At 45.5% G+C, this 104,100-nt stretch overlaps 3 protein-coding genes and 1 pseudogene across 4 annotated transcripts; 3 read left to right on the top strand and 1 right to left on the bottom strand.

Annotated features, from left to right (window-relative positions):
* The first annotated feature begins 9,868 nt into the window (after window positions 1-9,868).
* On the top strand, window positions 9,869-10,501 carry LOC125118778 (eukaryotic translation initiation factor 1-like; annotated as a pseudogene).
* Window positions 10,502-18,892: 8,391 nt separating this feature from the next.
* Window positions 18,893-21,260, top strand: HSD17B10 (hydroxysteroid 17-beta dehydrogenase 10). Its single transcript, XM_047765570.1, has 6 exons — window positions 18,893-18,975; window positions 19,335-19,499; window positions 20,111-20,275; window positions 20,404-20,532; window positions 20,611-20,719; window positions 20,917-21,260. The coding sequence occupies exons 1-6, from the start codon at window positions 18,949-18,951 to the stop codon at window positions 21,105-21,107; spliced, it is 786 nt and encodes a 261-aa protein (XP_047621526.1). The 5' UTR covers window positions 18,893-18,948; the 3' UTR covers window positions 21,108-21,260.
* Window positions 21,261-21,412: 152 nt separating this feature from the next.
* On the bottom strand, window positions 21,413-36,185 carry RIBC1 (RIB43A domain with coiled-coils 1). The gene is made up of 7 exons (XM_047765568.1): window positions 35,951-36,185; window positions 31,014-31,130; window positions 29,543-29,624; window positions 28,997-29,341; window positions 22,560-22,678; window positions 21,770-22,164; window positions 21,413-21,660 (listed from the first exon to the last, which is right to left on the bottom strand). The coding sequence occupies exons 2-7, from the start codon at window positions 31,128-31,130 to the stop codon at window positions 21,579-21,581; spliced, it is 1,140 nt and encodes a 379-aa protein (XP_047621524.1). The 5' UTR covers window positions 35,951-36,185; the 3' UTR covers window positions 21,413-21,578.
* Window positions 36,186-36,258: 73 nt separating this feature from the next.
* Window positions 36,259-85,170, top strand: SMC1A (structural maintenance of chromosomes 1A). Of its 2 annotated transcripts, XM_047765566.1 has the most exons (25): window positions 36,261-36,483; window positions 41,823-42,011; window positions 42,136-42,248; window positions 43,626-43,829; window positions 43,923-44,161; window positions 44,939-45,197; window positions 45,284-45,424; window positions 46,724-46,806; window positions 46,961-47,168; window positions 48,703-48,888; window positions 48,970-49,149; window positions 49,248-49,394; window positions 49,492-49,629; window positions 50,533-50,649; window positions 50,756-50,862; window positions 54,263-54,404; window positions 58,107-58,252; window positions 58,344-58,497; window positions 59,546-59,656; window positions 69,264-69,420; window positions 70,135-70,289; window positions 70,408-70,559; window positions 71,626-71,695; window positions 71,982-72,092; window positions 72,525-78,605. In XM_047765566.1, exons 1-25 carry the CDS (start codon window positions 36,375-36,377, stop codon window positions 72,606-72,608), a joined length of 3,702 nt encoding a protein of 1,233 aa, XP_047621522.1. In that variant the 5' UTR covers window positions 36,261-36,374; the 3' UTR covers window positions 72,609-78,605. The 2 variants fall into 2 exon arrangements, with proteins under 2 accessions (XP_047621523.1, XP_047621522.1); XM_047765567.1 differs by lacking the exons at window positions 71,626-71,695; window positions 71,982-72,092; window positions 72,525-78,605 and adding an exon at window positions 84,537-85,170 and having other exon boundaries at window positions 36,259-36,483.
* Window positions 85,171-104,100: the final 18,930 nt, after the last annotated feature.

The following is a 104,100-nucleotide window of genomic DNA, read 5'->3' as shown; positions in this document are numbered from 1 at the left end:
CACCTCTTTAATTTTAGCGGATTTCTGTCCAAAGAATCTAGGGCTAAGATCTCAATACCTTATTTACATTGTATTATCAAGTAGGCTTTGAGGGCTAAGATCTTATTAAGGTTAACAAGCCAGCCTTTGAGTACCACCCCCTCAACCAATTCACTGCCTGACAAATTGCTTTGCTTACTCAATGGTCCTCACCTAGGCTCTACATTCAAAAATCCGCTGGGGAGCTTTTCAACAGCCTGCTGCTCAGGACACCCGGCAGGCCCAGGCCGGTTACTTTAGAATCTCTGGGTGTGGGTCCTGGGCAGCAGTGGTTCCTGAAGTGCCTCAGGTGATCCTAATTTTATCGGTCAAGGTCGAGAGTCATTTAAAGCCACACAACTCCTAACACTGGCTCTGCCCTTTTTTTCTCCTGCCCTTTTATTTTCTCCTCCCCCGTGTCTACCCTTCCTTCCTAATCTTATCTCCACGCTCCTCTCCTCTCCCTCCCACTGGCATGTTCTCCAGTCATTCACGCTTATCATTGTCTTTTCTTTCTTTCTTTCTTTCTTTTTTTTTTTTTTTTGGTCTTTTTAGGGCCGCATCCAGGGCATATGGAGGTTCCCAGGCTAGGGGTCTAATCAGCTACAGCTGCCAGCCTACGCCAGAGCCACAGCAACTCGGGATGCGAGCCGAGTCTATGACCTACAGCTCATGGACCTACAACTCCAAATTTAGCATCTTGATGATCTGACCTACCTGGCAACTGAGTAATGGAAACCACACAGCTGGGAAAGCCTGCAGTGAGCCTGGGCCTCTGCTCCTTTGAGGTCATGTCGCTTCCCTTCACTGGATCTTCATTTCCTCTTGAGTTGAATGGGGAATCATAACACTTGTTCTGTCTTCTAAAGAAGCTTATGTGAGGAACACACAAATAATGGACCCTAATGTCCTCTGGGTACTGGAGAGCACTGCGAAAATATAGGGAATCATGAGAGCTGCATGACCAGCATAGGGGACATACAGTTTTACTACCATTCATGCAAAACAAGATTATATCATGTTAGGAGTTCCCGTCGTGGCTCAGCGGAAACGAATCTGACTAGTATCCATGAGGACTCAGGTTCAATCCCTGGCCTCGCTCAGTGGGTTAAGGATCTGGCGTTGCCGTGAGCTGTGGTGTAGGTCGCAGACATGGCTCAGATCTGGCATTGCTGTGGCTGTGGTGTAGGACGGCAGCTACAGCTCCGATTAGACCCCTAGCCTGAGAACCTCCATATGCCATGGGTGTGGCCCTAAAAAGACAAAGAAAAAAAAAAGACTATATCATGTTTGCAAAATAACATGAAATAGTTATGGGAGTTCCCTTCATGGCTCAGTGGTTAACAAACCCGACTAGGTTCCATGAGGATGCAGGTTCGATCCCTGGCCTCACTCAGTGGGTTAAGGATCCGGCGTTCCCGTGAGCTGTGAAGTAGGTTGCAGACACGGCTCGGATCCCGAGTCTCTGTGGCTGTGGTGTAGGTTGGCAGCTGTAGCTCCGATTCGACTCCTAGCCTGGGAACTTCCATATGATGCAAGTGTGGACCTAAAAAGAAAAAAAAAATGAAATAGTTATGGATACATTCATATAAAGTTGAAGAGTGAAACCTACATGGGTGTGAAAACTCTAAATTTAGGACAGTGGTCACTGGAGGAGGAAGACAATGTTGAGGGGGGGTTCAACTATATTGTTAATGCTCTCTCTCTCTCTCTCTTTTTTTTTTTTTTTGTCTTTTTATGGCTGTATCCACAGCTTATGGAAGTTCCCAGGCTAGGGGCTGAATCGGAGCTGCAGCTGAGGCCTATGCCACAGCCTTGGCAACACCAGATCTGAGCTGCATCTGTAAAAACTACAGCACAGCTCACGGCAACACCAGATTCTCAACCCACTGGGCAAGGCCTGGGATGGACCCACATCCTCATGGATATTAGTCGGGTTCTTAACCCACTGAGCCATGACAGCAACTCCTAATGCTCTCTTTTAAAAAAACCAAATCTGAAGTAACTATGATAAAATGTGAAGGTCTGGTTAAACTGGGGGTGTTTTATATTATTCTCTACTTTTCTTGAAAGGAAGACAATAACTATGTAACAGGAGGATATAAATATTTTTAAAGCAAAATAAATAAAAGGGATTTTTATCATCTTGCCCTAACTTAGTTCTATTGTCCACCCTGGAATAGTGTCAGGAAATGATAAATCTTAGAACTGAGAGCTTCTTCAAAACCTTTTTGTAAAACAGAGGTGTATGAATCAATAACAATGTTTTGTTTTAAACTCATCTGTTTCCTCTACCTGATTTTGGAGGTGTCGCTGAGGACATTTTTGCACATACTATGCCAAATGATGAATTCTCAATAAGTGTTCCCTTGAAGGAAACAGAAGGAATGGGGGAGAGAGGCCCAGGAAGAGCCTGAAGTGAGAGAGGGGAGAGGTTGCAGGAGGAGGAAGAAGAAGGGTTCCTTCACCCGGATGAAGTCGCACTCAAGTGTCAGTGGGTACCCAGATTATCATCTTCCCCCTAGTTCAGTTGTCTCTGCAGTTTCTCCATGGCAGGCTTGAACACACCCACTATGTGGCCACTAAGGGCTCTTTAATAAGGCAGCAAAATCATTGTGCATGGTGTCAACTTCTTCAATAATTTCAGAACTGATCTTCTACTCTGGCAACTAGTAGCTCAGTGCCTGGCACAAAAGCCACATCTCACTTGCTAGCACTTTTGATCTGGGGTAGGTGCACTGTGTGGCACTGTGTGGCAGCATCTTACATTCCTGACCAGGAATTGAACGTGTTTCGTGGTACTAAGTGCTGAATCCTGGCCACTAGACCACCAGGGACTACTGCCTAGAAACAGGGCCCTGACTCTTGTCTTTCTTGAAGAAAGAATTCAGCAAAGAGACAGAAATCTTGTGAAATGGATAGAATTTATTAGAAGAAAAGTACATGTGGAAAGGTGCAGAAGTGAACTCAGAGGGAGTCATGCACTTTTGGGGTAGTTTAAATCATTTATATGGGGGCAATTTTCCAGGTTCCCTCTGGCCAATCATCTTGTTTTGTCTGGCTTTGCACCCATATTTGGTCTGACTCAGGGCCCTCCCAGACGTGCATGCACATCTTTTAGCCAAGATAGATTCCAGTGTGAGGGCTCCTGGGAGGTTGGCAGGACATATTATGGGCTAGCCCCTCCTCCCTTCTCTAACACCCAAGGAACCTTTCAGCCCATGTATAGTTTGGGAGGTCTCCTTGACCCTAGGAATGAGAAACATGTGGCCTCCTTATCTTTCACCCAAGCAGGACTCAGCTCCCCCTTGCCACTGCCATTACCTTTATCTTGAAATATCTGTCCATCGGGAACAGATTCCAGCTGCTCAGCCTGGGGCCCATCCATCTCCTTCCTCACTTTAATTCCATTTTGACAAAGGTGCCCTTCTGGGCAGAGACAGCCCCTCTGGCTCACAATGTGTCTAGCTTGGGGTTATTAGAAAAAGGTCTTTCTCATCATTCCCATTGTAGCACAGCGGAAATGAAACCAACTAGGAACCATGAGGTTGCAGGTTTGATCCCTGGCCTTGCTCAGTGGGTTAAGGATCTCCGGCAGCTGCAGCTCAGATTCAACCCCTAGCCTGGGAACTTCCATATGCTGTGGGTGTGACCCTAAAAAGCCAGAAAGAAAGAAAGAAAGAAAGAAAGAAAGAAAGAAAGAAAGAAAGAAAGAAAGAAAGAAAGAAAGAAAGAAAGAAGAAAGAAGAAAGAAAGAAAAGAGAAAGGAAGAAAAGAGAAAGGAAGGAAGGAAGGAAGGAAGGAAGGAAGGAAGGAAGGAAGGAGGCCTTCCTCTCTCCTGGCTGCTGCAGCCCCACACCAGGATACACTACATGGCTGGGTGAGCTTCCTAAGAACTATTGACTTTAAGATTCCCCCATCCATCCTCCCCATCTCAGCACAAGGTGTCCTCCTGCACAGTGAAAACTTGCATGACTTTATGGGGCGGTACTGCTGGCGCATAATAAGTACTTGTGACTTGGCCCCTGACTCTACCCAAGACCTCAAACTTCAATTGCCCCATTCTTCCCTGCCCTCATGACACTGCTTTCACTGTGTGTTACCTGCACTCTGGCCCTGGCAGAGATAAGCCTGGTCCTGCCTCAGGGCTTTTCACTTGTTCTTCCCTCCTCCCCCCTACACTGCTTTCCTTCCCAGACCTTTGCATATCTGGGTTCTCAGTTCACCAGTATGGTCAACCCCTTCTCCAAGTCTCCCAGGTCTTCAATACCACCACTATCCCTGAGAGCCTTATTTGCATGTTTATTGTTGATTCCACCTCCCTTGAAAACTGCAAAAACTCTCAACAGGAAACACTCCATCCAAACAGCACCCTACCCTACTTGACCAAACGTTAGCCTGACTTCATTTTTTTATTTTTTATTTATTTTTTTTTGTCTTTTCTAGGGCCGCTTCCCACCCACGGCATATGGAGGTTCCCAGGCCAGGGGTTTACTGCAGCCGCAGGCCTACGCCAGATCCCAGCCGCGTCTGCGACCTACACCATAGCTCACGGCAACGCCAGATCCTTAACCCACTGAGCAAGGCCAGGGATGGAACCCGCAACCTCATGGTTCCTAGTCGTATTCCTTAACCACTGAGCCACAACGGGAACTCCTAGCCTAACTTCTAACAGCCCAAGGCTGAGTGCCTGCTATGACTCAGCCCCCTTTTGAGTTCTTGTCTGAAAAAGCTCAGGGCTGTCAAAAGAAGCTACCATTTGTTCTAGCCAATATTTGATGATAGGCTCCTGACCTACCTTTCTTTTACTAAAAGGGGCTTACAATTGTGAATTCCTCCATCTCTTTGAGATGTACATGTATCTCCTAGATTCACAACATCTTTCTTAAGGACCTAAGAGCCATTCCTTTGAAATGGAGGATAGGGCCTTAGACTCCCAGTAACTGTGAGAGGACAGAATAATCCTAACTTAGATAATTGCCAGCTAGCAGATACAGCTGGCAAAACTGTAATCTGATAGGGTTGGGGGTCCCCAGAGGAAAAGAACCAGATACAGATTGTTTTTGTTTTTTGTCTTTTTAGGGCTGCTACTCGGCATATGGAGGTTTCCAGGCTAGAGGTTGAATTGGAGCTGTAGCCGCTGGCCTACACCACAGCCACAGCAATGCCAGATCTGAGCCGTATCTTCGACCTATACCACAGCTCATGGCAACGCCAGATCCTTAACCTACCGAGCAAGGCCAGGGATCGAACTTGCGTCCTCATGGATACTAGTCAGATTCGTTTCCTCTGAGCCACGACAGGAACTCCCAGCTTTTTGACAAAGAGAAGCCATTTTATCACACTGGTCAAATGGTCATCAGTAAAAAAGCCTATACCTAACAAATGAGGAGGGTGTAGAGAAAAGGGAACCCTCCTACACTGTTGGTGGGAATGTAAACTGGTGCAGCCACTGTGGAAAACAGTATGGAGTTTCCTTAAAAAACTAAAAATAAGAGTTTCCATTGTGGCTCAGTGGTAACAAACCTGACTAGTATCCATGAGGATTCGGGTTCTATCCCTGGCCCTGCTCAGCCGGTTAAGGATCCAGTGTGGCCACAAGCTGTGGCATAGGTCATGGATGCAGCTCAGATCTGGTGTTATCATGGCTGTGGCATAGGCCTGCAGTTGCAGCTCTGATAAGACCCCTAGCTTGGGAACTTCCATGTGCCACAGGTGCAGCCCTAAAAAGCAAAAAAAAAAAAAAAAAAGACATACAAAAAAATCCTAAAAATAGAGTTTCCCTATTGTCCTGCAATCCTACTCCTGGGCATATATCTGGAGAAAACTCTAATTCAAAAAGATACATACACCCCAATGTTCATTGAAGCACTATTTACAATAGCCAAGATGTAGAAGCAACCTAAATGTCCATCGACAGAGGAGTACATAAAGAAGATGTGGTACATATATACAATAGGATACTACTTAGCCATAAAAAAAGAATGAAATAATACCACCTGCAGCAACATGGATGGACCTAGAGATTATCATATTAAGTGAAATAAGTCAGAGAAAGACAAATATCATATATCACTTATATGTGAAATCTAAAATATGACACAAATGAACTTTTTTTTTCTTTTTAGGTCCACACTTGTGGTATAGGGAAGGTCTCAGTCTAGGGGTTGAATCAGAGCTGCAGCTGCCAGTCTACACCACAGCCACAGCAATGCAGGATCCAAGCTGCATCTACAACCTCCACCACAGCTTGTGGCAATGCCAAATCCTTAACCCACTGAGCAAGGCCAGGGATCGAACCCACATTCTCATGGACACTATGTCGGGTTCTTAACCCGCTGAGTCATGACAGGAACTCCACAAATGAACTTATTTATGAAACAGAAAGAGACTCCCAGACATAGAAAAGAAACTTATGGTTGCCAAAGGAGAAAGGGGGTGGGGGAGGGATAAATTAGGAATTTGGAATTAGCAGATACAAACTACTATATATAAAATAAACATGATCCTACTGTATAGCACAGGGAACCATATTCAATATCTGTAATAAGTCATAATAGAAGAGTGTGAAAAAGAATATACAAATCAATTTGCTGTACACAAGAAACTAACACAACATTGTAAATCAACTATAATTTTTTTTTAAAAAAAGTGTTCCCATGTGGCTCAGTGGTAACGAATCCAACTAGTTATCCATTAGGACACGGGTTCAATCCCTGGCCTTGCTCAGTGGGTTAAAGATCCGGCGTTGCTGTGAGCTGTGGTGTAGGTCACAGTCGTGGCTCAGATCTGGTGTTGCTGTGGCTGTGGCTATGGCATAGTCCGGCAGCTACAGCTCGGACTTGACACCCATCCTGGGAATTTCCATATGCCACCAGTGAAGCCCTAAAAAGACACACAAAAAAAAGAGAAGACATTTTAGGCTTAAGCCATTTGGGATCCAAGCCTGGCTACAATGCGTGCCCTTGAACAGGTCTCAGTAATGACGATCTTTAGGGAACAAAAGAACAAATGGCTGTTATCAGGTGAAAGAAGTAATAATAGCAAAGAAAATAAATCAGTTGTAAAGACCCCTGGTTCTGTGTTAAGGACAAAGATTAGCCTGAAGCACTTTCCTGAGCTGTTCTGCAGAATTTAGACCCCTCTCAAGCATTCAACCACCAGATCATCTGGATTTTAAGGGATGACGATACTGACATTATCTAACTCTCATGACTTCAACTAAAGCTTGGATTCTTTTGACCTTTGCCCCAATCCTATGCTGAATTCTCCTCTGCTCAAGCCCCTCTCTCTCTCTAAGTTTGTATTCAGCGCTGGTGGACAGAGGCTGAGTTTCAGCAACACTCAGTGTTCTCTTTACTTGCTGCAAATAATAAATCCTTCTTTCTCTCACTTTTTTTTTCTTTTTTGTCTTTTTGCCTTTTCTAGGGCCGCTCCCGCGGCATATGGAGGTTCCCAGGCTACGGGTCGAATTGGAGCTGTAGCCGCCGGCCTACGCCAGAGCCACAGCAATGTGGGATCCGAGCCTCGTCTGCAACCTACACCACAGCTTGTGGCAATGCCAAATCCTTAACCCACTGAGCAAGGCCAGGGATCGAACCCGCAACCTCATGGTTCCTAGTCGGATTTGTTAACCATTGTGCCACAATGGGAACTCCTTTCTCACTTTTTGACTTGGATGTGTCTTTTGGCTCAACACTCACTAAGCGGTGAACCCAGTTTTGGGGTAACAATTGCTTTTACACTGACCAACCCTCTTACTTGCTTTTTGTAATTTTTCACTTCCCTCACTTTACTTGAGCCTCTGTTTGGTCTTCCTCCCTCTTTTCTTTCTTTCTTTTTTTTTTTTTGTCTTTTTGCTATTTCTTGGGCCGCTCCCGCGGCATATGGAGGTTCCCAGGCTAGGGGTCTAATCGGAGCTGTAGCCGCTGGCCTACGCCAGAGCCACAGCAATGCGGGATCCGAGCCGCGTCTGCAACCTACACCACAGCTCACGGCAACGCCGGATCGTTAACCCACTGAGGAAGGGTAGGGACCGAACCCTCAACCTCATGGTTCCTAGTCGGATTCGTTAACCACTGCGCCACAACGGGAACTCCCCTCTTTCTTTTTTTACATTTACTGATGAGCCATAATGGAAACCTCTTCCTTCTCCCTTTAAAACACCCAGTCACCTCTGGACAAATTGGAATGGAGCTTAGCTCTTTCCCCTTCTGGCAGTAGTTACTGAACAATATCTGTTTTCACTGCTTTAACTAATATTTTGTTTTGTTGATCTTTTTTTTCTCTTCTTTTTAAGGCCACATCTTGGCATATGGAAGTTCCCAAGCTAGGAGTCGAATCAGAGCTGCAGCTGCTGGCCTATGCCACAGCCACATCAACTTGGGATCCAAGCCACATCTGTGACCTACACCACAGCTTGGGGCAACACTAGATCCCAACCCACTGATCGAGGCCAGGGATTGAATCCACAACTTTATGGATACTAGTTGGATTCTTAACCTGCTGAGGCACAACGGGAACTGTGCTTTGTTGATCTTTAGCAATTTCAACCTTCACTGACATCTGTTTTGTTCACTGATAAACCCTAAGTGACTCCAAGAGCAACTGGCACAACAAATATTTGCAGAAAGAGCAAATAAACATTGGATAAAATGTAAATAGTAAAATTACCCTAATGGGCAGTACTCCACAGGTACACAAGCCTTGTGTTTGCCCGGCTTCAAGGCCAAAGAAGGAGCCCAGAGTCAGTGACAGATACATCAATGGCTTAATGGATAGGGAGGATCTTACATGTCTGGAGCAAGGTCCTGGAGTGAAACCCCACTGAGTGCAGCCTATGTTAGTGAGGGCACTGAACAGGTCTTCACTCCCAAGAGGGAAGGGGAGATTGCCAGTTATAGGGGGAACTGACATCAGATTGGCCCATCAGTTAACAGGCACGCCCCTCACCGCCTCTTTCGTAAGAATGATCACTAGCTGGGGCAAGTATGTAGAAAGGTCAGTCTTATGACTAGGGTGTAGGTGCAGCTGGCACTGGTCAAGCTGGGGATGCTTAGAGAGCAAGAGAACAGCCACCTTGAGTGGCCTAATCATACAGACCCCAAGACTGGAAGAGAGGAGATCAAATTTTAGTCTCACCATTTGTCTTGGTTAACTTTTTACCTGAGTCAAGTTGATTCATCACCCTGGTCCAATCTCTATCTGTGTAACCTGGCGCAAGACACAGAACCTCTCTGTCTCCATCTCCCCGGCTCGCAAGAAATTCCTTCCTCAGAGGGTCGTTTGGAAGATTGAAATGCTGTGAGAGAAACACGATAGTGTGAGAATAGATACTCGGGAAACATGTTTCAAACTCGACCTCTCACTGGGTCTCTCTTATCTGGTCCCTTACCCAGAGCCTACAGCTTGCATTTTTTTGTTTTTTGTTTTTTTGCCTTTTCTAGGGCCGCTCCCATGGCATATGGAGGTTCCCAGGCTAAGGGTCTAATCGGAGCTGTAGCCGCTGGCCTACACCAGAGCCACAGCAACGTGGGATCCAAACCGTGTCTGCAACCTAAACCATAGCTCACGGCAACGCCAGATCCTTTAACCCACTGAGCAAGGGCAGGGACCGAACCCGCAACCTCATGGTTCCTAGTCGGATTCCTTAACCACTGCGCCACGACGGGAACTCCTAGCTTGCGTTTTTGAGTACAGACTCTGGGCCCCAGTCACTGAGCCGCTGCCAAGGACTCAGCAGCCTCCTCCTTGAGCCCCCTCGCTTCCTGACACCCCGTCCCCACTGCCCGCCTTCTCCTGCCGCTGCCTTCAGCAGGCTGTTTCCACCAAGGAAAAGGAATCATATTGTATGTCTGCTATCCAGAAATTCCACTCTTTTGGCCCCTTTGCTGATGCAAGTAAGGGTGATGATCTGCTTTCTGCTGGCAGAAAGCTGGCAGAGATCTGCTCTCTGCTGGCAGAGAAACAGCAGGAAGACCCTTGCTACTGTCCAAGGGATCGCTGATGATTACGATAAAAAGAAACTAGTGAAGGCATTTTTTTTTGTCTTTTTTGTCTTTTTGTTGTTGTTGTTGCTATTTCTTGGGCCGCTCCCGCGGCATATGGAGGTTCCCAGGCTAGGGGTTGAATCGGAGCTGTAGCCACCGGCCTACGCCAGAGCCACAGCAACGCAGGATCCGAGCCGTGTCTGCAACCTACACCACAGCTCACGGTAACGCCGGATCGTTAACCCACTGAGCAAGGGCAGGGACCGAACCCACAACCTCATGGTTCCTAGTCGGATTCGTTAACCACTGCGCCACGACGGGAACTCCTAGTGAAGGCATTTAAGAAGAAATTTGCCTGCAATGGCACTGTAATTGAGCACCCAGAATATGGAGAAGTAATTCAGCTACACGGTGACCAGTGCAAGAACATATGTCAGTGCCTTGTAGAGACTGAACTGGTTAAGGACAACCAGCTGAAGGTTAATGGGTTTTAAGTGCTTTTGGCTTGCTGAAGCTTAAGTGAGGATTTCCTTGCAATGAGTAGAATCTCCCTTCTGTCCCTTGTCACAAGTTTAAAAACCTCAAAGTTTGTATAATGTAACCATTTGGGGTCTGCTTTTAACTTGGACTAGTGTAACTTCTAGATGCAATAAACTGAAAAGTGCCATGCCAAAAAAAAAAAAAAAAAGAGTACAGACTCTGGGAGTTCCCTTGTGGCTCAGCAGGTTAAGGATCTGGCACTGTCACTGGAGCAGCTCAGGTCACTGCTGTGGCTTGGGTTCCACCCCTGGCCCGGGAACTGCCACACGCCAAGGGTGTGGCCAAATAGAGGGGGAAAAAAAAAGATTATAGACTCAGGAGCTAGAATGCCTAGAGTTTAATGTTCCATTTGACTCCTTACTAGTTACGTGACATTGGAAAGTGGCTTAACTTCTTAGCACTCAACTTTATCTGCACACTGCAGATGATTGTAATTCCTATCTCATAGAGTTGTTGTGAGAACTAACAGTAAATACACTCAAAACAGAACTGTTATATACGTGCTAAACAGCATGACTGGAGCCTAGGGATCCTCATTCATAAGAAGCGTCAGGCTTTAAGGTATGTGGAGCCTCTGTGACTTCACACCTGCAGCTGGAGCAGCCAAAGTCTCCCTTCCCATTCTTTACAGGGACCTGGGGGGTCAGAGGTCAGAGTCATTAACCCAGTCTCCCACTGGGCTGTTTCTCATCTCCTGCACTACCTGATTGGTGGTCTGAAGTCTGGGGTCTTCCTCAATCTCAGTGGCCAACCAGGAAGCAGTGGTTCTCACAGGCCACAGAGGTGACTCCACAGCAGTTCTTGCAACCCCGCCTTGCCCCCAGGGACCCCCCCATTTTTTTTTTTTTATTTTCCCACTGTACAGCAAGGGGATCAAGTTATCCTTACATGTATACATTACAATTACATTTTTTCCCCATCCTTTGTTCTGTTGCAACATGAGTAGCTAGACAAAGTTCTCAATGCTACTCAGCAGGATCTCCTTGTAAATCTAAGTTGTGTCTGATAAGCCCAAGCTCCCGATCCCTCCCACTCCCACCCCCTCCCATCAGGCAGCCACAAGTCTTTTCTCCAAGTCCATGATTTTCTTTTCTGAGGAGATGTTCATTTGTGCTGGATATTAGATTCCAGTTATAAGTGATATCATATGGTATTTGTCTTTGTCTTTCTGACTCATTTCACTCAGTATGAGATTCTCTAGTTCCATCCATGTTGCTGCAAATGGCATTATGTCATTCTTTTTTATGGCTGAGTAGTATTCCATTGTGTATATATACCACTTCTTCCGAATCCAATCATCTGTCGATGGACATTTGGGTTGTTTCCATGTCCTGGCTATTGTGAATAGTGCTGCAATGAACATGCGGGTGCATGTGTCTCTTTTAAGTAGAGTTTTGTCCGGATAGATGCACAAGAGTGGGATTGTGGGGTCATATGGAAGTTCTATGTATAGATTTCTAAGGTATCTCCAAACTGTTCTCCATAGTGGCTGTACCAGTTGACATTCCCACCAACAGTGTAGGAGGGTTTCCTTTTCTCCACAGCCCCTCCAGCACTTGTTATTTGTGGACTTATTAATGATGGCCATTCTGACTGGTGTGAGGTGGTATCTCATGGTAGTTTTGATTTGCATTTCTCTTATAATCAGCGATGTTGAGCATTTTTTCATGTGTTTGCTGGCCATCTGTATATCTTCCTTGGAGAAATGTCTATTCAGGTCTTTTGTCCATTTTTCCATTGATTGATTGGCTTTTTTTGCTGTTGGGTTGTATAAGTTGTTTATATATTCTAGAGATTAAGCCCTTGTCGGTTGCATCATTTGAAACTATTTTCTCCCATTCTGAAAGTTGTCTTTTTGTTTTCTTGTTGGTTCCCTTTGCTGTGCAAAAGCTTTTCAGTTTGATTAGGTCCCATGGGTTTATTTTTGCTCTAATTTCTATTTGCCTATGTTTTCTTCTAGGAGTTTGATGGTGTCCTGTCGTATATTTAAGTCTTTTAGCCATTTTGAGTTTATTTTTGTGCATGGTGTGCCTTTTTTTTTTGTCTTTTTCTAGGGCTGCATCTGCGGCATATGGAGGTTCCCAGGCTAGGGGTCTAATCGGAGCTGAAGCTCACGGCAACACCGGATCCTTAACCCATTGAGCAAGGCGGGGGATGGAACCCACAACCTCATGGTTCCTAATTGGATTCATTAACCACTGAGCCATGACAGGAACTCCTATTTTATTTTATTTTTTAGGGCTGCACCTGTGGCATATGGAGGTTCCCAGGCTAGGGGTTAAATCGGAGCTACAGCTGCCGGCCTGCACCATAGCCACAGCAACGGGGGCTCCAAGAGTCTGCGACCTATACCACAGCCCACGGCAATGCCAGATCCCCAACCCACTGAACGAGACCAGGGATCGAAAGCCACATCCTCATGGTTACTAGCCGGGTTCATTACCACTGAGCCACGATGGAAATTCCTGGGATCCCCTTTTAGGCTCAGGGTCCCCCAGAGTATGGGGGTGAGCCCCTGGAACTGACTGGATGACTGGGTGCGGTGCAAAACGGTTACTGTCTAAATTTACCATTTCTTCTGGGGCAGGATCTGGGGGCGATGTAGACCTGATTGGTCTACGGCATGGGGATGTGAAGAGGGGATCCAGAGGGGTTTCCTCCAGGTTTAACACACTCACTCCCTTCCATCCTCTGGTTTTCTGCCTCCTCAGGGGACCACATACCGCAATTCCAGAGAAAAGAGCAACCACAAATTCCCGTTTACCTCCCAGGTCTCTGTGCCTGCCTAAACCATCCCAGCCGGCTGCACTACTCCTCCTGTCTCTCTGACCTGTCGCTGTCTCACGCTGCCTTGTCCACATTCCCTAAGAGCCACCCACTATGGATTGTGCCTCATACAACCCTTTACCACACCGCCAGCTTCATGGAAGACTCTGACTCCCACAACCGGGAGCACGTGGTGAGCTGCACACGCACGCGCAGACAGCACCTCCACGGAGGCCAGCTGGATCCTGCCGGATGGGCCTGGGGGGACAGAGGGCGCATGCGCAGATGCTGAGCACGGGTCCCGAGGGAAGGTACGGCGAGTGAGTGGTGCCATGAGCCTGAGCTTGTCTGTCTTTGCGCCCCCCTGCCGCCCTACTTCCACTTCCTGGTTCTCATCTTCCCACGCTCAAAACTGTAGGACAGACCCGTATTGGGATCTTAGTGTGAATCCTTCGGTTCAGCTAGCAACCCGTCAAATAAAGAAAAAGAATTAGTAACAAGCGTATTGAATCTGTTGACTTGCTTAAAGTGGATGCAGCCTGATTCCAAAGCAGGCGCCTTTTCTTCCCCACCTGGGACTGGCAGAAATAAAAGGGGATCTTGCCTCCTGTTGAGCCCCTTCTTTGAGGGCCTGAGACACCTTTGGGCTCCCTGTGATGACGGATGAGGGTGCCCCCACTGTGTCCCACATCCCCGCCACTGGGACAGTCTCACATGTCACCCAAGTGGCCTAGGGTGGAGGCACAAGCACTAAGCACGACAGTTACTACTGACATTTTATGCCTGATAGGATAACACAAATAAAGCGAGTATTCGTATTGCCCCTTCACTGCTGAGGAATCTAAGAAAGATGAAGACGACTACCCAGCCCCCCTTCAGTGGGTGCATAGTCAAGGCTTATTACAGACACTGCCTCTAAAGCCTCACACCCGGAATGGCGCCCATGGCCCGCGGGCCTGCCACTTCTGGGTATTGCTGGGTCACCCTGGTGGGGGGGTTCACTGGCCCTGCCCCCTCCTCCCCCACGACTCATCTCCCTCACAGCCCTTTATTCTGTTCCAAGTCTTTCCTAATTCGGGCGGGCGTGGAGGTGATTTGGGAGTTGTTGGAGAACCTAGTCTAAGCCCTGGGCTGGAGACCTGGGAGGCCTCGAAAGAACCAGTGGATGAGGAGTGGTGAGGAACCCAGAGGGAGGAGAATGGTGCTGCCCCCATTGCCAGGAGCCTCCTCCTCCCAGCTCCCGCCTCCTGCGGGGTGGCGGCTGTCACTAGGTGCAAGCGGGCTACTGGTTCTTCTGCTTCTTGCCTACCGGCTAGCTTTCTTGCCTTCCCACCGGTTGTCCACATCCCTTCCCCTTCCTTCCCCACTTCCTCCCTTGCTTCCGTCCTCTTTGCGGCCCTTGACCTCCATATCGACACAATACTGTCATTTCCTTCCCACTCCTCACCTCCTTCCATACAAACAAACAAACAAATTAAAAAACCCAAACAACAACAAAAAACCCACACACGAGCAAATCCAAAAAAAAACCCACCACAAAACAACACCGCCCCTCCCCCCCGCCCCCAACCAACCCAACTGGTCCTATAATGGCTTCACTAAGCCCAGCTTTCTAGCTCTTCTGCTGGGGTGTATGTGCAAACCATGAGGTAATTCTGGAGTTCCCATCATGGCTCAGTGGTAACAAACTAGACTAGTATCCATGAAGCAGAGGGTTCCATCCCTGGTTTTGCTGAGTGGGTTTAGGACCCAGCCTTGGTTAAGGATCCAGTGTTGGTTAAGGATCCAGCTTGCAGAGTTCCCTTGTGGCTCAGCGGTAACGAACCCGACTAGGATCCATGAGGACGCAGTTTCCATCCTTGGCATTGCTCAGTGGACTGGGAATGCGGCATTGGTTGTGAGTTGTGTTGTAGGTCACAGACTCAGCTCAAATCTGGAATTGCTGTGGCTTAGGCCAGCAGCTGTAGCTCCAATTTGACTCCCTAGCCTAGGAACCTCCTTATGCCCTGGTGGGGCCCTTAAAAAAAAAAAAGGATCAGGCTTGCCTGTGAGCTTTGGTGTAGGTTGCAGACTCTCGGATCCCATGTGGCTGTGACCTAGGCCGGGAGCTACAGCTCCCATTCGACCCCATTCAACCTTTAGCCTGGGAACTTCCATATGCTCTCAGTGTGTGCCCCTCCCCAAAATAAAAGGCAAAAAAAAAGTATAGAGGAGTTACATCAACACAATCTGGCAATTGATTAGATGAAGTCCCAGGGTTCAGCTTGGGTGTCCAAGAAGATGGTATTGTTACCAACCGAGAAAGAGCAGATGTTGGAGGCAATGATTGAGTTTAATTTAGAACATGTGTTGGAGGTGCTTGAGGGACATCTGGTGTAGAGAACCAGCAAATGATTGGCTATCTCATTCTGAAATTCAATGGAGAAGGTGAGCCTGGAGATTGGGAAATCCTCAGCACAGGGGCAGTATTGAACCCAGGATATGCGTGAGCTCCCCAGAAAAGGGACTGAAGGCGGAGGCCAAGAAGAAACAGGAAAGTAGGAGGAACCAGGAAAGTGAGGTGTCAAGGAAACCAAGGGGTGGTTTCTAGGAGGAAGAAGTGATCAACCAGTTATGTAATATAGGGTATATGTCTTCCTTTCTAAAATTGAAAAAATTCTGAATTCCAAAACACACCTGGTTCCAAGTGTGGAAAAAAAGATGATGGAGTTCCCTGGTGGCCCAGCAGTTAAGGATCAAGCATTGTCACTGATGTGGTGTGGGTTCAGTCGCTGTGGGCACAGCCAAAACAAACAAACAAACAAACAAATCTGTAAGTGCTATGCAGAGAAGTCGAACACAATATGTTAGTTCAAAAATGGCCCCTGGGAGTTCCCATCGTGGCTCATTGGTTAACGAATCCAACTAGGAACCATGAGGTTGAGGGTTTGATCCCTGGCCTTGCTCAGTGGGTTCAGGATCCGGCATTGCCGTGAGCTGTGGTATAGGTTGCAGACGCAGCTTGGATCCCGCGTTGCTGTGGCTCTGGCGTAGGCTGGCAGCTACAGCTCTGATTCGACCCCTAACCTGGGAACCTCCATATGCCGCAGGAGCGGCCCAAGAAATGGCAAAAAGACCAAAAAAAAAAAAAATGGCCCCTGAACACGGAGGGCAAGGAGACACTGAAGAGGCAAATCACTCCAGATTGGTAGGTGGCAGATATAATTGCAAAGTAACTTAAAAGGTTTATATTCGGTGGCTGAAAGACAAGTATATCTCCATTCCCATCTTCCAGAATCTTAAAAACTTATATAGAGGTCTTAACGGTGTTCAGTCAAATATTTAGTCCAGATAGTTTCAACAACACTTTACTCTCTTGGAGTTCCCTGGTGGCTCAGCCGTTTAAGGACCTGGCATTGTCACTGCTGTGGCTCAGGTCATTGTTGTGGCTCAGGTTCAGTCCCTGGCTCGGGAAATTCCATATGCCACGGGCAAGGCCAACCCCCTCCAACTCCCCCCCAAACCCCCAACATCTTACACACTCAAGGCTGTATCCTTGAAATATCTCTGCCTATGAAAATGGTAGGTGGAACATGTATTCCAACGGGAGGGAGTAAGGCACTTCCCAATGCCTGGGTCCAGCTCTGGGGTCAACCAGAGGTCAGGTCCTTTTGATGACCTTCTCCAACACAATGGGATAGTAACTAGGTGGCTTACAATTTGAGTGGTCAAGGAGGGGAGGTAACATTTAAACTCAGTTCTGAAACAACAATAGCAACAAACAACAATAGCAACAAACACAGTTATGCAAAGGTCAGAGGGAGAGCTTTTCGAGCAGAGGGAATAGCTAATTCAAAGACACTAAGAGGCCACTGTGGCTTGGACATCTTAGCTCAGCAAAGAGTGGTATAGACTGCTGGGGGGACTTCATGCCATCAGGAAGATTGTGAATCTGGTACTAAATCATTTCTTTGGTGAATACGGTGCATTAACAATGAGTGTGGTGGTGGTTGGAGTTCCCATCGTGGCTCAGTGGAAACGAATCTGACTAGCATCCATGAGGATGCAAGTTCAATACCTGGCCTTGATCAGTGGGTTAAGGATCTGGTGTTGTCATGAGCGGTGGTATAGGTCACAGATGTGGCTTGGATCCCGAGTTGCTGTGGCTGTGGTGTAGGCCAGCAGCTACAGCTCCGATTCGACCCCTAGCCTGGGAACCTCCATATGCCGTGGGTGTGGCCCTAAAAAGACAAAAAAAAAAAAAAAAAAGAGTGTGGTGGTTGTCAACAGTTAGGGAGTTCCCAGAGTTCCCGTCATGGCTCAGTAGTTAACGAATCCTACTAGGAACCATGAGGTTGCAGGTTCGATCCCTGGGCCTTGCTTAGTGGGTTAAGGATCCGGTGTTGCTGTGAGCTGTGGTGTAGGTGGCAGACACGGCCCGGATCCCTCGTTGCTGTGCTCTGGCGTAGGCCAGCAGCTACAGCTCTGATTAGACTCCTAGCCTGGGAACCTCCATGTGCTGTGGGAGTGGCCCTAGAATAGGCAAAAAGACAAAAAACAAACAAACAAACAAAAACCCCGGGAGGCCCGGAGGGAGGTCTTTCTAGATGGAAAAGCACATAGGGAGATAGTTCAGATAGAGGAAACATACAGCGGAATGAGGCTGAAAATGTTGACTAAGGTTTATGGTCTGAAGGCCTTGGTTTGGGGAAAAATATAGAAAGAAGTCAGACTAGGTAGATTAGGTAAGCTCAAGATTCTAATTGGGATACTAGTTGAAAAATGTCCCAGGATGACCAAATGGATCTTAAATGACAGTCTCTGGTTGAGGTTCAATCTGAAATATATGATTTGAGCTTTGGGGTTTAAAATAGGTTAGACACAGAAGAGGTAGCAAAAGCTGAATTGAAACAAGATGCATCTGCAACTCACACTACAGCTCAACAGCAACACTGGATCCCCGACCCACTGAGCAAGGCCAGGGATCAAACCCGCAACCTCATGGTTCCTTGTCGGATTCGTTTCTGCTGCACCACAGCAAGAACTCTTCCTAGGATGTCTTTTAATGGCTCTCCACATTCTTGTCTCTGAGATCTTGTTGGGCATCTCTGTTCCTCTCAACCTCTTCCTCAACCTATTTCTCTACATATGGCTCTCAGAATCTCTATCTTGAGATATTCATGTCTGGGTTCTAGAATCTGGTTCTCTGTCCCTTCCTTCATCTGTGTCTGTACTGTAATTATCTCTTTATCCAACTGAACTGTGCCCTTCTGGAAGGCATGAACCTTTTATTTTTCCCCTGGGTATGCCCAGTGACCAGCACAGAGCCTGGCATATAAGAGTCTTGCAGATTTGTTTATGCTTGAATGGAGGCTTTTTTCTGAGCAAAGGACACATTCTCATCCTCCAGTCCCCCTCCTCCTAGAGGAGCTGGCTGCCTGGCCAAAAAGTCCAAGTTAAATAACTCTCGGGGAGGGGGCGGGGGTGAAGGTGGGAACCTGGCCTCGGCCTGGCCCTTTCGACCAGGGACGCTAGCCGCTGGCAAACGCCTGAAGTCCCGCGCAAGGACCACCCGCCTCGCTGGCTCCGCCCCGCCCCGCCGCTCTGCTTCGGCCAATCAGCGAGCGCCTGGCAGTCCTGCCTGTGGAGAGGCAAGATGGCTGCTGCGTGTCGCAGCGTGAAGGTAACTGGGTTTTCTCCCCTGCTGCTTGCCCCGCTGCCCCGGCTGGGATGGCGCGGGCGTAGAACTAGGAGGAAGAGATCGGTACTGGGAGAAAAGGTCAGGCTTATCTAGGCCTTCTGTCGCTGCGGTTGGGCTCGGGAGGTGAAGGTCAACTCTCCAGGGCACGTGCAAGTGGGGGTGACTGGGTGGGTTGTCTGGGGATGAGACCCCAGAGGTCCCATCGGTAAGGTGAGGAGGACACCTGGGTCACACCGCAGGGGTGACCCGGGAGCCTCCCTCCAAGAAGCCTGAAGAATGGGCAGATGCAAGGGAGGGGGTGGTCTGTACAGTGTAGCTCTTGACGGTGCCCCCCTTCACAGGGTCTGGTGGCTATAATAACCGGTGGAGCCTCGGGCCTAGGCCTCGCCACGGCGGAGCGACTGGTGGGGCAGGGGGCTTCTGCTGTACTTCTGGACCTGCCCCACTCAGATGGGGAGGCCCAGGCGAAGAAGTTAGGGAAGAGCTGCGCCTTTGCTCCAGCCGACGTAAGTGGGGTTACCTCACCTCTCCCATGGGCTCTCTTTTCATAAGGGTCCTGTCTATGTGGGCAGTGGGCCCATCTACTTCTTCCTTTTGGCCTGAGCCGTCCACAAACACCTGTGATAAAGGGATTTCTGAAGCTGGGATTCATAACGAGGGGTTGAGGATTAGACATATCAGAATCTGCTTCAGGAGGTATGTATAGTTTGAAAATGCATATTGTGTCCTGTAATTTTATAAAGTCGAAGATGAGCTTTTCATGAGAGAAAGAAGTAAAGCTGCATGAAATCATCTTAGCAGGGGTGCAAAAAAGCTAGTTTATCTTCATATCAGTAATTCTCAAAACTTCTCTGATCCACAGCAGCTGAGAATCTCCAGGGGCATGTGAATTTATCAAAAAAGGGCATAGATTTCAAAGATGTTTTGAAACACTGCTCTACAGTGCCTAGCATTTTCACTTTTGTCCCATTCTCAAGCTTTATTTCTTTTGGCTTCTGCCTTGCTTATACATTTCTGTTGTCACTTAAAGCCTGGACCTTCCCCCGCCCCCCGAGGTTTAGTGGTGTGTGTTGTGTGTGGTGGGAGATGAACATCTTCTCCACTTCTCCCTTTGAAGGTGACCTCAGAGAAGGACGTGCAAGCAGCCCTGACTCTAGCAAAAGAAAAGTTTGGCCGCGTGGATGTGGCAGTCAACTGTGCAGGCATTGGAGTGGCCAGCAAGACATACAACTTAAAGAAGAGCCAGGCCCATACCTTGGAGGACTTTCAGCGAGTTCTCAATGTAAGGCCTTAGAGGTTCTCCAGGGGTATTAGTAAGAAGTATCTGGCTGTGGGTGTCCCCACAGCTTTTAGGGGAAAAAGGGCTGTCTCTGCCCCAGGTCCTACACCTTGTCTCTACTGGTCCTCCAGGTGAATCTCACAGGCACCTTCAATGTGATCCGCCTAGTGGCTGGCGAGATGGGCCAGAATGAACCAGACCAGGGAGGCCAACGTGGGGTCATCATCAACACTGCCAGCATAGCTGCCTTTGAGGGCCAGGTGTGTGAGCAGGGGCAAGGCTTGTGCCTCGGTGACTTGTTGGGGCCCTGCCCCCTATGACCTCCGCTCCTTCTCCAGGTTGGACAAGCTGCATACTCTGCCTCCAAGGGGGGCATAGTGAGCATGACACTGCCCATTGCTCGGGATCTGGCCCCCATGGGCATCCGGGTGATGACCATTGCTCCAGGTAGACATATCCCCTCCCTGCCACACTTGGGATTGGGTGGGATCCCTGGGCAATGAGAGGGGAAGGTATCTACCACCTAAACAGCAGTAGCCTTCCCTTCCATCTCTGGGCATAGGGAAGCACCACAAGTAGGATTAAAGTAAGGAGGGACCAGGTAAATATGAAGGGTGGTCTCTGACTCCGGCTGTCTTGTCTAGGCCTATTTGGCACCCCGCTGTTGAACACCCTCCCAGATAAAGTGCGCAACTTCCTGGCCAACCAGGTGCCCTTCCCCAGCCGACTGGGAGACCCTGCTGAGTATGCTCATCTGGCGCAGGTCATCATCGAGAACCCATTCCTCAATGGAGAGGTCATCCGGCTGGATGGGGCCATCCGGATGCAGCCTTGAAGGGGGAGGGCAGGGCAGAGAAAACACATGCTCTTCTGTCCCTCCTCCTCCTGGAGTACTGTACTCCAGTGTGTGAGGGAGGAAGTCCAATAGCCATTTTGTAACCTCTGCCCACCAGTCACCCTCTGTGCCTAATAAAGTCTATTTCTCGCAGGGGAGTGAGCAGCACTGTGTGCTGGGGAGCTGGTGTGGGAAGGAAAGGTGAATGGGTGAAGACTCTGGCAGGCTTGGATGCTCAGAGCCCAGAGGTGGGGTGGGAAAGTCAGCACCTCACTCCTTTTGTGTTCTGTTTATAACACGTGGCCTTGATTTTCGTGACTAACTTTAATATGTAGGGTCAAAGGTAGAGACACTGGCTCAGCTCTCTCCCACCGCTAATGGATCGGCCAAGGGGATCTGCAGCATTTCACTCTCTGACTCTTAGCCTCTGCGAGCTTGATGGGGGAGGAGGGAGAGATGACCATCCTGAGCTCAGCGGCTGCTGGTGTTGAATTGCAGGTGATATTGGGCTGTAGGTTGATTGGTGTAGATTATTGAATTCAGGTAATTATGCCTATGAAAGAAATTCAGAGGTCTCAGCTGATGGGCTTTCCCTCTCTCCCTGGCCATCCGTCCCCACCCTCCCTTGGCATTCATCCCTGCTGCCACCCCCTAGAACTCACTGGGCTTTTTGCTCCTTAGCCAGCTGCTGGTTGAAGGAGCCAAGCCCCCTCCGAAATTCGGCACACAGCTCCCTCTCCTGCTCTTCTAGCTCCTGTGCTGCCCTGGCCAGGCGCTCGGCCTGGCTTTCCCATTCGGAATCCATTGCTTGTTCAGCCTGGCGCTGTGCCTCCTTTTCATGGCGTTGCACCTCCTGTACTTTCCTGATGGCGGCTCGCTGCTCTGGAGTCATGCCCTTCCAGCAATAGGGCAGGACCCTGTGGGGAGCCACAGGATTTTGGGCGACCTGGGGGTTCTCAGTCAGTAGGTCACTCGTGATCTGGTTTTGGATCTCCGTGAGGTTTGCCTCCTGTTGGCACTGATGTTCACGGCGCTGCCGCTCGGCCACCTCAGCTACCTGGTGGGGCCCCCAAAAGTGAGTATTTGGATGCCCAGCCTCAGGAAATTCTCTGTCACAGGGGAGGGGGAGACATGGCCCTCCATCTTAGGGTGAGAAGGAACAGATACTGCGTGGCTTTAGAGTGACTTAAGGTGGGAGAAGTCGAATGGGCAGGGATGTCCCTGCCACCTGGAAGCCCTTAGACCGAGAGGCTGGGGAAGGGAGGGCAGTGTTCTGTTCGCAGGTCATCCTGAGTCTGGAGGTGGGCAAGGGTCAAGTCCTCAGGTAGATGAGAGGACTGGTGTTGATTTGAGAAAGGTTATAAGGGGAAAGATGTGGTTAAGATTTCCCCAGGACTTTGTTCAGGGGACTGGGGAGAGCCCGGTACCCTGGATGCCTCAGGCCGTACGTACCTGGAATTTGTTGGCATTGGCCATGGCAGACATCATGGCCATGCGGCAGGATTCCTCTAGCTTGGCCATTTGGGCGGCCCGCATGTCCATGGCTAGGCGCAGCTGGTTATTGAGCATATCTACACAGAGAAATATGGCCAGGGCACTGTACTGGCTTGCTTCATTCCTGGTTCATTCATTCAGCTATTTGTTCAGCAAACTTTGTGGATGTGTGCGTATGTATGTTTGGTTGGGGCAGGGGGTCGGGGGGGGGGGGTAATGTCCTCATTGCAGGGACGTAGAAGGAGCTATTCTTTGGGGCTAGGGATAACCAAAGTGCGGCAACAAGAATTTCTCAGGTGCCTCACTGAAAGATGCCTCTAGTGGACCTGGGTCTCAGTGTCAGCTCTGCTGCTACTGAGCTCTGTAACCTTGGAGAAATATTTCATATCTGAGCCTCAGTCTAAGGGCCAGGTGTTCAATAAATTAGATCCCGTCCTTAGAGAGTTCCCTGTCCAGTGGAGGAGATGGATCAAATATAGATCATCATACCACAGTGTGGTAAGGGCAGTGTCAGAGCTGTGTACAGGGTATTAAGAGCTTTGGGTGAGAGGAAGGCCTCCAGGAGAAGGTGCTCCTTGAAATATGTGTTGCATATGGTCAGAAAGAGCAAAGGGCTTTTCAGGTTTCAGGCACAAAGGTATTGACACTTTACTTCAATCTAGCCATACTGGGAGTTCCCAGTGGTTAACAAACCCGACTAGGATCCATGAGGCTGCAGGTTCGATTCCTGGCCTCGCTCAGTGGGTTAAGGATCAGGCATTGCTGTGAGCTGTGGTGTAGGCCAAAAACTCGGCTTGGATCCGGCGTGGCTGTGGCTGTGGCTGTGGCTGTGCCATAGGCCAGCAGCTGTCGCTTTGATTCGACCTCTAGCCTGGAAACTTCCATGTGCCGCGGGTGCGGCCCTAAAAAAGCAAAACAAAAAAACCTAGCCATACCTTGCTTTTTCTACACATGCCACAAATTCTTGCCTCAGGGATTTGAAGTAAATGTTACTCTTGGCTCTGGCTCTCTGGCTTCCCTCAGGTCTTTGCTCAAATGTTAACCGCCTCAGTGAGGCACGCCCTGTCTTTCCTACCTAAAATTGCAACCTGTCTGCCCCCAACATTTATCCTCCTTCCCTGATTTATTTTTCCCCCTAGCATTTGTCACCAACCAATATACCCTTTACTTATTTGGTCTATTGCTTGTCTCCCTCTTCACTAGACGGTAACCTTTGAGAAGGCAGGGATTTTTGTCTGTTTTATCCACTCCCAGGCCCCAGCACCTATATCAGAGCTTGGCACGTAGTGGGTGCTCAATAAATATTTATCAAATGAATGAAGGAAGTCAAGAAATAGTATGATCTGTATGTGAAATTACAAATAGTCTGCTCTTGCTGGAGCATAAAATGCAAGTGACTAGGGAGCTCCACAGGGGCCCAACTAAGGGTTAGAAACTTGACCCTGAAGGTAGGGAACATGGAAGGGTTTTAATCAAGGGGATGACACGGTTAGATTTGCATTGTAGAATGCTCTTTCAAGTGGCCAATATAGAGGACAGTCAGGTTGGTGGGAGACAGTGGACGTAGGGAAGCCGTCTTGGAGGCTATCGCAGTTGGCCAGTTGGGAGGGCTCAAACCAGGCCAGTGATAGAAAGGATGGAGGGGAAATATGTGGAGGTTATGTCAGTAGTACTTGATGGACTGGATAAGGAAGTAAGGGAGAGGAAAGACTCAGGGATGTTTCCCAGGGCCCTGGCTTAGATGACTATGTGCATGGTGTGGTCACCACTGGAACTAGGGAATACAGAATGCAGAGCAGGTTAGGGAACACTGATGAATTCTGTTTAGGAAGCTGAGTTGGAGGTGGTCAGCAGGCACCTGGATATCTGATTGTGCAGATAGAGAGTCCTCACCACAGAGGTGGTGACATGTTAGCTGAAACCGGAATGAGGGCCAAAGGTGCCTTACGTAAGTATGCAGGATGAGGAGAGCAGTGTGCCAGGGACAAAGTTTTAAGAAGGAGGAGCAGAAGGAAGAGGAGCCCACAAAGGGCAGACAGAGGAGGAATGATTGGGGAGCTACAAGCAGAATGTTCTGTCACAGAAGCCAAGCCCAAAGAGAGAAGTTCAAGAAGATGTGTTGAGAGTCAAGTGTAGCAGGAAAGGCCCGGTCAAGGAGAAAAGACTGGGAGTTCCTGCCGTGGCTTAGTGGTTAACGAATCCGACTAGGAACCATGAGGTTGGGGGTTCCATCCCTGGCCTTGATCAGTGGGTTAAGGATCTGGTGTTGTCATGAGCGGTGGTATAGGTCACAGATGTGGCTTGGATCCCGAGTTGCTGTGGCTGTGGTGTAGGCCAGCAGCTACAGCTCCGATTCGACCCCTAGCCTGGGAACCTCCATATGCCGTGGGTGTGGCCCTAAAAAGACAAAAAAAAAAAAAAGAGTGTGGTGGTTGCTAACAGTTAGGGAGTTCCCAGAGTTCCCGTCATGGCTCAGTAGTTAACGAATCCGACTAGGAACCATGAGGTTGGGGGTTCCATCCCTGGCCTTGCTCAGTGGGTTAAGGATCCGGCGTTGCAGTGAGCTGTGGTGCAGGTTGCAGACGTGGCTCGGATCCTGTATTGCTGTGGCTCTGGCGTAGGCCGGTGGCTACAGCTCCAATTCGACCCCTAGCCTGGGAACCTCCATATGCCACAGGAGCGGCCCAAGAAATGGCAAAAAGACACACATTAAAAAAAAAAAGGAGAAAAGACTGAACAGAGTCTCTTGTACCTGATAACACAAAGGCATTGGTGATTTTAGTAAAATGTAGTGTCAGGGAAGTTGTGTGGCGAGATATGTGATCTCAGCAGTTGAAGTATGACTGGAAAGTAAGGAAGGTAAGACAGCAAGTTGAAGCAGATTTTTTCAAAAAGTATGGCTGTTAAGGAAAACAGCCCGCTTACAGCATCTAGAAGAATCACTGAGTTAGGGGAGGCATTTTTTTTTTTTAAAGATGGGTTAGCTGTAAGTATGCTTATAGCCCGCATAGAAGGGGGTCACTGGAAGGGAAGGTGTTGAGAACCTAGAGGAGTGGGTATCTGAGAGAGCACAGCCTGGGTAGGAAGCAGGGAGAATGGGTTCCAGAGCATAGGCTGAAGGCTTGGCTCTGGGGAGGCACAAGAACACAGACTTCAGAGATTGGAGGGCAGAAGAAGAGAGGATAGGGGTGCTTTGTTTCATTTCACTCTTTTTTTTTTTTTTTTGGTCTTTTTAGGGCTGCACCCATGACATATGAAGTTCCCAGGCTAGGGTCAAATCAGAGCTGCAGCTGCCGGCCCATGCCACAGCCACAGCAACACTGATCCGAGCCGTGTTTGCTGTCTACACTACAGCTAATGGCAACGCCAGATCCTTAACCCACTGAGCAAGGCCAGGGATCAAACCTGCATCCTCATGGATTTCTAGACAGGTTCATTTCTGCTGAGCCACAATGGGAACTCCTTGTTTCACTCTTCACAGCACCTCAAAGAGGAAAGGTCAGCCCCATTTTTTAGATGGGGACACAGAGGTCTAGAGGTGAAGTAAAATACCCAAGGTTACACAGCCAGCAAGTAATAGGTTGGGATGGGAATCCAGGTCTGTTGAAGAATCAGGCCACACTCCTTCCACAACACTACTCATTCTACCTTATCATACACCTGCCTGCTGCCACTGGGCAGCAGGCCCCCCTGTGTCACAATGACTGCTGACAAAATTCACCAAATACTCCTAATTTCCAAATCCAATTGACAGGTTTCTGTTCCTGTCTGAACTTCTCTTCAGTTGACATTATTGATGACTCCCTCTCTGGAACTTCCTTCTCCCTCGGCCTCTGAATCCCCACTTTCTCATGGTGACTGAGGGCAAGTATTGTGTAGCAGACGAGTGTGGGCTCTGGGGCGTTTCCATTGTGGCGCAGTGGAAACAAATCCAACTAGTATCCATGAGGATGTGGGTTTGATCCCTGGTCTCACTCAGTGGGTTGGGGATCTGGCGTTGCTGTGAGCTGTGGTGTAGGCCGGCAGCTGCAGCTCCAATTAGACCCCTAGTCTGGGAACTTCCATATGCCATGGGTATGGCCCTAAAAAAACCAAACAAAAAAAAGAGTGTGGGCTCTGGAGCCAGCCTGGCTGAGTTCGCTTCTGGCCTCCATCACCCTCTTTGGGCAGGTTATTTAACATCTCTGTTCTTCAGTTTCTTCTGCTGAAAATGGGGATAATACCAGTACATGACTCATAGCGTTGGTGAAAGGATGAAATGAGTTAATACATGGTAGAAAGCTTGGCACAGTGTCTGGTATGCAATAAGTGCTCAATGAAAGTTAGCTCTTCTTCATGCTACCTGCTCTGCTTTTTCTCATTTCCACTCTCCGCCTTGCCAAAATTGTACCCAGCTTTCGAAATTGGTTTCTGACAGCTGGCCTGTGCCAACCCCCTACCCTGCCTCCCTTCCCTTGTGAGAATTGACCATTCCTACACTGATGGTACAGGACCCGTCATGGTACTTAACATAGTTTTAAAGCATATGTGCTGATGAGTGACTTGTGTGTATATCTCTTCCTCTTTTTTTTTTTTTTTTTTTAATTTGTCTTTTTAGGGCCGCACTCATGGCATATGGAGGTTCCCAGGCTAGGGGTCGAATTGGAGCTGTAGCCGCCTGCCTATGCCACAGCCACAGCAATGCCAGATCCGAGCCATGTCTGTAACCTACACCACAGCTCATGGCAATGCAGATCCCCAACTCACTGAGCAAGGCCAGGGATCGAACCCATGTCCTCATGGTTACTAGTCGAGCTCATTACCACTGAGCCACAATGGGAACTCCCTCTTTTTCTCTTACTATGGATTGATTTTCTGGAAGGCCTGGTTCTGTGGGTTCCCGATGGGTAGGGTGCCTGTCTTGTTTAGTCTTCAGTTGTTCATTCAACATTGATTTATTGAGCTCCTGACACTGGTAGAAACTACTAGGCAATTGGGATAGAGGGGTGGAAACGAGAGATGTGGTTCATCTTCAGTGAGCTGACATTTTCAGAAGACAGACATTCCACAAATATTTTCAGATTTAGTTACCTCTATGATAAGTGATAGAACAGGCTGCTATTAACAGGTGGTTTGAAAGGTGAGCAATGTGAGTAGATGAGAGAGTCCTTGCCTTTGAAGGGCTTACTCTAATGGAAGAGGAGGACATGGCCACAGATGTCATATTAATAGTAGTTACTGGTTATTGAGCACTGATGCTTGTGCTTTACATATAGTATCTCATTTCATTCTTTTTTTTTTTTTTTTTTTTTTTTGCTTTTTAGGGCCACTCTTGCCGCATATGGAGGTTCCCAGGCTAGGGGTCTAATTGGAGCTACAGCTGCTGGCCTACACCACAACAACGTGGGATCCACGCCGCATCTGCGACTTACACCACAGTTCATGGCCATGCCAGATCCTTAACCCACTGAGCGAAGTCAGGGATTGAACCCGAAACTTCATGGTTCCTATTCGGATTCATTTCCGCTGCACCATGACAGGAACTCCCTCTCATTTCATTCTTTTTTTTTTTTTTGTCTTTCTAGGGCCACACCCACGGCATATGGAGGTTCCCAGGCTAGAGGTCTAATCGGAGCTACAGCTGCCAGCCTATGCCAGAGCCGCAGCAACGCCAGATCCAAGCTGTATCTGTGACTTACACCACAGCTCATGGCAACGCTAGATCCTTAACCTACTGAGCAAGGCCAGGGATGGAACCCGCAACCTCATGGTTCCTAGTCGGATTCGTTAACCACTGAGCCACGACGGGAACTCCTCATTTCATTCTTTTTTTTTTTTGCCATTTCTTGGGCCGCTCCCTCGGCATATGGAGTTTCCCAGGCTAGGGTCTAATTGGAGCTGTAGCTGCCAGCCTACACCAGAGCCACAGCAACGCAGGATCTGAGCCGCATCTGCGACCTACACCATAGCTCACGGCAACGCCAGATCGTTAACCCACTGAGCAAGGCCAGGGATGGAACCCGCAACCTCATGGTTCCGAGTCGGATTCGTTAACCACTGAGCCACGACGGGAACTCCCATTTCATTCTTACATAAGCTCTGTGTGGTATGGGAACTGAAGCACAGAGGGGAAAATTTATTTGCCCAGACCAGCGAAAGTTGCAGAACCATTAGGTCTGTGGTCTCTCTGCTGCCTCCAGGTAATGGAGTGCCAGGCTGATTGGGGCTCAATGGCTATACTGTCAATTGATGAAGGAAGTCAGGGGGGTTGGGACCTGCTCACTTTACCCTTTCAGCATCAGCCCTATGGGTAACTGGACCTCCCAACACAATACTGGTTTTCTGGGTGCTATACCCAGCTCAGGACAGCTCCTTGCTAGGCCTTAGGTCGCAACCTGGATGGCCCTGCTGCTTACCTGCACAGTTATAGTCAATTCTGGCTTGTTGTTGTTCTTGAAGCTGCCTCTCCAGGCTGTATCTGAACTGCTCTTGCTGCATTCTCAGGTGTGTGGATCTATTCAGGTCCTCCCCGGAGAAGTACTGCAGGCTGGCTGGGCCACAGTATGGATCATTGTTACTGAGATGAGGTGGAAACTCCTTCCAGAGTCGGTTTGGATCCCAAAGGTCAAGCTCACTCCTGTTCTTGAGCTGCTGCTTCTGCTCCCGAAATTCTTGGACTTTCTTGGCCAGCCGACGTGTCCGTTCTGCCTGTTCTTTCTCTAGCATCTGAGCCACCACATCATACTGCACCTGGTTAGTACCTGGGTGGTGGGCAAGGACATGGAGAAGGCCCCATGGGAGGGACAGAGCCCACTCAGCATAGCCACTGCTCCCAAAGGCCCATCTGGTTTGTCCCAAGACACCTCAGGCCTCAGGCCCCACTCTGAGGCAGAACTGCCCTCCTTTAACCCACTTAGGCCCTTGTTTTCCCCCTTGGTTGGCCTCTGCCCTTGGGCTTTTACCATAAGCTGCTTTCTTGCTCTGCTCTGTTGCCTCCTGAATCTTTCGCTCTTCCACCTGGCTGTTCAGGGCTTCAACGTCCACCTGATCCCAAAGAAATGAACTAAATCAGGGTAAGGGCCCAGCAGCGGGCCTTGCATGCTCTAACACAAACTGCTCAGAATTTACCTGCTGCAGAATCCTCCTGTAGGATAACCAACACCTACTGGATGATGTTCACCATCACAGCATGGTTTGTAAGTCCCTCAATGGTGTAGCCTCTGCTTCTGTCTCCACCTTGTCCTGGTTCCCTTTTCCCCTGTCCCACCTTCAAGAGCTCTGCATCCAGTTCCCTGCACATCTTAGGCTATTTTGAACCAATAGCCTTTGCTCCAGCTGCTGCTTGCATTTAGAACACTCTTTCCTCTCCTCTTTACCCATGAAGGGTACCCCTGAACTCCTATTCATCCCTCAAGACCAGCTCTGGCTTCACTGGCCTGACGCCTCCAGCAGGTGCTACTCCCATAGAATCAAGGACCCACTGTCCACATTATATTGAAGTTTCCCTACACCAGAAGTTATCTCCTACACCAGACCGTGTGCCTGCTAAAGTCAGAGAATGGGCCTTAGTCACCTGTGTATCCCTACTGCCCAGCCCAGTGTTTGGCACAGAGTAGGCTCTGAGGAAACACTTGCCAACTTCTCTCAGTCACACCACTCACCTATCTACCCAGCACTCTTTTTTCTTAAACTATCAATAGTTTCTCAGAGTTCCCATTGTGGCTCAGTGGAAATGAACCTAATTAGTATCCATGAGGATTCAGGTTCAATCCCTGGCCTTGCTTAGTGGGTTAAGGATCCCGTGTTGCCATGAACTGTGGTGTAGGTCACAGATGTAGCTCAGATCTGGTGTTGCAGTGGCTGTGGCATAGGCCGCCAGCTGCAGGTCTGATTGGACCCCTAGCCTGGGAAATTCCATATCCCGCAGGTGTGGCCCTAAAAAACCAAAAACCAAAAAACAAAAACACTATTTTGATTAGAATTCATTTAAAATGTTTCAAAGTAGTGCAAAAGGGAATACGGTTTAGTGATGAGCAAGTGCCCCTCCCATCTCTGTCCTCAGGCCAGTTAACAGTTTCTTATACAGCCTTCCAGAGTTTAGGCAAATGCAACACAAACAGTCCTTAGATTTCTTTTGGCTCCATTTGTCTGTCTTTCAGGAACGAGGCCATTTGGCCCGGAGCTAACTGGAGGAGAGTCCACTGACACTGGCTCCTGTTCTCCCAGTTTCTTCCCCTGCACCCCTAGGCCCTTCCCACTCTGGGTGTGGGTGCGTTTTCCCCCTCTTCCTTCCTTTCCAGCCTTAGGGTCTGCTTGAATCAGGGAGAGGCTGTGATGGGCTGTGACAGGCTGTGACGGGCACTGCTATGTTCTTCTCCAGGTGTAAGAGTGAGCAGGACCCTGCTCCAGAGAAAGTTCCCACTACCCACTCACCCCCATGACTCTGGTCCGCACATTGAGGAATCGGCTCTGTCGCTCCTTTTCTCGATTTCTTCTAGCCTCTATGGCTGCTGCCTCCTTGGGATCTGGTGGCAGGTCTGTCTTAAACATCTGGAGCAAGGGTAAGGTGAATGGCCAAATCAGTGCTATCCATCATCCTTAACTACACCCCACCTTTCTCCCCACAGTATCTCACCAGTTACTGATTCCCACTGATTTTATTTCCTGATATATTTCATATCTGGGCCTTTGTACACTGCCTTCCTTTGTTTGGAATGCCATTCCTCAGCTTCTTCTATAGCTAGTTCTAGTCTCTCTCTTTTTCTTAACCATTTTGTAACTAAAATAGTTGATACATACAGAAGACTATATATAAGCCATATGCAAATTAGGAAGTATGATAAAAGAGCATGAACCAACTCCTCAATTTAAGAATTAGAACATGGGAGTTCCCGTCGTGGCTCAGTTGTTAACAAATCCGACTAGGAACCATGAAGTTTCGGGTTCAATCCCTGGCCTTGCTCAGTGGGTTAAGGATCCAGCATTGCCATGAGCTGTGGTATAGGTCACAGACGTGGCTCGGATCCCACGTTGCTGTGGCTGTGGTGTAGGCCGGCGGCTACAGCTCCGATTGGACCCCTAGCCTGGGATCCTCCATATGCCGCTGGTGCGGCCCTAAAAAGACCAAAAAAAAAAAAAAAAGGAAAGAAAACACACAAAAAAGAAATAGAACATGGGAATTCCCATCGTGGCTCAGTGGTTAGTGAATCCAACTAGGAACTATGAAGTTTCGGGTTCGATCCCTGGCCTTGCTCAGTGAGTTAAGGATCTGGTGTTGCTGTGAGCTGTGGTGTAGGTCGCAGATGTGGCTCAGATCCCGAGTTGCTATGGCTGTGGTGTAGGCTGGCGGCTACAGCTCTGATTGGACCCCTAGCCTGGGAACCTCCATATGCCGTGGGAGCAGCCCTAAAAAAGGCAAAAAGAAAAAAAGAAATCTGAGTCCTTGTGAGAATTACTTTCTAGTGGGGACGGACAGACTCTAGAGAGTACATTAGTCTGTAAGAAAGTAAGTGTTTTGGGAAAAAATACAGAGCAGGATAAGGGGAACTGGAAAGTGCCAAGGAAATTGGTGGAGTGTTGCAATTTTAAATATGGAAGTCAGGGAAGGCATAACTGAGAAGGCAATTTGTGAGCAAATACTTGAAGAAGGTGAGGGAGTCTCCTATGCAGATATCTAAGAGGAGAGCACTCCAGGCAGAGGGAACAAGTGCAAAGGCCATAAGGTGGACATGAGAGAAACACATTCAAGGGGATAGCAGGGAGGCAAGTATGTGAGTGAATTGTGTAGGACATGACATTAGAGAGATGGAGGGGGGCGGTGCAGAGCATGTAGAACTTTGTAGACCATTGTAAAGGTTGCGGCTTCTACTCTGGAATAGAAGCAGTGGCAATATGATTTTTCTGGCTGTGCCTAAGACTTGTGGAAGTTCCCAGTCCAGGGGTCAAACCCATGCCACAGCAGCGTCCTGAGCCACTGCAGTGACAATGGGTCCTTAACCCACTGTGCCACACCCTTGTGTGTCTTTGAGTTTTAGAGGATCACTCTGGCTCCTGTATTAATAGACTGGAGGGGGAGTTCCCGTCATGGCTCAGTGGTTAACAAACCTGACTAGTATCCATGAAGTTGCGGGTTCGATCCCTGGCCTCGCTCAGTGGGTTAAGGATCCAGTGTTGCCGTGAGCTGTGGTGTAGGTCACAGATGCGGCTTGGATCTCACATTGCTGTGGCTGTGGCATAGGTCGGCAGCTGTAGCTGCAATTAGACCCCTAGCCTGGGAACCTCCATATGCTGTGGGTGTGGCCCTAAAAAAAAGCCAAAAAAAAAAAAAAGAAAGAAAAGAAAGAAAGAAAAGAATAGACCGGAGAGGAGGGGAGGCAAGGCTAGAGGCAGGGAGACCAGATAGGAGGCTATTGCAGTCATCTAGGCTGCATCACCTGCAGCATATGGCGGTTCCCACGCTAGGGGTCTAATCAGAGCTACAGCTGCTGACCTATGCCACAGCCATAGCAACACAGGATCAGAGCTGTGCCTGCGAACTACACCACAGCTCATGGCAACACCAGATCCTTAACCCACTGAGCGAGGTCAGGGATTGAACCTGTGTCCTCATAGATGCTAGTCAGATTCGTTAACCACTGAGCCTCGACGGGATCTCCTGGATATATTTTGCTTTTTTTTTTTTTTTATTAGGGCCACACCCACGGCACATGGAGGTTCCCAGGCCAGGGGTCAAATCGGAGCTGCAGCTGCCAGCCTATGCTGCAGCCACAGCAATGCAGGATCTGAGCCACTTCTTTGACCTATGCCACAGCTTGTGGCAACGCTGGATCCTTAACTCACTGAGTGAGGCCAGGGATCAAACCTGCATCCTCATGGATACTAGTTGGGTTCACTATCACTGAGCAACAACGGGAACTCTCCCTATGCAGTTTTTAAAGGTAACTTTCCATTTACAGTTATTATAAAATATTAGCTATATATTCCCCCTGTTGTACAATACATCCTTGAACCTATCTTACACCCAATAGTTTGCCCTTCTCCCCACCTCACTGGTAATCACTGGTTTGTTCTATATATCTGTCTGCTTCTTTTGTGTTATATTCAGTAGTTTATTGAATTTATTAGATTCCACATATAGCTGCTGAGATTCTGAGGCTGTCTGTAACCTCAGCATAATTTAGTCCATCCTGATTGATACAAGGAATTTAAAGCTATGAGGCTGTTAGAGATCTCTAAGGGTATGAGTGTAAATGGATAAGAATGCCTCAGGGGACACAGGGAGAGGAGGAGCCAGCACTGGGAGGCTAAGGAGTGGCCAGTGAGGTGGGAGAAAAAAACCTGGAGTGTGGTGTCTCAGAAGCCAAGTGAAGAAAATGCTTTTGGGAGGAGAGAGTGAGTAACTGATGATGGTTAAGTAAGGTGTAAGGACTGAGAACTTACTGATTTGAAGGGGAAGGTTGCTGATGACCTTGATAGGAACATTTTTGGTGAAGCCTGACTGAAGTGGGTTTGAGAGAGACTAGAACTCTTCAGCACAAACAACCCAGTTTATGTTTTAATTGCAAGGGGAGGGACTTATAGATTAAAAGAGACATATATATATATATAGGTGGGAATGCTTCTCTAGCATATACCTATAAGCAGAAGTGCTGTATCATAGGGAATAAGCCTATTTAAACTTTACAAGTGGGAGTTCCAGTTGTGGCTCAGCAGGTTAAGAGCCCGACATAGTGTTCATGAGGATGCAGGTTCGATCCCTGGCCTCACTCAGTGGGTTAAGGATCCGGCATTGCCACGAAGGAATCCCCTGAGGTCATAAAGATATTATCTTATATAGTCTTCTAAAATTTCTAAAGTTTGTTTTTCTCATTTAAGTTTTTAATCTATTTGGAATTGCATTTTGTATATGGTATGAGAGGTGGGGATCCAATTTGATTTTTCTCCAAGCTCCAGTTCATCTTAAATGGAATTGACAGGAAGTGATATGAGATTGCTGTGCTTTGGTCATTTTATCCCTTCAGCCTAATCATGATTTTCTCCCAACTGTACTTCATTTATGTCTCCTTTACTAGATTCCATCAACCAAGCTTTCTCACTCAACCAAGATTTCTCACTTTCCTGGACTTGTCCTTAAGACTTTGACTCTTCTCAGCCTTCAGGCATTATTTTATTTTATTTTATTTTATTCTATTTTTGGTCTTTTGTCTTTTCAGGGTCGCACCTGCGGCATATGGAGGATCATGGGCTAGGGGTCTAATCGGAGCTACAGCTGCCGACCTACACCACAGCCACAGCAACCCCAGATTTGAGCCGTGTCTGTGATCTACACCGCAGCTCATGGCAATGCCAGATCCTCAACCCACTGAGCGAGGCCAGGGATCGAACCTGCAACCTCATGGTTCCTAGTCGGATTCATTTCTGCTGCCCCACACGGGGGCTGCCCCACATGGGGACTCCCCCCAGGCATCATTTAAAAAATAGTTACAGGAATGGCTATGGCAGCCACCAGACCCTTTCCATGTCTAAGTCTAAGCACCAACCCCAGCCTACTCATCTGTTACCACGATATAAGGTCACACTGAAGGGGAAGATCCCACAGACAGCTTCTTGGACTCATAAGGCCATGGCTTAGTTATTAGCACGTATAAGGTGGTGGGGGGGTGAGGGATGGAGAAGAGGGGTAGAAAAGATGGGAAACAGAAAGGGGAAGAGGACAGAGGGGGAAAAGAAGAAGGGCAACAGGCAGTTGATGGGGTGGAGGTGGAGAACAGAAGAGGAAGGGAGGGAGCAAGGGATGGGGCAGAGAGGGATGGAGGGGAGGAGATGGGATGGGGGTGAGGCATGGAGAGAGAGAGAGGTGAAGTGGGGAGAAGGGAAGAAGGATAGAGGTGTAGAGCACTGGCTTAGGGACCCTGACTCCCAGGGGTTCACACAAAATACCTTTCTCAGCTAGGAGTCCCAATTTTGAAGCTCTCAGTTTGGGGCTAGGCTCAAGCAGCCAGCAAGTGACTCGGGCCCAAGACTATTCTTGGGTACAGCGGCAGTCGCTGAACCCTGCTTGGGGAAACGGGAGGGAAGCAGGGGACGGAGCAGTACCTCTGGCCATTTATAGTTTTCCCCAGCCCATAACCCAGTCGCTCCAGAGTACCCTCATATCCATACATTCACCCTCCATCCCCCTTCACACTCTATCCCACCCCACTCCACTTCCAACTCTACTTCATTCTCAGCAAGATCTGAGCTCCTCTAACCCGCTGGCCTCTCCTTCCCCCCGTACAGCCCTCCGTTCTCTGGGGCCCTTCCAAATTCCCGACTGGGTTCTTGTCTAAGCCTTCCCGCCTGCCAGACAAAAGCCACAGCCCAGCTCCCACCTTCTTGCCCTGGAGGGCATAACCCTGCTGTGATTTCTGACTCGTCTCTGCTAGCGCTGGCTCCGTTTGCCAGCTTCTCGGGATCCCAAAAGCTGCAGACTCCTCCCAGACACCTCCTCCTCTGCAACTGTGTAGGCAGCGGCGGCGGTTTCTGTTGCCACGTAACAAGAAAGGGGGGGTGGGGCCCAGACGCCTGTCATAATCTCGCGCCCCGGCAAAGGATCAACGAAACCTCTACGTCAGCTTGATGGCCCCACCCCTGTTTCCCGCCCGCGCCGGAAGCCGAAGATCCTGTTAGGCCTGGCTTTATTCTCGCGAGGTTTGCCGTCCGCCCGGCCTGCACTGCGGTGTTTCCCGCGCGGGCTATCCCAGTTCGCGGGCGTACGGCGCGGCCTTTCCTACCGCTGCCGGCGCCGCCACGGTCATGGGTTTCCTGAAGCTGATTGAGATCGAGAACTTTAAGTCGTACAAGGGTCGACAGATTATCGGACCATTTCAGAGGTTCACCGCCATCATTGGACCCAATGGCTCTGGTGAGATAAGCCCGGCTGCGGCCCTGCGCACGTCCCAGCCTGGACCCCCTATCCGGCAGCATAGTAGTACAACCCAGCCTGTGCAACCAGAAATGTTGCGAACCCTAACGGGTTCCTTGCCCTCCTGAGGGGTTTCGACCCGGACCCGCTTTCCCTCCTTGGGTGCTCTGACTCGAACCTCACCCCCAGGTGTCAGTTGCCCGCTCTTTGCGCGGCCCCCGCCCGGGCCGGAGTGGTACGGGCCGAACTGTACGTTACCCCGCCCACTGCCCCCTCCAGCCAAAAGTGGCGCGTCCCGAGCCGGCTGCCAGTGGCTGGCCACGCAGTTCCTCGCCAGACCTGCTGCATCCGGCCTCCGCGTATTGTTTGAACCCTCCGGAAGATTGGGACTGTGGTAGCCCTCCCGTGGCCTCCGGCCCAAACGGTATACTTCTGCTTCAGCCCAGCGCCCCCTCCCGCCTCTCATTGGTACACTTCAATCCCCCCCCCCTTTTTTTAATAATAATTTAAAAAACCCTCCAGAGGCGGCACTTTTGAATTTCGGACTCAGCGCTCGCGTCTACGGAGTGCTTTGGGGTCTCTAGCCCCCACCCTCATCTGAGAGGTGGGGATGTCTCGAATTCACCCCTTTCCTACCCCTGAAACCGTCAAAAGTCAGAACTCAATTGCTCGTCAAATTTAGTGAATGCTTATTACTGTTTTATAAAGAGTTATTCTATCAACGTTCTGTGGAAACAGTGGAGACTAGAATAAACCATGCTCTCAGGGAACTTACATTTCAGAGAGGACAGATGATAATAAAGGAGAAAATAAGTTATTTTTCAGCTGTGATAAGTGCTATCCAGGAAATTAGATTGATGTAATTCAGTGACGATGTGATAGAATCAGTTGGATAGCTCTTTAGAAAAAGTGGTCATTAATTAACAATGCTGTATTGCATATTTAAGAGTTGCTAAGAGAGATCTTTTTTTAAAAAAATCACATGAAAAAATTAACTGAGGTGGTGTTCCCGGTGCGGCTCAGCGGTTAACGAATCCGACTAGGAGCCATGAGGTTGCCGGTTCGATCCCTGGCCTTACTCAGTGGGTTAAGGATCCGGCGTTGCCGTGAGCTGTGGTGTAGGTCGCAGACTCGGCTAGGATCCCGCGTTGTTGTGGTTCTGGCGTAGGCCGATGGCTACGGCTCAGATTAGACCCCTAGCCTGGGAACCTCCATATGCCGCCGGAGCGGCTCAAGAAAAGGCCAAAAACAAGACCAAAAAAAAAAAAAATTAACTGAGGTAATCGATGTTAATTAAATTTATTGTGGCAACCATTTTGCAATATATACAAATACAGAATCATGTTGTACATCTGAAACTAATACAATGTTGCATGTTAGTTATATCAAATTAAAACTGGGTGGAAAAGTAAAAAAGAAAAGAGAAGGGAAGGAAAGCCAAAAGGAGGGGTAGCCAGATAAGGCCTCTATTTCATATCTAAATTCTCCATCTCTAAATGATACACCATGGATTCCTCCCATCTACTCCCCAGTAGGCTGTCTGTTTGAAGTTCTGCTGTGTTTCTCCACCCTGGAGGTGTTCTAGCTAAATCACTTCCTAGCCCGAGGGGCTTCCCTAACTGCAGTAGCTCTAACTGATGACCTTCCTGGAGTCTGACCTGGATTTAGCCGTTGAACAGGGTTTCTCAACAGTAGCACTATTGACATTTCCAGCAAGATACTTCTTTGCTGTGGGGTCTGTCCTGTATATTGTAGGATGTTTAGTGGCATCCTTGTCTTCTATTCATTAGATGATAGTAGCACACCCCCCACCCCCTACTCCCAGGTGTTACAATGAAAAATGTCTCCAGACTTTGTCATGTCCCCTGGAGGCAGGGGCAAAATCTCTCCCCCTACCCTACCTCATTTGAGAACTACTGGCCTAGATGACTAATGCTTGGGGTTCCACTGCAGTTTCTTAGGAGTTTGGTGTGGTGGCCCCTGTGGAAAGAGCAGGGATGCATCTCTTGGCATCTAGTCCCCTCAGCATGGAAAAATTTGTATACCCAGCTATTCTGAAAAGGCCCTGGTCTGACTGCAGGGGGTGGGAGTGGGTCACCTCTGCCCCATTCTTCAATACGGGACTCCACAAGGCATTGGTTGATTCCCCTTAGTGAATTCCTCTCTGGCACACAGTAGACATTTGGTACATGTTAACATTTATTTTCTTCTATCTTTTATTCATGGTATATGTTTTTTATCTTCAGTCACTGGTCTATGGAGAAGACATTTAAGAAGACATTCCTTAAAACATAGTATCATTGTTCTAGTCATAATGCATGTTTACAGTATTGCATGATTGGGAGTGGGGGGCTTTGGTTGTGAGATGTTCTTGCCATCCTTGGATAGCATGGGAGAAACCCAAAGGTTGGAAATGGGTGCCTGGTCTGCATGATGTGCTAATCCTGCTGTGATAAGGGAGACTTTGCTAGAGTCCAGACCTGGTTAGAAGAGGATTGCCATTTATTGAGCACCCACTGTGTGTCAGTACTTTATTTATTGAGACATTTTACATTTAAATTCTCACAATGACCCTAGGAGGGAGATGCCATTATTTTCATTTTATAGATGAGAAGACTGAGACATAGTTGTGTGCTTCCACATTAATTGATTCTTAGAGTTAGGATCAGAATCTGTACCTGTCATACTTCAAAGCCTGTGCTCCTGCCACCTACTCCCACAGAGAACTATGTGCCAGGCATTGTTTTAGATGTATTACCCATGAGTCATGATTTTTCAGATTTTTCCAAGTGAGGGACAGGAAGTTCAGCTAAGAAGTAGTGAAACTAAGATCTGAACTTGATCCGTTTGACTAGAACCCAAGCTCTTAATCACTGTCTGCTACGGCCGCTGAGAAAGGACTTTGGGCTGCCATTTTTATAGTTGAGTAGAAAGGTTTTGAAAGTCAGGTCCTCAGTTCAAAGTAAGATAACTTTTGTGGGGGGAATCTTGAGATAGAATTTATAGAGATTAAACTGTTCCCTTCCCAGTCTAAATTTTTTTTTTAATGGTTTTTTTTTTTTTTTTTTTTAATCTGAAATGGAGAAGTAGAAGTTCCCTTGTGGTGCAGCAGGTTAAGGATCTGGCCTTGGAGTGGCTTGGGTCTGATCCCTGGCCCAGGAATTTCCACATGTGTGGCCAAAAGCGCGCGGCGCGTGGGGGGGTAGTGGCTCAGTGAAAATGAATCCGACTAGTAACCACGAGGTTGTGGGTGCAATCCCCGGCCTCGCTCAGTGGGTTAGGGATCCAGCGTTGCCGTGAGCTGTTGTGTAGGTCACAGACATGGCTCAGATCCTGCATTGCAGTGGATGTGGCGTACGCCTGCAACAATAGCTCTGATGATTAAACCCCTAGCCTGGGAACTTCCATATGCCTCAGCTGTGGCCCTAAAAAAGAAAGGAGAGGGAGTTCCTGTCGTGGCGCAGTGGTTAAGAATCCGACTAGGAACCATGAGGTTGCGGGTTCGGTCCCTGCCCTTGCTCAGTGGGTTAAAGGATCCAGCGTTGCCGTGAGCTGTGGTGTAGGTTGCAGACTCGGCTCGGATCCCGTGTTGCTGTGGCTCTGGTGTAGGCCAGCGGCTATAGCTCCGATTGGACCCCTAGCCTGGGAACCTCCATATGCTGTGGAAGCGGCCCAAAGAAATAGCAAAAAGACCACAAAAATAAATAAATAAAAATAAAAGGAGAAAGCAAAAACTCTGACTCCAACTGCTGAAAAGATAACCACTCTTTTTTTTTTTTTTGCTTTTTTAGGGCCTCACCTGCAGCATATGAAGGTTCCCAGGCTAGGGGTCCAATCAAAGCTGCAACTGCTGGCCTACACCACAGCCACAGCAACGCAGGATCCGAGCTTCATCTGTGACAACCACAGTTCACAACAACGCCAGATCCTTAACCCACTGAGCAAGGCCAGGGATCAAACCTGCAACCTCATGGTTCCTAGTCGGATTCATTTCCGCTGCGCCACAACCGGAACTCCAAGATAACCACTCTTAATGTTAAAAATCTTGTTTATCTATATGAATAGCAAATATATGCACATTATACAAAATTTTTAAAATCTCAAAGGCTATGTAGTAAAAAGATGATTCTCCCTTCCCTGATTTGGTACCTATTTTCTTCCCGGAAATGACCACTATTATACTGTTTGTATTTTGTGTATTTTCTTCTTTCCCTCTCCTCAGCTTTTTATTATGAAACTTTTCAAATCTACATCTGTGTTTTACTTAATTATTTGAAAGTAAATTGCAGACGTAATGATGTTTCACCCCTAAAGGATTTAGCATTATTCTCCTAAGATCACCATTCTTCCATATTACCAGTATACCATTAGCACACCTAAGAAAATTAATTTCTTCATGTCATCAGTTTTCCAGTTTAGATTTAAACTTCCCAAATTGCTCCCCAAAATGTCTTTTTGGGGTTTTTTTTTTGTGAACCAGAACTATTCAAAAAAATAAAAAATTTCATGCTGTCTTTGCTTATGTCTCTGTAAATCTATTGTATTCTGGAATGGATCTCTGAAAAGACATGGACTTTTTGAAAAGACCAGACCAGTTGTCTTGTAGAACATCCCACCGTCTGTGTTTGTCTTAAGATTTCCTCATGGTGTCATTTATCATGTTCCTCTGATTTCTTATAAACTGGAAGGTAGGTCTAAAGGTTCGTTTAGAGTCAGGTTAAATATTTTTGGCAAGGTACTTCGTAGGTAATGCTGCATGCTTCATGTTGTATCACAAATAGGAATATTATGGTAAAATACACGTAACAAAGTTTACCATCTTAACTGTTTTTAAGTTTATAGTTCAGTTGTATCAAATGTATTCGTTTTGTGTAACTGATCTTCTGAACTTCTTCATCTTGCAAAACTGAGACTCCATACTCATCAAACAAAAACTCATTTTCCCCCTTCCCTCAGCCCTTGTGTTTTACTTTTTAAAACTTGGTTGAGCTCAAACTGTTGAGTTTTGTATCTAGCTTTTTTTTTCCCCCACTGTGGACATTTCCCCATGTCATCAAAGGTTGTAGAATGATCTGTTCTGTGAATATACCATTTCCTTAAATGTGGTTCTAGCTTTTGGCTGCTGTAAGTGGTAACTGCAAAGGAGCTGTTTTTCTAAGCTTTTGACCCAGGGCTTTGGTGGGGCTCAATCTTTATGGGGACAGAGCAGTATTTTTTCCTCCTGTTAGTCTGAGAAGTGATTAGGGAACATTTCTGTTCTTCTCAATGTCTCTTTTATTCCTTTTCCACTCACTTTCTTCCTGACTTACCCTCCTCTGCTTTGTCCCCTCCTCCCTTAGGTAAGTCAAATCTCATGGATGCCATCAGCTTCGTGTTGGGTGAGAAAACCAGCAACCTACGGGTAAAGACCCTGAGAGACCTGATCCATGGAGCTCCTGTGGGCAAGCCAGCTGCCAACCGGGCCTTTGTCAGCATGGTCTACTCTGAGGAGGGTGCTGAGGACCGTACCTTTGCCCGCGTCATTGTTGGTGGGTGAAGCTGGCCAGAAGGTTCTCCTTGGGTTTGGGGTGTGGTGGGGGTGTTTGTGGCTAGATTAGGTTTTGGGATAGGAGGGAGGCCTGACCCTTGCCTGACTCATGCATTGTCTTGTAGGGGGTTCCTCTGAGTACAAGATCAACAACAAAGTGGTCCAGCTACATGAGTACAGTGAAGAATTAGAGAAGTTGGGCATTCTTATCAAAGCTCGTAACTTCCTCGTCTTCCAGGTGGGTTTTTTGTTTTGTTTTTTGTCTTTTTAGGGCCGCACCTGAGGCACATGGAAGTTCCCAGGCCAGGAATCGAATCGGAGCTGTAGCTGCTGGCCTATACCACAGCCACAGCAACGCCAGATCTGAGCTGCCTCTGCGACCTACACCACAGCTCACGGCAACGCCGGATCCTTAACCCACTGTGTGAGGCCAGGGATCGAAAGTGCATCCTCACGGATGCTAGTCAGATTCATTACTGCTGAGCCACAGCGGGAACTCCAGGTGGGCATTTTTAACAGTTATTGGCTATCTGCTTCCTGTCCTAGCCCCACTGGGCCTGCTCCATCTTTGGCATCATGCATGGTCCCTCCTCTGAACTAATGTAACAGCTTCCTCACTGGGCTTCCCGACTCCACTCTGCCCCCTTCTGGTTTGTTTTATGAGGGCAAAAATATGTTTCTTTTCGCTCCTCTCCTTAAAACATTTCAGTGATTTCTCATTGCCTTTTGATGGCACTTCTCAAATTCAAGTCTCCACATCAGCATCAACTGGGGACATATTAGAAATGCACATTCTCACGTTAGAAATCCCTGTTCTTGGGCGTCTACCAGAATAGGTAGGTGCCTGAGAATAGATCGGATTAGGGTAGATAGGAACTCAGAAGAGGGAGAGCTTAAAAGGAATGGTGGCTTTGCCAAGCAAGAGGAAGTGATGGGAAGCCACTCCTGACCTATAGGAGCAGAGACTATGGAGTGGGGCCCAGCAATTTGTGTTTTCCCAAGCCCTCCAGGTTATTAAGATGCACAGTAAAGTTTGAGAACCATTGCCATAGCATGAGATCCAACCCCTGTCATTCATGAAATACCACTCTTTGGTTCTCGCTCATCTCGTTAGCCTCATCTGCCAGTACTCTTCCCCTCTAGCCCTGCACTCCAGCCTGATTAAACCCTTTGTAGTTCCCCAAATTCTGCTTTCTTTGGCTGTAGGCCTTTGCAGTATTAATTTTCCTCTATTTTAAATAACCTCATTTCTCTTATTTTCTTGGTTAATGTCTTCCCCATCTTCCAAACTCAGCCTAGATGTCACCTTTGGGAAGCCTTCCCATGGAGACATAGAGATACCCCTACCAGTCTCTTATCCTCAAGCTTCATTTAGCCCTTTTTCTGTGCTACTGCTATTATTGCACATAACACACAGAGTTGTCTCTGCTTCTGGCTCTTCTGTACCCTGTCTGCCTCAAAAGGCAGGGAGTGTGTCCTCAAAGCTCAGTGGTGAAATGTGGCACCTAATGTGGGAAGTGATCAGTGAACTTTTTCTGAATGATTGAATGGGAGTGGGTAGGGGGAACTGGACTGGCTGGAGTCTAAATGGGGAGAGTGTTTTGACCTTTACTAGGGTGCTGTGGAATCTATTGCCATGAAGAACCCCAAAGAGAGGACAGCTCTTTTCGAAGAGATCAGTCGCTCTGGGGAGCTGGCCCAGGAATATGACAAGCGAAAGAAGGAGATGGTAAAAGCTGAAGAGGACACACAGTTTAACTACCATCGAAAAAAAAATATTGCAGCTGAACGCAAGGAGGCCAAACAGGAAAAAGAAGAGGTAGGTGGCCAGGCTGCCTATGGGCTCTGAGAGGCCAGAGTGAAGCCGGTGCCTTACTGATGTACCCCTGCCTCCATGCCTCTATTTGCACAGGCTGACCGCTACCAGCGCCTGAAGGATGAGGTGGTACGAGCTCAGGTACAGTTGCAACTTTTCAAACTTTATCATAATGAAGTGGAAATCGAGAAGCTCAACAAGGAACTGGCCTCTAAGAACAAGGAGATTGAGAAGGATAAGAAGCGGATGGACAAGGTAGAAGATGAGCTGAAGGAGAAGAAGAAGGAGCTGGGCAAAATGATGCGGGAGCAGCAGCAGATTGAGAAGGAGATCAAGTAAGTGGCAGGCCTTGGCCTGCAACTTGTGGGACGCCAAGAGGCTCTGCTGTTTCCTAGGGCTTCTGTGAACCCAGAGCCCAGTGCCTCTACTCGTTTCTCTATCTTCCCCTTGACTTGCTTTGCCAGAATCAAGCACATTTTTTGACTTGCAGACAGAGTATTTAAATACTCAGGCTCCTGACTGGCAGTCCCTTCCTAGAAGAGGAAAACCGAAACTTGAAGTTTAAAGGACAGGAATTTCGAAATGTTAGATCAGGAGTTCCCACTGTAGTACAGTGGGTTACTAGTCCAACTGCAGTGGCTTGGGTTGCTGTGGAGGCATGGGTTTGATCCCTGGCCCGGCACAATGGGTTAAAGGATCCGGCATTGCTGCAGCTGTGATGTAGATTTCAGCTGCGTCTCAGATTCAGTCCCTGGCCCAGGAACTTCCATATGCTATGGGTTTGGCCAAAAACAAAAAAGAAAAGCTTAGATCAGATGGAAGACAATGAGGTGAACACAGGGTGTTCCTGGGAGTTGTTACCAAGGGGCCTGGCCTGGCTAGGGTTGAGGCAGGGGGGTAGCTTTGCCTTTTAAATGGCTAGAATGCCAGGCTAACACCATCAGTTCCAGTAAATAGCCCTTTCTTTGAGGATCTGTGGGGCATTAGGCCCTTGTTCTTTTGGTAATTCCCTAAGGCTGGCTTGGGGTTTAGGCTTCCTTTGGATTAAAAAGCCTGGGACCCCTCCCTTCTCTCACAGTGCTAACTGGTGTTTCCCCCAACCCTGGCAAAAGGGAGAAGGACTCAGAGCTGAACCAGAAGCGGCCTCAGTACATCAAAGCCAAGGAGAATACCTCTCACAAAATCAAGAAGCTAGAAGCAGCCAAGAAGTCCCTACAGAATGCTCAAAAGCATTACAAGAAACGTAAAGGTGATATGGATGAGCTGGAAAAGGAGATGCTGTCAGTGGAGAAAGCTCGGCAGGAGTTTGAGGAACGGATGGAAGAGGAGAGTCAGAGTCAGGGCAGAGATTTGACCCTGGAGGAAAATCAGGTAAGCTCTTGAGGGGGTTGGGGGGACTGGAGAGATCGCTGGGCTGACTTGGTCATCCCCGTCCTCCTTCTTTGTCCCTCACACAGGTGAAGAAATATCACCGGTTGAAAGAAGAAGCCAGCAAGAGAGCAGCTACCCTGGCCCAGGAGCTGGAGAAGTTCAATCGAGACCAAAAGGCTGATCAGGACCGGCTGGATCTGGAAGAGCGGAAGAAAGTAGAGACAGAGGTGGGCATGCCTTAAAAGATTGGGGATGATGGTCCAGAGCAAAGGAGGTAATGATGGTCTTAACAGTAATGACAGTAGCTAACATCTAGCAAGCACTTACTGTGTGCCAGGCATTGTTTTTTACATGTATTCACTCATTCCTCATTTTTATAGAGGTGAAGTAATTTACCTAAGGCCACGTTGTTATTAAGTGACAGAACTGGGATATGAACCTGGGCAGTCTAGCTCTAAAGCCCACACTTTTCGGGAGTTCCTGTTGTGGCGCTGTAGAAACGAATCTGACTAGGAACCATGAGATTGCTCAGATCCCGAGTGGCTGTGGCTATGGCGTAGGCCGGTGGCTACAGCTCCAATTCGACCCCTAGCCTGGGAACTTCCATATGCCGCGGGTGCAGCCCTGAGGGGAAAAAAAAAGAAAAAACCAACAAAAAAATAAAGCCCCCACTTGCAAGTATACTTCACTTACCGTGTTACTGATAACAATGATAGTAAAATAGTAGGAATAATAGAAAGTTATTATAGTACCCTGAGAGCCTACAGTATACCAGGCATTATGCTAAGTAAGCACTTTTATTTTTTTGTCTTTTTAGGGCCGTACCTGCAGCATTTGGAAGTCTTTCCCAGGCTAGGGGTCGAATCAGTTGCGACCTACACCACAACTCACGGCAATGCTAGATCCTTAACCCACTGAGCGAGGCCAGGGCTCGAACCCATGGCCTCATGGATACTGGTTGGATTCATTATCACAGGGCCACGACAGGTACTCCTAAATCCTTATACATATTTAAAAGAAGGTAGTAGGCATTAATATTAGTGCTTCACATAGAGTAGCTAATGTAATTCTATGAAGTGGGGGTTACCTGAATTTTACAGGTGCAGAAATGCCCAGAAAGCTTTTCTTGGATAGTCCAGGATGGGTAGAATACCTATGAGAAGGTCTCATAGGGCCCTGGGTGGCCCCATCAGTTAGCAGAGCCACACTGAACACATCTGTGTGTCTGCTTTTTTTTTGTCTGTTTCTGGCCAAAACTGCAGCAAGCAGAAGGACCAGTGATCAAACTCATGCCACAGCTATAACCAGAGCCACAGCTGTGACAACAATGGATCCTTAACCTTCTGAGCCACCAGGGAACTTCCCGTGTGTCTGCTTTTTTTAAGAGGCCTCCTGCATTAGCAACAGATTGTCTGTAATTGTTGGGCTCTTGGATGAGTGGGCATATAGGGGGATGAGCCAGGGCCCCATGGTCTTGGAGTTAACTTGCTCAGCCTGTGGTGATGTAGTATATTTGTCTCTCCCAGGCCAAGATCAAGCAAAAGCTGCGAGAGATTGAAGAGAATCAGAAGCGGATTGAGAAGCTGGAGGAATACATCACAACTAGCAAGTATGTATTTCTGTAACCTTCCCACTTACCTCTAAGCCTGTTTTTGTGAGCCCTACCTGTCCTGCCTCTCTCCAGGCAGGACTGCTAGATTCCCTCTCATTCAGGAATATTTTCTGGCCAGCCAGAGTAACCCCTGTGTTCCCTTACTTTGTAGGCAGTCCCTAGAGGAGCAGAAGAAGTTAGAGGGGGAGCTGACAGAGGAGGTGGAGATGGCCAAGCGGCGTATTGATGAGATCAATAAGGAGCTGAACCAGGTGATGGAGCAGCTGGGGGATGCCCGCATTGACCGCCAGGAGAGCAGCCGTCAGCAGCGAAAGGCAGAAATTATGGAAAGCATCAAGCGCCTGTACCCTGGCTCTGTGGTAAGAGTGGAGAGGGAACTTATTTCCTGAGCTCTTTCACACTCACTGTCAGACAATTTTCCCAGCTGCCTTGTGAGGACAGGATTGCTAATCCCATTTTTTTTCTTTCTTTTTTTTTTTTTTTTGTTGTTGTTGTTGCTATTTCTTGGGCCGCTCCCGCGGCATATGGAGGTTCCCAGGCTAGGGGTTGAATCGGAGCTGTAGCCACCGGCCTATGCCAGAGCCACAGCAACGCGGGATCCGAGCCGCGTCTGCAACCTACACCACAGCTCACGGCAACGCCGGATCGTTAACCCACTGAGCAAGGGCAGGGACCGAACCCGCAACCTCATGGTTCCTAGTCGGATTTGTTAACCACTGCGCCACGACGGGAACTCCCCGCTAATCCCATTTTTACAGCTAGGGGAACTAAGGCTCAGAGAGGTTAAATGACTTGCCCAGTATAGCTTATAAGAGTAAGAACTGCAATTCAAACCCAACTTGTTCTGACACTTAACTTCATGTTACTTTTTATCACACCAATTGTATCTTTCTGAAAGTTTTGTCTTGCTGTATCCACTCCTTTGTGGGAGGTGGGAAGACTGAAGAGGCCTTTGGGAAGGCGAAGGGGCCGCAGGGCGGGAATTCGTTTCCAGGAAGTAGCTCTGTGCAGGCTTCAGTGTGAGCTCCTTTGATGTGTAACACCTGGCTCATTTGCTAGGCTTTATCACATATCTTGGCCTCTTGAACCAAATCCTGAGTTCCCAGATTCTCTGAATATTATATCTCTATTGCTATAATCCCATCTCTGGGTTCAGCTTAATATTTGCGTTTCCCAAATATTTCCTGATCTTTCCTCTGAACGCTGCTGGGGAGTTGATAAGAATGAATTAAAGTCAGTCACTGCCCTTGAAGATCTTACCCTTTATCTGATAGTCCTTAGAGATCCATGGTTGGTTTCAGGGGGCATAGAAGAAGTGAACTAGACAAAGAGGTTTACTTTGCAGGGTGTTTGTGAGAATTTGAGATAATGCATGTAGGGTTTTGGCATAGTGCCTGGGATGGCAGTGGTCTGTGAAATGATAAAAGGGAGGTTTAGCAGTTCCTGTTGTGGCTCAGTGGTTAGTGAATCCAACTAGGAACCATGAGGTTGCGGGTTTAATCCCTGGCCTCTTTCAGTGGGTTAAGGATTTGGTGTTGCCGGAGGAGCTGTGGTGTAGGTTGCAGACGCACCTCTGATCCCGTGTTGCTGTGGCTGTGGTGTAGGCCATTGGCTACAGCTCCAATTAGACCCCTAGCCTGGGAACCTCCATATGCCGCGGGTGCGGCCCTAGAAAAGACCAAAAAAAAAAAGGTTTAGAAAGATGATTTTGGATTCAGACCATGACTGCCTACAGTTGTTGCTTTGGGGCCAGAGTAGGCTTTTCTTCTGTAGTGTGGGGTCTGTGTTCCTGACAGAGATTGAAGCCTGTTCCCCCTCTTTTCCAAGTGGGGAATTGAGGTTTCGGAGCCAGCTCCCAAAAGCCTCATGCTTCAATTTTCTGACTTTCCTCAGTATGGCCGCCTCATTGACCTCTGCCAGCCCACACAAAAGAAGTATCAGATTGCTGTAACCAAGGTTTTAGGCAAGAACATGGATGCCATTATCGTGGACTCAGAGAAGACGGGCCGGGACTGTATTCAGTATATTAAGGAACAGCGTGGGGAGCCTGAGACCTTCTTGCCTCTTGATTACCTGGAGGTGAGGCTGGTGGGGCAGTGTGAGAGGGCTGATTCTCCTAGCCCTTCATGTTCTGCCACTTAACTGAGCTGCTTTTCCCAGGTGAAACCTACAGATGAGAAACTCCGGGAGCTGAAGGGGGCCAAGCTGGTGATTGATGTGATTCGCTATGAGCCACCTCACATCAAAAAGGCCCTGCAGTATGCTTGTGGCAATGCCCTTGTCTGTGACAACGTGGAGGATGCCCGCCGCATTGCCTTTGGAGGCCACCAGCGCCACAAGGTATGTATTCCCTTGCCCAGATCGGAACGGGACAGGCTCCACTGTTGAAGATTCCTCTGTTCAGCTTCCCCCTCCTCTTCTCTCCCTACTGTATGTAGACAGTGGCACTAGATGGGACCCTGTTCCAGAAGTCAGGGGTGATCTCTGGTGGGGCCAGTGATCTGAAGGCCAAGGCCCGGCGCTGGGATGAGAAAGCAGTAGACAAGTTGAAAGAAAAGAAAGAGCGGTTGACAGAAGAGCTGAAGGTAAGCCACAGGCAGGGCTGTCCCTAGGAATGGGGGTCCTAAGCCCAGGCTGGCCGACCACCTTCTTACCACCAAGTCCTTCTCCTGTCCACTTTAGGAACAGATGAAGGCAAAGCGGAAAGAAGCAGAACTACGTCAGGTGCAGTCTCAGGCCCACGGACTACAGATGCGGCTTAAGTACTCACAGAGTGACCTAGAACAGACCAAGACACGACATCTAGCCCTGAATCTACAGGTGGGACTTGACCTTCAGCTCTGTCTGCCAAAGGCCATTCTCACATTCCTGGCCTAGGTTTTTCTGGGGTGGGGGGGGACGGACTTGTCCCACTTCCCTATCTCTTTCCAGTCTGCTCTGGGGAACCAAGCATAGCATAGAGTCAGACAGCCAGGGGTTCAGATCTTGGCTCAGTATGACATTAGGCAAGTTACTAAACCTTTTAGTGTCAGTTTTCATCTTTGTCTGTAAAATGGGAGTTTGAGTAATACGTGCCTTGTAGGGTCATTGTAAAGATTGAATGAGTTAATGTATGTGGTGTTTAGACTGATTTCTTGTACCCAGTGACTGTTCAGTAAATGTTAGGTGCTATTAACATAATTCATTCAACAAATATTTGAGCTTCTTATGAAAGTTTTGGAAGTGAGCTATAGACATTTTAGTCCCTGTGAGTCAGGGTACTTTTCTAGATATATTAATGTGCTTGATTATGGGTGCTTCCGCAGACTATCCTGGAGGTGTTATGTAATATGTAGTATGTATGTATGTATGTGTGTGTGTGTGTATATATATATATATATATATATATATATATATATGTCATTTTATCTCTTTCTAAAATCAAAATGTCTGCATTCCAAAATATATCAGGCCCTAGAGGATGAGAGAGAGTGGACCTGTAAGTAATGATGTTTACTATGTGCCCAGCCTTTTGGATTGAAGCTGGCTGATTGGAGGCCAGGGAGGAAGCCATATGATGGTTCAATGAGAGGTGATGCAGCCTTGACTGGAGTAGTGCTAAGTCAGGTTTTCACAGTGTGTAGATAGCCAGTCCTTTCTGTCCATGGGGCCAGGACTCTCAGGGTGGCTCTTTTCTTCTAAGGGTCCTGCTCTCTTTTGTCCTCTCAACCCTGTTTCCTGCAGGAAAAGTCCAAGCTAGAGAGTGAGCTAGCCAACTTTGGGCCTCGCATCAATGACATCAAGAGGATCATCCAGAGCCGAGAAAGGGAAATGAAAGACTTAAAGGAGAAGATGAACCAGGTTTGTAGAGGGTGAGCCACGCCCACATGTGCATTGGGACAGGATTGGGGCTGGAGACAGCACTCTGACCCAAAGGGCCTTTGCTTTCCCTTGCTTCTCCCCTCAGGTAGAAGATGAGGTTTTTGAAGAGTTTTGTCGGGAGATTGGTGTGCGCAATATCCGCGAGTTTGAGGAAGAGAAGGTGAAACGGCAGAATGAAATTGCCAAGAAGCGGTAGGTGGCAGTGTGGGTAGAAGAGACTGGGGTGCCCTAGCCTGACATCTGGGAAGTCAGATGTCAGCATAAGGCAGGGAGCAGCGTTTAGAATGATGGGCATTTATTATAGGTCAGCCTTAAAGAACAAGGACATCCAGGAAGCTTATGACAGCAGTATACAGGTTAAGAGTGCCAGCTTTTTTGTTTGTTTTTAAGGCCGCAACTGAGGCGTGTGGAAGTTCCCAGCCTAGGGGTCAAATCGGAGGTGTAGCTGCCGGCCTACATCACAGCACAGCAACGCCAGATCCAAGCCAAGTCTGAGACCTACACCGCAGCTCACGGCAAGGCCAGACCCTTAACCCACTGAGTGAGGCCAGAGATCGAACCTGTGTCCTCATGGATACTAGTCGCATCCGTTACCGCTGAGCCACGATGGGGACTCCCTAAGAATGCCAACTTTAAATGTGGTTTATCTGGGTTAAAATCCCAGCTCCATGGTTTATCATTTTGGGCAGTGACTTGATCTCTCTAAGCCCCAGTTTCCTTATGTGTCAATTGGGATAACAATACCTGTCTCAGAGATTTGTTGGATGGATCAGATGTTGGGTTGGTTAATCCTTATAAAGTACTCAGCATGATACTTAGCATCTACTAAGAGCAATAGATACTAGCTTTTATTTTACTTTTTTTTTTTTTGCCGCCCCGAGGCATATGGAGTTCGCAGGCCAGGGAACAAATCTGAGTTGTAGTTGAGACCTAAGCCACAGTTGCAGCAACACCAGATCCTTAACCCACTGATGGGGGGGATCAAACCTGTGTCCCAGCACTCCCAAGACGCTGCCAATCCCGTTGCGTCACAGTGGGAACTCTGATACTCACTTTTATTATTGTCATTATTCTCATGGGTGATTGGGGAGAGGAGGACCAACATTCTAGATTAGAAGAATAGTAAGAACAAAGCAAGTTTCTCCTCTCTTCCCTGCTTTTTATTCATTTGTTCAACAAACCTTGCTTGAGTACCTACTTATGCCAGGTTGTCCTGTGCAAGGTATTGGAGAGGATGGGGAGTTAGGGGTAATTTAGATGAACACAACAGTTTCTCCGAAGGAGGTCACCCCCTGGACCCTTAGTTTCAGTTGGTAGTTTGTCTAGTCCATCACCCATACAGTAACTGTTCATTGTTCTCCTACCCCTAAGCCTGGCCCAAGGGATATAGAATTGAATTAGGGACTGTCCCTCTCCTCAGGAAGCTATGGAATAGTGGGGGAGACAAGTAGATCAGCGATTTCAGAATGAAGCTGTATTTGAGGTAGATAGAAAATACAGAGGAGATATTCAAGGAACTGCAAATCAATAATAGGTAAAATAAAAACCTAGAGACCCAGTAGAAAAATGGACAGAAGATGTAGTTAGCATTTCAAGCAGAAAGAAGCTCAAATGGTTAATAACTGTGAAGTGATGTTTAGTCTGAATCCTAATCAGAGAAATGCAAATATAAAACAGTCTAACAGTATTTGGTGAAAGTAAGTTTACATGAGCCCTGTGACTTAGGAAAGCCACTCCTGGGTATATATACCAGACAGAGTCTTGGCCACAGGGTCACAAAGAGACATGTTCAGAGTTGTTCTTTTTGGCATAATTTGTGATAGTATGTGGTTGGTGGCAATGTATATATTCATCATTGCTGGGAAGTATAAGTTAAATATGATAAACATGTGGACTATGGAATACTGTGTAGCACTTCAGACAAGAAATAAATTTACAGGCAGTAATGTGGATAAGTTTATAATACCATCCTTTTGTGTAAATTTAAAAACAAAACATTTTACAAGGTTATTCATTTTTAAGGTTTTTATCTGTATGTCTGTATGTCTGTTACTGGTGTGTATACATTAGGAGTAGAAACTGAATTGAACCAAAGGAGACAAGGGAAAGGTCTTGTACAGACAGCGATCATAAGTGTGTTATGAACTGTAGTGTACGATTAACTCAACTGCACCAAAAAGGGAGGAGCCCAACAAAGTGTAATAGAAGCTAAGAACCTGCTCACAGTCATCAGGAAAGATTTTACAGAACAAAGGGTGATGAACCAGAGACTTGTCGAGTGAGTAGGATTTAGCCAGCCAGGCCATAGACAAGAGAGTTCCAAGCAGTGAGAATAGCATGCTTAGAGGTGTGAGGTGTGAGAGAGTATGCCTTGTTCTGCAAACTAAGTATTGAAGCTCTGGAGCATAAAAATGGGGTCAGGAGGAAGGCGGGGGTGGTAGAGAGGTCAGCAGGGGCCAGAGCACAGAAGGCTTTATGAATCATGCTTAGGAGATTGAACTTAAAATTGCATAGCTCAAAATTATAGAGTTAATTACATTCCATTTGGATTATAGTGACTAATAGGTTTAAGCTGCTAGCATGACATCTGGCAGCATCTGTCACACCATATCGGGGGATGGAGGGGCAGTTGGAAGTTAGCCCTGTCTGTTCTGCTTATATCTGTGAGTGCTGGTTACATACTCCTCTAAGTTTCCAAAGGGATGGGGAGGAGGAAGCTAGCAGGAATCTATTATTTTCTCCTTTTTTTTTTTTTTTTTTTTAACTACTCAAGCTTTGCCCCTTAGAGGTTCTGGAATCTTGGGGCAGAGGTGTATGTGGAGATTTGTGGGTAGTTGGAAAGAGTCAAAGTCCATGAGCAAATATGAACTGAATACAGCTAGTATACCTGGAGATGATGACGATGAAAACTAAAATTTGTTGAGTACTTACTGTGCACCAGATGTGGTTCTAAGGACTTTATATGTATTAACTCCCAATAACTCTGAGGTAAGTACTGTTATTATTTCCATTTTACAGATGAGGAAACAGTTATGGAGAATATAACTAACTTGTCTGAGATTCACTACTAGTAAACGGCAGAGTTGGGATACCAATCCTCTTACTGCACTAGGATGCCATAGGAGAAGAAACCTGGGTTTTGGTGTTTAGACCTGGGATCCAATCTCACCTTTACTAGCTGTGTGGCCTTGGGCAAGGTCTTTTACCGCTTGGCCCAAGTTTCCTGTTTGTAAAATTAGGATAATAATGCCTATTTGTGGAGGTGTTCATTAGAGGATTAGTGGTAATATATGTAAATTACACAGAAGCCTAGTAAATAGGAATTATCCTAGCTGGTGGGTTCAGGTAGACCATTTTGTGCTTCCTTCTAGGAACTTGAAGGGGGAACTCCAGTGCTTAAAAAGGGATTAATGCAGTTTGGCCTAATCTCCTCTCCCTTGTGCCATATCCACAAAGCTAGGCCAAGGAATTTAGTTCTCTAACTTTAGGAGATAGTTTTATGTGGATCTGTGTGGATGAGCTGAGAGGTGAATGAAATTCAATATTAACTGAGACCCTGCACCTTAGGCCTGATTCTCCTTTCTCCCCACAGTTTGGAATTTGAGAATCAGAAGACTCGCTTGGGCATCCAGTTGGATTTTGAGAAGAACCAACTGAAGGAGGATCAGGATAAAGTACATATGTGGGAGCAGACAGTGAAAAAAGATGAAAATGAGATAGAAAAGCTCAAGAAGGTAAGGAAGGAGAGCATAAAAAAACTAAAAAATATGAGGAATCGGAGTTCCTGTTGTGGCTCAGCAGGTTAAGAATCCACCTAGTATTCATGAGGATGTGGGTTTGATCCCTGTCATCACTCAGTGGGTTAAGGATCTGGCATTGCTGCAAGCTGCATTGTAGGTCATTCTGTGGCTCGAATCTGGCATTGTCATGGCTATGGTGTAGGCCAGCAGCTGCAGCTCCAATTTGACCCCTAGCCTGGGAACTTCCCATGTATCATAGGTGCAGGCCTAAAAAGAAAAAAAATAAAATAAAAATAAAAAACTAGGAGGAAAAATTGGAAGAGATAATGCCTATAATTTATAAAACTCTCATCCAAATAAGAAAAACCCCAAGTCCTAAATAGGGAGCATATAAGTGGCACAAATAATTCAACAAGAGATTCAGATATCCTGTAAACGCATAAATATAATTGAGCTTTATTAGTTCTCTGGTTAAGTATCTGGCGTTGTCACTGCTGTGGCTTGGGTTTGATCCCTGGCCCCAGAACTTCCACTTACCATGAGCATGGCCAAAAAATAACAAATTTTTTTTTTTTTTTTTTTTAAAGAACACTGGCCATGGAGTTCCCATCGTGGCACAGTGGAAACGAATCCCACTAGGAACCATGAGGTTGCGGTTCGATCCCTGGCCTCACTCTGGATTAAGGATCTGGCATTGCCAAGTGCTGTGGTGTATGTTGCAGACAAGGCTTGGATCTGATTTTGCTGTGTCTGGCATAGGCTGGCAGCTACAGCTCTGATTGGACCCCTAGCCTGGGAACCTCCATATGCTGCGGGTGCGGCTCTAAAAAGCAAAAAAAAAAAAAAAAAAAAATACTGGCCATGATGTGTGAGACCAGCCTTCTTAGGCCATATGTTACCGTCCATTGAGAGTCTTCAGAATACATTTATCCTAAGTCGGTAATACCTGAGGAAATCCAAAATGCTGGCACAGCTTTGTGCACACAGGTTGATGTTTATGATAAACACTTATAGTTGGAAATTGTCCAGTGTCCCCTGGGAGTTAAGCAAATTATGCTACATCATATAAGTATTTGTATAGTTAAATGGTTTCAAATTTTAGTAATATCAGACCTCTTTTAAAAAATCTAAGATGTACAGTGTTGGGTTAAAACATCTTTAATGTTAAATATGTAGAAACATATAACACTTAACCAAAAAGCCAGGACAAACTTCCAAATTGAATTTTATAATTAACCACATTAACTCAGTGCAACAGATGATGGTGTTTTACTGAAACTGAGTCCCTTGTCATAGTGCGCCTGTGCTGCTGACTGCCGTGGCTCAGTTTCTTTAGTCAAGCATGCCTGTGCCACCAGTTATTGTGTGACAACTCACTTTCCCACAGTCCTCACAGCATCCTGTCCTGAGGTGATTTGGTCCTCACTTGGTTTAAACATATCATTTGACTTTTATGACTGCCTATGTTTGTTGGTTTGTGTGGGTTTTTGTTTTTGTTTTTCCATCAAACCTTAATGAAGTAGTCCTCTTTGCTGTCACTGCAATCTTAAATGCAAATGCAGTTGGGCAGTAAAATCCTGGGGCAGGAGTAGGTGGACATCTCAATGATCTAGAATCACATATTCGACTTTTTGTTTTGAATTTAAAAAAAAAATTTTTTTTAATGGCCATACCTGTGGCGTATGGAAGTTCCTGGGCCAGGGATCGAACCCACGCCTCTGCAGCAAGCCAAGCTGCTGCAGTCGGATTCTTAACCCACTGTGCCACAGTGGGAATTGCTGAAATCTTTTAAAACTTAGCAGAAAGATGCAGAAATAGTACTCAGAACTTCCATCTACTTCTCACCAAGATTCATCAGTCACTAACATGTTGCCGTATTTGCTTTTGTACTTTATGTATATGTATTATTTCTTTTTTTTTTTTAAGGGTCTTGCCCGCAGCATATGGAGGTTCCCAGGCTAGAGGTCAAATCGGTGCTACAACTGCCGGCCTACACCACAGCCACAGCAACATCAGATCCAAGCTGCATCTGCAACCTACACCACAGCTCACGGCAACGCTGGATCCTTAACCCACTGAGTGAGGCCACAGATTGAACCCGCAACCTCATGGTTCCTAGTTGGATTCATTTCTGCTGCGCCATGACAGGAACTCCTACATATATTTCTTATGAGCCATTTGAAAGTTGCAGATATGTCCTCAAAATGAAAACAAAGCATTCTTAAAAAAAAAAAATCAGAACATAATAAGATTACAGTCCCGTTGACTACTCTTAATCCCAGTCCCTTTACCCTTTTGGGGCTAATCCCATGTAGGATATAGTCTTTTTTTTTTTTTTTGGCCATCCTGCCAGGAGTTACCAGGCCAGGGATCATATTTGAGCCTCATTTGCAACCTATGCTGCAATTGTGGCAACACTGGATCCTTTCACCCACTGTGCCAGGCTGGGGATCAAACATGTGTCCTAGTGCTGCAAAGATGCCACTGATCCCTCTGTGCCACAGCAGGAAGTCCTACTTAAATACTTTTACATTCATATGTATATGTACATTGTATGTATAGTCATAAAAAAATACATAGTATTTGTGGGTTTTTTTTGTATTTTTGTTTTTGCTTTTTAGGGCCACACCCTTGGCAGCACATGGAAGTTCCCAGACTAGGGGTCAAATCAGAGCTGCAGCTGCCGACCTACACCACAGCCACAGCAACTCAGGATCCAAGCCACGTTGCAACCTATACCACAGCTCATGGCAACGCTGGATCCTTAGCCCACTGAGCCGGGCCAGAGATCAAACCCTCATCCTCATAGATATGAGTCAGATTCATTTTTGCTGTGCCACAATGGGGACTCCTATGTGTGTTTTTTAAAAACACTGATGTTGTTATTGCTCATGACGATAGTCTTTTTTTTTTTTTTTTTAAACAAACTAAGACTGTAACATTCATTTCTGGATTATGAGTATTACACAGCATATGTCCATTTTTAGATAATATATAAAACAAAGAACAAACTGTAGAAAGAAACATTGGTCTAAAATTGCCTTATGGGACATCTTTAATTCTCTAAGTTAATGGTAATTCTCTCCACACACTGAGGCAGGCAGCAGGATCATGACAGTAGTCCTGATGTGAAAAAGGTGCTGAAGTAATATTGTCAGAATATAGACTTTTAATTATAACTTAGTCTCAATTATGTAGACTGTCGTTAAGTAATGCTGGAAGGAAATAGGCTAAATGTTAATTGGTAATTGATTATCTCAGGCTGATGGAATTACAAGTAATTTTTTTTTTTTTTGGCTAGCTGCCACACATGGCAGCTTAAAGTGGGATCTCAGTTCCCAGACCAGGGATTGAACCCAGGCCACAGGAGTGAAAACAGCAAGTCCTAACCACTAGACCAGCAAGGAACTCCCCACAAGTGGTTTTTTTTTTTCCTCCCACTTTATACTTTTTATATGCTTTGAACTGTTCTACAGCAAGCAACTTTGTTTTTTGGAGTGGAGGAGGAGGTCAACCAAATAATTTAGAAAAAGGTAAAAGAAGCCAGAAGGGTGATAGGGTTTTGTGCAAGCAGAGCTCACTGAAGACAGGCTGCAGTTAGCCACCTGGGGGAAAGGGTGAGAGCAAGGAGAGATGATCCCAAGGTGAGATGGGGAAAGCCTTCATTTCTTGTCCTGTTTCCTCTGCTGGGACCAGGAGGAGCAAAGACACATGAAGATTATAGATGAGACCATGGCCCAGCTGCAAGACCTGAAGAATCAGCACCTGGCCAAGAAGTCAGAGGTGAATGACAAGAACCACGAGATGGAGGAGATTCGTAAAAAACTAGGGGGCGCCAACAAGTGAGTGTGTTCAGGCCTGGGCTTGGGGGAAGTACACAGTACAGGCAGCCTGCTAGATTTGAGTCTCTCCTGTCTCCCTGGATCTTCTTAGGGAAATGACCCATTTACAGAAGGAAGTGACAGCCATTGAGACCAAGCTTGAACAGAAGCGCAGTGACCGCCACAACCTGCTACAGGCCTGCAAGATGCAGGACATCAAGTTGCCACTGTCTAAAGGCACCATGGACGATATTAGTCAGGAGGAAGTGAGTGTCATGGCTGGTGGTGGGGGTAGGCTGCGAACAACATAACAAGGGATGGGGGATGAAGGTAGCCAGGGAGGGCAGGTAAGAGAAGGATGGTGGGTGGGGTGGTGAGGGACAAAAGGAGAGGCACAGGGGAGATGAGGCAGGGTGAGGCTGTGAGGGCCGGATAGGGTGAAAGGTAGTGTAGCCTTGGTGTGAGAGGGAAGTTGAATTGGGGTAGGGCTGTATGTCAGTGGGTGGTGAGGGAGGTAAGCCCAGAGACGAGGAAATCATTCATTAGCCTTAGGGACTTGAGCTAAGTTAATTCCAGCAGGTGATGGATATTGGTAGAAGTGGGAATTGAGGGACATTAGCCAAGAGGAAAGGAAGATGGAAGCTGAGGGCCCTGAGGGCTGGTGGTTTAGCTGCAGTGAGTGAAGTTGGCCAGGAGAGGGTTGGGTAAGGGACATCAGCAATGCAGAGGTGACCAAGCTTAGTTATGGGAAAGGTAGCAACACCAGCCAATAGAAGAGCCAAGGCATTTTATCCACTGGAAGTGAAGCTTGGTAGCAAGGAGGTGGGAATGTTAACTGAGAGGAGGTTTGCGGACATCTTGTCCTTAACTTGAACATGTATCTCAGTCCCACATCTTTCTCCCTCCTTTCTTTCCAAATAGCATTTCTGTTTAATTCAGTAAAATCTTTCAAACACTGGCAGCGTGCCAGGCATCATGGTAGCATGTGCTATAAGTGCTCCTAATGCTAAGCACAGCCCTGCCAGGCAGGCATTAGCCCACAGTACAGATGAGGGTTCGTGTGTCTAAATGACGCTTCTGGTGTCGAGACCCGATGGTGTGGCTTGCCCATGGTCACACCGTTAGTCAGCGGTAGAGCCCAGTTTTGAACTTGGGTCTTTGTGCCTTCAAAGCTGCTCTTCCTTCTGCCACAAGTGCTTTCTAATAAGGTGCTTCTCAAAGACATAGAAGGATGCGGAAGAGCCCCCAGCCCCCTCTATTGGAGCACTCTCATGGCCAGTCGGCTCCATTCGACTCTCCCTCTCGTCATTGCAGGGTAGCTCCCAGGGGGAGGATTCAGTGAGTGGCTCCCAACGAACTTCCAATATCTACGCGCGAGAGGCCCTCATCGAGATTGACTATGGTGACCTGTGTGAGGATCTGAAGGTAAGATCTTCCCAGCTGTCCATCAAGGGTCAGCCCATCTAGGGGTCCTGTGGAGTTAGACCATGGCTGGAAAGAGGGGTGAGCTGGCAAGGGAGGGTGGGTGGAATTGTGATCCAGGGTCTCCCCCCATGTGCACACACAGGCACAGGCACGTCTTTCACCCCCACTCCCAGTTGTCCCCGTCCCTGCCTGCTGCCGGCCTTCCCCTTCCACTTGTATACACTCTCAGCCCAGATACACGGAGAAAGGGCTCCTGTACAGTGAACAGATAGACCTCGAGTGTTCCTTAGGGCTCTGTCCCGGGTGGCACGCTTTCCTTCTCACGTGGCATTCTCTCATCCTGAGTGTCTCCTCCACTCCCCTGTCTTCAGCTGCCATCTCTACGCTAGTCTGGCACACATCTCAGACCCCAGCCTTCCTCCCCAAATCTGCCTCCTCTCCTCAGTGCCAGCCACAGGTTCAAACCAGAAATCTGAGCCTGGTCCTTGACTCCCTCTCCCACTGTGCATATTCACTGAATTACCAAGCCCCGTTGACTCTCCCTCCTAAATATCTATTGAATCCGACTTTATTCTGTTTCCACTGTGTTTCTAGTGCAGGCTGCTTTCACCTCTCACATGGACTATTGCAGGAGCCTCCTAAATAGTTTCGGATGCTTTCCAACCCATCATTATAGTCATGGGAACTTGATTTTTTCAAACTTTTTATTATGGAAATTTTCAAACCTATAGAGAAGTAGAGAGAATGACATAATGAACCCTAGGTACCCATCACTCCCCTTCAACAATTGACATATGACATATGATGATTGACAGACATATGGTCAATCCTGAAAATACCCTTCCCCCTCCTGGTTGGCATATTTTAAATCAAATTCCAGATATTCCATTCATAATTACCTCAACATATATCTCTAGGAGGACTCTTTTTAAAAATTGTAACTATAGGAGTTCCCATTGTGGCTCAGCGGAAATGAATCTGGCTAGTATCCATGAGGACTCAGGTTCGATCCCTGGCCTCACTCAGTGGGTTAAGGATCCGGCATTGCCATGAGCTGTGATGTAGGTTGCAGACATGGCTCAGATCTGGCGTGGCTGTGGCTGTGGCTGTGGTGTCAGCCGCCAGCTCCAGCTCTGTTTGGACCCCTAGCCTGGGAACCTCCAAATGTCTCGGGCGTGGCCCTAAAAAGACAAAAAAAATTGTAACTATAATATTATACAAAAAATTAGCAGTAACTCTGTAATACCTAATATTCAATAAATATTTAGATTTCCATGAATGTCCCATAAATATCTTTTTTAAAAATATTATTTGTGTGTTTAAATCAAGATTCAGGTGAGGTCCATGTGTTAAAATTGGTCTCTTGTGGTCTAACATTTTCTTATCCCTTTTTATTTTTTTCTTCCTATTTGTGGAAGAAACTGGGTCATTGGTCCTGTACAATTTTCTCTATTCTGAATTTGACTGATTATATCTTATGATGTTATTTAACATGTTCTTCTGTCCCTGTGTTTCCCATAAACTGGCAGTTAAATCTAGGGTTTGATTGGATTGGGATTCATTTTTTATTTTTGGCAAGACTTTATCATAGGTGGTGCTGTGTACCTGTGAACTTCCTTTTGCATCCCATCAATAGACACTGAGTATCAATTCTCTCTATCTTTGTAATGATAGGATTGATGAATGCTCAACATTACCTATGAAATACTCTTGCCAAAAGCTCAAACAAGAATCTGATTAAGCTTTTATATCCACCAATTATATGAAACAGTGGTGCCAGAGAAACATATTAAATAAAAGCACAGTGATGCAGTTAGCTAATTCCAGGCTGTGGGAAACTCTAAAGGACTAAAGATGTGGTCTCTTCCATAAGTAAACGGGAAGAAAGAAATAAACAGAAATGGAGAACTTCTGTAGACTATGAGTCAAATCAACCAATTAGAATGTGTGGCCCTCCCTTGAATCCATTGCAAAGGAAAGAGAGGAAGGGGAATTTATAGATTACATGAGATTTAAGAGGAGTTCCTGTTGTGGCTCAGTGGTTAACGAACCTGACTAGTATCCGTGAGAATGCGCGATCTCTGGCCCTGCTCAGTGGGTTAAGAATCTGGCGTTGCTGTGAGCTGTGGTGTAGGCTGGCAGCTACAGCTCTGATTCAACCCCTAGCCTGGGAACCTCCAATGCCGTGGGTGTGGCCCTAAAAAGACAAAAGACAAAAAAAGAAAAAAAAAAGATTTAAGAGACATATCAGCCAATTGCAACATAGGCACCTTATTTGGAACCTGCTTTGAAAACCTATAAAAAAAATTTTTTAATAACACCATCAGGATGATTTGCACACTGACCAGAATAGTTTATGATGTTCAGTAATTACTTTTAATATTTTTAAGGTGATAATGGTATTGTAGTTTCATTTATTTTTTGGCTGTAATGTGTACCAGCTTGAGGTGGGATCTCAGTTCCCAAACCAGGGTTTGAACCCTGGCTGGCAATGGTGAAATCATGGGATCCTAACCACTAGCCCATCAGGGAACTCCTCCCCCTCATTGTGGTTTTAATTTTTAAATATCCATATCTTTTGCAATAGTCACTCTCAATGGGTGGGGTGGATTTTGCCTCCCCAGGGGACATTTGGTAATGTCTTGTCGCACCCACTTGTCACAACTAGGGCAGATGTTACTAACAGTATCTAGTGGGTAGACAGCAAGGATATTGCTAAACATCCTACAGTGCACAAAGGACAGCCCCCACGACAAATCATCTGGCCCAAAAAGTCATTAGTGCTGAGATTCAGACACCCTGTCTTATTATTTATTTATTTATTTATTTTTGTCTTTTTAGGGCTGCACCTGCGGCATACGGAGGTTCCCAGGCTAGGGGATGAATTGGAGCTGTAGCTGCTAGCCTGTGACACAACCACAGCAATGCCAGATCTGAGTGGCATCGCGACCTAACACCACAGCTCACAGCCAGGGATTGAACCTGCGTCCTCATGGATGCTAGTCAAGATTTGTTTCTGCTGAGCCACGACGGGAATTCCAGAAACCCTGTTTTAGAGAATGATACATGCTGAAATATTTATGGATGAAATGTCTCAGGTTTGCTTTAAAATAATTGAGTATAGAAAAGAATTGGGTATAGATGGCAGAATATTGGCCATTTTTGAAGCTGATAATAAGTACATGGGGGTTCATTATATTATTTGCGTTTTTGTGTATGTTTAAAATTGTATATACTATAATGTTAAAAAAGGAAAAACTATCATGATCACCAGGTTCAGGTGTTTTTAGCCCCATCAAGCCCCTATCAGCCTTTCACAGCTGGTTTTACCAGCTATTAACAAACGATCATTGCCTGGATGCATCAAGGGTTGCCAAATCCTAATTTTCTGATTCCTTCATTCCTCCTGCATTTATTAATGGATTCCCAAAAAGAACTCACATCAACTGTTTAGTTCCCTTGAAATGCAGTTAATATAGAAAAAGTAGGATAAATACTTAATTCTTTGCCTTTATTTACCAGCTTTCAGAATGAGTTGGTTGCCTTTGTAACTTTTAAAGGTGACCAGTGTGGTTTTTAATATGTATTTATTATAAACGTAAGTGTTGAAATGTATTTTAGTTTGTTTAAGTCTATTTGGAATCATTTTTCTTTTTGATATTGAAATTGTCCCATTCTTGGCCAGTGGGAGCCACTTCAAGTTGATTTTTGTTGTTCTTATTTTTAGATTTTTTTTTTTGGGGGGGGTCTCTTTAGGGCCACTCCCAGGGCATATGGAAGTTCCTAGGCTAGGGGTTGAATCAGAGCTACAGCCACAGCAACGCCAGATTCGAGCCGCATCTAAACCACAGCTCACAGCAACGCCGGCTCCTTAACTCTCTGAGTGGAGCCAGGGGTTAAACCTGCGTCTTCATGAATATTAGTTGTTTGTTACTGCTGAGCCACAACAGGAATGCCATTAGATTTTTATTATGGAAAACTTCATATGCAAAAGTAAAATAGTACAGTACTCTCTTACATGGCCAGTTTCAGCAGTTATCAGCTCATGACCAAAACTGTTTCAATGTGTGCCCCCATACACACACCATCCTCCCCTCTCCTCCTCACCCCCAGGTTATTTAAAATAACTTCTAGGCATCATGTCATTTCATTTGTAAATACTTCAGAATATGTCTGTATAAGATAAAATTCTTTACAATATTTAGAGCTAGGAGTTCCTGTCGTGGCTCAGTGGTTAACGAATCCGACTAGGAACCATGAGGTTGCAGGTTTGATCCCTGGCCTTGCTCAGTGGGTTAAGGATCCGGCGTTGCCGTGAACGCGAATCCCGTGTTGCTGTGGCTCTGGCGTAGGCCAGCAGCTACAGCTCTGACTGGACCCCTAGCCTGGGAACCTCCATATGCCGCGGGAGCGGCCCTAGAAAAGACAAAAAAAAATTTAGAGCTATTATCATGCCAAAAAGGAATAACATTGAAGTTATATGTTATTAAGTCCTTAATATTATGATTAGTGTTTATATTTCCCCGATTGTTATACATACACTCAGTTTGCTTGCTTGAATTGAGAGTCAAATAAGATGAGAGATGATTGATATAGTGATTAGTTGATACTGTCTCTTAAGTCTCAATCCAAGAGTTCCCCCTGTTTCATTTTTCCTTGCAATATTTATTGTTGTTGAAGAAATTCACTCATTTCTCTTGAAGGATTTTCTGCATTCTGTGTTTTGTTGATTGTATCCTGTGTTTTTTTTTTAAATGTTCCCCCAGAACAAAGCAAAAAAATAAGTTCTGCTGTTCCCTATAGTTTTTGTAAGTGGGTAGTTAGATGTAGATCAGTGCTGCTCAATAGAGATAAAACATAACCCACATATGTAACTTTTGAAGGGTGAAATTAATTTTTAATACTATATTTTGGAGTTCCCTTGTGGCTCAGCAGGTTAAGGATGAGCTGTTGTCACTTCAGTGGCTCTAGTCACCGTTGTGGCGTGGGTTCTATCTCTGGTCCAGGAACTTCCACATGCCATGGGCATGGCCACAAAAATTGCTATATTTTGTTTAACCTAGTATATCCAAAAGAATTTTGAAATGTTTACACATTAAAGTGTGTAAACAGTATAGAAATTATTGATGAGGAATTTAACAATATCTTTGTACCGAGTCTTCAAGATTCGTTATCTCTTATACGCTTCTAGCACATCCCAATCTCGATGCTAAGTTTTCCTCAGAAATAATTGATCTGTATTTAGATATCCTAAAATTTATTATTGAAAAAGAACCACGTACCGAAGTTGTTCCAAATACACTTAAAAAGTTTTGTAGTAAATGAATTATCATTTTTTTACATTTAAATTAGCCAGCATTCAATAAAACTAAAACTTTAGTTCCTCAATCCCACTGGCTGCATTTTTCATGCTTAATAGTCAAATATGTCTTGTGGCTACCATATTGGACAGCTCAGATCTAGAAATTTGATTAGATTCAAGTTTTGGGGTTTGTTTTGGTCTAGACTACTTCATAAGTGACATCGTTACTTCCTTCAGGAGGTTTATGTCTGGTTGTGGCTCTTTTTGTGTGTTTTGCAGCCATGATTATTTCCTAGATCCACTAATTTGTCAAGGGTTGCAAAATGGTCATTTTATTCTATCATTTATTAGTTGGAATACTGTAGAGATTTCCTCTCATCCTTTACTTGTTTACCCTGTGGTAGTTTGTATAGGAAAGGCAGGATATATATGCTTGATTCTTTCCCTTTATTTACCAGTTTATAAAATAATGAGTCGGTTCTTTGACATTCTCAAGATGTGTCCACTAAGTTGTTTTCGTGTCATTATGAATTTATGGATTTAAACACATTTAATGTGTTGCATTCTGTTGTGGTTATTATCCCTCTTGTTGGGTCAAGCCATTGCATCTTTGGCCAGTGGGAACTCATTCAAGTTGGCTTCTGAAGCATTTTGACACAACTCTTGTAGTCTCTAATATCTTCGTTTTTCTGGTATGTCCAGGCTCATCCTTTACATTGCTCATCCTTTACATTTCCCACCCCGGGTCTGGAATTAGCCATTTCTCTGAGAAGCTCCGACTTCTTTTAGTGGGAAATGCTATTATTTAGCGACTACCATCTGGACACTGGAGTGTTCATGACTGCTGTGTTGCTCAGTGCTTTCAGAACTTTTCAGTAGACCTGGCTAGAAAATATATTTTTTATTTTGAAGGGAAAATGTATCATGAGTTGATTCAGTTGAAAGTGTAATTTTCAGTTTAACATTGATTTTGTGTTTGAGTCTCTGATTATTCTTGCTAAAAATCTTGGTTTCTAGCATATAATATATTTACTTTTTCCTCTCCTATATATAGAAAACTATAATAAAATATTATTAGTAACAGTTTGATTGACTGCTGTTTAAGATTTCCTCGTTCTTTTTGTCATTAAGCTAATGGCTCATTGAGCATGGACAGTCATGTTCCTATGTTTTTAAAGTGATTTGAAACAATCCTCTGAGTTTAATTATAGTCAGATTTCTTTAGTTTGCAGTTTTTCAAGGATTTGCTTTTTTTTTTTTTTGTCTTTTTGCCATTTCTTGGGCCACTCCTGCGACATATGGAGGTTCCCAGGCTAGGGGTTGAATCGGAGCTGTAGCCACCAGCCTACACCAGAGCCACAGCAACATGGGATCCGAGCCATGTCTGCGACCCACACCACAGCTCATGGCAACGCCGGATCCTTAACCCACTGAGCAAGGCCAGGGATCGAACCTGCAACCTCATGGTTCCTACTCGGATTCATTAACCACTGAGCCACGACAGGAATGCCTCAAGGATTTGCTTTTTAGCATTTTGCTTTTCAAACCTTCAGAAACATTGAAAGGGTGGTACACAGAACACTCATATGCCTTTCACCTTAGATTGACCAATGAACAGTTTTCCAGTTTGCTTTCTCTCTTGTCTCTCTTGATTCCCTCTGCACTGTGCACTTTTTTTGTTTTTGCTGAACTATTTGAAGGAAGTTGCAAGTGTCAACTCTAAATTCTTCAGCATGCTGAAAAAGAGATTCTCCCCCATAACCACAGTTCAGTTTTATACCTAAGGAAATGGACATTAATTTTATATCTAATGTCCCACCCATATTCAAATGTCTCAACTTGTTACAAAGTGTCTTTTGTAGTTATTTTTTAAAGCTATAATCCAATCAAATTCATACATTGCTTTCAGTTGTTTTGTCTCTTTAGTTTTATTTATTTATTTATTTATTTATTTATTTATTGTCCTTTTTTTGCCTTTTCTAGGGCTGCTCCCACAGCATATGGGGTTCTCAGGCTAGGGGTCTAGTCATAGCTATAGGCACCAGCCTATGCTAGAGCCACAGCAACGTGGGATCTGAGCCGCGTCTGCAACCTACACCACAGCTCACGGCAATGCCAGATCCTTAACCCACTGAGCAAGGCCAGGGATCAAACCCGAAACCTCATGGTTCCTAGTCAGATTCGTTACCACTGCACCACAATGGGAATTCCTCTTTAATTTCTTTTAATGTAGAGCCTTTTTTCAACATTGATATTTTGAACAGTCTGTGTGTTGTCTTGAAGAATGGATATGTTATGGGTACATTATGGGTATGTTAGTTTCCTTTCATTATTGTTTAATTGGTTCCTCCTAACCTTGTATTTCCTATAAATTGGAAGTTTGATCTAGTTTGGAGGCTTGATGGATTTGAGTTAAGTAATTTTTTGGCAAGAACATTTTACTGTGTACCTTATATTGTATCCTGTCAGGAGACACATAATGTCAGTGAGACCCACTATTCATGATGTTAAGTTTGATCTTCAGTTAAGGTGTCAATTGCCAGATCTCTCAATACAAAACATATACTTTTACTTTTGTAAGTAATAAGGAATCTTTAGGGTGATTCTTTGGCATCTTGTGGATATCTTGTTCCCCAATAGTTTTTTTACCCAGTGTTTTTCATATTTTGATTTAATTTAATTTTGTTTTATAATTATGTAAATTCTTCATTTGGTTCTAAAATTAGAAGTATAGAAGTTCCCATTGTGGTGCAGCAGAAATGAATCTTGACTAGTAATCATGAGGTTGCAGGTTTGATCCCTGGCCTCACTCAGTGGGTCAGGGATCTGGCGTTGCTGTGAGCAGCTGTGGTGTGGGTCGGAGACACGGTTTGGATCTGGCGTTGCTGTGGTTGTGGTGTAGGCTAGCAGCTACAGCTCCCGATTCAGTCCCTAGCCTGGGAACCTCCATGTGTTGTGGTGCAGCCCTAAAAAGAAAAATAAAATAATAAAATAAAATAGTATAATACAAGGTACATGAAGAGAAGTTTAGCTTCCTTGTCCTCTTCACCTCCCTTCCTCTATGTGTAGCCATTTTAGTTTGGGGGTTATCTTTTTGTTGTTGTTGTATTTTTAAAATACAAATGTATTTGTAAGCAAATATATTCCCTCTCTTAGATGAAAAATAGCATTCTTTTGTGTACCTTTCATATTTCACTTATGCTGTGTCCAGGAGATCTCTCCATAGCAATATATAGAGATATTCCGAAGGGCTTTTCTAAAAAACATAACTGTTCATGTCTTTCCTATGCTTGAAGTTATTCAGTGGTACCTCACTTCCTTTGGGATAAAGTCCAAGTTTTTTATAAGGCCTAAAATGTCCTGTATCATCAGGCTTCTTCGACCACGTACATGCACAATTGCTACTACTGCCATATTGAATTTCCCTTTATTTGTTTGGTGTTTTAAGTTCATTAAAGTTGATTCCTCTTTTGAATTGCTTTGATTTCCTTGAATGAACCATGAACAAACCCAGGTTTTGTATGTGATACTCCTGTGTGCATAGAAGACTCTTCGTTCTCTGTCCTCACCATTCATTCTATAGGCCTGAGCTTAAAAATATTCCTGGAAGCCTTCCCTAGACCCAGAGTTTGAGTTAGGTGCCCTTGTGTGCTAACCCATCACCCATCTGTTTATCATTGCTTGGGTATTCATCATACGATGTTCTGATTGTTTACTTATATGCATTCCTCTGTTAGTCCATGAGCTCTGTGAGCATAGGAGCCATGGCTCACAGGATATGAGGGGCCAGTGCCTGGCATTGAAAAGCATTCAGTAAATATTTACTGAATAAAAGTGAAAGAAAGGCACAAGCCCAGACATGCATTGCAATATCCATAAGGCCTAAAACCAAGTTCAAGTGGAATTTGCTCAGGAGTAGTGATCTGAGCAGAAAACGTGAGTTGCTTTATTCATCGTAGAGCTGTAAGTGGAGTTCAGACCAACCTGTGTGGGAGCCTCTAGGTCACCCTGGCATGGTGCTGGCTCATGGCCTGGGCTGAGAGCCAGAGAGGGGCACCACCAGCTGCTCCTCTTGAGAAATGGGAAGGTTGACAGGGCCTGGGGGAAAGGCTAGAGATGAGAAAAGTGATGTCAGCCTGTAATCGCCAGGGATGGTGGGAGTGGTTACCATGCACAGGACCTGATGAGAGGAGGAGAGTTAGGGAAAAAGAACCTGCTTTCTGCATGGGAACAAGTGCCCAGGCCCCTGCTTGGTCAGGCAATGCCATAGACCCTTCTTGATGTTACTGGGCCTGGGGTTTGCAGGATGCCCAGGCTGAAGAGGAGATCAAGCAGGAGATGAACACACTGCAGCAGAAGCTGAATGAGCAGCAGAGTGTGCTCCAGCGTATTGCTGCCCCCAACATGAAGGCCATGGAAAAACTGGAAAGTGTCCGAGACAAGTTCCAGGAGACCTCAGATGGTAAGGGTCCCTCTTTAACTTGGGCCTAAGATGAAGGCATGAGGCTAGATGTATGGCAAGGGCCTGTTACGCATCCCAGTAGCTCCTGTTTTTACATGCTTTCTTACTCAGAACTCCCAAGAGGGGAGTTCCCCTTGTCGTGCAGCAGAAATGAAACCAACTACTATCCGTGATGATATGGGTTCGATTCCTGGCCTCGCTCAGTGGGTCGGGGATCTGGTGTTGCCATGAGCTGTGGTGTAGGTCGCAGGCACAGCTCAGATCCTGCATTGCTGTGGCTGTGGTTGGCGGCTACAGCTCTGATTCAACCCCTAGCCTGGGAACTGCCATATGCCACGGGTGTAGCCCTAGGAAAGCAAAAAAAAAACAACTCCCAAGAGGCCTAAACAGTAGGGATTGTCACACCTGTTTTATAGAATAGAAAACTGCTAAGGTTTAGAGAGAATGGGTCAGGCTGGTTGCTGGTAGAGCCCAGGGTAGAATTCATGTTATGTGGCTGCAAGCCCATGTTTCTTTCTTTGCACCATGTGGCTGGCCCACTGGATACAGGTGATTGTTTAACTGTCTTCCTGGGCCCCTTGCTAGGCATTCATCTCCCTCTGGGATGTTCCCGTTTTGTGGATTATCACTTGAAGGTGATTTTTACAAGGGCGTGATCCTCAGCCTTGGCAGAGCCTGGGCACTGAGGGGTCATCTATCTTTCCCTTGTGGCAGAGTTTGAGGCAGCCCGAAAGCGAGCCAAGAAGGCCAAGCAGGCATTCGAACAGATAAAGAAGGAGCGCTTTGACCGCTTCAATGCTTGTTTTGAATCTGTGGCCACCAACATTGATGAGATCTACAAGGCCCTGTCCCGTAACAGCAGTGCCCAGGTAGGCTGGAGCCCCTTACCCAGCTAACCCCTACCCATCTTGATTTGCTCTTCCCTCCAGGTTTCCTGTCCTCATCCCCATCTAGACCCAGACCCTGACCCATCTCCTTTCCCCCCAGGCATTCCTGGGCCCTGAGAACCCCGAGGAGCCCTACTTGGATGGCATCAACTACAACTGTGTGGCTCCTGGCAAACGCTTCCGGCCTATGGACAACTTGTCAGGCGGGGAGAAAACAGTGGCAGCTCTGGCCCTGCTCTTTGCCATCCACAGGTAAGGCTGTGCCCCCCAGGGCAATTGGTGGAGAGACTGAACTGAGGCCACCGGAGGCTCTGGGGTCCAAGGATATGCAGAGATCTGCAGAGGTGAAGATGATCTGGTGGACTCTGGATTGCATCCCTGTTCCCTTGGTTTCCTGGACCTGTCTTCCCAATCCACCCTCATCCACTCAGCATGCCCTCCCTTGCATGTATTCAGTCCCACTGCCAGGCTTTTGCTCACAAGGTTGCTGGCTAATAAGCCCTTTTCATGCAAATCTAGCTTGATCATCACCTACCACCCCTTCACATCTCATTCTCCTCCTCCTATTCCTCTAGGAAGCCTGCTTCGACCACTTTGGCATACCCTGACCTCCCTTTCCTGAATGCCAATAGTACTTGAGTCTGACACCCCCCACCCCCGCACCCCAACCTTGTGCTTGATTGAACAGCGTCATTCAGTGAGCATTTCTTGAGGGCTGCTCCGTACCAGAACCTGTTGGGGTATTAGAGACACAGATGAGTCAGAAATGGTTTCTGTCCTCAAGGAGCTCATGGTTAGTGGAAGCCAGATGTGTAAACAGACAGTGAGCTAAGTGTTGTAACTGAGTGAGCGTGTGTGCTGTGGATGCACAGAGGAGGGCCACCAACCCAATTTGGGAGGGCATGGGTGGTCAGGAAAGGCTTTCAAGGCAGGTGACACTTGAGTGGGAAATGCAAAGGATGAGTAGAAGTTAGCTAGGGAGACCAGTAGGCATGCAGAGGCAGGGAAACATGGTGTGTGGGTGGGTGGGGTAGACCTCCAGGTAGTTTGGTTGGTATAGCCAGAGCTTAGGACAGCTTTATTTCCTCAGCCAACTTGGATGCTCCAGAGAGGACCATGTCTTCTCCTGGAGCACAGGGCTGGATGCAGAGGAGGGCTCAGTTGGTGTTGGCCTTTAGGGGCTCAGGCAACATTTAGACCTGGGTTTTTTAGTCTCTGAAGAAAGAGAAGGGGAAGCTGGCCTGTGTGATGGGCCCTGGGGCTGTCCTGCCCCACCCCGCACCCATCAGTGTCTGCTCACCTACTGGTTCCCTCCCAGCTACAAGCCAGCCCCCTTCTTCGTCCTGGATGAGATCGATGCTGCTCTGGATAACACCAACATTGGCAAGGTGGGTGCAAGGAAAAGTGGGGCCCGGGAGGGAGTCCCCCAGGTCGGGGCTGGGTTTCAGGGAACAATTCCTAAGTGAGCCCTAGCTGTTCCTGCCGCCTGCTCTCTGTGCCTGGGAGGCTGGGCCCAGGGTCTTCCGCACTGTGCTAGTCAGTGGCCTCCTCTCAGCTTCTCTTCTCCCCACCCTCCACCCCCTACCCTATCCCATCTGACTCTGGATCTGACTGGATAAGACAGGGAGTGTTAGGGCTTCAGCCCTGCTAAGTGCTCGGAGGCCCCTCCCACAGGTGGCAAATTACATCAAGGAGCAGTCGACATGCAACTTCCAGGCCATCGTCATTTCTCTCAAGGAGGAGTTCTACACCAAGGCTGAGAGCCTCATTGGCGTCTACCCCGAGGTAGGGCGGGCCTGGCTCAGGAGCCAGCCCCACTTCCTGCCTGACTCCCCAGGGCAGGAAGGGAAGGCTGCAGCAGAGGGGCATCGGGGTGGGGGAGCATAGGGACTCAGGTCCTGAATGGCCATCTGGGCTTGTTGGAGCCTTGCCCCAGAGGCTTAGCCAACCCAGCTGGGCAGGGCCATTGCATTTGGGGACAGGTGGAAAGGCCAGGCAGAGGCAGCCAGACAGCAGAGAAAAGGAGGAAAGTGCAGAGGTAGGCAGGGAGAGAAGGCACATGGGACCGAGCACATCCTCTCACACCCAGAGAACCATTGCCTGGGCTTTGGGCAGGTATGTAGGGAGGAGGGTTAGAGGCCCCCAGTCCTGGGGTGCTAGACCCCTCTTAATTCTCTCCTTACAATTTTATTTTTCTTTTTCTCCCTCCTCCTTCAGCAAGGGGACTGTGTGATCAGCAAAGTCCTGACCTTCGACCTCACCAAGTACCCAGATGCCAACCCCAACCCCAATGAGCAGTAGCAGTAGTTCTGCCCTCCTGCCCTGTCTGGATCCCTAAGCTGCCCCTCTCCCAATCTCTGGATATTTGGCTCCCAACCTTCCCCTACCTCCTGTCCCTGTTTGGTATATATCATGGGATTTAGGCACTGCTATCAAGCACGAAGAGGAACAGAGGTGATGTTAGTTCTGGAGCAAAAATTCCTGAGCTTCAGGGAGCATCCTGGCCTCTGAAAGGAGGTGCTGAGCTGAGCTGAACTGAGCTGAACAGGGCCATCTCTCCATCCCTCCTCCTCCCATCCCACACCTTCCCCCATCACCCATAATCATGGGTCCTGTGGGATGCCTTTCATTTTGCTTGTGTGTGGGTATGTATGTGTGTGTATATGTGTCTGCATGTGCGCATGTGGGTGTGTTTGCAAAATAATAAAGATATTGGAGACCCATTTTAGAAGGAGCCTAGGCTGAATTTGATTCCAAGAGAGCTTAGTATGACAGCACCCCGGAGCTGGGCAAAGGTATTCCGGACCTCATAGGATTCAGGCAGTTATATGAAACCGCCCTCATTCATTCATTCATGTTTTCATTCATTTGTGTGTTTATCAAACATGTACTGAACATCCTCTATTTGTCAGTCTCTAAGCTAGGAATACAGAACTGAATGAGACATGATCTCTACCCTCCTACTAAGGAGATGCTAGTCAGTTCATGAGTTCCTGTAGTTAGCTGAATCATGTATAGGTTCTTTGAATTTGAAAAGAGGACGATCACCTCCAGGCTTCCTGGAGGTCACATTTGAGCTGGACCTTGACAAATTGGTAGGATTTGGTTGGGTAATAGGAGCAGAGCCTCGGCTCTGGGGGCAGTTCTAGTCCCATTTTTTTTATCACTTACTAGTTTGATGCTGGGCAAGTCATTGGACCTTTCTGTGCCTCAGTTTCCTCATCTGTAAAATGGGGCTAACAGTGTTTACCTACCTCATAGGATTTAATGATGTCAATCTCCTCACTGGAGGCCTTATCCCTGCTTGGAGCCCACGAGGTGCCAACCCCTCAGAACTATAAGCCTTGTCATGCCTAACCTCTGAGGGCTTCTTATCCCACTTGTTAGGGATAGAAGGAGCCTCGAAATTGGGGAAATTCTGAATGCCCTGGTTATTGGGAAAGTTCCAGGGCACTGATGGGGTTTAACCTGGTTAAATGGAGGGCCTAAGGAACCCTGTAGCTTCAATCATGTATGATAACTCAGTGCCTAGGCCCCAACCTGGGTTATGAAGAAGTAGGGGAGAGGTAGCCTGGGCCACATCCCAGCCGAATGCGTGTTATGTTCCTTTTGTGAACTAACCGCATTAGTTGTAGGGACTGTGCAGAGGCAGCGCAGTCTGCTGCCATGAGGTCAGTCTTTGTTTGTTCACATACACCGTCAGACCATCACCTTGTCCTGATCTGTATACTACATTTTTGTTTTTTTCAAGTTAAGTCAGTTCTAATTACCCAAGTAATGTACGAATCCATTTTCTTTTTAAGAAATTAAATTGTTACAAATAAGTATAGCTTCACTTGGCTACCATTCCCCCTCCCCCTCTTAATTACTGTCATGTCTGTTGTACATCCATCTCAACTTTAGGACTTTTACATATGAGTTCATTGAAAGCATTGTGTTCAATGCAGATGGTATATTGAATCATTCTGCAGTTTGCTTTCTTTGCTTAGCAATGTTTTAGAGAGATCTATGCATGTTGCTAAATGTAGATATACTTCATCCTTTGTAATTGTTACATAGATTGTCATGATGTGACTCTGCCTTATTTTATTTACCCATTTCTCTTATGATGGATAATAAGACTGTTTTCTGTTTTTGCTGTTATAGGATACTACACAGCATCGTGTGTGTGTGTGTGTGTGTGTGCATGCGCATGTGTGAATGAGAGAAAATTTACCTAGGGTTGATTCCTTGAAGTTGAATTGAAGAGTCATAGGCTATTTATATTTTTGTTTTTAATAGATACTTCCAAATTGCCCTCCTGTACTATTTACTCAATATTTTTCTTGAGGTTGTCTTAGCTCTAATATTGTCATCTACTTCAGTTTCATCCTAAGTAGTAATAACCGTGAAACCATGGGTTTGATGTGCTAAGTATGTATTTTTCTAATACATATTAAAAGGCATAACTATCAAAACAAAATAAATTTGTCTTTGTTCAACCAAAGAAGTCACATACCATTAGTGGTATGTGTGCCGTAATTTGGGAAATACTGGCATATGTGGAAAAGCACAATTTGGGAGTCACCCTGGTTCAAATCCTAGCTGTAGAAACTTGAGCCCGTTACCTCACCTCCCTGAGCCTCCCTTTCCTCACGTAGGAAAGGAGATAACATACACCTACCTGGCAGTGGTGTAAGGAAGATGAAATACATCTGAAGCAATTTGGCTGGCACCTACATTATCATAGGTAGCAATTGCTTTTCTCCACTTTATAGATGAGAATGAGGCCCAGGAAGGTTAAGTAACCCAGTTGCCAGGTAACAGTGAAGGTCTGAACCCAGACGCTCCAATTCAGTCTTGTGCTTTTGCCACTGTGAGGGTGGTTATCAACCGTGGCTGTGCACCAGAATCACCTGTGAAGCATTTTCTTTTTCCATTTTGAAAAATCAAAGCAATATATACACTGGTTAGAAAATAAAATAGTACAGAAGGGCTTATCATGAAAAGCAGCAGTTACCTGCTGCACCCCCATGTCCAAAGGATATGGAGCTCCTTGCTCTGGTCCCACCCCTGGAAATCTAATTCAGTAGGTGTGGGTAATAATCTGGGTAACTAATCCCTACCTCACAAGGTAGAAAGCATTGCATGAGATGCAATGGGCTAAGGCCCTGGTACATAGGAACACAAGTGCTGTAAAGGATTTAAATCCTGAGGTTCAGAGATGTGAGATGACTTATCTGAGATCCTAGTTGGTTCAGTGAAACCTAGACTTCAGCTGGGATCTCCTCTGTGCTTGCCCACTGTTTTCCCTTGTGCCATACTGCCTCCTATTATCACAAGGCAACACCTGCTCAGCGAAGGGTGTGCCCAGAGCAGAGCAGATAGCCTGGTGTGTTTCCAAGAGCAAGCTGGATTTAGAGTGGAATCCCTAGGTCTAGGTGAAGGACACTAGATTGACTTGCTTATGTTCTGGACCCAATAGCCTTGGTCTAGGGAGTTGACATGACAATCTCTACCTTTAATTGGTCACTTCTCTCTGGGAATCACGGTGTTGAGCACCAGGGATGCAAACACGAGTCAACTCTTTATCCTGCCTTTGAGGAGCTTACTGTCTCTGGGGAGGCAAATCATAAAACAGTGTGATCAATGCTCTGATAGGAACATGGATAAAGGAGGAGCATCTAGCTTAGGTAGAGGTCCAGGGAAGCATCCTAGTCTATAAGGTGACACCTGAACTGAGTTTTGAGGAACTGGCAGAAATTAGCCAGTTGAGGAGGACATGGAAGCAATTTCCAGGTAGTGGCAACAGTAGGCACAAAGACCTGAAAACAAGAATCAGTTAAGCACTTCAGAAATACTGAAACATAAGGTTTCCTGTGCTGGGGAAAAGCAGCAGAAAATGAAGCTGGAGAGGTAGTCGACCAGACCTGAAGAGGGTCGTAGGAGCCTGGCAAGAGCAGATTTGCCTCATAAGACAGTGTGGTTCCCAGACTGGCTTTGCACCAGAAACACCTGGAACATCCTGGACCCCAACCTCTAAAAAGTCAATTTCCATAGTTGGGGTGGGGGGCTCAGGATCTTGAGTGCTTATAAAGATAAGCACATGAGTAGGGTGCAGCCAGGTTTAGGAATTGTGGGCTGGAGGCTGAGGGCAGCCATGAAGTACTTTTGAGCAAGGGCGACGTCACATTAGATGTGATTTTAACAAACCCCTTTCTGACCAGCCAGTGTGGAAATGGATTATGTTAGATGCTCATGCTGTATGCTCTTATGCCTGTAGCTTTCCTGCTGTTCAATTCTCACACTGTTTTATATTTGCTTGTTTTGTCTCTGAATAAGCTGTAAACACCATAAGGGTGGTTCTGGGGTTATCTTGGCTAGTGGTATATCCCCAGCAGTAAGCATGATGCCTGAGACAAAACAGGTACCCAGTAAATAGTTTTTGCATGAATGAATGCATGAATGAATGCATTTGTGATGGAGAGAATGGAGACAGATTAGTTAGGGAACTATTGAAAATACCAGGCCTGCTCAAGGGCCAAGGAAGTGGGGATGGATTGGAGGTGATAAGGTGTGAGCTATCAAGGGAAGATGATGAACCAGACTTGATGACTGATTATTGGATATGGAGGGTGACTGAGGATAGAATGAATAGCTAAGATTCCTACCCTATCTCAGTCACTCTCCTTCCCCATCCATCTGAATCAGAATCTCCTCCCAGCCTCCTCAGCAACTAGAATTCCCCTTTCAAGTTAGGTAAACGTTCTGTGTGCTGTGTGGTCTTCCCCCTCCCCCTCCTCCCCCCCCCCGGCCATTGTTTCATTCATCCAGTTCAATAAATCTTGGCTGAGCACCTCCTGTGTGCAGTGAGGCTCTTCTAAGCCAGGACTCTGACTCCTTCTTTCCTACCTCAGATGTTTTTGAGGGCTTCCCCAGATACAATTCATGTCCCTAATATACAGTAACCTAAAGGGAGATGCCCAGATGTCAGACCTGTAAGGGAACTTACAGACTTTGTCCAACCCCTTCCTGAGACTCAGAGGGGAAGGAACTTGCCCAAGGCCCCACTACTAGGAAGTGTTGGAGCCAGAACTGGAACCTAGATTCTCTTTCCACATCATCCCTAGAGCTTTGATTTCTCCCATTGCAGATCAAGACAGGCAGAGGAGGCCAGGGAGAAGGTAGGACTTAGGTTGTTGGCCCTGAAGGTCGATGTACTGGACAGGCCAACAAGAAGCTTGCCAATTACACTGCCCCCTTCTGGAAGCCTTCAGCAGACCTGCCATGCCCACAGTCCCTTCTAAAGGGTTTCTTAAGCATGAGTCGCCATGCTCTGTACCATGTGACCTCACAATCCTGGCCACAGATGTTTAAGTCGGGATAGCATCTTACTCAAGGACAGCCAGTTTCTAGGCTGGCTAGTAGCCTGTTAGGTCGACTGACATAAGAACTCTACTTCCTAGGGATGGCTTGTGTCAAATGGCAATTGTATGAAACAATCAGATCCTTTTTCAGGGAGGCCAAATTTGAGGCATTCAGAAGAAGAGAACAATTAATTAGAATTTAGCAAGGCAGAAGTGGTGGTGGATGAGGGGGTGTCAAACTGAACAGTGAAAGCAAGGAGAAAGCTGCAGAAACCATGAGACATAAGAATGTGGGGCCACAAGGTAGCAGAAGCCATGAAGCAGCAAGACAATGGGCCAGAAGGACACACAAGCCATGAAGCAATAGGAGCCATGATGTAGCAGTAGCCATGAGGAACAGAAACCATGAAACAAAACCCTGAATCTGTAAGATCCACGAAGCAGCAGAAGGCTTGAACAGACAAGATCCACGAGGCAGCAGAAGCGATGAGACTGCAAGAGCCACAAGGTAGCTGGAACTGTGTGGCAGCACGGCAACAGGAATCAAAGAGGCAGCAGGATATACAAGGCAAGCAGAAGTTACAGCACAGAGAAGCCCTGGATCCATTGGAACTGAAGCCCCAGAAGCCAGGAAGCTGCAGGAGCCAGGAGGCCCAGAAGCTGTGAGGCTCCAAAGGCCATAGGCTAGCGAAGAAGAGAGCAGAGAGAAAGTAGTCAGTAGCAGTAGGAGGAGTATAAATACAGCCAGAAAGAAGTTGAGTCACCATTTTGGGAAGCACTAGAGAAGGGAGCAACAGATGCCTGCAGCTGAGGGGGTGAAAAGATAAGCCAGGCTCTAGAGCTGCTTTGGATCATGAACCATTTTCAAGTTTCTGTTCTGTGAGGCTGCCTGTGTAGCTGTTTTTGTCTTCCTTATTTCCCTGTGAATGCTTCAATAAATCTCCATCACTAACTTGAGTGTGTCTGTTCCTTGTAATCTAAAAGAGGTTAACACTGTGGTATGCACTTTAGATGGGTATACAGCAGGGCAAAAGATCTTCCAGTGAGTTTGAACCAAGACACAGGTGGGGATTCGCTCATTCCTCACTCATACCCCCACTGGCACAGGCACTTTTCATTCATTTACTCATTGACTCCTTTTTCTCATTCCTTCATCCACTCATCATTCATTTATTCACTTATTCACTTATTCACTTATTAACTTAACTCATTTATACATTAATAGAAGCACTTGCTCATTTGTTCTTTCTTGTAATCACTCAGTCATCACTTTTCCATCCATTAGTTTAGCAAGCATACATTGAGTTCTTCCTGCTGTGTATCAGGCCCTGTGCTTGTTTCTGGGGATAAGATATACTCCCTGAACTCCAGAAATTAACAATTTAATCAGGAACTCAGATAAGGGCACTAACTGTGACAAATGATCTAATAGAAGTCTAGATGAGGTAGAATAGAGAATATAAGACCATTGGATGGAGTAGGGTGGGCTGGAGGGAGAACCTTTACAGGAAGGGGCACTTGAACCGAGTCTTGAAGGAAGAGTTGCTGTTTACCATGTGGAAAGCAGGGAAAGAACCCTCCAAGCAGAAGAGTTGCCTAAGCAAAGTTATATAGAGTGTGAAAGTGCATGGATTTGGGGAGGAGCAAGCATTGTCCCATGCAGTGGAGTAAGTGGTGGAAGCTAGGCAGTAAAGTTTAGCTTTGATTTTATGAGAAGTGGGAAGCCGTAGAAGGGTTTGCAGCAGGGAAGTGACAGATTGGTATTTTAGGAAGATCACTCTGGTAGCTGGTGTGAAAGATGGTTGGGAGCATGAAACATTGACGTAAATGACATGCTTAAAGAAATAATATGTGTCATAATTGGAGGCATGAATTAAGACTGGGGAGTTGCTGAGGAGGAAGGAAATTCTACCAGGGGACCAAGGAAGACTTTCTGAAGGAGGCAGAATTTGAACTGAGCCTTGAAGAATAGGTAAGATGGAGTTCCCACCGTGGCGCAGTGGACTAAGAATCTTGACTGCAGCAGCCCAGGTCGTTGCGGAGGTGCAGGTTCAATCCTCAGCATGGCCCTGTAGGTTAAAGGATCCAGGGTTGCCACAGATGTGGTGTAGCTCACTACTGTGGTTTGGATTCAATCCCTGGCCGGGGTACTTCCATATATGCTGAGGGTATGGCCATTGAAAAAATATATAAATTAAAAAAAAGAATAGGGATGATGCCAACTAGTGGAGAAGATGAGTAATTCCAGGCCTGGGAGACCAGAAAACAAGCAAGGAGGTGACTATAAATATGGCAAGTTTAGGCTAACGAATATTCCAGTTTGACTGCAGCAGAGCTGCATTTAAGGGAGAGGCAGGAAGGGAGACTGCAAGGTTTCTCAAAGATTTTTATATTCTGCTTCCATTAGGTCTGTAGGAATAAGGGGATTTGGGAGGAGGGAGTAAGTGGTGGGTAGGAATGTCCTTTTTCTGTTTTTAAAAATTTTTAAATACATGTTCATTTTAAAATAGAAGTAATGCATGCACGTTGTTCAGAAAAGAAATCAGACTCAAATCAGTACAAGAAGGCATGAAAAGAGTCTACTGACCCACACATCCCCATCCCCACTCTACCACTTTTAGTTATTAGCAACCACTTTTATTTTTTCTTCTGATTGTTATCTCCATATCTAAATAATATGCTATGTGAGCATAAGTATCAATTTCAGAATTACCCATTGGTATCCCACTATGACAGATGAGGATTTAGATAATTTACACCGAGTTCAACTCTTGTCCTTCCTGCTTCTAATGTAGTTTAATTTCTCTATTAGATATTTTTCTGAATTTAAGCAACACTGAGATTCCTCGTTCATGAGCTAGAGACAATATTTCTTGACCAGTACTTTGTTAGATGTAAATATCTTTATTTTTTGCCCTCTTCTCCACCATTCAACCTCTCAACTTCTGTTATCTGGTCTTTTAATATGTCACGAGTGGTAACATTGAATTCTGTTCTACAGTCATGATTAAGGATTTATTTTCTGTGTGTTTTGTCTATCTGTAGTTTGATTCTAGAAGTTGAAAAGCAATAAATAGTTATATTAATATGACTATAAATATTATTCATTGCAGAGCCAATTAATGTACTTTTATAAGTTTCTCCTTGTAGCAGGTTTTCATTTCTCCTGAAGTTTCTAATTCTTTTTTTCTCTCTCACTATTTTATTTTATCATGTATTCCATTTTTTTCTTTTAAAAAATCTCTATTACATCATCAAGTCCATGATTCTTCTACCAAGGAAAAAAAAAAAAAAAACCTTCTTCCTGGAGCCCTCCATCTCCTTTCTCAAATTTGGCCTAGTTGCTCTCTAGGCTGTCATTTTAGGACTTTCCTTCACTGATTTCCTTGGTTATATACACTATTTACTGATTCCCAAGGGTTTTTGTTTTGTTTGTCTATTTTTTCCCATTGTTTTGATATTACACATCCTCAAGTAACTTTCTCAAGAAAGGTTGTGTAGGAGGTAGACTTCCTGGGTCTTTGCATATCTGAAAATATCTTTATTCCATCCTTATACTTGGATATAAAGTTTGAGGTTCAACACTATTTTTCTACAGAACTTTGAAGGCATTGCTCCACTTTTTCTTCTTGCATCCAATTTTGAGGATAAGAAGCCTCATATCAGTCTGAGTCTCATTGCTTTCAGGTAACTTTACTCATATTTTTTTTTAATCTGCTGAGAATCTCAATGACAGGAATGTTAGATTTTTTTTTCTTAGAGTCTCACAAGTCCCTGCCTGAGGTTTTGTTCACTTTTTTCCAGTCTAGTTTCTGTTTTCCAGTTTGGGTTATTGTATTTTTCAGTTCAAAAATTTCCATTTGATCCTTCTTTATATCTTCTGTTTCTTTGCTGACAGTTTCTACTTTTTCATTTTAAGCATATTCCTAATTGTCCATTGAGGCATTTTTATGATGGCTCCTTAAAAACCCATGACAGGTAATTTTTAACATCTCTGTCTTCTTGGTGTTGGAATCTATTGAGTGTCTTTTCTCATTCAAGTTGAGATTTTCTAGGTTCTTAGTATGGTGAGTGATCTTCTGTTGAAACCTGGGCACTTTGGATATTGTATTAAATATGAGGATTATTTAAATATCCTGTTTTAGCTTGCCTCCTCAGACACCATTCCAGCAGTGAAGGAAGGGACCCTGCCTTGTTACTGTCAGGTGAGCATGGAAGTCCAGGATCTCCACTCAGTTTCTGTTCACACTCCAGAGGGAGGGTTTCCTCCTTACTCTTGAGTCAGGGTGGGAGTTCTGGCTCCTCACCCAGCTTTCTCTGACACCAACCTGGTGGGAAGGGGGAAGAGTTACTCTTTATAGCCAGCAAAGGTGAAAGTCTAGGCTCTAAACTTGGCCTTTGCTGGTGGGGGTCACAGTTTTTTTCTTTGGTGTTTGGCTGGAATAGAGTGGTTATTATCTAATTGCCATCTTCTCCAGCACCAAGTCTGGGGTATGTGAAGCAAAAACCAAACCAAGGGAACTCACTACTATATTGCTTTGCAGATTGGCCTTCTCTACATCTCTTAGAGTTTTCTTACGTTTATATGTGATGTCCTAGGATTTTAACTGTACTTGAGGAGAATAGGGGAAAGTACCTCTACTCTATCCATCCTTCTCTTTAAATAGTTAGTTTTTTGAAAATTATATTCTTGGTATTCTGAAGTTTCATAATTACGTGTTTAAGTTTGGGGATTTGTCATTCATTGTGGTGGTCATTAGTTAGGTTCCTTCATTTTGAAGTTCTTTAACTCTGGGAAACTCTCTTACATTACTTCTTTGATACATTCTTCTTTCCCATTTGTTGTTGTTCTCTCCTGGAACTCCTTAAAGTGGGATATTAGACTTTCTGAATTGATGTTTTATATTTTTTTATCTGTTCTTTCCACTGCCACACTTCTGCCCTCCTTTCCTTTCCCCTCCCTTCCCAGCTCTCTCTCTCTCTCTTCCTTTCACTTTTGTTTTACTTTCTAGAAGATTTACCTTTATTTTCCAACTCTTCTGTTAATTTCTTTTCATTTTGCCAATCATATTTTTAATTTTTTTTCCCGTCTTTTTAGGGCCGCAACTGCGGCATATGGAGATTCCCAGGGTCGAATCAGAGCTGTAGCTGCTGGCCTACACCACAGCCACAGCAATGTGAGATCTGAGCCGCATCTACAATCTACACCACAGCTCACAACAATGGTAGATCCTTAACCCACTGATCAAGGCCCGGGATCAAACCTGCATCCTCACGGATGCTAGTCAGATTTGTTTCTGCTGAGCCACAACAGGAACTCTTTTAAAATTTTTAAATTGTTTTAATTATTCTTTTTTTTAATGGCCGAACTGCAGCATGCAGAAGTTCCCAGGCCAGGGATTGAACTTGTGCCACAGCAATGACAACGCCAGGTCGTTAACCTGCTAGGCCACCGGGGAGCTCCTTGCCAGTCACATTTTAAAATTTCCAAATATCTATTCATGTTCTTTTTTCTTTTCTTATAACATCCTGTTCTTGTTTAATGGATGCACTATTATCTTGAATCTCTCTGAGAATAATAGAGGTGTTTTTATATTTCATTATATTTTTCCCCATTTGCTTATTTTGGTCTTTCAATTTGTAGTCTTTTCTTAAATGCCTGGTGATCCATAGCTGTTTGCTTATATTTAAGAATGTAGCAGTTAAAATTTGATCAGAAGCTCTGTGTTTAGGGTATAGGGCTAGGTGACTTATGGCTTTCATTTAGGGTGATTGGAGAAGAGCTGACTGCCATGCTGCACCAGAATGCAAAGATCTTTTCTGTGAGGTTGTTCAGTTTCCTTAGATAAGAAATCTCTGGTTTTGCAATAGATACCTGACTGCTGTGAATTGTACACAAGGGGTGGGTTAACAGTTCAATATATAGCCTTCCAATTAATCTCCCTGTTTTCAACCCTACATCTCACTCCCACTCTGTGTCATTCCTGGCATTGTTAAGACCCAAGACACTCCAGGCTTCTGCAGAGAAAGATCAACTCCTTCCTCGGTGGCATCACCTCCATGCATACTCAAGGCTGTGGCTTCCTCTACCATGCTTCATCAGTCACCATTCCTCCATTTACTTCCTATCTTCCAGAAATTTGTTGGACTCTCTCTTTTGCTGATGGACCTGCTCCTGATGGACATTCTCTTCATCATTGTTTTTATACTTTTTAAAATTCCTTTACTATCATTTTAGCAAAGTCTCAGGTGGGAGTGGAGATAAACATGTGGTAAGTCTGCCATCTTGTCCTGGAAATCTACTAGTCTGCTTATAACTGTTTATTTTTATTTTTTCTGATAATTATCTTCATATCTCTAAATAATATGCAAAATTTCCTATTTATCAACTTATTAATCACTTTTAGACATTATCTGTTGATTTCCTGGTATCAATACTACACAACTGCCCTCCTCCTATGCCTCCAATATAAACATATCATTAATTATATATCCTCTTTCTTACCTTTGTGCCTTTAATTAATAGACTTATATTCCCTCTTTCAATCTCTCAACTTCTGTCATTTATACTTTGACTTTTATATTAACAAGATTAATAATATTTACATTCTGTTCTATAACCAAAATTAAGTCATCCATACTTTGCTGACAAGTCATTCTAAAAGTAAGTCAATAAAATGTTTATGTTGTTATGAGTATGTAAATGTTGTTCTCTAAAGCTCCAATTAGTGTATGAGGATTACATTTCTTATACAGTTTTTTTTCCCCTGGGGTTTCTAATTGCCTTTCTTTTTTCCTTGTATTGTCTGACTTTATCTCCTTCTTAAGTTGTTCCAAATTCTTAAGGAAAGTATAAAATCGTTTGAATCCCCTTTTTTCCCAGATACCTCCCTCCTGGAGCCCTCCGTCTTCCTGCTCCAATTTGGACTGATTGCTCTGTAGGCCTGCAGCACAACTGTCATCCTGGGACGTCCCTTCATTACTCTTCTGGGTTGGACCCAATCTTTCCTGGACCCCATATCTTCCTCTTTCTTAGTTTACTCCTTTGTAGTGGACTCTGTAGTTGTTCTCCAACATTCATTCCTCTCCCCCCTCCTTGTATAACAACTACACAATTTGAGTGGGATTGACCGCACAGCCAGCTCTAGGTACAGGACTTTATTGGTATACACCAATTTGAGTAATCTCTCCCTATTGTCACAGTGACGACTGGTTCAGAGACGAGCCAATCACACTGAGACTGTTGTTCAGTTTGTGAGGGAAGAGGTATCCAGGTATCCTATCTTCCCTTGGACATGAACAAAGAAGCATGTAGCCTGGTCGCTGCTATTAGCTATCTTGTGAACACATGGAAGGCCTACCAGAGGATGGAGCTGACAAATGGAAGAGGCAGAGCCAAGAGAATTACAGAGAAATGGAACCATATTCCTGATCATACCAGGCCTGAAGTCTTCCCTCCCTATGTATGGTCTTGTCAGTTAAGTGAGCCAATAAATTGCGTTTATTATTTAAACCAATTTGAGTTTGGTTTCATGTTGCTTACATCCAAAAGCATTATAACTTATACTTTTTGCTATCTCCCTTTAGAGAAGGAATGAGTACATTTTTTGGTTATATGAAGCATTATATTGGTGAAAGCATTTTTTTTTTAGCATGAATCTTGGAAGAAAGGTGTATGTAGATGTTTGACAACCAAATAAGTCAATCCTGGAGGGTGCCTAGCATTTAAATCTCCATTCCTCCCTCGTGTGAGTCTTGGTGAAAGACAAGGTCCCACTTCCACTATGGAAACTGGAGGTGGTCAGACTTCTTTCCCTGCCCACCAGGCAGCAAGGGCTGAATACTCTGTTCATGGCTTTGGATCCAGAGTAAGCAGCACAAAGGAGACAGGGATATATAAGATTAACAGGTGGATGATAGATTAGGAGAATATGCTTGCAATGGGCAAAACTGACAAAAGATTTTTTTTTTTTTGTCTTTTCAGAGCTGCACCCACAGCATATGGAGGTTCCAAGACTAGGGGTCGAATCTTTGCCACAGCCACAGCAATGCCAGATCTGAGCTGCACCTGCAAACATCTGCACAGCTCACGGCAACGCCAGATCCTTAACCCACTGAGTGAGGCCAGGGATTGAACCTGCATCCTCATGGATACTAGCAAAACTGGCAAAAGATTAATGACTAAAAAAGAAGATAGTTACCCAATAGGATAATGGGCAAAGGAAATGAAGAGTAATTAACAGAAGGAGAAACATGAATTTACACAAGGGGAAACTTGAATATGTTAAGAGATTTTCAACCCTGCTAAAATAGCAGTGAGAAATCATTACAAGAATGACATTATGTAGAAAGTCAGATATTATCAAGTGCTGATGATGTGAGGAAAAGGAAAACTGGGTGGGAATGTAAACCAGTACAGATATTCCAGAGAGTAATTTGGCCGTACCTCCTGAAAGTCAGTATGTGTATATCCCACAACCCAGCAGTTGCACTCCTGGGTATATATTTCAGAGAATTCTCACACAGGCCCATAAGGAAATATAGTTGAGGTGGTTTGTTGCAGCATCGTTTGTGGTAGTGAAGAATTGGAAGCAACCCAGGTGACCATTACCATGGGACTGGATACGCAAACTGATACATTCATAGGATGGAATATATAAAACAGTAAAAAGAAAATAGCTAAATTCACATGTAGCCACATAGCCAGGTCTGCAAACCTAGTGCTGAATGGAAAAAGATAAAGAGACTGGGATTTACAGCATAATACCACTTGGTTAAATGTAAAACAACACATATTTTCATGGATATGCACATACCAAAATAGGTGCCAGGAAAATGGATCAGAAGTGTATATGCACTATACACACTAGAGTCATTCACTGAGGTGGGGAGGAGAGTGGCAGTTGGAATGGAGACTGACGGAAAAATAATACTACCGTGAAATAAAGCAAAAGAGGGGCCTTGATCGGACTGATGAAAATAATGTGCCATGGATTGAAGAGCATGATTAACACAATCCTGAAGTTGACCACAAATAAATGAGAACAGAGAGGAGGATGGTTACAGTCCTCTTCAGTGGCATGTGGTGGTAGGGTGATGTCCAGGGGTCACAGCAGTGGGGGCAGCTGTACCAATAGCAGCATGCAAATCCAGCTGTCCCCAGAGTGTGGCCTTAGCTGTGGCTTTTCCTGCCCAGTTCTCCAGCATCCTGTGAGCTACATGATAACCTTGTAATAAATCCCTTTTCTGCTTAAGTTAACTAGAGTCACTGTTGCTTGTGTCCAAGAATCCTGACCGAGACATCATATGTTGTTTTATTGGGGAACAACCTCAGGTAACTTCCTAAAGGTCTTTGCATATCTGAAAATGTAGCATTATTTTACATTTATATTTGAATGATAGTTTTTCTTTAGAATTCTATGTTAACAATGTTTTTCCTCTGACTTTTGTTGGTATTGCTTTTAGCATGTTGCTGATTAGTAGAAGTTGGGTGCTAATATTATTCTCATTTATTTTGTTGGCAACCTATTTTTCCTACCTCTGGAAGCTTACATTTTTTCCCTTCATCCTCAGTATTTTGAAATATCACAGTGATGAGCCCCAAAGTGTGTTTTTTCCCCATCTGTTTTACTGGGCACCTAGTGATTAGGCTTTTTCGATCTGAAGACACATGTCCCCTTCTTCTGAGAAATCGGTTTTATTTCTTTGCTAATTTTCTCCCCTTTATTTTCTCTGTTCCCTTTCTAGACCTCTTGTTAGTTGTATTTCAGATCTCCTGAGTGATTGTCTTTGTCTTTTTATTTTCTCTCTTTTCCATCCTGAGATATTTTCTTGACTATCTTCTATGTAACTTTTTTATTTTGGCAGTCATTTAAAATTTCTAAGCACTCTTATGCTCCAAAGATGCCACTTTCATAGCATCTTTTTTTTTTTTTAAATGGACGCAATATCTTCTCTGTATGTGTGCTTAATGGAACTTTACAGGAGTCTTGGGAATAACAGATGATAATTACCTGGCCAGAAAGGAAAACTGTAAATGCATACTAGATATTACCTCTCCAAAACAATGTCAGCCATGCCCCTCTGAAGGGCTCACTTACTGGCTGTCCCTCTCTTTAGCCTCCATGTCTGATATGTGTGGGAAAGATTATTATCCACCAACTGGTTGGGTTTTAGCCATATGCTCCCTATGTGGAGTCCAGATCTCCAGCTCTTACCCTGACATCAGAGAGGAGGTCATTGTTCGGTCCCCAACTCCCAGGCCAATCATATTTCCTGCTCCAGCGCAACACTCCCCATATCCATTTTCTCTCTGGGACATTTTCACAGCTAATACCCACAGTGGTGACCTGGTTCCTGTGACCCACACAAGGCAATCACAATAGTCAGCAGCACACTTCACAGGGTGGAGTCAACAACAATTCAAGCTTGTGCATTTCATGATGATCTAAACTGAGTATGTTCTGTGAGCAAAGGCCTCGGCAAAAATACATGCACACATCTCTCAGGAACAAATAATAATTTTCAGGGACAGTCCAGTCCAAGCCCATGAATAGGATTTTTTTAAAAAGTGGACTCGGTGGAAGCATAATACTGTTAAAGTACACCCAAATTATGCCACAGCTCAGAACATTTAACATTTGAATCACAGTAGATAACATTTGCGGAGTGCTTACTCTGTACCACACACTTGAATTACCTTCATTTCATAAAGAAGGACAGTGAGGCTCCCAGGTGTCAATTGCTCAGGGTCACAGAGCTAATAAATGGCAGACAGGAAATTGCACCAGGACTGTCTAACCACCGTCAGCCCATGTAACTGCTACACAGTGCTGCACTGGAAGCAGCCACATTCAGGTTAACAGCAATGGCACAATGTTCTCTAAGATCAGTGGGTGGATACCCAAGATACCTTAGTCCAATGAAGAGCTTATTCTGGTTAGCTGGCTTCTAAGGTGAACTGATGTCCTTTTCTCTAGAGACAGAAAACTGCTACAGCTTTAATTTTTTTAAGTGTTTTTCTTTCATAGAAACCATAACACTTTATTTCTAAATTTTTAATTTTCATCAAAGTAACACTTGGCATAGTTAAAAAACAAAATAGTGCTGAGGAGCTCATAATAACCCCCATCAATATCCTGTCCCACTCCTTCCACTGTAAGTCCTGCTCCCTGCAGGCAACTATTTTGAACAATGGGGGTTTCTTCTGGCATTTACCACTCCCAACCCCTTCCTCCTTGCCATCTCCCACTCAGAGGCTGAAGAACCAGATGTGTTCTTAGCCTTCTTTGCAGCTAGAGATGCTATGTGTCCCAGTTATGGGAACCTCCATCAAAGACTTTTGCTTTCTTGAGACACACAGAGCAGATATTGTCCCCTTCCTTCTTCTTTCTGCCTTGAATATAGTTGCCTGCCTGGAGCTGTGACACAATCTTGTGACCACGAGGGGACAAGCATGAAGATGAAGACTCTACACATTAAGGAAGAAAAGGTTAGAAAGAGCCTGGATCCTTGATGGCATCATTGAGCAGCTGAACCCATGCCACACTTCTGTAAATAATGAATTAACTTCCTGAAAAATAAATGAATGAATAAATAATGCTATATGTGTTTAACCACTGTCAATTTTTGTTCTTTGTAGCTGAAAGGATTTTTAACTGAAGGACCACCATGTTTTTTATATAAATGCTTATGCTACTATTTCTTCCTCCCTTCCCTTCCCCCCTTTTCTTTCTTCCTTTCTTCCTTCCTTCCCCCCTCCCTCCCTCTTTCTCTCCCCCCCCATTCCTCCCTCCTTCTCTCTCTCTCTCTCTCTCTTTTTTTGGGGTGGCACAACTGCAGCATATGGAAGTTCCCAGGTTAAGGGTCAAATCAGAGCTGCCGCTGCCAGCCACAGCCATGGCAATGCCAGATCCAAGCCACATCTGCAGCCTACACCACAGCTTGCAGCAATGTCAGATCCTTAACCCAATGAGCAAGGCCAGGGATCAAACCTGCATCCTCATGGATACTAGTTGGATTCTTAACCTACTGAGTCATAATGGGAACTCTGCTACTATTTCTCACTTTTTTTTTTTTTTGGTCTTTTTTTCCATTTCTACGGCTGCTCCCACGGCATATGGAGGTTCCCAGGCTAGGGGTCTAATTGGAGCTGTAGCCACCAGCCTACGCCAGAGCCATAGCAACTCGGGATCCGAGCCACGTCTGCAACCTACACCACAGCTCACGGCAATGCCGGATCCTTAACTCACTGAGCAAGGCCAGGGACCTAACCCGCAACCTCATGGTTCCTAGTCGGATTCGTTAACCACTGCGCCACGACAGGAAATCCTGCTATTTCTTAACTTAGCAATTTGGACATTATCTCTCAACATCTTATAGTAGAAGAGGATTTTATCCTTCTACACACACACATTCCTATTTTCCCTCCCTTCACTCTTCCAATATGTTTATATCCCAAATTCTAGTAAATCAGTAGTTGCCACAGAGCCAAGAAATGTACTATAATTACCTGGATTTTTTTTTTTGCCTTTTTATGTGTTCCTGAATTTAATAATTGCTTCATTTTTTTTCATCTGAAATATGCCCAGCCTTAGCTTTTACCATTTGCTTCATCAGTTCGTTCATAAAGCTGTTAGTGTATTTCCCCCACAAATGTTCAAACCTCTCAGTCCATTGATTTAAGATGAAACCAGTAAGAGTTCCTTGGTGGTTCAGTGGGTTAAGGATCCGGTGGTGTCACTGCTGTGGCTCACACCGCTGTGGCACAGGTTCAATCCCTGGCCTGGGAACTTCCTCATGCTATGGGCGTGGCAAAAAAAAAAAAAAAAAAAAAAAAAAAGAATGAAACCAATGAAAAGCCTGTGGTTGGGAGCCTGTAGAAGGGGCAGGGGTTTGTGAGGCTGCTACTAAACTTCCCTTTAAGGTGACTGGGTGGGAACCTGCACAGTCTGTTGGAGGACCTCTACATCCAGAAAGTGGAGGCTTTGCTCTGAGACTGATTTCTTTGGGGAGCTCTCTGTAGTCTGCTTGAGCATAGACATTTGGCTCTTGTGATTTCTACTCATGAGCACAGGGAAGGATAGAGGGAGCGTGGAAGAGTCAACTCTTCCAACAAATACTTTCAATTCTCCCCCTGTTGGGGGCTCTACATCTTACTCCCACTGTCAGGATACATCTTCTGCACCAGAGCCTCACAAGAATTTTGCAGGATAGACCAGCGTGCTCCTTGTGGATTCCCTCCCATGTGTGGACCATGCCTCACCTTTCCTTGCCCTGCTTTCTCACTATGGCCCCTCCAGCCCCTTTCTGCTTGCCAGAAAGTTGTTAAAATCATCCCCAAATTGATGGAACATCCTCCAGTTTTCTTTGGAGATGTCGGTTTATACACTTGATGCCTTTACTCTTATTTCATGAGATCTCAGGAGTTAGAGGAGACAGATATATTCCACCTTCTCGAATGGAAGTAGAATCTGGATTTTTAAGTGTCCCAGGTTATCTGGATATGCCCCAAGCATGCAAACCAACATCTGTGAACCACTAGCAATGGAAAAAGCCCAGTTTTGGAAATCTGATAGATTTGCGTTTGAATTCTGACTTGCTGACCTCCTTACTCAAACCACATCCATGAGCCTCAATTTTCTCCTCTACAAAATGGGGATAATAATGTTTACCTGAGAGAGTTCTGGAAACATTTTCTTAGCTGCAGTATGTAAGGCGTCCAACACAGGGCTTGCCAGGCAGTAGGTGCTCAAACAAAATGAGAGTGACCACTTTTTAATGGGAGCAAGTGGGAAGTGTGATTGGAAAGATTTGAGTCAAGTTTTAGGAGGATATCAGATGCCAAGATCTAATCTTATGACACTGAGGGAACCCTGCAGGCTTGTAAGCAGGGGAGTGATTGGATCCCAAAGAATTTGTCTGATTGTTCCTTCAGTCTGATGTGGGGAAGGAGGAAGAAGTCTTTGGCCCAGCAGCTCTTGGGTTAAAATCCTTGTCTTCATCTGAGTTATTTGTAACCCGTTGTCATAGCAACAAGTTTGGCAAGCGAGCCGGTGCTGCTAGCTCCTGACAGTAGGGAGGGGAGGGCAGTGGGAGAAGATGGAAGATTTGCAAGGGGGGGTCGTCTGTGACCAGAGCTTCACTTTCCTCTGATTTGCCTGAAGCGTTCAGCTGGAGAAGAGGGTGAGCATCCTCCAGGGAGAATCATTGGATGTTGGAGACTCTCCTGATATTCCAGATGTGAAAGTAGGCCCAGAGAGGTCCAGCAGCTGGCTCAAGGCCACACAGTAAGTCAGGGATGGAGACAGGACTAGATTTCTTTTAAAAAAGAACTCAGCGTCATAGAACTGAAGGATAACAAACCTGAAGAGTATCGTTGAAAACACTTCATACACCTCCCCACCAAAACACATATGCTTCTATTGTTACTGTTGTTCATATAGGAAACCTGGAACCCAAGGTGTGTTAGAACTGACTCGAAGTCGCACTGCAGCTCAGGTGATGACTCGAAATCAGAACCCAGAGGCTTCAGTCAAGGTATTTCCTGAGGAAGCGGCAGTCTGGGGTTCACCATTCAGAGAAGTCCCTCACTGCTGACTCAAGGTAGGGCCTCCCAGGTTAAAATGGGCTTGACTGCCTTGGACTTTGATACCCTCAAACCCAACACACGTATGTTCAAGTCATATCCCCTCCCCACACACGTCCTTCTTCTGTAAGTATGTGTTTCCCACTGCTAATGGCAATGCTGCTGCGCAAATGGCAGCCCAGCCCCATCCCACGCTGGACCAAACACTACCTGCCCCACGTCTCCCCCTCCAGATCACCCACAAGGCTGAGCACCTCCTAGACATTCTTTTATGTGATTCACTCCTTACAATGATCATTCTCTGTCTCTTAATTTAGCAGGCACCAAAAAGACCAGAGGAAGATAAAGTGACCGGCCCGAGGTCACACGGCGAGTCTCGCCTGAATCCCTCCTCCTTCAGAAAGGTGTTTCTGCCCCTGCTATCCCACACTGCATTCTCAGCCCTGAGTTCCTCGTGCCATGACTGTTGCCTCAATCATCCCCTGGCACTTGAACAATACGCTTCCTCTGTGTTCTCTGCTTTACCTGCAGCCCAAACTCTCCTTCTCTCCTCGTCGCCAATCTCTCCCCAAGTCCTGTGGATTCTCCTTTCTGTCTCCCAAGTTCTCCACCCTCTTTCCTCATCCTCTGCCACTGCCCTGCTCCAGCCTCAACACCTCTCACATGAACAGCCCCAAGTCTACTCCCTGGCTTCCTGCTTCCAAACTGCCATCTTTAACCTACAATTCTGCACACTGGCAGTGAGAAGACATTGGCATGGAAGTCAACACATTGGCTTCCTTCTGGGACACCCCATCCCCCCCCCCCCACAGGGATAAAGTTCTAGTAACTTGTTGGGCAGTTAAGGCCACCTCCAGTTCTGGACCCTGCCAAGCCTCTCCAGCCTCACCTCTTGCCACCCTGGCTGGCCTCACACACTGTGTTCTGGCCACTAACTCACTACAAGTTTGTTAAAAGTACAAGTTTAACTAACATTGTTAGCTCCTACAGTGTCCCAGGCTCTCCCCTAGGTGTCTTTGCAATGTCTCCTGCATGGAGGGCTCCTCACACTGACCCTCCAAACCTAATGAACTCATCTCAAGTGTCACTGCAGCCAAGTAGCCTACCTTGATTCCCAAGTGGATTTTCTCAGGTCCTCTAAGCTCCCACAGCCCCAGAGTTCCCTCCGCCTTGCCCGCCCCCCCACCTCCGTGGAACTGCTGTCTGGAGTTCTTTCTCTTACATACCAGAAGCTCCCTGGAGGCAGCCTATTATCCCCAGCAAAGCCCAGTCTCTGGCTGGTCACAGAGGAAGGGTCAGCGAGTAGTCATCACATGCATTCAGCTGCATTTGCGGCTGAATGACGAACGAAATTGGGGTTCAGCTCTGTGGTTGTGCACTTCTTCCCCAAAGGGCTTGCGTGACATCCTTCTTTTCTAGCAGGTTCCTCTCAGCTCTGGGGGCGTGGCCGCTCTGGGAGGGGCGTGGCTTGGTTCGCCAGCTGGCTGGTGAGGCCATACCAGTCCAGCAAGCAGGGAGGAGAGGCTTGGTGGGAGAGAAGGGGTGCGGTGTGGATAGAAAGTGAGGGCGCCCACCCAGGTAAGTGCTATTATTTCCCCTCCCCCTTATAGGTAAGGAAAGTGAGGCACAGGGAGGCAGGTGACTTGCCAAAGCCACATAGCTAAGTACAGCAGCGGTGGGACTCCAATTCTGATCAACTCCAAGGCACTTTCCACGTTGTCCCCAACATCAGCAGTTTCTGGTAGTTAACGGTGGAGTCGTGCCCAAGCCAGAGTCTTAGAGAAACAATTGTCAAGGCAGAAAAGAGAGAAGAAATTATATCCTGAATGTCTATTGTGACCTTGCGCTGTGGTGACACCAAGACCTATGGTGGGGGGGGGGGGGGGCATGGGGAGGTGAGGAGAGAGAGCTGGGGGTGGAGCTTGAACCTTTTTTGAGCTTCTGTTACTTGCTCAGGTCATAACCTCTTACCATTCAAAGCAGCCCCTTAATGTGGAAACAACTAATATCCCGGTTCATCTCTGAAGAACTGGAGGCTCCCAGAGAAGAAGTGACTTACATAAGTTTAGACAACCTAATGGGCAGCAAGGGCAGGACTGGCATAGGAATGTCAGGCTCCACAATGAAAGCGGAGGAGCAGAGCTCAGAAGCCGAGTGCACCGTGGCGTCAGCAAGGGGCTGGGATAAGAGTGGCCAGGTTGACAGGGGCCTGGTGGGGGCTGTGCTCTGAAAGGGAGGTTGGCGAGTGGCCTTAGAGGGCCTGGAGCTAGAATGCTGGGCCCAGACTGGGCCCTTTCTATTTAAAAATATATTATATATGTTAATATATCATATATTAATACAAAGAGAAAAATATATATATATTCTCTATCTCTCTCACCCTCTGTTCAGAAGTCCCCCCAAAATAAACATCCCTCGCTCCAACAGTAATACAGCCTCATTGATGAAAATTTGAGGAGAAGAAATACATCCTAGTGCACAAACAAAACCAACGTTAGAATCTTGGTGCCTTTAGGTTGTATTCTAGGCCTAAAAAAACATACTTGAGATAATGTTGTATATTCAGTTATATATTTCCATTTTTACATAAACATGTCCTCATTATAAACATTCTAATGGCCTCCTAATAGTCCATTGCGTGGATATACTTAACGAATTCCTTTCTGCATGGGTTTTGGCATAGCTTTTAGTACTTTTCTTTCTTCCTTTAGAATTGTTTGGTCAGGGTTGAGGTTTGATTTTCTCTGTCTTATTTTGAGAGATAGCATAGAGATCGTTGTTTGAGTGAAGTTAGGAAAAGCAGGGTAGGCTTGTTGGAAGCAGTATTTGAGGGGAACTTTGGAGTATTTTAAACATGCACAGTGTAAAACCTATACACGTGAAGGTATATAGTGAAAAATAAGTCTCTTTCTCACCCCACCCTCAGTTCCCCAGGTTCTCCACTGGGGATCTCCACTGTTAGGACTTCCCTGTGTGTCCTTTGTGTACATATTTTAAGGCTGTACAAATGTGTGTGCATAGCTATGTTTATTTATTTATTTATTCATGTATTTTTAGGGCCACACCCCCAGCATATGGGGGTTCCCCAGCTAGGGGTCCAATCGGAACTACAGCTGCCGGCCAACACCACAGCCGCAGCAATGCCAGATCGATGCCTTGTCTGCAACCTACACCATAGCTCATGGCGACGCTGGATCCTTAACCCACTGAGTGGGGCCAGGGATTGAAGCCACATCCTCATGTATACTAGTTGGGTTCATTACCACTGTGCCATGAAGGGAATTCCATGTTTCCAAGTTTTGACAAATATGAATAAACTTACTATAAATATTTGTGTGCAGGATCTTGTGTGGACTTAACTTTTCAGCTCATTTGGGTACATACCCAGGAGTATGACTGCTGGATTGTTTGGTAAGAGTATGTTTAGATTTGTAAGAAGTTGCCAAACTGTCTTCCAAAGTGACTGTACCATTTTGCATTCCCACTGGCAATGAATGAGAGAGTTCCTGTTGCTCCACCTCTTCGAGAGTATATGATGCTATTAGTATCTTGGATTTTAGCCATTATCATAAGTGTGTGCTGGTGTCTTATTGCTGTTTTTTTTTTTTTTTTTTTTTTTTTTTTTCATTTTATGGACGTACCTGTAGCATATGGAAGTTCCTGGGCCAGGGATTGAATCTGAGGCATAGCTGTGACCTATGCTGCGGCTGGAGCAAAGCCAGAATCTTTAACCCACTATGTCAGGCCAGGGATGGAACCCAAGCCTCCACAGCAACCCGAACCTCTGCAGTCAGATTCTTTTCTTTTTTTTTTTTTTTTTTTTGAAGAAAGATTCTATCGTTTATTACTAATCTGTACACAGAACAAAGAAATAGAGAAAATACACATATCAGTGACTTTACCTCCCCGGTCCTCTTTTTCTCTTTTTTTATATTTTATTTCTTTAAATTGTTCAATGAATTTTATTACATTTATAGTTGTACAACGATCATCACAACCAAGTTTTATAGTATTTCCATCCCAAAGCCTCAGTGCATCCCCCCACCCCCCAATCTGTCTCATTTGGAAAACATAAGTTTTTCAAAGTCTGTGAGTCAGTATCTGTTCTGTGAAGAAGTTCATTGTGTCCTTTTTTTAGACTCCACATGTAAGCGATACCATTTGATGTTGGCGTCTCATTTTCTGACTGACTTCACCTAGCATATAGTTTCTGGGTCCATCCATGTTGCTGCAAATCCTGTTATTTCTTTCCTTTTAATGGCTGAGTAATATTCCATTGTGTATATGTACCACATCTTCTTGATCCACTCCTCTGTTGATGGACATTAGGTTGTTTCCATGTCTTGGCTATTGCAAAGAGTGCTGCAATGAGCATTGGAGTACATCTGTCTTTGCGAGTCATGGTTTTCTCTGGATAGATGCCCAGAAGTGGAATTCCTGGATCAAATGGTAATTCTATTTTTAGTTTTCTGAGGAATCTCCATACTGTTTTCCACAGAGGTTGCACCAATTTACATTTCCACCAACAGTGTAATAGGGTTGCAGTCAGATTCTTAACCCTCTGCACCATGATGGGAACTCCGTGTCTTGTTGTTTTAACTTGCCTTTCCTTAATGACATAGATATTGAACATTTTTTGTGTGCTTATATGCCATCTGTATATCTTCTTTGGTGAGATGTTTATTGAGATCTGTCCATTTTTAAATTGGGCTGTTTCTTTCCTTATTTTTGAGTTTTAAGGGTTCTTTGTGTATTCTGGATTACTAGCTTCTTCTTCTTCTTCTTTTTCTTTTTAGGGTCGCACCCACAGCATATGGAGATTCCCAGCCTAGGAATCCAATCAGAGCTACAGCTGTCCGCCTTATACCACAGCCACAGCAACGCAGGATCTGAGCCACGTCTGTGACCAACACCACAGCTCACGGCAATGCCATATCTTTAACCCACTGAGCGAGGCCAGGGATCAAACCCAAAACGTCAGGCTCCTAGTCGGATTTGTTCCCGCTGCTCCACGATGGGAACTCCTGGATACTAGCTTCTTATCAGATACATGTTTTGAAAATATTTCACCTAGTCTCTGGCTTGTCTTTTCATTTCTTTTAGTGTCTTCCACCAATTAATGAAGCCAGATTTACTGTTTTTTTCTTTCGTGGATTGTTTTTGGTGTTGTCTTTAGTCACTGCCAAACTCAAGGTCACATAGTTTTTTCTCCTATGTTATCTTCTAGGAATTTTATTTATTTATTTTTGTCTTTTTGCCTTTTCTAGGGCCGCTCCCATGGCATATGGAGGTTCCCAGGCTAGGGGTCTAATCGGAGCTGCAGCTGCCAGCCTACACCACAGCCACAGCAACACGGGATCCGAGCTGCATCTGCGACCTACACCACAGCTCACAGCAACACCAGATCCTTAACCCACTGAGCAAGGCTGGGGATCGAACCTGCAACCTCATGGTTCCTGGTCAGATTCGTTAACCACTGTGCCATGATGGGAACTCCATCTTCTAGGAATTTTATAGTTTTGTGTCTTACACGTAGGCCTGTGATCCATTTTGAGCTTTTTTCTTTTTTGAACATGTCCATGGCATTCAGAAATTCCCAGGCCAGGAATTGAACCTGCACCACAGATGTAACCAGAGCCATAGCAGAGATAATGCTTAATCCTTAAACCTATGAGTCGCCAGGGAACTCCATTTTTTTTTTTTTTTGTCCTTTTCTTTTTAGAGCCACACCTGTGGCATATGGAAGTCCCCAGTCTAGGGGTCGAATTGGAGCTGCAGCTGCCAGCCTATGCCACAGCCATGGCAAACACCGGATACGTGCAGCATTGTGATCTACAACGCTGTTTGAGCCAACACCAGATCCTTACCCATCGAGCAAGGCCAAGAATTGAACCCGAAAACTCATAGACAGATTCTTAACCCTCAGACCCAAAAGGGGAACTCCTGGGAACTCCATTTTGAGTTAATTTTTATGAAGATTGTAAGGTTTGTGTCTAGAGTAATGTTTTTGCATGTAGATGTCCAGTTGTATCAGCACTATTTGTTGAAAAAGACTGTCCTTTCTCCACTGAATTTCCTTTGCTCCTTTGTCAAGGATTGGTTGTACATATTTGAGTTGATCTATTTCCAGGCTTTCTAGTCTGTTCCATTGATCTATTTGTCTATTCTTTCACCAATACCACATTTTTCTTGATTACTGTAGCTGTATAGTAAGTCACAAAGTCAGCTAGTGTCAGTCCTTAGACTTTTTCTCCTTCAATACTGTGTTGGCTATTCTAGGTCTTTTGCATTTACAGATAAACTTTAGAATCACTTTGTTGATATCCACAAAATAAGTTAGTGGGATTTTTATTGGGATGGCATTAAATCTATAGATAAAATTGGGAAGAATTGACATCTTGACAATATTGAGTCTTCCTATCCGTGTACATGGAATATGTCTCCATTTATCTTTTTTGATATATCAGAGTTTTATAGTTTTCCTTATGTAGATCTTGTACATATTTTGCTAAATTTATACCTAAGAATTTCATTTTCTTTGTGCTTATATAAGTAGCATTGTGGGGTTTTTTTTTTTAGTACACTTGATTTTAAATGTTGTGTCATTTTCTGCTGTACAGCAGAGTTACTCAGTCATACATATATATACATTCTTTCTAAAATATTCTTTTCCATCATGGTCTATTCCAGGAGATTGGATATAGTTCCCTGTGCTATACGGTAGGACCTTGTTGTTTATCCATTCTAAATGTAATAGTTTGCACCTACCAACCCCAAGCTCCCAGTCCATCCCACTCCTTCTTCCCCCTTGGCAACCACAAGTCTGTTCTCTGTGCCTATGAGTCTGTATCTGTTTTGTAGATAGGTTCATGTGTGCCATATCTTAGATTCCACATATAAGTGATATCATATAGTATTTGTCTTTCTCTTTCTGACTTACTTCACTTGGTATGATAACCTCTAGGTACATCCATGTTGCTGCAAATGGCATTATTTCATTCTTTTTTCTGACTGAGTAGTAGTCCATTGTATATATGTGCCTCATCTTCTTAATCCATTCATCTCTCAATGGACATTTAGGTTGTTTCCTGTCTTGGCTATTGTGAATAGCGCTGCAATGAACATTGGAGTGCATGTATCTCTTCTAATTACAGTTTTCTCTGGATACATACCCAGGAGTGGGATTTCTGGATCATGGGGTAATTCATTTCTTTTTTATTAAATTATAGTTGATTTACAGTGTTGTACCAATTTCTGCTGTACAGCATAGTGACCTGGTCATACATTTATATACATTATTTTTCTCATACTGTCTTCTATCATGTTCTATCAAAGAGATTAGATTTAGTTCCCTGTGCTGTACAGTAGGACCTCATTGTTTATCCATTCTAAATGTAACAGTCTGCATTTACCAACCCCCAAATTCCCAGTCCATACCACTTCTTCCCCCCTCTGTCTTGGCAACCACAAGTCTGTTAGCCATGTCTGTGAGTCTGTTTCTGTTTTGTAGATAGGTTCACTTGTGCCACATTTTATTTTACTTTATTTTATTTTATTTTTTTTGGTCTCTTTGCCTTTTCTAGGGCTGCTCCCATGGCATATGGAGGTTCCCAGGCTAGGGGTCAAATTGGAGCTGTAGCCACCAGCCTACGCCACAGCCACTGCAATGCGGGATCCGAGCCAAGTCTGGCACCTACACCACAGCTCACGGCAACACTGGATCCTTAACCCACTGAGCAAGGCCGGGGATTGAACCTGCAACCTCATGGTTCCTAGTCGGATTCATTAACCACTGCGCCACGACGGGAACTCCACTGGTGCCATATTTTAGATTCCACGTATAAGTGATATCATATGGTATTTGTCTCTCTCTTTCTGATTTACTTTACTTATGAGAATCTCTAGTTGCATCTAGGTTGCTGCAAATGGCATTATTTCATTATTTTTTTCTGACTGAATAGTATTCTGTTGTATATATGTAAGTGGTATTGTTTTTTGTTTTTTGTTTTGCTTCTTAGGGCCGCACCCATGGCATATGGAAGATCCCAGGCTAGGGGTCAAATCGGAGCTACAGCTGCTGGCCTATGCCACAGTCACAGCAACTCAGGATCAGAGCTGCCTCTGCAACCTCCACCACAGCTCATGGCAATGCCGGATCCTTAACCCACTGAGCAAGGCCAGGGATTGAACCCTCGCCTTCATGGATCCTAGTCAGGTTCATTAACTGCTGAGCCATGATGGGAGCTCCAGTGGTATTGTGTTTTTTATTTAAAATTCCAAAAAAACAAAAAAACAAAAAATAAAAATAAAATAAAATTCCAATTGTTCATTGCTGGCATATAGGAAAGTGATTGACTCTGTATATTTTCCTTGTATCTTGCAATCTTGCTATAATTGTTTATTAGTTCCAGCCATCTTGTTGTTGATTTTTTTTTTTTTTGTCTTTTTGCTATTTCTTTGGGCCACTCCCGCGGCATATGGAGGTTCCCAGGCTAGGGGTCTAATCGGAGCTGTAGCCGCCAGCCTACGCCAGAGCCACAGCAATGCGGGGTCCAAGCCACGTCTGCGACCTACACCACAGCTCACGGCAACACCGGATCCTTAACCCACTGAGCAAGGCCAGGGATCGAACCCACAACCTCATGGTTCCTAGTCGGATTCGCTAACCACTGTGTCACGATGGGAACTCCTCTTTTTTTTTTTTTTTCAATCTGTATACATTTTTTTCTTTTCTTTCCTTTTCTTTTTCTACTGCATTAGCGAAGACTTTCTGTATGATGTTGAAGAGGAGTAATAAGAACAGATATCCTTGTCTTGTTCCTGATCTTAGTGGGAAAAAATCTAGTTTCTCACTATTAATTTTGATACTAGCTCTAGGTTTTTTGTAAATGTTCTTTAACTGTGTTTTTCGAATTAGGATTTTTTTTCTTTAAAATTTTTATTTAGACAATTTCAGACTTACAGAAAAGTTCCAAGAATAGTACAAAGAATTTCTGTATACTCTTCATCCAGATGCCTCAAAAGTTAACATTTTACTACATTTGTTTATGTAGTAAATTCCCCCTCTATCTTATATGTATATTTTCCCCTCTCTCAGGAACTAATTCATAGTTAGTGGCAGACATGGTGCTCCTTTAACTCTAAACACTTCAATGTGTTTATCCGAAAATAAGGAATTATCTTTCATAAACAGAACAATTATCAAAATCAGGAAATTCACATTACTACAATACTATTATAATTATAATCTACAGAACTTTTTCAGAACTTACCAGTTTCCTCAACAGTGTCCGTTATAGCAAAAGAAACCTCTGAATCATGTGCATTCAGTTGTCATATCTCTTTAGTCCACTTTATTTATTTATTTATTTAGATCTTTTTGTCTTTTGAGGGCCGCACCTGCGGCATATGGAGGTTCCCAGGCTAGAGGTCTAATCAGAGCTGTAGCTGCTGGCTTACGCCACAGCCACAGCAACGCCAGATCCTTAACCCACTGAGCGAGGCCAGAGATCGAACCCTCAACCTCATGGTTCCTAGTCGGATTCTTTTCTGCTGTGTCACAACAGGAGCTCATCTTTAGTCCACTTTAATAGGGAAAAGTTGTTCAGTCTTTGCGTGTTCTGAAACTGACATTTTTGAAGACTGCAGGCTAGTTATTTTTAGACTGTCCCTCAATTTGTTTTTTTCTGTTATTCCCTCATGATTAGATTTCATTTCATGTTATGCGTTTTGGTAGGAATATCACAGAAGCGACGCTGTGTCCTTTCCAGTGCATCATATCAAGAGGCCCATGATGACTATTTGTGTTTCTCTTCTGTAAAGTTACTATTTTTCACTTTGTAATGAATGAATATTTTGTGAAAATATACACTGAGATTATCTGTATGTCCTGTTCTCCTCAAACCTTCACCCATCAGTGTTAGCATTCACTGATGATTCTTGAGGTTGCCAAATGGTGACTGTCTAATGCCATCATTCTTTCGACATAGAGTAGTTGGCTTTCCAGTGTAAGGGAGAGCTTTCCCTTCTCCTATGTTTATTTTTATCCTCATGAACCTTGGGTTGTTTAATCATATTCAGTGGGCTATAGCACACTGATATCATTCTTTATTTTGCTGTTTAGAATTGCCCCATATTTAGCCAGCAGGAAGATGACTCCTGTGTCCTTTCGGCAGGTCTCTATTTTTCCTTGAGCACCGCCTTGTTTTCTGACACCACAAGATGCTTCAGGCCTCTCTTGTGCTTCCCCTGCCTCAGCCCTGGAATCAGCCCTTTGTCTCAAGGAGTCCTGGTCCTTTTGGGTTGAGAATGGCATTTGGGAACAAAGATTTGGGCATTAGGTGTTATAGCTATATTTTAAGTGTTTGGTTTTTCATTTGGGGTGAAAGAAAGCTCAAGCTACATCACTGACAACCAGTACTCTCTGTTGGAAGTGTTGGTAGATGGGCAATGACTGTAAAATGCCTGTAAAAGTTGTTGGGTGTTGGTGTCTTTGGAAAGCAAGTTGCTCCTTGGGATGTGGTACTACAGAGATTCACAGGAAGAAACAATTGAAGATGAGTGGCAATAAGGCTGGTCTGGAAGAGTTGAAAAAAATAATAGCAGCTATTAGCTTCCATTTAGTGAGAACTTACTGTGTGCTAGACAGTGGGATGAGAGCTTTACAAACATTGCTTCTGATCCCTACAGTAATGCTGGAGGGTGCAACAAATTCGATTGACTGGCTAGTAATAACTGAGCCACAATAAGAGTCCAAAAAGGGAGGAATAGTGGGAAAGTGAATTGAAGAGGAAACACAGCATGCTAGTGTCTTTGGACAAGGAACTCTGGTGTAATAGGCTAGGATTTGGATGATTGAGGCTCTAGTCTTAGCTCTGCCACCCATTGAGTGTGACATCTGAGGTGGCCATGTAGCCTCTTTGAACCTGGCTACCTCATAAGGTTTTTATGTGAATCAAGTTAAATAATGGCTCCAAAAGCAGATATGTAAACCATGAAGTGCTGCACAAATGGAAATAGTTATTATCAACCTGGCCTAACACACCTGGAGTCTCCTCTTCCACCCAAGACTGCAATTCTCTTGGAAGTGCAATTGATCTAGATTCTGGGAGAACCCTGAGGACCCAAGTCCCTCTTTATCCCCAGAGGGCTTCTAGGACATTCCTTTCACAAGTTTTGAGTAAGGAAGGGAGGAAGGGAGAGAGAGAGAGTTGAAGATGTTATAATGCTGGCTTTGAAGATGGAGAAGGGGCCATGAGCCAAGGCATGCAGGTGGCCTTAGAAACTGGAAAATGCAGTGAAGTAGATTCTCCTTATCTTCAGAAGGAACAGAGTCATTGATTTATTTTAGCCTTGTAAGACTCATTTCAGACTTCTCACCTCCAGAACTCTAAGATAATACATTTCAGTGATTTAAGCCACTAAGTTTGTGGTGATTTTGTGTGTGTGTCTTTTTGGCTTTTCAGGGCCACACCCAAGGCATATGGAGGTTCCTAGGCTAGGGGTCTAATCAGAGCTGTTGCTGCCAGTCTACGCCAGAGCCACAGCAATGCCAGATCTGGGCCATATCTGCGCCCTACACCACAGCTCATGGAAATGCCAGATCCTTAACCCACCGAGCAAGGCCAGGAATCGAACCTGCAACCTCAAGGTTCCTAGTTGGATTCGTTTCCACTGCGCCATGACGGGAACTCCTGTGGTGATTTGTTACAGCAGAAATAGCAATAAGAAGTCTAATACATATAGTTAGAAAATAAAAACTGTAGAAATAGGTGTACTCTGTTGTGCATTGCTTGTACCCTGTCCCCACAACCTGTTCCCTTTGGAGCCTATAGGTAACCATCTTTTTTACTTCTTGTTC

Source organism: Phacochoerus africanus, chromosome X (genome assembly GCF_016906955.1).
Source record: "Phacochoerus africanus isolate WHEZ1 chromosome X, ROS_Pafr_v1, whole genome shotgun sequence".
Taxonomy (NCBI): domain Eukaryota; kingdom Metazoa; phylum Chordata; class Mammalia; order Artiodactyla; family Suidae; genus Phacochoerus; species Phacochoerus africanus.
The sequence above is the reverse complement of the archived record's forward strand: the minus strand, read 5'-3'. Positions and strand labels throughout refer to the sequence as shown.

Excerpts from the sequence above, each read along its gene's own strand:
- HSD17B10 (XM_047765570.1), top strand. The coding sequence starts at position 18,949 with ATGGCTGCTGCGTGTCGCAGCGTGAAG. Across the intron at positions 18,976-19,334 it reads CTGCGTGTCGCAGCGTGAAG|GGTCTGGTGGCTATAATAAC; the intron begins GTAACTGGGTTT and ends CCCCCTTCACAG. Across the intron at positions 20,720-20,916 it reads GGTGATGACCATTGCTCCAG|GCCTATTTGGCACCCCGCTG; the intron begins GTAGACATATCC and ends TGTCTTGTCTAG.
- RIBC1 (XM_047765568.1), bottom strand. The coding sequence starts at position 31,130 with ATGTTTAAGACAGACCTGCCACCAGATCCCAAGGAGGCAGCAGCCATA. Across the intron at positions 22,165-22,559 it reads CCAATGCCAACAAATTCCAG|GTAGCTGAGGTGGCCGAGCG; the intron begins GTACGTACGGCC and ends GGGCCCCACCAG. Across the intron at positions 21,661-21,769 it reads GCTAAGGAGCAAAAAGCCCA|GCATAATTACCTGAATTCAA; the intron begins GTGAGTTCTAGG and ends TTTCTTTCATAG.
- SMC1A (XM_047765566.1), top strand. The coding sequence starts at position 36,375 with ATGGGTTTCCTGAAGCTGATTGAGATCGAGAACTTTAAGTCGTACAAG. Across the intron at positions 70,290-70,407 it reads CCCGTAACAGCAGTGCCCAG|GCATTCCTGGGCCCTGAGAA; the intron begins GTAGGCTGGAGC and ends CTTTCCCCCCAG. Across the intron at positions 72,093-72,524 it reads TCATTGGCGTCTACCCCGAG|CAAGGGGACTGTGTGATCAG; the intron begins GTAGGGCGGGCC and ends CTCCTCCTTCAG.